The 118,279-nt window shown below is 32.6% G+C and overlaps 3 protein-coding genes across 3 annotated transcripts; 1 reads left to right on the top strand and 2 right to left on the bottom strand.

Moving 5' to 3' along the window:
• Positions 1-9,403: 9,403 nt before the first annotated feature.
• On the bottom strand, positions 9,404-68,947 carry LOC127705496 (glycine dehydrogenase (decarboxylating), mitochondrial-like). Its single transcript, XM_052209827.1, has 25 exons — positions 68,610-68,947; positions 62,881-62,959; positions 62,114-62,249; positions 59,942-60,106; positions 57,867-57,944; positions 56,008-56,155; positions 53,824-54,020; positions 52,187-52,283; positions 48,176-48,281; positions 40,855-40,994; positions 39,558-39,638; positions 33,414-33,514; positions 32,751-32,877; positions 31,909-32,051; positions 26,793-26,868; positions 26,333-26,458; positions 18,843-18,922; positions 18,086-18,155; positions 17,528-17,640; positions 16,423-16,682; positions 15,052-15,147; positions 14,420-14,527; positions 11,328-11,392; positions 10,794-10,874; positions 9,404-9,730 (listed from the first exon to the last, which is right to left on the bottom strand). Exons 1-25 carry the CDS (start codon positions 68,808-68,810, stop codon positions 9,575-9,577), a joined length of 3,030 nt encoding a protein of 1,009 aa, XP_052065787.1. The 5' UTR covers positions 68,811-68,947; the 3' UTR covers positions 9,404-9,574.
• Positions 68,948-78,074: 9,127 nt separating this feature from the next.
• LOC127705782 (WAG22 antigen-like) lies at positions 78,075-81,570 on the bottom strand. Its single transcript, XM_052210136.1, has 5 exons — positions 81,114-81,570; positions 80,722-80,831; positions 79,892-80,076; positions 79,386-79,512; positions 78,075-79,043 (listed from the first exon to the last, which is right to left on the bottom strand). The coding sequence occupies exons 1-5, from the start codon at positions 81,418-81,420 to the stop codon at positions 78,672-78,674; spliced, it is 1,101 nt and encodes a 366-aa protein (XP_052066096.1). The 5' UTR covers positions 81,421-81,570; the 3' UTR covers positions 78,075-78,671.
• An 8,209-nt stretch (positions 81,571-89,779) lies between these two features.
• Positions 89,780-116,683, top strand: LOC127705708 (histone deacetylase 3-like). The gene is made up of 14 exons (XM_052210089.1): positions 89,780-89,879; positions 93,249-93,331; positions 95,661-95,803; positions 97,057-97,138; positions 97,678-97,734; positions 98,773-98,828; positions 103,331-103,464; positions 103,977-104,057; positions 104,824-104,897; positions 108,015-108,079; positions 110,613-110,761; positions 111,802-111,881; positions 113,095-113,255; positions 113,882-116,683. The coding sequence occupies exons 1-14, from the start codon at positions 89,822-89,824 to the stop codon at positions 113,955-113,957; spliced, it is 1,299 nt and encodes a 432-aa protein (XP_052066049.1). The 5' UTR covers positions 89,780-89,821; the 3' UTR covers positions 113,958-116,683.
• Positions 116,684-118,279: the final 1,596 nt, after the last annotated feature.

Genomic DNA, 118,279 nt, shown 5'->3' with positions numbered 1-118,279 from the left:
GCCAAGGCTCCGTGTTGAATGCCGTTAACTTTGACCAATGATGGTTTACTTTTATAAATTGTGACTTGGATGGAGAGTTGTCTCATTGGCACTCATACCACATCTTCTTATATCTATTCGCCTTGTGAAATATTTTTGGTATTAAAAATTTCTCACTATTTTTATAAAGTTCCAATATATTAGGCAAAACGCAAACAATGGTTATAGTCATAATTAAAGAGTAATTATCCCAATAATGAGTCGACTGACGATTTCAGCCATATTCACTTATTTGAAGATCTTGTCTTGCTGATTATTTTTACTAAAGTGTCTACCTATCATGTATAGTTTTGATTTCGAAATAGGCAAACAATTTAAAAAGAATTGGTAAAATTCGTCATTTAAGAGCAATAACTCCTAAAATCAGTCGTCTGACAGTTTTGATGTAAATAAACAGTAGCTAGATTTCAACATTCTGAACATTTCTTCCCCTTTCAGATTTGTTCTATCCATAGCGGTTTTTTTTTCACGAAAAGAGACAAAACTTGCATTTAACCCCTACGTTCTATTTTTAGCTCTGCCTGCCATGTTGGCTGGTAGGCATAGTCATTGGACACATTTTTCAAACTAGATACCCCAATGATGAGTGTGGTCAAGTTTGGTTAAATTTGACCAAACAGTTTCAGAGGAGAAGATTTTTGTGAAAGTTAACGGACGACCATGTTGACAATGACGACGGACGACGAACTGACAAGTGGTGAGAAAAGCTCACTTGGCCCTTTGAGCCAGGTGAGATAAAAAAAAAAGTGAGAGTAGAAAAAACGAAAAAAAACGTTAGTCGAAAAAAGATATTTACGTTATGACCAAAGGCAAACAGATAACCAGACAACAAAAGTCCACAAAACACTATGTATACAACTACAGATTCAGCAGCAAAATCAAACTAATATTTGTATTGGTATGAACTCAAATACAGAATGATACAAAATGAGCCAGAATGGAAGGTAAGCAGTGCCTACCCCACTAACGAACCCGCCATGCTATTCCTGTTAAAACACTCGGACGAGTCGTATCTGGTCATTAGACATCATACAAAAGACTATTGGTAAATATATCTCGTATTATAAGACATCACATTAAATGATTAACCATAAACAGTCACTGACAAGTTTAGCCACATATGGTTTTGTTTTACTGTGACTTGACTGTTAGTGTTGCTCTCCACCTATTGCAACTTATTAAAAATTCTGGCCAAATTGCAATTTGTTTTATAAAACCAAACTGTTCAACTGGTCAGAAATTTGAACAAACTGCTGTAGAAAACCACAGTCAAGTCCTGAAAGTGCAAGGTGATAAAAGAAAGCATAATTACAATCCTATAAGACTTTATTTCCACTTCAATATTATTATGAAAAATCAGTCTAACAGTTTGTATAGAAATTTTATTGTTATTGTCATGCTAAAGGTGATAGATAGAAATTTTGAATTGCTATAAAAATGTCCAGACTAAGGTTTCATACAATTTTTCTTTCGAAAAGTCTTCTATATTCATAAGAATCAGACATCATTTGAATATTAAAACATTTTATATTCAGTAAAATATGTGTGAAATTACAATACGTTGTTAGGAAGTTTCCATGGGAGATAATCAATTTTTCTTTCGAAAAGTATTCTATATTCAAAAGAATAATGTTTTAGGTTATCTCCCATGGAAACTTATTAACAATGTATTGTAATTTCACATATATTTTACTGAATATAAGATGTTTTAAATCAAATGATGTCTGATTCTTTTGAATTTTATCACCTTGCACTTTCAGGACTTGACTGTGGTTTTCTACAGCAGTTTGTTCAAATTTCTGACCAGTTGAACAGTTTGGTTTTATAAAACAAATTGCAATTTGGTCAGAATTTTGAATAAGTTGCAATAGGTGGAGAGCAACACTAACAGTCAAGTCACAGTAAGAAGATTTTTAGTTATTTTGAGGTCATTATTTTCTTAGCATCTATGTTTATCTATGAGGTTCAATATCTCTGGTTCATAGTTTTATCCAACCAAAAGGAGTGTAAAATCTTTGTAACGATCTTCACATAGCATTCCTAAGCTTGCTTCAGACTGGCAAAGCAGTTCGATTAAGATTAAATATCTTTTTGATTGTGTTATTTTTGGTGTTGTCTGTCGTATATTGTGCTATTTATTTTGAGGTTATTTGTTATATACGATGCAATGGATTTTGGGGTTGTCCACTATGTATGGTGCTATGGATTTAAGGGTGCATGTCAAACTGTGACTTTCACCATTTTCTATCTAAGAAAATCCTGCACCAAGTCAGGAATACAACAGTTTTTTTTCGATTCCTTTGATTTGTTTGAGCTTTTGATTTTGCCATTTGATAAGGGACTGTCCGTTTTGAATTTTCCTTGGAGTTCGATATTTTTGTTATTTTATTTTTTTCGACATTCTGTCATGTATTGTACTATGGTTTTTTATTTTTCTGCTGGTAGTTTTTTTGATTTTTGGTCGTCTGTCATGTACTGTGATATGAATTTGTAATTGCCTGTCACGTACTGCATTTGGTTTGTCTGTCATGTTTTGTGTTGTGGATGTTGGGATTGTCTGTCATGTACTAGGCCATATATTAAATGTTTGCCTGTCATGTATTGAGCAATGGATTTTTGGAGTTGTGTCTCATCTACAGTGCTATGGATTTTGGAGTTGTCTGTCATTTACTGTGCTATGGATTTAAAGTTTGCCCTACATGTCTTGTGCTGAGTTTTTGGAGTCGTCTCTCATGTGCTGTGCTATAGATTAGAGGTTGCCTGTATTGTATTGAGCAATGGAATTTTGGAGTTGTCTCTCATGAACTGTGCTATTGATTCTAGTATTGCCTGTCATGTATTGTGCTATGGATCTTGGGGTTGTCTGTCATATACAATGCTATGGATTTTGGGGATGTCTGTCATGTAATGTGCTACATATTTTAGGGTTGTCCATCGTGCAAAAAGGTATAGATTTAGGGGTTACCTGTCATGTACTGTGCTATGGAGTTTGGGGTTGTCTATCGTGTACTGTGCTATGGATTTTGGGGTTGTCTGTCGTGTATTCCGCTAAGTTTTTGGATTTGTCTCTCATGTACTGTGCTACTGATTTTGGGATTGTTTGTCATGTTCTTGGCTATAGATTAAGGGGTTGCCTGTCATGTTTTGAGCAATGAATTTTGAAGTTGTCTCTAATGTGTAAAGTGCTATGGATTTTGGAGTTGTCTGTCATGTATTGTGCTATTGATTTAAGGATTGTCTGTCATGTATTGTGCTGAGTTTTTGAAGTTGTCTCTCATGTGCTGTGCTATAGATTAAGGGGTCACTTGTCAAGTATTGAGCAATAGGTTTTTGGAGTTTTCTCTCATGTGTTGTGCTATTGATTTAAGGATTGCCTGTCATTTATTGTGCTACGAATTTTGCAGTTGTCTCTCATGTATTCTGAGTTCTTGGAGTTGTCTTTCATGTACTGTGCTTCTGATTTTAGAATTGACTGTCATGTATTGTTCTAGGGATTTTGCGGTTGTCTGTGGTGTACTATGCTAAGGATTTTGGGGTTTATTTGTACATGACAGACATGCTGAGCTCAAAGTTAAGACCATGAAAGTCAATCCCAGATTGTTCCAATAATGACCATTTGTCAAGTTTGACCAAAAACAACCATTCTCATGGTATTGCATATGTAAGTCAATGTACACTACTGGCAGGATCATGGGTTTACACTTGTATTTATAGAGAAAGAGGTCTGGTAAATTTTCAATTCATATTGGGAAAGTATTGTAACTGATATAGTTCCGTATTTATCATCTTATAAATAATCTGTGGTTCACAACATTTAGGTTGAAATGCAAATATTTTTAACAATTGCCATCCCAAATCAACCACTTTGGAATCAAGATTATTGTTTCTTGGAAAAGTAATATTTTCTATGTTCTAGGGGTACAATTTTTGCAAATATCACTCAAAATATATCACAGAAAAAAATTGTAGAAAACTGATATTTTCAAGCAGTTTTCAATGTCTAGGGACATAACTTCTGCAAAAATTGCTCAACCAGAATAAAACTCTTCTTCAACTGTTAATTCTTGTGATAAAATTATATACCATATATCTTATCAATTGATTTATGTATATCAGAAAAAAGTGTAGAAAACTGATCTTTTCTAGCAATTTTCTAAGTCAAAGGGCCACAATTTCCACAAAAAGACTTAACTGGCAAGAAACTGAAACTTGATCTGTAACTTTTTAGTTTTAGGCTGAATCCTAATTTCTAAACAATTTATTCGGGGATTACAGAAAAAAGTGTTAAAAACTTACTGGGTGGACAGATGGAGTGCAAACCTCTAGTTCCAATCCAATGTTATTTCCTCTTCTTAACTGACAGATAGTGCCAAACCAATAGGACAAGACAGATAGGACCAGACAGACAAGACCACACATAAAGGACTGATAGATAGGATCAGGCAGATAAGATCAGACATATTGGACCAGACATATTGGATCAGACAGAATGGACCAGACAGATTGGATAAGACACATAGGATCAGACCAATAGGATCTGACAGATAGCTAGGATCAGATAGACAAGATCAGACATATTGGACCAGATAGATTGGATCAGACACATAGGATAAGACACATAGGATGAGCTAGATTGGATCAGAAAGATAGGATCAGACAGATTGGATCAGACAGATAGGACCAGACAGATAGGACCAGATAGGATCAGACAGATTGGACCAGATAGATTGGATCAGACACATAGGATAAGACACATAGGACCAGACAGATATGATCAGAAAGATAGGATCAGATAGATAGGATCAGACAGATTAGATCAGACAGATAGGACCAGATAGGATCAGACATATTGGACCAGACAGATTGGACCAGAAAGATAGGATCAGACAGAGTTGATCAGACAGATTGGATAAAACACATAGGATCAGACCAATAGGATCAGACAGATTGATTCAGACACATATGATCAGACAGACAAGATCACACATATTGGACCAGACAGATTGGATCAGACATATAGGATAAGACATATAGGACCAGACAGATAACATCAGACAGATTCATCATTGGGCCAGGCAGTTTGGATCAGACAGATAGGATCAGACAGATTTGATCAGAGTTATTGGACCAGACAGATAGGATAAGACACATATGACTAGACAAATAAGATCAATCATAGCAGACCAGACAGATTGGATCTGACAGATTGGATCAGACAGATAGGATCAGACATATTGGACCAGACAGATTGGATCAGACAGATTAGATCAGACATATATGATCAGACACAGATAGGACAGAAAGATAGGACCAGACATATAGGACTAGACAAATAGGACCAGATATATATATATAAAAACTAGACAGATAGGACCAGACAGAAGGGACTAGAAAAATAACAGATAGGACCCAACATAAAGGAACAGACAGACAGAGATCAGACAGGTTGGACCAGACAGATGGTTGAAATTTCCTCAGATGACAAACTATTCTTTCAAAATTACTTTCATGGGCCAATTTTAAATTCAAAACTTCATTCATTGGTGTAAAAATTTATTGATCAGTTGCACAGTAAACTGAACAACTAGTGTGGAAAAAAATGTTGAAACACGGATGGAATTTAACAAAATGCATAAAGCTGTATTACAAAGTACTCCTGTTTAAAGCTTCAATAGTTAGGTTTTAGCTGATTTCTGAACATGATGAAGAAGCAAAGTTGAAAAAAAAATAAAAAAAATATTCCTTCTATACAGTTAAGCTATTATAATCTGCCATTACAACATGTACAAAATTTTCAAACATGATGAAAAAATACAGTTTAACGGTAAAAAAACACAACTAAAACAGTATTCCTTCTACATTGTTAACTTATAATAGTCTGTTATTACAACATGTACAAAATTTAAAGGTTTCTATTACTTTTATTTGTCTAACTAGGACTTGACTCTTTATAACTTCTGACCAAATTGCATTTTCTTCTATCAAATTGAACCGTTTAACATGACTGTGGCTCAGTTTATTAAAATTTCTGACCGTTCAAAGTTAGATTTGATAAAATAAATTTGGTCAGAAGTTTTAATGTACTGCAATAAGTTGAGAGAAACACTTAGTCAAGTCAAAGTAAAACTTATAAAGATTTATCAACTGGAAGAAAAATGGCAAAATCAAATATATCACAAAATAACAAGTTTCTTTGGATCCCAAACATTGGTAAAGTTCACCAGATGAACAATATCAATAATGATTAACAAAAACAAGAAAAAAAATTGCTTTGGATGTACTCGTGGACCTCCAAGAATAACGAGAAGTTGAAAGACAAATAACAATATTTATTTTCATTGGTTAATGAGAACTATCCGTTATCTTTAAGACTATACCAGATAATTCTTTAAAACTAAAACGTATAAACTGCTTAACCCTCCTGAATGGCACACAACAAATTACACATTCAATGACTTCTATCATACACTGTTCACAAATTGCTGACGGACAAATTAGAACTGTAGCATATTCCATGCTGAGTGTACAATTTTTGTTAACATTAATTAACAAACCATAATGATCAAAATTACAGTATAGATGGTTTACCATGCATTAGAACTAACAATAATGTCTTTGGGGCAAAATTGAAATAAATCCCTACCAAACCACTTCAAATAAATAAATATCATAATCAAATTTCTCTAGTAAGTCTTAATAGGTGGTCACTTAAACAAGTCATATATGAACAATTTTCTGCAAATGTATACCTGAGATTCAGGAAGACCAATAAACTCATTCACAAATGAACTTCGAGGCAATATGAAATGTATTATTACTGAAATAGGACAGGTTGATGTTTTGAATATCAGTACAATGTTGTTTGGTATTCTGTGTAACTTTAATTTACTGGTACATATGAGTGGCCTTATCCTTTATCATCCTTTGATATAAAGCAAAGAAGAAAAAAAATAGCTAGTTGCTTGTTTCTGAATCAAATTTTTATTATGTGTATTTATATTGTATATGTAATGTATGGGAAATCTAGATTTTATTTCATATTATTATTTGTAATATACATAAGGTCAGCTGCAGTTTACAATATTTAAAAAAAAACAACCGAGTAGCACTTTTCAACTTATGTAAACTTTAATCACCTTAAGATCTGTCTTGACAATAATGTTGTGTGATATATATCATAAAACTAGACATTTTATTTTCACATATTCCCTTTACATTATTTACACAATAATATCATAGATAACAGAAAAATGATAGAAGTACAAACAGTGGTCAACAAAACATTACTCAGAAAACTAAATATTTAATAATATAAAATTTAAAAACATCACAGTCTCAAACATAAGTGATTGATCTATGCATTTTTTGACCATCTCTCTATTTTTTTTTCTTCAAAATAGCTGAAAGCTTTCGCCTTCCAGGCAAAACCTTGATCTGACATTGTAAGTGAAATAATTGTATCAATATAATGTTTTTTACATCTAGAAATGTCTATCTTTTCTTGAAAGTTGTGGGGGCAACATGATATGTCTACCATTCCGAAGCACCTGAGATCAAAACTGGTTTTTGTTATAGTTCATCTCTAGTTTTCTATGCTATGTTCTGTATACTGTTGCTTGTCTTTTGGTCATTTATGTTTTTTTGCCATGACATTGTCAGTTTGTTAACGACTTATGAGTTTGAATATCACTTTGGTAACTGCTGCCTCTCTTTAAGGAGTTAATTCTGAATTCTAATACCCAATCATGTCACGTTAAACTGTTGACAGTCATTGAATTGTATCAATAGAAAATTTAAAGATGTAGAAAAATATAAAAAAAATAATCAATATACTTTAAACAGAAGAAGAATAAACAAACATTTTACTCAATACACAAACAAAATATCAGTATTAAAATTGTAGTCAATAACCTTAACTATATCCCAACAAAAAGTTGTTAGAATTTTCCAGTTAACATAATCATATTTACCATACCATGAAAGACATATTTTCAATTGTGTTTTCACTAATTTGATTTTCAAACACAGAAATAAAACAACACATGAAGTTATATGATATTCTTAAACATTAATTTTTCAGTTCTGTGGTTAAATATCACAGCCACAAAGCAATAACAGAATATACAGTAATAATCAGAAATGAATGTCATGTTTTTTACAAAAAATATGCCATAATGAATATTTCAATATTAATTAAAATTCCAATTATAACCTATAATTATTTACAAAACATATGATTGATTGATTGATTGATTGTTGGTTGCTTAACATCGATCGGCAAATTTTTCATGCATGTTCAGGATTACAAAAAATATGAAGGAATTGTTATAATTAGTGGCACATTGTGGTCACAGTGATCGGGAAGGACGTGCGCCTTGCGCCAATTGCGCTTATTGACCAGAAATGGCGCATAAAGTGACAAATGATATATTTCACTTCGTTTTGAAACGTTGAGATATCGTCAAATGGATTTCCGATCGTATTTCATGCCGCCATGTGTGAGTACACAACTGTGTAGTGTTTACTCCAATGATAGGAGCACCTATATATTTTTGGGATGTCTCGGGTGTTTTCCTATGGTAATAGTAGCAATATGCGGTATGACTGATTACCCAAAAAACGTAATTAACCATCATTCATGATATAATTTTTTATAAACAACTTTATATTTGTGAAAATTGGCTAGTACAGGCGAGAATTCTTCCCTTATTATAATCTTTTAAGTCATGTAAGTAAGCTTGCTATTATTTCGATTGAAAAACCCAAAAGCCTTTTTATGAATAGTATAGGTTTTGTCTCCATAAAAGGGGCATAACTGTCCTTGTCAATTTTTTTGGTCTTTGGCTCGTTTTGACATCTTGTAAACATGCCTTCAGCGAATTGTTGTTGTGTCTTATCAATTAACGTTGCTCTCTACTGTTATTCTTGTCATCGTGATGAAGTAATAATAATACAAGTGCAGAGGAAATGTCAGAAATGTCCTCTAATACGGAACGTCTGGAATAAGTATGGTATCGACGAAGACCCAAATTTAATGTAAAAAAAAACATGAACATGAACAAGGGAACAGTACCAGTTTTAACATTGTAAATAAAGGTTATCGTAAATATTGCCCGGTTTGGAAGAAGTTATTGTATATTCATTGAAATTGAAATTACAAAATCACAGGAACAATATCCATGATATTAATTAGAATCATACTTGTAAGTACAGTGAAATATACACTTTTTTATTTTTTTTTATTGTAAACGAATGGCCCACTCATTTGACAACATGGCCCATTAATTCTAAAAATGGCTCATTGAATTTATTTTTGGGGGGCCCTGGGCCCATAGAGAAAAAATCCTTCCAGATCACTGGGTCAGTTGTTGAAGATTCACAAAAATAAACACATGCATCAAAATGTGAATTTACAGTATTCATTAATTTTTTTTTAATTGTTATATGCCATCAAATTGTCCTAAAAACTTGTCCAGCATATATATAAGATCATAAAACTTTGCACAATTTAAAATGATTCAATTTTAAGCCATATTTAGTGGCTGACCTTCTCTTTTTCATTTAAAACTTCAATAAATGGTGATTCATATAACGACATTGGTGGACAGGTACAAACAATGTTCTGATCTCCATATATGTCATCAATCCTCGATACTGAAGGCCAAAATTTGGTGGACGCTTTCAGGTAGGGCTAAAAAACAAATAATTACATGCTTTCAACAAATGAAATATTTACAAAACTTAAAAAGTTTGATTTTGATTGACTGTTTTATGATTTTGTAATAAATCATTACATAATTGTAATGTACTGTGGATTCATTATTATTCGTGGGATACAAATTCTCGTGGATTTCGGGGGTAAAGGTGTCCCACAAATTTAAATATTTAACGAAGTACACATTTTCTAAATACTTGTATGCAGACTTTGACATGACCACTAAATTAAATATCCACGAAGTTAAATATCCACTAAATTAAATATCCATGAAACTAAATATCCACGAAATTAAATATCCACTAAATTAAATATCCATGAAATTAAATATCCATGAAATTAAATATCCATGAAATTAAAAATCCACGAAAATTAAATATCCAAGAAATTGAATATCCACGAAAAATAAATGAATCCACAGCAGTATATAGATCCTCTTGTAACAAAAATCACGGTATTCTGGTCATTGGGTTTCTTTCATGTGTTCAAATATTCTTTAAAGATTTGAATGACACAAGGTTGATGGTTCCCATGTAAAACAAAGTCCTTTGTAAATGACACTATGTGAGGCTCTAGTTGAGCATCTCAATCATATCATTAAACATCACAATTGACTCTGCAGTTTCTAAAGAGATCTTTGATGCCAGAAATTAAGCTTAGGATAGCCCTGACATTTATGCTAATTTCACGTAAAAAATATGAAAGAATAATCCAAAGAACCTTCCAGAAATATTGATTCACTTATCACAAAATTTCTATTGAAATGTGACAGAAAGGGATTGGAGATGCATGATTACATTACAAGACCAAACGAGCTTTAGAAAAATGTTTTGATTTATAGAGTGAACTGATATATAGCTTGCCATGAATTTGAACCAAATTTTAAGATCTAAATACGAGTTAGCTTTACAGTTGCTGGCTTTCATGTTTATTATAATGAACCAGGATAACTTATAAAAAATATGTCTTTAAAATACACACAATTGGATGAAAAACTATGAAAGAAATGATAAACAACATTGAATTAAATAATACTTACTAATGGGAAGGCTGCTACTTCTCGCGAGTATGGTAGATCCCAGTTAGAAGATATTACTGTTTTTTGACAATGTGGTGACATCTATAATATATCATAGCAATTTATATAAATATAAGTATGTAGTAAGATAAGTCCAAAGCTTATCTGACAAGAAGATAATGAATACAAATTGGACGACTTAAAAAGTTTGACAAATACTGTATATCAGAATATTTTCTTGTCTAATTTTTCACAGAATGCATTTTTCCACAAAACTATTTCAGTTTCCACTTAAATGCATTGTACAAGGCCATAATACGTGAAAAATGAAAACAGAGATGATTTAACTGTCCCTTCTAATGCCCAAAATGTAAAATAAACGTAATGTGAAAATAACCTGATATACAGTGGATAACTGAACTCAGATTACTAACATAAAGCAAGTTACATCAAGCTATCAACTTAATTGAAAGTATAAGAATTCCCCTAAATGGTAACCATTTGAACCTATCTAATGAGCTGTATGAAATATGCATAAGAATGTTATTCATTTACCTTTAATGGATTAATTTTTGAGTCAGATCTTCCTTCTTCAATATCATTTATTTCTTTTCTTATTGCTGTAAAAAAGATTACATTTACTGAAACAGGTTTAAACAATACATTTTCATATTCATTTACGCATAGACATAATTATGAAGCAGTGCCACAATAAAATGCGTATTCCAAAAAAAAGTTTCTTCAAAGATTTGGTTGATCATACTACTGTTATTGGCCTTGTATATTTCGCACTGGTAAATTGTCCGCACCCCCTTCTCGTAACGAGAATTGAGGAAAAATTTGTTTTTGTAACTGTTTGAAAACGTCTATTGAAACTCTGGTAATTTCAAATCGTGTGTGATCGTTTGGGGTATTTTCATGGAAAACCTGTTTTCCGTCATCATATAGAAGTTGAATATGCTTGTAAATGATTCTAGAACACTTCACAAGTGTTAATATAAGTCAAAATCACAAAAAAAAAAAAATTTAGAAACTTGTGTATGTTTAAACCGGAAGTTACAATAGCATGTGTAAATGAAAATAAATATGGTGAGTGTACAGGAAATTGGTATTTAATAGATTTGATTTGATTTTTGGTGTTTTAACGCCACTTTTAAGCACCGCTTTTGGGCTATTTCAAGGTGGCCAGTTTTTATTGGTGGAGGAAGCCTGAGTGCCCGGAGAAAACCACGACCTTCGATAGGAAAACTGACAATCCTAGTTAATTAAGATTGGAGTAGAGTGCACCTGCACGAGCGGGGTTCGAACTCACAACCTCAGTGTTGACTGGCTAGTGATTACAGTAGTTACTACTTAGACCACTCGGCCACCGAGGCCCGGTATTTAATAGATATCACTAGAATACGATTATGTTTTGTAATTTATACATCGTTATGCATAAGCTGGTTCCCGGTTGACTTCTACACTTTTTTCGTTCTGTTAAATTCAATCAGATTCCAGTTTATTTTAGGTAATGCAGTGAAAAGAAACGAGAAAATTTGTAGTGAAGCATTTAATTTTGAAATTTAACAGTGAATATTTGATATTGATTAAAAATTACATAATAATATGGATTAGGTAAAATGATTAGTTTTGAAAATGACATGGCGGAACGTAAAACAAACCTCGCGAAATCAAATTCTTTCTCTTATTTCTTGCTTATCGCTCTATAGTCCGCACCCCTGTCTGACAGGTTCAGTTTTGGAGAATAAAAGCGCAGACTATACAAGCCTGAATTTGGTACCTTGTTTTGGTGAAAAAAAAAGAAAAGAAAAGAAAGCACAATATTTTGTTAACATATCATAACATTTACGCCACCAATTTTACTTCACTAGATGTGCATTTTATTAATTTCTCTTCAGTGATGCTCGGTCAAAATATTTAAAAATCCAAAAATAAGGTAATACAAATTTGGAAGATTTGATAAAACAAAAAGTGAAGCCAAACCTGCACAAGGAATCCGAGCTTGGCATGATGGAGATACATTCCTTACTTTAAAATAATTTCCAAAATGTTATAACAGCAAATTTCAATGAAACAATATCCGTATTTTCAAACTATTGGGCTGATAATAGGAATAAAAAGAAAAGGACTGAATATTCACTCTTCTGTCATCAAAACTATTCCTTTAAAGCTTTAAATGCGAATGAAAAACGATTTGTACAATGAGAGCTTCACAAAACTGGTAGTTTACCAACCAATGAGAGCATTGCAGAATTGGTATATGTTACCAACCAATGAGAGCATCACAGAATTGGTATAGTTTACCAACCAAAATGAGAGCATCACAGAATTGGTAGTTTACCAACCAATGAGAGCATCACAGTTTGGAAAAGTTTACCAACCAATGAGAGCATCACAATTCAAAAAAGTTTACCAACCAACGAGAGCATCACAGACTTGGTAGTTTATCAATTAACAACCAATAAGAGCATCACATTATTTGGTATAGTTTACCTACCAATGAGAGCTTCACAGAATTAGTATAGTTTACCTACCAATGAGAGCACCAAAGAATTGGTATAGTTTAACTACCAATGAGAGCATCACATAATTGGTATAGTTTACCTACCAATGAGAGCATCACAGAATAGGTATAGTTTACCTACCAATGAGAGCATCACATAATTGGTATAGTCTAACTACCAATGAGAGCATTCACATAATTGGTATAGTTTACCTACCAATAAGAGCATCACATAATTGGTATAGTTTACCTACCAATGAAAGCATCACAGAATTGGTATAGTTTACCTACCAATGAGAGCATCACAGAATTGGTATAGTCTAACTACCAATGAGAGCATCACATAATTGGAATAGTCTAACTACCAATGAGAGCATCACATAATTGGTATAGTTTACCTACCAATGAGAGCATCACAGAATTGGTATAGTTTACCAACCAATGAGAGCATCACAGAATAGGTATAGTTTACCTACCAATGAGAGCATCACATGATAGGTATAGTTTACCTACCAAAGAGAGCATCACAGAATTGGTATAGTTTACCTACCAATGAGAGCATCACAGAATTGGTATAGTTTACCTACAAATGAGAGCATCACAGAATAGGTATAGTTTACCTACCAATGAGAGCATCACATGATAGGTATAGTTTACCTACCAAAGAGAGCATTACAGAATTGGTATAGTTTACCTACCAATGAGAGCATCATAGAATTGGTATAGTTTACCTACAAATGAGAGCATCACAGAATTGGTATAGTCTAACTACCAACGAGAGCATCACAGAATTGGTATAGTTTACCTACCAATGAGAGCATCACATGATAGGTATAGTTTACCTACCAATGAGAGCATCACAGAATTGGTATAGTTTACCTACCAACGAGAGCATCACATGATAGGTATAGTTTACCCACCAATGAGAGCATCACATAACTGGTATAGTTTACCCACCAATGAGAGCATCACAGAATTGATATAGTTTACCTACCAATGAGAGCATCACAGAATTGATATAGTTTACCTACCAACGAGAGCATCACATGATAGGTATAGTTACCTACCAATGAGAGCGTCACATAATTGGTTTAGTTTACCTACCAATGAGACCACCAATGAATTGGTATAGTTTACCTACCAATGAGAGCATCACAGAATCTGTCTAATTCATCTTTGTCTTCTGATTCTGTTGGTTCAATCATCAAGGTTCCTACCACAGGCCATGATGTTGTTGGAGAATGGAATCCTTAAAGATCAAATCAAAACTAAGAATACAATCACAATTCTTTACTTTTGTTATTTAATGAAATATGTACTGATTTTGTGTCATGGATGGATACCCCATCTCCTTTGTTTTTCTATTAGATAGGCAAAGAAAGGAGGTCTAAGCTTACATAAAACTGGTTTAAACCCAGCACATTGTATGCCTGTACCAAGTCAGACTCTCTGGGCCATGTGTTGTTTGTTGTTTTTGTCTATCCATTTGTTGGTGTGGATGGTGTTTTCTGTTGTAATTACCAATTTGTTCGGTAATTCCAATTATCCTGGTTATCCTTATAAGTATTAGGTACTACAATCATTAGTGTCTATACCATAGCTGTTATGATGTCATGAAATGCAATTCAAGGCAAATTAACAGTAAGTGAGCCAAATCACACATTTTTGTTTTATTTTGAATACAACTTTGACATTTATTAACCATCAAACCTCTGTATTAATTCTATCACCTTGCTGTCATTTAGTAAGAAGTTACTTAAAAGTTGTTCATACCATAATCTTGGAGTCTCTTTGCAATATCCATCACTTCTACATTTGCACTTTTCTTAAAGTCTCTGCAGTCAAGTATAAATTCATGAGCAACCATACCTATAAAATATAAAAAAAAATAAAAAAATATTTAGCGACATAGGAAAAGGATCCTCAACTGCGACTTTTAATAAGGGGATTTTGTTATTTTTTTTGGGAGGTGGGGACTTCTTTCATGCCTAAAATCAAAACGTTTTTTTCTCTTTCTTTTTACACTGAATATTAATTCATCAATTGATATTAAAATTCTTATAGCTGTTATTATGTTTCATTGATAATATTTATGTGTTTTTAAGAAATAATAAATACTTCAAAAAATCAGTCAAAAATCCAATGCACTGTCCAGTATTCGAGTGGCAAAAAAAACAGTTCACTTATATCACAGTTGCTTTTGTTTCTCTTTATCTTTAATAAAAATTTATAACATAAAAGGCCAAACAATTGAGAATGGAAACGGGGAATGTGTCAAAGAGACAACAACCCAACCAAAGAGCAGAAAACAGCCCAAGGCCACCATACCTATTAAACACCTTATGATTTCCATTTTTTTCAATGTCTAAAAAAAGGAAGATGATACCGATGGGAAATAAGTCAAAGTCACAAGTAACACCCTGACCAAAAAAACAACATTTCTATATGGTAGCCGATGTTCTCTACTGATATACTGCAATTTTCCTATATCATTTACATTTCCAAGGGACATAACTTCTGTGAAAATAATCTATCAGCATTGATTTTTAAATTCGCCAAAATAATGCTATTGTAAAACTTTGACATAGATACTATAAAACTAAAAAGATATCAAATGTAAGAGCTGGAACACGAACAATATTGAATATTAAAGTTTTTCCATATAATTTATGTTTCAAAAGGGGCACAACTTCAAGAATACATTATATACTGGAATACCTCAGATTTCTTAACTCTCTGAAAACATTGTAGTAAACTTTTGGTATACCTTTTATTAAACTCTGATTAGAAATATAGACATCAGACACTTATATTATAGATTTTCCTTATAATTTACATTTCAAAGGGACATAACTCCCCAAAATATATAATCAGAGCTGCTTTTTAAACTCATTGGTGATAATGCTATTGTAAACCTTTGAAATAAGTTTTAGTAAAGTTTAATAAAAATGTTGACATAAGAGCATTTGCAATGTCAATTTCCTATATCATTCACATGTAAAGCAATTTAATATGTGTAATAATTTGAAACATTAAATAAGACAGATCTTGTAAATATTATCGGAAATATCAAAAGAATGGACAGAAACAACTCACTATTTAACACATGCATGTCTTCAATTCTTTTTTAAATGAAAAACTGACCTTCGTCATTTTTGTACAGAGTTTTATAATAGCCATCAAGTCTTCTACTCATATAATTAGCATTAAGAATAGCAGCTTCTGATGCCTGGCGTAAACCCTCTGCTCCCATCATTCTGATATAGGCCCAAGAGATCGGTAAAATGGCACTAGAACCAAAGGGTGCTGCAGAAACTACACCAAATGACTTGGCTTCTGGACCTGTGGTGCCATATGGAGGAATGACTGGATGTGTTGGTAAGTATGGTGCCAGATGTCTTCGTCTGAAATATCATTAGTTAATATTAACACTGCATACACATTTTAAAGTAAATTATCTATAAACCTTTTTTTATCAACACTTGAGGTTTTGAGTTTCAGACCCTGCTCATGGCAGGTGCAATTGACTCTGATCTTAATTGACTAAAATTGCCAGTTTTCCAGCGGAAGGTAGGCGGTTCTCTCCAGGTACTCTGGCTTCCTCCAACTATAAAAACTGGCCACTACAATATAGCCAAATATGCTGAAAGTGGTGTTCAACAGCAACAATTAATCTATCAATTATTTATAAACTTAACTCAGAAATCCATGTGTAGGAACAGAAAAATACATCTATCACGAAATTTTTTTCAGTCATATAGGTATTTGGTTTAGAATGTTTATTCACAGTAATGGGAACATTTTCATCAGAAAAAACGCTTAGTAATAACGTCAATTATAAAATCCTTTCCTTTTAGATACTATCAACATACATTATGTCAAACTACAAATACTATCACCAATGCAACATACCACTAACAGACTAAATATGGATGTCCTCTTTTGTTATTATAAAATAGCTCCTGATAACACGATCATAATCAAATGTGTGCTTCTCAAATCTTATCCCTTGTATTACTATGCATAGAATAATATATTCTAATCTACATGTGACCTATAGTTGTTTACATCTTCGTCCTTTGGTCTCTGGAGGACAACTGTCTCATTGGTAATCATATTACATCTCTACATTGTTGTGTATAGCTATCCCCCAGACATTAGTGTAATAATATATGTTGACAATTAACTTTTGAATCATTAACATAAAAAAAACAAATCTACAGAGAACTTTTATAATGATTCTACTTACACACCAATAGGTCCCATTCCAGGCCCACCTCCACCATGTGGTATACAGAATGTTTTATGTAAATTAAGATGAGATACATCAGATCCATAATCAGCAGGTCTACATATACCAACCTTCAAAATGCAACAAGCAACTTTAAACTACATACATGCAAGCTGTACTAAAGTAAAATCACCTGATTTTATTTCATTAATGTAAAAATGTACATGAACTAAAATTCCATTAACTGAGTGCCAAAACTTAATTACTTACCTTGTTTACAGGAGAAAAAGTACTTGGGAAAACTTATTCACAGACAACTTCTTATACAACAACAATTTATTATAATACAATAGATGAGATATATTTTTATTACCAATTAAGGGGCATATAGAGAATACATGTATAAGGAAAATATGGAGTATTTTCAATATTACTTTCCCCATAATCACAACAACCTATAAAATTACAACTGCCTAACTTTTGCAGTCAGAAACAATTCATCAGATGTCTAATTCTCTTACTGGAAGTCTTAATAAGTCCTAATAACTATCTTTACCAAATCTTTAAAAAAATTACCTGAGCATTCATATTGGCACCATCCAAGTATACCTGGCCCCCATATTCATGTATCAGATCACAGATTTCTCTACAATAAAAAGAAAGATCATATAAATAATTGAAAAAAATAATGGATTTAGCTAAGAGCAGATTTTAAGGCAAGGACGGGGAGGGGGCACACTTTTTTTTTTTAAACCACAACCACCCATTATATAGAATTCTAATTTTACTTATTATTCATATAAAATGAGTGCCTCCCGTCCACCAATATTTGGGATATTAATGTTTACTTTTCAATAAATTTCAACCTCTTGATAGAAAATTGAAAAAAAAATCCCTGGCAAAACTGCTTTTTGAACAATTATACCTTGTTGAGTAGGAAATGTGTATGTTGGTTATATATAAAAATAAGGATATGTGGTATGATTGCCAATGAGACAACTATCCACCAAAGTTCAAATGGAGTGTATGTAATCAATTATAGGCAACCGTACGGCAACCGTACGGCCGTCAACAATGAGAAATGTGTTTTTATTTAAAATGTTCAACAACTATAATGTTCCATTCGGGTCTTTATAATCTACATCTTACACTTATATCTTTATATTCTCTTTTGTATTTAAGTGTTTGAAACATATATATCTTTTCTGAAATTAGGCATTTATGTCAACAGACACATAATCTAGTATAACTTCATTTTGAAATGTGTTACATTAATATCTATTCCTACAACATAATTCATTTTCTTTCACAATTGATATGTAGAAAATGGTACCTGATATCTTTATCAAACACACCATTTGTAGAGGGATATGTAATCATCATACAAGCCAAAGTGTCTTTGTGTTTCTCTACCTGTAAGCAAATTCATAGAATCCAAGAATATGTCTATCTAAACTGTTTCTCAATATTTGAATTTTTTTAAATATAACAAATAAAAGTACAAAAGTACAAATTGTTAAAAAAAAAAGCAGCAATAGAATTTACAGTATATTGACATAGTTAAACTGGGGATATATGTAGGCATCTTTGATATAAAAGAGGGACGAAAGATACCAGAGGGACAGTCAAACTCACAGATCGAAAACAAACTGACAACGCCATGGCCAAAAATAAAAAGACAAACAGACAAATAATAGTATAGATGACACAACATAGAAAATAAAATGCTTCGCTGGGCGCAGCTTGATACAACCGCAGAGGTCGAACCCTGAACATTTGGGGCAAGTATGGACACAACATTCAAGCTTGATACAGCTCTGAATTTGGATTGTGATTAAATATTTGACACAGCATAGGTTTCTGACACAGAAAGAATGTGGTCTAAGAACTTGAATTTTTTTAATTTACTTATTATGGTCCAATGTCCAAAATCAAAATACATGGTTAGATTTAGCATATCAAAGAACCCCATATATTCAATTTTTGTTGAAATCAAACAAACTTTAATTTTGGACCCCAACTTGGACCAACTTGAAAACTGGGCCCATAATAAAAAATTTAAACACATGTTTAGATTCAGCATATCAAAGAACCCCAAGAATTCAATTTTTGTTAAAATCAAACTAAGTTTAATTTTGGACCCTTTGGACCTTAATGTAGACCAATTTAAAAAACGGGACCCAAAATTAAAAATCTAAATACACGGTTAGATTTGGAATATCAAAGAACCCCAATAAATCAATTTTAGATGAAATCAAACAAAGTTTAATTTTGGACCCTTTTGACCTCAATATGAACCAATTTGATAGGGGGGCCCACAAATAAAAAATCTAAATACATGGTTAGATTCAGCATATTAAAGAACCCCATATATTCAATTTTTGTTGAAATCAAAAAAAGTTTAATTTTGGACCCCAACTTGGACCAACTTGAAAACTGGGCCCATAATCAAAAATCTAAACACATGTTTAGATTCAGCATATCAAAGAACCCCAAGAATTCAATTTTTGTTAAAATCAAACTAAGTTTAATTTTGGACCCTTTGGACCTTAATGTAGACCAATTTAAAAAACAGGACCCAAAATTAAAAATCTAAATACACGGTTAGATTTGGCATATCAAAGAACCCCATTAATTCAATTTTTGATGAAATCAAACAAAGTTTAATTTTGGACCCTTTTGACCTCAATATGAACCAATTTGATAGGGGGGCCCACAAATAAAAAATCTAAATACATGGTTAGATTCAGCATATTAAAGAACCCCATATATTCAATTTTTGTTGAAATCAAACAAAGTTTAATTTTGGACCCCAATTTGGACCAACTTGAAAACTGGACCAAAAATCTAAAATCTAAATACATGTTTAGATTCAGCATATCAAAGAACCCCATATATTCAATTTTTGTTAAAATCAAACAAAGTTTAATTTTTGACCCTTTGGACCTTAATGTAGACCAATTTGAAAACTGGACCCAAAATTAAAAATCTAAATACACAGTTAGATCCGGCATAACAAATAAATAAATGTGGTCAAAGATTTTACAAATCTAATGCGCCATACTGTGCAACTAAAGATTACTTCTTGAAATATTTCAATATTTGAAATTTGAAAAAAAAATATTTGAAGAATAATTCTTTTTAATTTTTGAAATCTGAAATGAGAAAAAATTGACCCCCACAAATTCTTTTTACCCCCCCCCCCCCCTTTTTTCCCCCAAAAAATTCTTTCCCTCAAGATATGGTCATAATCTCAATTAAAATTTCCAATGGAGTTTGCAACCATAATTACCCATTTAAATTTACCATAGTGCTAACTTAATCTATTTTATAATAGAATTTAAAATATAGTGTCAAATCTTTCATATTTGTAAAAAAAAAGATGCAACATTTGCAGATATTTTTACTGGTCTTCCTTTATAAATATGCATTTCTTTAAACATAATTTAAAAGCAGTGTAAGGGAAGTAACCAAAACGTTGTATTTGGATTACCTCCCTTACACTGTTTTAAATTATCTTAATTGTTCATTAACCATTACTTTATACATAATTTAAAAGCAGTGTAAGGGAGATAATTTCAATGATGTATTTGATTTATCTCCCTTACACTGCTTTAAATTATGTTTTGTACTAAAGTATTTGTCCATTAACCAGGACAACCTTGTTTTTCCCCCTTTTTTGCCCCTAATTCCTGAATGGTTTGAGCCATAACCCCCCAAAGCAAATCCTAACCATCCCTTTGTGGTATGGAAACTTGTAGTATAATTTCAGAGAGATCCATACACCGTTCCACAGTTATTGTCTGGAAACTAGAAAATGCTTATTTTTGGCCCCTTTTTGGCCCCTAATTCCTTAACTGTTGGTACCATAACCCCCAAAATCCATCCCCACCTTCCTTTTGTGGTATTGAACCTTATGGTAAAATTTCAAAGAGATCCATTCACTTAAACTAAAGTTAGAGTACGAAAACCAATGTGTCTTCGGACAACGACGCCGGACGACGACGCCAACGTCATACCAATATACGACCGCAAAAATTTTTTGCGGTCGTATAACTAGAGACTAAGCAACACGAACCCCACCAAAAACTGGGGGTGATCTCAGGTGCTCCGGAAGGGTAAGCAGATATAATGCTTACCTCAGTTCTTTGGTTAAATTATTAACATCAAAAGGAATAAAACCACTAAATTCACAGCCCCATTGCTTTCCATGTTTAATTCTGCAATTTCAAGCATTGATAGCTACTTTGTCTTGAGTTTAAATAAAGAAGCAGTCATTTCATGTCAAAACTATACCTTATCCTGACTTGTGCTGAAAAATTTAACATACCTTTAATTGCATATCAGAGCTTTTGATCTGAACAACAGGACAAATGTGCCCTCCTATCTCATTTGATACTAAAGTTACCCAAAAATTTTACTTGTTGACAAAGTTACAGCTATGCCTAGGAACTATTTTGTTTAAAATATGTACTACTATCTTGTATGTTCTTTCTGACTGGGCCCAAATTAGTGGTTCTTTACAAAAACAAAACTGATTTCTTTTTTTTTTTGGGAGGGGGTGAGGGGGTAGGAAACCCAACATCATAACAATTATAATTCCAAACTAATAAATATGTTTCAGAAATACACTAGAAAAAAAAGACTTATTCTATGAATTAAAAGAATCTGTGAGTTGGCCAGTGGGTATAATGTCAGCAAGTATATGTCTAATTCAAGGGATGATAACTAATCTTGATATTGCTGATGATCAACCAATTATAATTTTTTTGAAATAATATCCATATACATTTTTTAAATCCTAACTAGAGGCTCTTTTTTTTACCGCTCACCTGCATCTTCAACAATGGCGACTTTTTAGTAAAAAAATAATCATCATTAAAGGGGAATAACTCTATTAAGTATTAACTGACGATTTCAGTCATGTTGACATATTTGTAGATTTTATCCTGCTGATAATTTTCCTTTTTAAAGTTTCTATTTATCTATTATAGTTTCAAGATAATAGGCAAAAATGGTAAAAATCGTCATTAAAGGGTAATAAATTCAATAAGGAGTCGACTAACTATTCATGTTGTGTTTGACTTATTTGTAGATCTTGTCTTGCTGATCATTTTTGCTTTTTAAAGTTTCCATCTATCTATTATAGTTTTTAAGATATTAGTCAATAATGCAAAAATGGTAAAAATCATCATTAAAGGGCAATAACTCTAATAAGGAGATGTCTGACAATTTCGGTCATGTTGAATTATTTGTAGATCTTATCTTGCTGATCATTTTTGATTTTTAAGGATCTAACTATCTATTATCTTTTTCGAGATAAAAGGCCAAAAAAAAAAAAGAAAAAAAAGTAAAATAATTCCCATAAGAAGTCGTCTGACAGTTCGATTTAATTGAGGTAGAGCTCAATATTCTGAACATTTTTGCCCCCCCTTCAGATTTTCTCTAAAATCAGCAGTTTTCAAAATAATAGGCAAAACTAGACTTTACCCCTATGTTCTATTTTTAGCCATGTAAGCCATCTTGGTTGGCAGGCGGGTTCATGAAACACTTTCTTTGAACTAGATACCCCAAAACAACAGACGATGAATGCCAAGTGATGAGAAAAGCTCACTTAGCCCTGATGGTCAGGTGAGCTAAAAATGAAATCAAAATGATCATCTCAAGAAAGGAATTAACTATCCATTAGTATTGAATTTACCAAACATGATTCCAACATGTGATCTATATTTTCTAAATCTAATTTTGGATGTATAAAAATTCTTTGGATCCTCATTACAAATTTTGAAGTGCAACTTCCTTCAGGCAGTTGTTACAGAATTTACAAATGGAGACTAATTCTTGAGCTTTGTTTACACTTGGGATAATTTCCTAACATATGAACATACACTTGCTATTGTTATACATGTATTGTGTTGTTGGGATTGCTGTCTTTTTTAAACCCCAATATCTCGGTTTAATTTTACTCAATATCATTTTGCTTGCATCAATTTAATATTGTATGCAAAATGAATAAAAGTGGTTTAAATATTTTGATTATTTTTTAAATTCAAAAGTGTTTTAATGAAAATCATAATTGATTGGCTGATTGATTGTTGTTTGCTTGAAACTACTTGCAAAAATTTCATGCATATTCAGGATGAAATTCATTGAATTATATCTGAACAGACCTATAACCCTTTTCAAAAAGGTCACTTTCTAGCAGTTCTCACAAAGATCAGCAACTATTCAAAAAAATAAGAAAGCAAAATAGCCAAAATCAGTTAAACAACTGACAAAAAATATCCCTAAATGTGTTGATCTTCAATACTTGAACTTAATTGCACAAATAGCATATCTAACCTGTAACTTCATGCCACAAATAACTAATTCTTCTGATTTTGTTTTAAAAAAATCTCATGAATTCAGAAAATGGACATACAGATAAATAATAATAAAAATAAAATTTAAACACAAATAAATGAGCATAAAACAAAATTAAACACCAATGAATGAACATACAACAAAATTAAACACAAATGAATTAACATAAAACAAAATTAAACATAAATATATAAACATAAAATTAAATTAAACATGAATGAATTACCATAAAACAAAACTAGAAAACTGAGGATGTCAGGTTGAACCTTGTGTGCACATTTTTGTGTGAGGCACATAAACAAACAATTAATTTTGATACTCAAACTTTTGAAGCTTCAGCGAACAGCAGACAACAAAAGTGTCTAGTTTATTTAAATTCGCATATTTCAGATTGAAAATATAGATTTTCCAAAAGTCATAACTCAAGAACGGTAAGGGTGTCGCCACCAAGTTTTGTACTTAATCTGTATTATGTAGTAATAAGCATTGTGTATAGGTTTCATAACATTTGGTTGAGGCAAACTAAAGTTAGAAAATGGAAACAAAAAATTTGTACTTGATCTTAGTTTTGTGGTAATGAATATTGTGTATAGGTTTCATAATGTTTGGTTGGGGCAAACTTCAGTTACAGAATGGAAACTAAAAATTTTGCAATATTTCAATTTATAAAGGGGCGTAACTTAATAATGGTTAAAGTGACACTACACAAATTCAACTTGATCTGTGTTTTATCAGTGGAAGTCAAAATTAAACATTGCATTGTATAAAGCATTGATTGTAGTTGATTCAACTATAATCATGGACAAAGGAAGATAACTCCAATTTTAATAAAATGCTCTGCTGGGCGCAGCTTGATACGACCACAGAGGTCGAAGCCTGAACAGTTGGGGCAAGTATGGACACATCATTCAAGCTTGATACAGCACTGAATTCGGATTGTGATTAAATATTTGACACAGAATGAATGTGGTCTAAGAACTTAAAATTTTTCAATTAACCTATTTAAACCATATCATTATTATTTGCTTTTATATATAAATCAGAAATAACCAATTTAAAATGGAAAACTTTAAAGTAAAAAAAAGGAAAAAAGGGAAAAAAAATCCCTCCTCCAAATTTTTTGAACCCCTTTATGATTCATCTCCCCCAAACTCAATCCCAGCCTTCCCTTTGTGGTATGGTACCTTGCAGTACAATTTCAGAATGATCCATACACTTGAACACAAGTTATTGTCTGGAAACTAGAAAAATGCTTGTTTTTTGCCCCTTTTTTGGCCCCTAATTCCTAAATGTTTAGGGCTATTACCCCCAAAACTTAAACCCAGCTTTCCCTTTGTAATATGGAACCTTGTAGTACAATTTCATAAAGATCCATACACTTACACACAAGTTATTGTCATGAAACTAGAAAAATGCTTGTTTTTTGCCCCTTTTTTTGCCCCTAATTCCTAAAATTTTGAGGCAATTTTTCCCCAAAATCAATCCCAGCCTTCCCTTTCTGGTATGGTACCTTGGAGTACAATTTCAGAGAGATCCATACACTTGAACACAAGTTATTGTCTGGAAACTAGAAAAATGCTTATTTTTGGCCCATTATTCCTAAACATTTTGGGCAATTATCCCCAAACTCAATTCCAGCTTTCCCTTGTGGTACAACATCAGAGAGATCCATACACTAACACACAAGTTATGTCTGGAAGTTACAAAAATGCTTATTTTTGGCCCCTAATTCCTTAACTGTTGGTACCATAACCCCAAAAATCAATCCCAACCTTCTTTTTGTGGTATTGAACCTTATGGTAAAATTTCATAGAGATCCATTCACTTAAACTAAAGTTAGAGTGTGAAAACCAATGTGTCTTCGGACGACGACGACGCCAACATCATAACAATATACGACCGCAATATTGCGGTCGTATAAAAATCACTTGATATTTAGAAGAAAATAAAAATTTTGCAAATTTTCCATTTATAAAGGGGCATAACTCTAGAACGGTTAAAGTGACGCCACCAAAATTCAAACTTGATCAGTGTTTTGTTGTAATAAGCATTGTGTATAAGTTTCATAACATTTGGTTGAGGCAAACTTAAGTTAGAGAACGGAAACTAAATATTTTGCAATTTTTCCATTTATAAAGGGGCATAACTCTGGAACAGTTAAAGTGATGCCACCAAAATTCAAACTTGATCTGTGTTTTGTGGTAATAAGCATTGTGTATAAGTTTCATAACATTTGGTTGAGGCAAACTCAAGTTAGAGAACAGAAACCAATTTTGGGACGTATGGACGGACGTACGTACGTACAGACGGACAAGGGTAAAACTTAATGCTCCCACCGCTACGGCGGAGGCATAAAAAAGTTATCCATATCAAAAACAACAGATTTTTCTTGAATTATGCTAACTGTCACAAACAAAAATGGATGATACTACTGACTATTTGTTTGATAATCAGACCTACCATGACTCTAAGATGCTTCATATCAATAGCACCATTTCTGTCCACGTTAATAGGCTGTATCTTCATACCTGCCATCTGGGCACTGGCCGGATTTGTACCATGAGCAGATGTAGGAATCAAACATACCTTAAAATGACAAAATCGTCAGCAATGGCAGAATTTGTACCAAGAAAATATGTGGGAAACACACCTATGATTAAAAAAAAATACATAAAACATAATCATCTTTTATCAAAAACCTGTCATAATATAATATGAAGTTATCTTATTCACTTCACTGTTATGTAACCTCAAGTAATGTTTAATGGTCTGTCTAATTCAATTGTTCAAAATAGTAAAAAAGTTGCATTCAACTATTATCATATACCAAATATTATATGCAGAGGCATTAATCATTCCTTTTGAAGTATTTTTGCAATCACCATTATGAGTTACTTATAGTGGTTATTTAAAAACTTACGGTCCTCTGTTTTTGATCTATTGCATTTTGGTAAGCCATGATAGCTCTCAATCCAGCATATTCACCTTGGGCACCGCTGTAAAAGTATTTATATAATTAATAATAAAATATACAACACCAAGAATAAGTATTATTCTTCTCTTGAAATCCTAAACATCCTAAAAGTTAAACATCTTTTTTCAAAAAGATACAGACTTTTACAGATCTTGTAAGTCCTAAAATCTCCCTTTATTCTGTTGGTGATACTAAAATAAATTTGTATGGTTTTGAAGATTATAGAATAGAAAAGTCTGTATTTCTTTGCAAAACACTAATAAAAGTTTGTATGATGTTCAGGATTTCTAATAAAGACCAATATTCTTTTATTGCAATTCTACAGGTAACTGATACAGATGAAGAATATTTGATATTACAAATATTTACTGATTGCTATATTCATTATTAAATACCCTCTTTCTACCTATTTTTGTTGTAATTCACTTTTTAGACATATGTTTGATCAAGTTTTGTGTACTGTATCATTTTTCTTAAGATTTTTTAAAATGGAAAAAAATAGACCTACAAAAAGTGAATTTATAACATTTCCTTGAGAAAAAAGTTTCCAGTTAGAATAAATAATAAAATGCTCCGCTGGGTGCAGCTTGATACGACCCCAGAGGTCAAACCCTGAACAGTTGGGGCAAGTATGGACACAACATTCAAGCTTGATACAGCACTGAATTTGGATTGTGATTAAATATTTGACACAGCATAGGTTTCTGACACAGAATGAATGTGGTCTAAGAACTTAAAAATTTTTAATTTACCTATTCAAATCATATCATTATTATTTGCTTTTATAAATAAATCAGAAATAACCCAAATTTTTAGAACCCCCTTATGATTCATCACCCCCAAACTCAATCCCAGCCTTCCCTTTGTGGTATGGTACCTTGCAGTACAATTTCAGAGAGATCCATACACTTGAACACAAGTTATTGTCTGGAAACTAGAAAAATGCTTGTTTTTAGGCCCCTTTTTGGCCCCAAATTCCTAAACGTTTAAGGCAATTACCCCCAAACTCAAACCCAGCTTTCCCTTTGTGATATGGAACCTTGTAGTACAATTTCATAAAGATCCATACACTTACACACAACTTATTGTCCTGAAACTAGAAAAATGCTTTTTTTTTGCCCCTTTTTGGCCCTAAATTCCTAAAATTTTGAGGCAATTACCCCCAAAATCAATCCCAGCCTTCCCTTTGTGGTATGGTACCTTGCAGTACAATTTCAGAGAGATCCATACACTTGAACACAAGTTATTGTCTGGAAACTAGAAAAATGCTTATTTTTTGGCCCCTTTTTCCTAAACGTTTTGGGCAATAACCCCCAAACTCAATTCCAGCTTTCCCTTTGTGATATGGAACCTTGTAGTACAATTTCAGAAAGATCCATACACTTCAACACAAGTTATTATCATGAAACTAGAAAAATGCTTGTTTTTTGCCCTTTTTTTGGCCCCTAATTCCTAAAATTTTGAGGCAATTACCCCCAAAATCAATCCCAACATTCCCTCTGTGATATGGAACCTTGTGGTACAACGTCAGAGAGATCCATACACTAACACACAAGTTATGTCTGGAAGTTACAAAAATGCTTATTTTTGGCCCCTAATTCCTTAACTGTTGGTACCATAACCCCCAAAATCAATCCCAACCTTTCTTTTGTGGTATTGAACCTTATGGTAAAATTTCATAGAGATCCATTCACTTAAACTAATCAAATGAACGAAAACCAATGTGTCTTAGGACGACGACGACAACGACGACGCCGCCAACATCATACCAATATACGACCGCAAAATGTTTTTGCGGTCGTACAAAAACAATTGATGTTGTTATATCAAAATTATAAATTTTTTAGGCAGTACCAAATAACTGTGAAATCCATGGTGTTTGTGTGCATTGAAAATGCTCCTTTTTTTAACTTAAGGCGATCAAGCTCACAGTATTAAATGTTCTTTAAATCAGGAAAAATATGAAAATCAAAGAGCTGAAAGCTTTGAGGAAAAATGACGCCACTGTCTCTAATATTGTGATATTTTTTGTGCAAGTCTTGATTTTCACATACCGTAATAAGTTATTGCAACATGTCTCGTAAGCATATAATTGATATTCGTATATGTGTCTGTTTTTTCAGTACAAATGAATAGGTCAAGATTACCTGAATGATCTACAGTATCCAACTACTACTGGCTGTTTTTTTTGTATAAATAAATAGGTCAAGACTACCGGAATGATCTACAATATCCAATGACTACTGGCTGTTCTTTTGTACTAATAAAAAGGTCAAGACTATTTGAATGATCTACAATATCCATTGACTACTGGCTGTTCTTTTGTACATATAAATAAAGACTACCTGAATGATCTAAAGTATTCTAAGTAATGTGATTTTTTTTCTTGCAATTGCATTTTTCTAAATCAAGAATATTGACTACTAGTATCCTTTTCAAACCAAATGATTATGAAGAGCCTGTTGGTAGCAAGCTCTTATACCGCACATACTCATTAAATAAGTTACTAGTGACCTAGTTATTTCTGTTACTTGAAGCAAATTATATTTCTGTATATTTAGACAATAGTATAATATTGTTTTACTAGTTTTATTTCACCTTGAAGATTAGACAAATAGGGATACTCCTTCGATTTTTTAATTCATGTCAGTCAGGTCGCTTTATATGAAACTTGAAACCACTTCTCTGCCATATTGTTATTTTATAACAACTCTGCCCTTGACCATGTTGACCCATGTAATTGATATTCATTCTTTAACCATACATCATAGTCAGTTAGTTTTTGATTTTGCACTCCCACACCACCTTTCATGTCTTTCAGGTCAAATGTCTGTCTCCATTTAAGTTAATGACATTGAACAATCATGGTATTAAACACAATTTCAATAGTGATAATGCTGTTCCAGTGGGTCACCATATATTCAACTTGGGTAGCATTCCAGTTATTGAAATTTGTGTCAGATTAGAACAATGATCTAGATCTTTAGGAATGGATCTTATAATTTAATATGGAGCCATAGTATGGGACCCCTACACGGTAACAAAAAAAACAAGCTTGAAAGGATACAATGTCAAGCGGCAAAATCTATCACCAGAGATTACAAGTCAAAAGAGGATGGACGGGATACGTCTCTAAAATGCTTGCTGAACTGGAACTACAGCAAGATCTCCAGACAAGACGAACAAAGCGTTGAAGCCAGAAGTTAATATTTATGTAAAAAGTAGTTGAGGGGCTGATTCCCGCTATTGAACCATACTGTCATTCTATAATATCATTGCGTAAGTATTTCTGTATTGGCCTTGTTATTGGTCCATGTCTTGGGTGTATTGGTCTGAGGCGAAGCGGAAGGCCAATACTGCTGGCCGAGGACCAATAATAAGGCCAATACAGAAATACACGTAATAGTATCTTTATTAATTAACTACAGTGTTACAATATTTATTTTATTTCATTTCACAAGAGATAAACATTTTAACCTTGAAGTGGAACTATCCAAATCTCAGTTTCTTTTTATAAGATGCAATATATAACGATTCGGTGCCGTTTGAAGTATCTTCAGCCTTTTCTCATCTGATGAATTTTTCTTCCCTTTCCAGTCACTATAAAGTGTTACAACTTTAATTTAGACACAACACATAAATAGTAATTAGAAAGGTACTGCCATTGCATGTGTAATGCAAACATATTTTTTTAAAAAATAATGTAAGAGTTGAAATTGATACAACTATCCATAAGCCAATTGACCAAAGAACGAAGATTTGCACAATTACAGAATGCATATGCCTGGTTCGGGTTTAAAAATAAACGACCGTTTAAATACAAAACATGAGAAGCGACAGTAAACAGTAAAAATCGATTTGTACCATCGACATGATGAAATTATGAGGTCGTCAAGAAATGAACTTTGTGATAATTTACTCGTTCCCCAAACCCGAAATAATCCCATCGTCTACTTTCAAAATGCTTTTTAAATGAATGGGACCGTCTTTAACCTAAAATATATGCCATACTGAACGTTTCAGCTTGTTTATGGTGAGTAAACCTGCGTCTTACAAACAACTGTTTACTTTCAGTTTGAGTTTATCGTGACTTACGATCTAAAAACTAGAGACGTTCCGAAATCCTGTTTTGTAAACAAAGATTCATACGCACCGCGTGGGTATTACCGTATTACTAATTTCCGATTTTTAAAATCTTCGTAAATCTGGATAAAGACCAGTTTCTATCCAATGGATATCAAAATAATTCCGATTTTCACTTTTTTTAATGATTGTAAAGTTGAAATGGCATGAAAGGCTGACATTATTTAGGAGAACTATTTTGTCTAGCGATTGCTGATCATTGGAGGGTAAAAAGTCCAACACCATAACAAAACGGATCTATTTATCATGTATACATACCGATTGTTTACGATTGTAAGACATGTGCATAAAAGTGAAAGCTCGAATAAATATGAAAAATATAACAAAGGGATAGCTCCAAATACCATTTAATAACAAAAAACATATGGACAGGTCAAGATATCTTTTTGGTAAATTAAAATAAAGTATGTAAACTGGTTCCCGTCCGACTACAACACTTTGTTCGAGTGTAGCGTAATACAAGCAGATTCCAGTTAGTATGTAAAATAGTAAATATGAAACCGAGTGCGGTAGGTGGAGGCAATAATCGACTTCCGTAAGTTCTGGTCAATGGTATCGGAAACATGCCGCTGAAAGCGTCATTTTCCAAAAAGTGTTTAGTGGAGGAAAAAACAAGTCTTGTTCAAGTCCTTAAGCTTGTTTTAACACAAAGATTCATTTAACTAAAATGTTCTGATTTCATAGAGATCAAATTTGGTAAATATCTCAAAGCAACAAATTCAATATCGAAAGAAATGTTTTTATTTGTTTGTTTTTTACCTGATAAGTGCCAGTTACTGTCACCTACCAGATACCATAACTTTTCACCTACCAGATACCATAACTTTTCACCTACCAGATACTACAACTTTATATCTTCCTCACAACGCCTTCGCTACATAAAGATAAAATACTAGCGTTACAATTAGATAGTACTGACCTGTTTGGTTGGAATGATATTTTGTCATATCCTGTAATCTCACACAGATCCTGTTCTAATTCTGTAAACATTTCAGCATATCCCTCTGTTTGTTCTAGTGGCACAAATGGATGTATATTGGCAAACTCTGGCCAGGAACATGGCTAAACATGCAATATTTATTGATTAAAACACAACTTTCTTTAAGAAACTACCACTCATTATTTAAATACTAAATTGTCTGAAGAAACAGAAGTGTGCAAGATCAAATAACATTCTGCTCATCAGATACTTAGAGAAAGAAAACTCCTTTAGCTTTGTGATAATTTGATTTAGACTCAGTGGAAGTCTTACAGTATTTTTCAAATTGTCGGCCTCAAAACCAGTTTCACAAGGAGATTCAATCTCCTGTTGTAAATATCAAAATCTCCTAATTTCTCTGTTTCCATGGTTATTAGACTAGTTTTACAAAGAGATTCAATCTCCCCTTGTGAATATCAAAATGTCCTAATTTCTCTCTTTCCATGGTTAATTGAGTATTGTCAGTTGTTTTTCCTATTAAATTGACTGACTAATCATATTTTGCCTGATAAGGTTATTCTCAGAGGTTGTTTTCAGTTATGTCATTTTTCAATGTTTATTTGCCATTTAGGGACTAATGCCATGATAAGTCTATGATAATCTTCAATGCTACTTCAACTGCATACCAAATATCATTGACAAACCATTATTGGTTCCTCTTAAACTACCATAATCACACACTTTCACAAATTATTAATGCTGTCACCACAAGAAACAGTACGCCTAAATATCAACTCACAACTTTGACGAGGAAAGACAAAAAATAAACCAACAAAATTTACCATCATTTCTGTCGTACTGTTTAACTTCATTGTACAGGAGCCGAGAGGAATCATGGAATGTACTAAGGATAAATCTTTATTTTCTAACTGTTTCATGTATCTTACAATATTGGTTTCTGACTGGAATCTAAAATATACATCAAAAATTTTCTTTATATTGAGAATGCACATGTTTACCTCACTGTAATATGATTAAAATGAATTTCTGACATGGCTTGAAAACTACACATAGAACCTTTTGTCTGAATTTTGATGTTTTTTTTTTATCTCGAGATTCAACTTATCAGACTAGATTTGGCAAAGTTAAGAATACAACTCATTTTATGCATTACTTTCAAACAAATTCTAGTCTATCAAGGTTCTTGTGACTACTCTAATAGTGCCCTGAGCTTGTTTTTTACCTTGTAACTCAAATGAAAATGTCAGGAAAATCATGACTTGCTGGATAACTTTCTTCGTCCAATTTTGTTCAGTTAATTTACCCTTCAAAATCATATGTTGGTCTTATTTAAAAACACATGTATTGTATCTTACACTTGAAAAAAATGCATATGATTATTGTATGAAGAAATGAAGATTTATAAAAAAAATATTTTAAAGATATGAATAGTACATGAGCATAACACAATATTCCTTGCTAATTTCAAATAAACAATAGTTTACCTATTAAAAACAGGATGTGTAAGAAAATCACTAGTTCTCCTAAAAGGTGTGCTTTCAATAGCAGCATTAGGATGTGGTCCAATTTCTTCACAGATTTGTTCCTAAAAATAATGAAACAGTTATTTGAGATTATCCAGAAAAGAAGGCAAGTTGTGACAGTATGAAATGAATAGCCTTACTTAAGCAACACAGGAATGAATAAGGGTTGTAATTCAATTATACGATTGTGAACTTAATTGAAAACATAGTTCTCAAAATTTGTTAACTTAAATTTTTTTAAATTAGGCTTAAATTAAAATATTGTTTGTTTGCAGTTTACCGACCGACCTTCGAAAATCCGCCCGACTGTGAACATTTTATTGCTTTTAATTTGAAGAAATTATTTTTAATACTTCTATTGACCCGATCCGGAATTTCGGGTCGTTTCCAGTATTGATTTCGAATCTAGGTCAATTACATGTTTGAAGACCGGTTTTTCTTCACTTCCTGTCAAGTGTTCATCGGACCCTTTAATGGAAAAGCACATGGAGATTGTCTACAGGTATCCACGAAGTCATAGAGGAGTACCTTATTCTGTCGTCTTCTGTCAATTTTAAGACAAATAATACACAGAAAAGTTTCATAGTAAACTGTTTATACTGATTCAGGAAGAATTGCACACGGAATGATGTCTTCGATGATACCATTGACGATGATGCAGCGGATATTCATAAAAAACGACACGATAACCGTTTCTGTCTCAAACAAATCGGATACAGAATCTTTTGAGACTGACTTTATGGAACAAATTTCAGTGGTTCAACAATTCGACAGCAGCCTGAAGTATGCCATATTTTCTTTAAATCGTCGTGAAGACGACAAAGATGAAACCACTCCTCCGTGACTTCATGGATACCTGTAAACACGCCTGTACGGTGGAAGGACGCATTTGAAATGTTTGAAGCCACACAAACTACACAAAGATGTAGAGAAAATGAATGGTTGGCTTGAGAAATAAATATATTCTCTCTGTATCAAATCTATCTTCGATTGCAATGAGTATGCTCCTTTAGGATAAGGGGGGCTGTCCCACTCATTGCAATTATTCTCTCTCTTACAATATTAATTATACCCAAACTGTGAATTGAATTGAAATATGTCCTTAGCTAGGAGCTATGCTGCCAATATTTTTATGCAGTCAAAACATTTCAGTACAGACCATTTACTTTTAATGAGGTGCTATTGATTTCACCCCAAAGTTTGTCTGTAAATTTTTGGTTGTTTTAATTAAAGCCTGGCATCAACATATCTTTCCAAATATAACCTTTATAACAGTCAGATGTCTAATATATTTTTTTTAAGTTGTCTTTTTTTTCAATTGAGGAAGATTCAATTGTTGATTTTTTTTAACACGCTCCTAAATTGTCTTTTGAATCTTTAATATCTACATTTTTCTGATGCAAATACTCTACTCATGAAAACATTCTAGTAAAGATGCATATATGTCAGTGAATATGTTTCTTTACAACAATTCTAGTCATTCCTTGTTTATAAGTGTTCCAGTATTTCATAATACCATAAATTTATGTCATAAATTGTATAATGACACCATGTTAAGTTTCAGTTTTGGTTAAAAAGGTGTTTACCTGAAAATGCCTGTTCATTTCATGTTGGTTTTCAGTGTTTGTTGTTTTGAAATGTTTTTTTCTTGACAAGAAACTTGGTTTGTGTTAAACTGCTAGTTTAAACTTTATTCTGGCTGATAAAATAAAATATTTTTCCTACCTACCGACCCTGCAGTCTGAAGGTACAGTCGGAAAACTGCAAACAAACATATTTTTAAGGTTGGCCTTATATTGTATAGAAAGTGTTAATTTTAAAATCTTAATTATCCATAGACTTAACTAAAAAGTTATTTCATAATAAAATAAATTGTCTGTACTTGTTCTGCTGTCAACTGTCAACACAGGTATACATGATAAGTAAGCATTTACCTGATATCCCAGGGGGCATTAGGGCCATATGGAATATCATACAATACTAAGTGGCAGTTTTATTAATGGAAAAGAATTGCAATCAGTATTTTGTAACTTGTAACAAAAAATGCAATATTTGAAAAAAAGGGCATTAATAAATTTGTCCGATCTTTGCAAGTTTTCATTAGCCTAAATCCAAAAATACATTTTGGTCAAAGACGTCTTATAATAGGTCATGACTGGTAAAAATTATCGTTTGCAGCCCCTTGATACAAACTATAAACTTAATTTTTAAATCGAAGAATTCTTAAATTTGTTTTTGATGATCCGAGGACACAGTTATTGTCCTTTGATTTTGGTTTCCCTAGTGTGGACAGTGTATAACTTGCAAATTTTTTTCATACACTTTCCAAATTTCTTTCTTTATATTTTGTGCATGAAATATTAAGAAGGGGGACGAAATTACATGTTAAACAAATTGGTGTGATGAATTTTAATGTAAAGTAGTGATTTGGTCCAGTTAAAAAAGGTCAAAAATTAGTATGTCTGAAGCAGTCAAACTGCATCATAGACCACCTTGACATAAAATTGTCAATATTTTGAGTTAGAGCTGGTAGACTTTTCTATAATTTTGAAATTATTTGTCCCAAAAGTAGTACACGACACGGTAAAAATCTTTTTGAGATAAGATCAGATGCAATTTTTTTAATTTGAATTTATTGTCTTAAAGAAATGCACTACGAAATAACTGTGTTCCTGGGCCTGATGTTGTATATTTAACTCCATTCTTATGTTGTTGTACTCTCTTTCATACATCTATACTACTAAAATAACGAGGTCCAATTTGTTAGCCAGCATGAGGTAATAAAATGCTCCGCAGGGCGCAGCTTGATACGACCGCAGAGGTCGAACCCTGAACAGTTGGGGCAAGTATGGACACAACATTCAAGCTTGATACAGCTCTGAATTTGGATTGTGATTAAATATTTGACACAGCATAGGTTTCTGACACAGAATGAATGTGGTCTAAGAACTTAAAAATTTTAAATTGGACATTCACCTATTATGGTCCAATATCCAAAATCTAAATACATGGTTAGATTCAGCATATCAAAGAACCCCAAGAATTCAATTTTTGATGAAATCAAACAAAGTTTAATTTTGGACCCTTTTGATCTCAATGTGGACAAAAATGATAACAGGGCCCAAAAATCAAAAATCTAAATACATGGTTAGATTCAGCATATCAAAGAACCCCATATATTCAATTTTTGTTGAAATCAAACAAAGTTTAATTTTGGACCCCGATTTGGACCAACTTGAAAACTGGGCCCATAATCAAAAATCTAAATACATGTTTAGATTCAGCATATCAAAGAACCCTAAAAATTCAATTTTTGTTAAAATCAAACTAAGTTTAATTTTGGACCCTTTGGACCTTTATGTAGACCAATTTGAAAACGGAACCAAAAATTAAGAATCTAAATACACGGTTAGATTCGGCATATCAAAGAACCCCAATAATTCAATTTTTGATGAAATCAAACAAAGTTAAATTTTGGACCCTTTGGACTTCAATGTGGACCAATTTAAAAACGGGGCCCAAAATCCAAAAACTTAATACACGGTTAGATTCAGCATATTACAGAACCCCATATATTCAATTTTTGTTGAAATCAAACAAAGTTTAATTTTGGACCCCGATTTGGACCAACTTGAAAACTGGGCCCATAATCAAAAATCTAAATACATGGTTAGATTCAGCATATCAAAGAACCCCATATATTCAATTTTTGTTGAAATCAAACAAAGTTTAATTTTGGACCCCGATTTGGACCAACTTGAAAACTGGGCCCATAATCAAAAATCTAAATACATGGTTAGATTCAGCATATCAAAGAACCCCATATATTCAATTTTTGATGAAATCAAACAAAGTTTAATTTTGGACCCTTTTGATCTCAATGTGGACAAAGTTGATAACGGGGCCCAACAATCAAAAATCTAAATACACGGTTAGATTCAGCATATCAAAGAACCCCATATATTCAATTTTTGTTGAAATCAAACAAAGTTTAATTTTGGACCCCGATTTGGACCAACTTGAAAACTGGGCCCATAATCAAAAATCTAAATACATGGTTAGATTCAGCATATCAAAGAACCCCATATATTCAATTTTTGTTGAAATCAAACAAAGTTTAATTTTGGACCCCGATTTGGACCATTTCGAAAACTGGGCCCATAATCAAAAATCTAAATACATGGTTAGATTCAGCATATCAAAGAACCCCATATATTCAATTTTTGTTGAAATCAAACTAAGTTTAATTTTGGACCCTTTGGACCTTTATGTAGACCAATTTGAAAACAGAACCAAAAATTAAGAATCTAAATACACGGTTAGATTCGGCATATCAAAGAACCCCAATAATTCAATTTTTGATGAAATCAAACAAAGTAAAATTTTGGACCCTTTGGACCTCAATGTGGACCAATTTAAAAACGGGGCCCAAAATCCAAAAACTTAATACACGGTTAGATTCAGCATATTAAAGAACCCCAAGAATTCAAGAATAAAACCCCATTGAAATTGATCAAGAAATAAGCAATTTATACGAAGTATCTTCTTTTGCACAATACTGTGCAATTGATTATTTCTTGCTATTGCACAATACTGTACAATTGACAATTTCTTGCTATTGCGCAATATTGTGCTATTGGATATTTCTTGCTATTGCGCAATACTGTGCAATTGAAGATTTCTTGCTATTGCGCAATACTGTGCAATTGAAGATTTCTTGCTATTGTGCAATACTGTGCAATTGAAAATTTCTTGCTATTGCACAATACTTATTATATAATAATTTACACATCCTGTTTGGTGTGTATCTCCTACCATATCATTATTATTTGCTTTTAAATATAAATCAGAAATAACCAACTTAAAATGGAAAATTTTAAAAGAAAAAAAAAAGGAAAAAAAGAAAAAAAAAAATCCCCCCCCCAAAATTTTTTGAACCCCCTTATGATTCATCACCCCCAAACTCAATCTCAGCCTTCCCTTTGTGGTATGGTACCTTGCAGTACAATTTCAGAGAGATCCATACACTTGAACACAAGTTATTGTCTGGAAACTAGAAAAATGCTTATTTTTGGCCCCTTTTTGGCCCCCAATTCCTAAACGTTTCGGGCAATTACCCCCAAACTCAATTCCAGCTTTCCCTTTGTGATATGGAACCTTGTAGTACAATTTCAGAAATATCCAAACACTTACACACAAGTTATTGTCATGAAACTAGAAAAATGCTTGTTTTTTGCCCCTTTTTTGGCCCCTAATTCCTAACATTTTGAGGCAATTACCCCCAAAATCAATTACAGCCTTCCCTTTGTGATATGGAACCTTGTGGTACAATGTCAGAGAGATCCATACACTTACACACAAGTTATTGTCTGGAAGTTACAAAAATGCTTATTGTTGGCCCCTTTTTGGCCCCTAATTCCTTAACTGTTGGTACCATAACCCCCAAAATCAATCCCAACCTTCCTTTCGTGGTATTGAACCTTATGGTAAAATTTCATGGAGATCCATTCACTTAAACTAAAGTTAGAGTGCGAAAACCAATGTGTCTTCGGACGACGCCAGACGACGCCGGACGACGACGACGACGACGACGACGCCGCCAACGTCATACCAATATACGACCAAAAAATTTTCAATTTTTGCGGTCGTATAAAAACAATGAATCAAAGAATTCAACTTTATATATAACTAATATAAGACAATGGTGTTGATTAAAAATTACACCATTCCAGGCCCTTTTGTTTTCCACATAATAAATATTACCAACAATTAACAAGTTCCTGGTTAAATCCGATATCGATTCCAATAGTATTTGCCACATGTAGTTTCCGGTTGTAGTAAGAAAACCAGGACGGGTTCAAAAAGAAATATTTTGAAAGCAGAGCAAAATGTGGACCTTATAATTGCATGATTTTGTCAGATGACTATACCAATACAAAAATCAAGGATTCAAGACGATAATGAAAACATCTAACTAAACACCAAACAAAATTGATTGTCCGATGGAAAGATGGATAGAGGCGAGTGATTACTAGACCTGCTTTCACAATTGGAGATGAATGTAAAAAAACAAATCTAAGTTTTGTAAAAATCAATCCAACCTACCAATGTTGCTGGTGATCCTATAACTTGCAATAAATCTCTCATATCTTCTCTTTCTACTGTTTCATCCAATGCAATACCAATCTGAAATGAAGAGTTAACATAATTACAAGGACAAAAGATCATTTTAAACTAGTATTTACTAAAGTGTTTATCTCTCAAAACTTGGGAATGCTTGCAAATCTTAGTGTGAGGTACATAAACAAAAAATAAATTCTGATACAAACATAGCAAAACATTTAATAGGGTTTAAAGTTTCATAACTTTTTTTGACACCAGGAAAAAATTCAGGATATGGTTTTGTTGAAATATAGGTAAAAGATCAAGTTTCTCAAACCTATAGATTTTTTTTTAATAAATAATACGTTTTTACTGCAAACTTATCACTGGGAATTAATTTTGAATAGCATATAATACTTAAACATCAAATATTATTGCAATCCTAGCAGAGAGAGATGTTTCTCTACATTTGTGAACTAAATTGTTTCACAGAAATCAATTTTTGGCGCCAAGAATCAATCTGAAGTAGAATGTTATACCTGGGAACAGTATATCTAACGGGAAATGAATCTGATACGCTTTTCAGTATAAAATTGATAAAATCTCGGACTCCCAGAGACTTCCCAAGATTTACGGATTTTGGTAGCGTCTGACTGAAAAACTATCATAACTGCTCAACAAATAAACCACATAACTCTAATTGTAAATAAATACAAGTTTTATCATTTAGTAGATATATTTTGTCATATAAAATTACCAAAATAAGTTTGATTTATTTGATGTGAAGTGTTTTATAATAGTTTGGGAATTTGTAAATCATCGCGGCAATGGCCGCCATTTGTTTATTACCTGGTTTGCATTCTGCACAATTCTGTGATGAAATGCTTGCGATTTTAACAAATTTGAAGTGACAGAATACAAGTTTGATACACTAGCATCACTATAAAACTAGTTTGAATGACATTTTATTGATAATATCAGAAATTATTAGGATAATAGCGAGTCCGTTTTTAACACATGTCCGTTTCTGTATCGTATCTTTATTAACTATGGCACGACGATAAAATCGACTACAATCAGGTAGTGTCAAGTCCCGTCAATATATATGTTCCTGGTTATACTAACAAATCCGTTTTCATTGAAACCCAAATAAACATTTCTCAAAATTTGTGACTTTTAAACAAAAAGCTAAGTTTTTCCAAAATTGATGGGCCACTTTTCACCAAAAAATAATATGCCCATTTACTGTGCAAAATTTCATTGGCCTCCTACCCATACTTTTGTAGTTATTAATACATACATGACCATCAGAATAGTATCTGAAGTTAATTTTCTTTTTCATTGCTTTGTTTACAATTTCTGCCTGTCCATTCTTGGGCCAAAAAAACAAAGTATCATAAAAATGTTTCATATCCATTCTGTGTCCTGCCTTTTTTAAACCTGAAAACAAAGATATAAATATGTTATAATTATTTGTGAAATACTTGCTGACATTGAAATATAATTACTAAGACATCACTACCCTCTTCCTAAAAAGAAAAGAAAGAGAAGACATGTTTAGATCATATAACTATAAAACTGATATGACATTAAGGGTTCCGCTTGCACATTCACATCATGCAGGCTGGACCCTTATATTTTGTACAGTTGTTGTGCATTATATGTAGATATGCATATTATTTAATATATGAAAATGGGAAGATTAATTTTGGAAAAAAACTTGTGAAATAATTTTGGTAAATGCAAAATCTTCAAAATTATGAGTACAGCTGTAACACATTGTGAACAGTATTTGTATGTGCATATTATATTTTTGTGAAAATTGCAGAGAAAAAAAATGTGGAAAAAACTCTAATTTTTTTTTTTAGAAACATCTTTAAGTGCAAAAATTTAAACTTGATATATGAGTATAATATGCTATTCCAAATTGATTCCTGTTGTTAATAAAATGCTCCGCTGGGGCGCAGCTTGATACGACCGCAGAGGTCGAACCCTGAACAGTTGGGGCAAGTATGGACACAACATTCAAGCTTGATACAGCACTGAATTTGGATTGTAATTAAATATTTGACACAGCATAGGTTTCTCACACAGAATGAAAGTAGTCTAAGAACTTAAAATTTTTTAATTTACCTATTCAAACCATATCATTATTATTTGCTTTTATATATAAATCAGAAATAACCAATTTAAAATGGAAAATTTTAAAGAATAAAAAGGAAAAAAAAATCCCCCCCCCAAATTTTTTGAAACCCCCTTATGATTCATCACCCCCAAACTCAATCCCAGCCTTCCCTTTGTGGTATGGTACCTTGCAGTACAATTTCAGAGAAATCCATACACTTGAACACAAATTATTGTCTGGAAACTAGAAAAATGCTTGGGTTTTTTGCACCTTTTTGGCCCTAAATTCCTAAAAGTTTAGGGCAATTACCCCCAAACTCAAACCCAGCTTTCCCTTTGTGATATGGAACCTTGCAGTACAATGTCATAAAGATCCATACACTTACACACAAGTTATTGTCATGAAACTAGAAAAATGCTTGTTTTTTTGCCCCTTTATGGCCCCTAATTCCTAACATTTTGAGACAATTACCCCCAAAAACCATCCCAGCCTTCCCTTTGTGGTATGGTACCTTGCAGTACAATTTCAGAGAGATCAATACACTTGAACACAAGTTATTGTCTGGAAACTAGAAAAATGCTTATTTTTGGCCCCTTATTCCTAAACGTTTTGGGCAAGTACCCCCAAACTCAATTCCAGCTTTCCCTTTGTGATATGGAACCTTGTAGTACAATTTCATAAATATCCATACACTTACACACAAGTTATTGTCATGAAACTAGAATAAAATGCTTCGCTGGGGCGCAGCTTGATACGACCGCAGAGGTCGAACCCTGAACAGTTGGGGCAAGTATGGACACAACATTCAAGCTTGATACAGCTCTGAATTTGGATTGTTATTAAATATTTGACACAGCATAGGTTTCTGACACAGAAAGAATGTGGTCTAAGAACTTGAATTTTTTTAATTTACCTATTATGGTCCAATGTTTAAAATCAAAATACATGGTTAGATTCAGCATATCAAAGAACCCCATATATTCAATTTTTGTTAAAATCAAACAAAGTTTAATTTTGGACCCCAACTTGGACAAACTTGAAAACTGGGCCCATAATCAAAAATCTAAACACATGTTTAGATTCAGCATATCAAAGAACCCCAAGAATTCAATTTTTGCTAAAATCAAACTAAGTTTAATTTTGGACCCTTTGGACCTTAATGTAGACCAATTTAAAAAACGGGACTTAAAATTAAAAATCTAAATACACGGTTAGATTTGGAATATCAAAGAACCCCAATAATTCAATTTTTGATGAAATCAAACAAAGTTTAATTTTGGACCCTTTTGACCTCAATATGAACCAATTTGATAGCGGGGCCCACAAATAAAAATTCTAAATTCATGGTTAGATTCAGCATATCAAAGAACCCCATATATTCAATTTTTGTTGAAATCAAAAAAGTTTAATTTTGGACCCCAACTTGGACCAACTTGAAAACTGGGCCCATAATCAAAAATCTAAACACATGTTTAGATTCAGCATATCAAAGAACCCCAAGAATTCAATTTTTGTTAAAATCAAACTAAGTTTAATTTTGGACCCTTTGGACCTCAATGAAGACCAATTTAAAAAACGGGACCCAAATTAAAAATCTAAAAACACGGTTAGATTTGGCATATCAAAGAACCCCAATAATTCAATTTTTGATGAAATCAAACAAAGTTTAATTTTGGACCCTTTTGACCTCAATATAAACCAATTTGATAGCGGGGCCTACAAATAAAAAATCTAAATACATGGTTAGATTCAGCATATCAAAGAACCTCATATATTCAATTTTTGTTGAAATCAAACAAAGTTTAATTTTGGACCCCAATTTGGACCAACTTGAAAACTGGGCCCATAATCAAAAATCTAAATACATGTTTAGATTCAGCATATCAAAGAACCCCATATATATTCAATTTTTGTTGAAATCAAACAAAGTTTAAATACTGGACCCTATCTTGGACCAACTTGAAAACTGGGCCCATAATCAAAAATCTAAACACATGTTTAGATTCAGCAAATCAAAGAACCCCAAGAATTCAATTTTTGTTAAAATCAAACTAAGTTTAATTTTGGACCCTTTGGACCTCAATGTAGACCAATTTAAAAAACAGGACCCAAAATTAAAAACCTAAATACACGGTTAGATTTGGAATATCAAAGAACCCCAATAATTCAATTTTAGATGAAATCAAACAAAGTTTAATTTTGGACCCTTTTGACCTCAATATGAACCAATTAGATAACGGGGTCCACAAATAAAAAATCTAAATACATGGTTAGATTCAGCATATCAAAGAACCCCATATATTCAATTTTTGTTGAAATCAAACAAAGTTTAATTTTGGACCCCAATTTGGACCAACTTGAAAACTGGGCCAAAAATCAAAAATCTAAATAAATGTTTAGATTCAGCATATCAAAGAACCTCATATATTCAATTTTTGCTAAAATCAAACAAAGTTTAATTTTGGACCCTTTGGACATTAATGTAGACCAATTTGAAAACTGGACCCCAAATTAAAAATCTAAATACACTGTTAGATTCGACATAACAAATAAATAAATGTGATCAAAGATTTTACAAATCTAATGCGCCATACTGTGCAATTAAAGATTACTTCTTGAAATTTTTCAATATTTGAAATTTGAAAAAAAAATAATATTTGAAGAATAATTCTTTTTAATTTCTGAAATCTGAAATGAGAAAAAATTGGCCCCCCACAATTTCTTTTTATCCCCCCCCCCCTTTTTCCCCCAAAAAAATTCTTTACCTCAAGATATGGTCATAATCTCAATTCAAATTTCCAATGGAGTTGGCAACCATAATTACCCATTTAAATTTACCATAGTGCTAACTTAATCTATTTTATAATAGAATTAATAAAAATATAGTGTCAAATCTTTCATATGGATTTTTTGTAAAAACAAAAAGATGAAAACATTTGCAGATATTTTTACTGGTCTTCCTTTATAAATATGCATTTCTTTAAACATAATTTAAAAGCAGTGTAAGGGAAGTAACCAAAACGTTGTATTTGGATTACCTCCCTTACACTGTTTTAGATTATCTTTATTGTTCATTAACCATTACTTTATACATAATTTAAAAGCAGTGTAAGGGAGATAATTTCAATGATGTATTTGATTTATCTCCCTTACACTGCTTTAAATTATGTTTTGTACTAAAGTATTTGTCCATTAACCAGGACAACCTTGTTTTTCCCCCTTTTTTGCCCCTAATTCCTAAACGGTTTGAGCCATAACCCCCCAAAGCAAATCCTAACCATCCCTTTGTGGTATGGAAACTTGTAGTATAATTTCAGAGAGATCCATACACCGTTCCACAGTTATTGTCTGGAAACTAGAAAATGCTCATTTTTGGCCCCTTTTTGGCCCCTAATACCTTAACTGTTGGTACCATAACCCCCAAAATCAATCCCAACCTTCCTTTTGTGGTATTTAACCTTATGGTCAAATTTCAAAAAGATCCATTCACTTAAACTAAAGTTAGAGTGCGAAAACCAATATGTATTCGGACGACGACGCCGGACGACGACGACGCCGGACGACGACGACGACGACGACGACGACGACGACGCCAACGTCATACCAATATACGACCACAAAATTTTTTTGCGGTCGTATAAAAATGCTTGTTTTTTGCCCCCTAATTCCTAAAATTTGGAGGAAATTACCCCCAAAATCAATCCCAGCATTCAAACCCTCAATCAGCATCATTTAACAGTAATATCTAAAAATGGAAATTACATAATAAAGGTATTAAAATAGAAAATGACATCATAGTCATGGCTAAAAATAAACAAAATCCTTAATCAGCAACATTTTACAGTAATATCTAAAAATAAAATTCCTTTGTAACCATAAAAGCCCATTTAAATACATCATGACAGATATTAAAATAGAAAATGACATCATAGTCATGGCTAAACATAGCAAAAACCTTAATCAGCATCATTTAACAGTAATATCTAAAAATAAAAATTTCTTTGCAACCATAAAAGTAAAATAGAAAATGACATCATAATCATAGCTAAAAATAAACAAAATTTTTTTTTATTACCAAATTTTAAATGGAGTTTATTAAACTAAAACAATAAATTTGCAACCATAAAACCCCATTTAAACACATCATAAAAGTATTAAATAATTCAACTACATCATAAGGCTATAAAAATAGAAAATGACTTCATAGTCAAGGCTAAAGGTAAACAAAAAACCTTCATCAGCAAAATTTTATATTGGCAAATTTCCAATGAAGTTTATTATACTAAAATTGTTGGCAAATTTCCAATGCATTTATTAACAATAAAGTTATTGGCAAATTTCCAATTTACATAATTTAAAAGCAGTGTAAGTGAGATATTTAAATGAGTTTGAATTACCAACCTTACACTGCTTTTAAATAATGTTTTGTACTTATTTGTCTATTAACCTGGAAACCCTTGTTTTTTCACCTTTTTTTCCCTTATTATTTAAAGGTTTGAGCCATAACCCTACCCCAAAGCCAATTCTTAAATTCCAATGTAACCTAAATTTACAATATACATAACTTCAATTTAAGTTTTTGATAAAATCAAACCACATCATTATTATTTGCTTTTATATCTAAATCAGAAATAATTAACCAACTTTAAGTGGAAAATTTTCACACATCACGCCCCCCCCCAAACTCAATCCCAGCCTTCAGTTTGTGGTATGGTACCTTGCAGTACAATTTCACAGAGATCCAATTACTTAAACACAATTAATTGTTGGAAACTAAAAAAAAATGCTTATTTTAAACCCCTTTTTTAGCCCCTTATTCCTAAACATTTGAGCAATTATCCCCCAAACTCAATTCCAACTTTCTCTTTGTGATCAGAATTAACCAACTTAAAATGGAAAATTTTAAAGAAAAAAAAAAGGAAAAAAAATCCCCCCCCCCCCCAAAATTTTTTGACCCACTTCCCTTTGTGGTATGGTACCTTTAAGTACAGTTTCAGAGAAATCCATACACTTGAACACAAGTTAATGTCTGGAAACTAAAAAAATGCTTATTTTTGCCCCCTTTTTTGGCCACTTATTAATAAATGTTTTGGGCAAACATTTTACAATAATATTTAAAACTGAAATTAATTTGTAACCTTAAAATTAAATAGAAAATGACGTCATAGCTAAAAATAAACAAACTATTTGTAAATTTCCAATGGAGTTTATTATATTAAAACAATAAATTTGCAACCATAAAAGCGCATTAAAATACATCATAAAAGTATTAAAAAAAATTTAACTACATCATAAGGCTATTAAAATAGAAAATGACATCATAGTCAGACTAAAGGTAAACAAAAAACCTTCATCAGCAAAATTTTATATTGGCAAATTTCCAATGAAGTTTATTATACTAAAATAATTGGCAAATTTCCAATTTACATAATTCAAACATAGTGCAGGTGAGATATTTAAATGAGTTTGAATTACCAACCTTACACTGCTTTTAAATAATGTTCTTTACTCAATTATTTGTCTATTAAAATGGAAACCCTAGTTTTTTAACCTTTTTTCCCCTTATTCCTTAAAAAAAAAAAAAATAATTACCCCTTTTTTGACCCCCCCCCCCCCCCTATGATTCATCACCCCCCCTGCCCCCCCAAACCAAGCTCAATAACAGCCTTGCCTTTGTGGTATGGTACCTTGTAATACAATTTTAGAGAGATCCATACACTTGAACACAAGTTATTGTCTAGAAACTAAAAAATGCTTATTTTTCACCCCTTTTTAGGCCCCTTATTACTAAACGTTTTGGGCAATTACCACAAAACTCAATTCCAGCTTTCCCTTTGCGAAATGGAACCTTGTAGTAAAATTTCAGAAAGATCCATACACTTACACACAAGTTATTGTCATGAAACTAGAAAAATGCTTGTTTTTTGCCCCCTTTTGGCCCCTTATTCCTAAAATTTCGAGGAAATTAACCCCAAAATCAATCCCATCATCGACCCTTTGTGATATGGAATCTTGTAGTACAATGTCAAAGAGATCCATACAATAACACACAAGTTATGTCTGGAAGTTACAAAAATGCTTATTTTCGGCCCCTTTTTGGCCCCTAATTATTTAACTGTTGGTACCATAACCCCCAAAATCAATCCCCACCTTCCTATTGTGGTATTGAACCTTATGGTAAAATTTCATAGAGATCCATTCACTTAAACTAAAGTTAGAGTGCGAAAACCATTGTGTATTCGGATGACGACGCCGGACGACGACGACGACGACGACGACGACGACGACGACGCCAACGTCATACCAATATACGACCACAAAATTTTTTTGCGGTCGTATAAAAATTATCCATCAGCCAATATTCGGGACCACGATGGCTGCCATAAAACATAAACATTGTAAGTGCTTGTATAGCTTAGTCTGCATCAGAATTATTTGTTTGTTTCTGAGCCTCAAAAGGCCACTTGCAATTGTTGAGTTTGAATATAAAAATCACCTTCAGCCAGGATAACTGTAGCATTATGAACTCTGTTACCAATGTGACGTAGGCCATCAGGACCATGATAAACAGCAAACATAGCAGACATATTAGCTAGCAGTGCCTGAAATATAAATAAATGTTAATAAAACATAAACAACAATTTTTCTATTTTAAAAATTCTGATCATTAGGAATAAGATTCACTCCATCCCAAAAGAACTTAAGATAACAATAATTTTTTTGATTTCAAGATTGTTTTTCAGATATAAGTCCAGTAATTCATTTAAAAACCAGATGTGTCGGAACAACACAAATGGCCCTGCTCGCAAAAAAAAGCTTGAAGCTATTTTTTGGAGTGGAAATTTGAAAATGAAAGTCTGTATAACTGTTATTTTCAAGAAATTTTCAAAGTCCCTAATTTCAACAAAATTCAGTGGAGTGGAACCAAACCTAAACTTGATCTGTAACTCATCATAGTAGACTCACATACTAAAAATCAGCTCAATATGTGAAGGCATTTAGAAAAAAAGTCTGTATAACTGTTCGTTGCGGAATGACGGAATGACGGAATGACTGAATGACAGAATGACAGATAAGGGTAAAACTATATGGCCCTACCACTTTGTGGTGGGGCCATAAAAATGGTCAAATCATATTGATGGCTATTTTCATGATAAGATTAACAGATTTCTTGATTTTAAAACTGGACTGACTAAAATACTATTCCTAACTGTTAACTTTTATTTTCTCGTTTGAATTGCTTTACATTTGTCATTTCGGGGCCTTCTATAGCTATGTATGGGTTTTGCTCATTATTGAAGGCCGTATGTTGACCTATAGTTGTTAAATTCTATGTCATTTGGTCTCTTGTGGAGAGTTGTCTCATTGGCAATCATACCACATCTTCTTATTTTTATATTTATTTCCCAAAAATATACTAGGTGGGATTTTTAAAAATTTTTCTTGTAAAACTTTGGGGTTTTCTTAACAACCTCTTTTGGTTATCTTTATCAATTCATTCTATTACACTTGTTTAACTTATTTTTAGATCTTCCAAATTATAATTCATGTCAATTGCAAATAGGTAAACACTTGCTAAGATCATGTTAGGGAGTGTAAAGAATTTTGACAACCATCAGTCCTAAAAATTGAGGAATTTTTGTCTGTACACTTGTACAACTATTTTTTTTAAATGTGGGGGCTTACTTGAATTTAAATTCAAAATTTCGAAAACAAAAAAAATTAAAATTAAAAAAATAAACTGTTATCACAGAGATATGTCTCGCCTTTTTGTAATTTTGATAATGCAAATGTTGAAATCAAAATAGCAATACTTAAACATGTAAGTTATGCAAATATTCAAAGTCGATGAACCATGACTGAAGGTACATGGCTAAACAATCTCCATGGAATGAGATGTGCCAATGCTAATACAACTGCATACCAAATACCATTGACTTTTTATAAGTCGTTCCCTTTAAACAAACCTAAACACAAACATTAACTTGTAAACTATGTAAAAGTTTAAAAGTCAATGAACCATGATCAGGGGTGGGGCTATATAATCTCCATGGAAACGATACTTGCCAATGCCAATAAATTTGCATACCAAATATCATTGACTTAACATTAGCAGTTCATCTTAAACGGATCTAATCACAAACTAATACATGTAAACTAAGCAAAAGTTTCAAAGTAAATAGACCATGACTGAGGGGGCGGGGCCAAATATTCTCCATGGAAATGAGATGTGCTAATGCTTATACAACTGAACACCAATTAACATTGGCCTACCACTAATGGTTCCCCTTGAACTGACCTAATCACAAACTAATACATGGTAACTTAGCAAAATTTTCAAAGTCTATAGACCATGACTAAGGGGGCAGAACCAAATAATCTCCATGGAAATGAGATATGCCAATGCTTATACAACTGCATACCAAATATTATTGACCTACCACTAGTGGTATCCCCATAAATTGACCTAATCACAAACTAATACATGTAAACTATGAAAAGTTTCAAAGTCAATAGACCTTGACTGAGGGGGCGGGGCCAAATAATCTCCAGGGTAATGAGATGTGCCAATGCTAATACAACTGCATACCAAATATCATTGACCTACCACTAGTGGTTCACCATGAACTAGACCTAATCACAAACTAATACATTGTTGACGCTGTCACCGTCACCGTCGCCGGAAACAGCATACCTATGTCTCGCTTTTTGACTCCGTCAAGGCGAGACAAAAACTGTAAACATTCTTTAAATTCTGTTAATTCTTTCCTTTTTAATTTTTGACAAGCCTTGCAGTGTTACATTTTACATTGATGGAAAATAAACATATCTTTAGCTTCAAAATTAGCCTAATGAAACATATCTTTAGCTTCAAAATTAGCCTAGTAAAACATATCTTTAACTTCAAAATTGGCCTAGTAAAACATATCTTTAGCTTTAAAATTAGCCTATTTGGGATGAAATGAAAAGATGATATTCCATGAAGTACAATAATCTTAGCTTTATGATTAGAACCTTACACAAACCCATTTCTGATGATAAGAATATCCTTACTATAGTTTATAAACAGTCACCTAATAATCAAGCGCATATTTCAGGTATTCTGCAAAGCATACTATACAATGCTAAAGCCAGTTGCTGTGTTTTTTTTCTCTCAGAAAATACAGCTTATACAAAGGGAGAATGTGTTCAGTAGGCTTTTGTGCAAACAGAGCAAGTCTCTTCAAAGTGGCTAAAAAAGGGTGTGGAAGTTTAAATTAAAACTTAATTTAAGTCATACATAAACAAATACTTTTGTGCATTAATTCAACAAAATTACAATATAAAATTCATCAAATTCAATTAACATTGCATGGTTTTACAGGTTGCCAGGATTTCCTCAGTTACATACTTTCAATTTTGACAAGAATGGTAAACATTTAGGGATACGACTACTTACATGTACATATAAAAAACCTGAAATACACAAATGCTTCAGTAAAAGGCTGGATTCTTATTATTGATTTACTTAAATTTGTACTTGTTTACATGTCTATTTTTAGTATGTATGTAATGCAAAGATACCTTCACTGAGACGATATGGCAGTATACAGAAATTTTTAGTTAAACTTATCTAATGATCATTGGTTGTGTCAAAGTAAAGTTAGAGTGCAGAAAGGGTAAAGTCAGCAATTTTTTTCCATTTGTAAAGAGACATAACTGGAGAACATTGAAGCCGAGTATCTAAATAGGAATGTCTTTGGAGAAAAATGTTTCATAACCAGTTAGTTTACCTAAAAGTGACAATCTAATGAATAGAATGATAAATAATTCTAGATCATTTACATCAAACACCATCATGATAAATATCAATTGTAAATTCATAGGAACCTTAAAATAATTTATGGATTAATCTATCTGGTTTTTGTGCTTCATTTATATATTTTATATAGAACGTAAAATACACAATTTCTAAAAGCAAACAAAATGAAAAAACATCTATGAAATGATTTGTGCTCAATATTAGTAGTTGAAGCTGAATATGAGAAATACAAGATTATTTATATTAATAAAATGTTAATATTTGTTAAGCTGTACATATTATACTACAAGTTTGCATGTAAAATTCATTCATTTGTAAAAATAATACATGTACATGTGACTTTAAATAATGCAGTCCAAACATTACTTTTATCAAGAGCATGAATGCAGTGAGCAATTTGACCTAAATTTCAATGAATTCAAATTCAACATAATTTTGCCCAAAACAGTGTATAATATTATGTTTGTGATGAATAAATGCTATTGACAAAGAAGAAATTAGATCTTAATAATAATTTCGTCATCACATCTTTCAGTCATTTTTTAATGATAGTAAGAAAAAATTATTGGTGAGGAAATCCATAGAAGGAAACACATTAAAATCTTACAAAGCCTAAGGTCAAAAGCAAACCATCTTTCCAAGAATCTGAAGTTTTTTTTCCTCAGTTTTTTTTTAAGCTTTGTACAATGTGAGGATAAAGAATACCTGTGCTGTACATATATTACTGGTAGCCTTGTCTCTACGTATATGTTGTTCTCTGGTCTGTAATGCTAGTCTGTAGGCATCATTCCCTCGAGCATCTCTAAAATAAATATTTCAAAGATTTTTTCAAAATTCTACATAATTTATGCTTTAGTAAAGACTGTTCCAAAATTTATCGGGTGGAAGGCACTCAAATTAATTAAATATGGGTGTTGTATTTTCTTCTCAATGTGTAAGAACTAAAAGTAAAACGAAATTTTTATTTCATGGGTAGTCGGGGTCTTAAAAAAGTGCCTTCTATGCCCCAATGCATTTAATTCTGGAACAGCCCTAAATGCAATATCTTTGATAGCAAATCAGAAATATATTTAGGAGTGGCTGTAAAAATATTCAATGTTATGAACTTTTTCTATTTAATATCAAACAACAATGTCGTAAAACTTTTCACCATTTTGTTACTTTCAGAGTAATATTTTTAAACAGAACAACTACAATCTTTTGTACATATGGAAAACTCACTATATAGGAGTCTAAATCTAATACTGTGGATTCATTATTATTCGTTGGATACCAATTTTCGTGGATTTCGTGGTTACCCGGGAACCACGAATTCCAATGTCCAACGAATTACAAATTTTGTTTAGGAATTTATGCAGACTTTGGCAAAACCACGAAATCAAATATCCACGAAAATGCAAGTTTTCCTCAATCAATGAAAATTGGTACCCACGAAAATAAATGAATCCACAGTAATCAAAACCAAAGGCATATCTTAATGTGAAATATTTCAGGTCATCATTATTATATTTCTACCATAGCCAAAATTATTTTTTTATTCAACTTTAAGTTAAATGTATATAATAAACAACAATGTTCATGTTGTCGTGCTTAACATACCCTCACTGTTAATTCAAAGTAGCAGACAACAGGAAGTAGGTGTTTGACAGTTCACAAAGGCGCAGCAAGCAGTTACAAACTCACTACTGCTGCCGACAAAATATGAAGTCATTCTGTTCAGTAGTTTCTGAGATTGATGGAAATGTTGCTTTCTTAACGTCAACTATTCCATGAATATTCAGGATGATTTTTGTGATAATGACAAAATTTTTAAGTTTATCCAATATATTTAAAAAATCTAAGTATCGGCAAACATGAAGAAGTATCTGACAGATCCGAAAAGTGCTTAGATATCATAACTTATCACTGCAAAGCTGTTGACCAAATATGAAGTAACTCTTATTTGTAATTTCGTAGAAAAAGGAGAGGAAAAATTGTGTTGGAAGAACGGACGGATGAACAAGGTGATTGCAATATAGGCCCCACTTCAGAGTAGAGGTTCACTTATCAATTTGAAACAGATTTGGGTTTTAAAATGGTCTTTAATCTTAAAAAGTATTTTTTATATAAAAGATAACCTTTTTTGCAATTTTAATCTTTAAAACTTGTAATCGATGATTGACAGTCACTGCAGTCATTCAGGAATTTACGTTTTGAATGATTAAATTCCAATTCCTCTCCTGTCAAAATCATATCATACCTCCATAAAGGAATCAAAACAATCAATCTTCAAAAATGATTGATGATAGCAAATTTCAATTATGACTGATGGATTTTGAAAAGTAATTTTTCATGTACACTACCTTGTTACCCCGATCATCCTTCCAGGCATTAACCTCATAAATTGGTGTTTACATGAAAAGAAGCCAGCATGAGGTCCACCATAGCCCATTGGTATACCAAATCTCTGACTGGACCCTACTGCCATATCTGCCTGGAACTCTCCAGGAGGACGGAGGACTGTTAAGGCCATTAAATCTGTTGCACATACAACTAATGTCTGTAAAATAAAATGTACTAATTACATGTACCACAGACAAGTTTTGTTAGACCAATTAGAATGAAACTTTTAACTGGATAGATAAACTTTGAACCTTGATTTTACTTTCTTACTCCATAAATCGTCTGATATAACTAACTCATACAAATAATTATTTGATAATACTTCAAATAAAGTCGAACATGGAAAAATATTCCCAATGGAATCGGTGTATGTTAACGTATTGATTTATAGATTCTTTGGTCCTCAATACGATAGTTGCTTCATTAGCATTACTACTGTATCTAACTCATCTTATTTTGAAATTTACTTTTGTGGGACAAATGTAGTCATTTTGTTTATAGTAATTTTTCAGACATAACTAAATTAGGATTTATAGAGTAACAGAAAGAAACTGACATAGAGAGGTCTCTTAACAAAATAGCTCCTATGGAACTTTTTTTAGTTGTAGTCATGACAAATAAAGTAGGTAATGCCTTAACACCTTATTAACAGTGTCTGGTGGTGAGTCTCTATTGAAAGATTATATAACTGAAGGGGGCAGGACTAAATAATCTCCATGAAAATGAGATGTTTTAATGCTTATACAACTGCACTCAAATATCATTGACCTACCATTAGTAATTCCCTTTATAGTGATCTAATCACAAACTTTAACAATTGTTCATGCCGTCAACACATTTAACAGCAGGGGTATTTAATACTTCCACAACTTTGTTACAGGCGAGACAAAGTACTCAATGACCTTACCGCAATTCAGGATAGGGATCAATCAAAAATTTAATCAAAGTGCTTGCAAGCACTGAAGGGTAAAGATTGCTTTGATTTATCAGTGGGAGGAAAAACTCAATATTGCATTGCATAAAGCATTGGTTGTAGTTGATTCAACTACAATTCTGGACAAAGGAAGAGAACTCCAATTTTTAATAAACAGCTGCGCCATGAGCGCATGATACGCCCGTCACATTTTTTACGAATAAAGTTCAATAACTTCTCAATGTCAATTATCAGAATTTTGTGAAAAACTAAAGGGAGGTTATCTTAATTGATATAAACCAGTCGCCAAAGTTTAATGAAAACTGCTCAAAGCACTTTAAAGGTATTGTCCGAAAACTAGAAAATCACCCCTTTTTTATAAATAAAATCCCATAACTCGGAAGTGTAAAATCTAAAATTTATAAAAATTGAAAGGGAGCTCACATCAATAGATATAAACAATTCTACAAAGTTTCATGAGAACTGCTAAAAGCATTTTTGAGTTATTGTCCGAAAACGGGAAAATCCCCCTTTTTTTAAATGAATAAAACTCCATAACTAGGAAACATAAAATCTAAAATTTATAAAAATCAAAAGGGAGCTCATGACAATAGATATAAACAATTGATCAAAGTTTCTTGCAAATTGGTGAAAGCATTTTTGAGTTATTGTCCGAAAACTGGAAAATCCCCCCTTTTTTAATGAATAAAACCCCACAACTCAGAAGCGTAAAATCTAAATTTTATAAAAAAAAAACGAAAGGGAGCTCACATCAATAGATATGAACAATTCACCAAAGTTTTATGCAAATTGGTTGAAGCGTTTTTGAGTTAATGTCTGACATGTTGACAATGGACGGACAGACAGACGGACAACTGTATACCATAATACGTCCCGTAAACGGGCGTATAAAAATGACTTTAACAATGAAATCGTTGATATTTTTAGAACAGATATTTGATTCCTGCACCTTGCAAAAGTTTATTAATTTTCTTGACAAGTATAACATCATTTTGTAACTTGAATATCTGAGCATATATTTCATTGATAAATTTCTGGAAATGTTCATGGATAGGATGTTTAGAATGTTATGATCAATGCACTATATTTTTTGTATCTCAAAAGTAGTGATAAACCTTGGAGGATTTATAAATCCAGTCAGTACCATAGGGTTTTGATGGCATTTCATGCAATCTTTACACAAAAATAAAATGTCATGCTTTATATGTACCCCATTAGCATGAGCTGCAGCAATAAGTTCACCATAGTCTACAACATTGCCTTCTGTGTCTGGATACTGAATCATCAGACCTGACACATCACGGTTATTCAAATCCATCTGTTGCCAATCTACTCTCTCCACCTCTATACCAAGAGCACTGTAATGAGAAAACAATCCATCAAACGATCATCACTACCAAAACTAAACTACTGTAAATTCAGAAATTAATGCCTGCATTTATTATTACGATTTTGACATGACAGACCAATATGTGTGAATAATTTGTATGTTTACAGGAAAAGCCGCATACAAATATATGTGTCAGATTTCGGAATGTGAATTCTTATTATTGCGACTCACCCAGTCGCATTATTTGCAATCATAAAAACTTCCCAATAATTTCTGAATTCACAGTATCAGAAAATTAAATAAAGGATTTTGTTAGCTTTCTTTTACTAAGTCAAAAAGAAAGCAACCTAACAACAAAATTAACAAAAAAATAATAATAAAAATAAAAAGCCAGTCTACATTCACCAATCAAATAACAGTGTTAAGTTTGTAGTTTTTAAATTTATCCAAGCATACAAGAGCTAGGGCATGACATTTAAAATTTACTTAAATCTGACAATTAAAGTCTTATAAATCTGGAATGACAAACCAGAAAATAATAAAAATTGAAAGGGAGCTTCCTTTTTATATCAATCCCAACAATAAGGTAAAGTATTGAGGAAATCAGTCCAGGCATAATGGAGTGAGTGCACGATATGTGCAAATTGACTTTTCTCAATCTCACAATTAAGTCACAGAACTCTTGAATAACAAAGCCAAAAAATGTCAAAATTTAAAAGTTAGCTTTCTTCCTTCAATCCTGATGTTGTGTTAAAATTACATGAGAATTGGTTAAAGCAAAGGAGTAGGCCCAGTAAGACCCCTTTTTGGCCCCAAAATATAGCAGTTTCACAAAATTGTTAAAATGTAAATTTTTAGCTATTTATTAGAAAGAAGAATACTTCTGTTACATAAATATGGGCTGTTTTTGACAATACAATGCACATGTATCGGGTACTAGCATCATTAAGTCATGCTAAATTACAGAAATCTTCAAAATTTTAGCATTTTGGTTAATTTTTAGACGGTTTCCGTCTGAAATGGAAGTGCCCGCATTTGTGTTCATTCTTAATATTTAAATGTAAGTTGTATTTGATGATAATACATAACATATATAAAGGTTGAGAATGAACACGGATGCGGCCACTTTCATTTTTGACAAAAACCATCTGAAAAGTGACAAATTATGGCATATTTGATAGATTTTTCATATTTAAGCTTGAATTTGAGCGTCTTTAATGACTAAATCAGTTCAAATCTTTCACATAATCTAATTGAATCGACTGAAAAAGGCACTAAAGTGTTTAAAAAGTGTTCAAAATTTTTCCTCAGATGAACCTGAATTTTGAGGCCAAAATCGGCCCTTATCGGACCTACTCCTTTGAATTATCTTTAACTAAGGAGAAAAAATGTTGAAATTCTAAATCAGGTTTTATATATATCAGATAAATTTTGTTTTTAAATTATAGGGCTTGATTGTTTTTTTATCAAGGCCTACAATTTACTTGACTAAATCATTTGGTGCAAGCTTGGGCTCAAGACCTGGCTTGAAATACTTAAACCCTGCTATCATACTTTGGGCTTAAATTTTTTTGCTAATTCATATTTTGATGCATTTGAAGGGACATTTTGAAAATCCAATCCACTTCACATCCAATCTGGAATGTTAGATACAGATACATAGATTAACAAAAAAATGGCCTCCCTCACTTTAGCAAGAGTTGCTTACAAATTTGCTTTGTTTATATACATGTGCATACCTTGCTCTTGTTTCAATTACTCCAATAGTCTGTGGATGACATTTGTGGTCAATGTAAAACTTCCTTCTTTTGTTGTATCTAAAAACAAAAAATCAAACCAATTCAGAACTAGATACGCCCGCAGAGGTCCAACCCTGAACAGTTGGGGCAAAAATGGACACAATATTCAAGCTTGATTCAGGTCTGAATTTGGATTGTAATTAAATATTTGACATATTATAGGTTTCTGAATAAATGTAGTCAAAGAACTTGAAATTGGTTATATGAATTGAATTAATATTCAATTAAAGATTTCTTGCTGTTGTGCAATACTTAGTAAATCTGTTGTCAGACTATTAACAAATAAAGTTCAATTAATTCTCAATGTCATATTAGAAATTGATGAAAATAAAAAGGGAGCTTACATCAATAGATATAAACAATTCACCAAAGTTTCATGAGAAATGGTGACACCATTTTTGAGTTATTGTACGAAAACTGGAAAATCACCCCTTTTTTTAATGAATAAAACCCCATAACTCAGAAATGTAATATGTAAAATTTATAAAATTCTAAATGGAGCTTACATCAATACATACAAACAATTCACCAAAGTTTCATAAGAATTGCTGAAAACATTTTTGAGTTTTTGTCCTTAAACTGGAAAACCCCCCTTTTTTATGAATAAAACCCTGTAACTCTTAAACGTAAAATCTTATATTTATAAAAATGAAAAAGGGAGCTCATGTCAATAGATATAAACAATTCACCACAATTTCTTGCAAGCTGGTGAAAGCATTCTTGACTTATTGTCTGAAAACTGGAAAATCCCCCTTTGTTTAATGAATAAAACCCCAAAACTCGGAAACGGTAAATCTAAATTTTATAAAAAACAAAAGGTAGCTCACGTCAATAGATATAAACAATTCACCAAAGTTTTATGCAAATTGGTTAAAGCATTTTTGAGTTTATGTCCGACATGTTGACAACGGACAGACGGACGGAAGGACAACGGTTTACCATAATACGTCCCGTAAACGGGCGTATAAAAAAATCAATACAAATAATAAGCTCAATTATGTAAATGGCTCTTAAAATCAATCATGCAGTTGTATAAGCATTTGCACATCTCATATCCATGGTGATTATTTGCCAGGCCCCCTCAGTCATTGTTTATTGACTTTGAAACTTTTGCATAGTTTACATGTTAAAGTTTGTGATTAAGTCAGTTTAAGATAACTTCAAATGGTAACTCAATGATCTAGTTGGTATGCAGGTATATTTTTAGCATTTGCAAGTCTCATTTCAATGGAGAGTATATGGCCACACCCATTTTTTAAGTTTACCGGTACATGCTAATGTTTGTGTTTAGTTCAACTTAAGGGGAACCACTTGTGATACATGTAAGTCAATGGTTTTTTTGTAAGCAGTTATATTAGCATTGGCAGTTCTCTTTTCCAGGGAGATAATTTGACCCTACATGGTTCATTGACCTGGAATGTTTTGCATAGTTTACATGTCAAAGTACTGCTATTTTAATTTCAACATTTCTTTTATAATATCAAAATTACATACCAGGGAAACAAATCTTTGTGTCAATAGTTTATTTTCTTTTATATCAAATATCTGATCATTAATCATAAATCCTTCTAATTCACTTTTTATATTTATAATTGTTGTGTATTCCCTAAATTGGTACATAACTGGTGCATTTTATAAGTTGCCATTATAACCTTAAAATCAGTCGGACATGAAACGAAATACAAGGTGTAAAATCCAGTCACTGATTTATCAGGAATGCATGTAGATACTGACAAAATAGACAGACAGCCACCTATCTCTATCCTCAGTATACACTATTTTTTAGTAATCATTAGGTACTGTTGATTCATTTATTTTCGTGGATAGAGGAAAAATTCTATTTTCATGGATATTTGATTTTGTTGTTTTACTAAGTCAGCATACAAAGCCTATAGAAAATTGGTTTTGACCATTTAAATTTGTGGTTGACCTACACCCACCAAATCAACGAAAATTTGTATCCCACAAATGATAATGAATCCACAGTATGTAACATTATTTGACAATAATCATACCTATAACATAACTGCATGGCCTCTGCCCCTGCTGTAGCCTCATCCAGGAGTGAAGCATTAGCTATAGGTAGAGCTGTCAGATCACATATCATTGTTTGGTAATTACATAGACTTTCTAGTCTGCCTTGGGCTAATTCTGCCTGATATGGTGTATACTGAGTAGTCCTTCAAAATTTATTAGCCCTATATTATTTTACAACCATATAAAACAGTAAGAAAATGCAAGTAGTTTATTAAAGTTTTCACCAAAAAGAGTTATATGTCTTCTGCAAGAAGGGTTGTATGTTTAACCCTGAAATACCTTCATGTGCCCATCCCAAGTCAGGAGCCTATAATTCAGTGGTTGTTGTGGGTTGCTGTCTCATCATATTTGTTTTTTATTTATTGTTTTGTCATAGATCAGGCCTTCTGATTTCTCTTTGAATTGTTTCACATTTTGTTATGTCAGGTTCTTTTTTTTGCCGACTATCAGTATGGGTTTTGCTCATCTTTGAAAGCTGTACAGTAACAGCTAGTTTCTAACATCCACGCTATTTGAACACTGGTGAATAGCTTTCTCTTCACAATCATTCCACATCTCCTTATTGTTATATTGATATAATCTTCAAAAGGATGTCATGCAACAATTTTTGCGGAATTTTCTGAACTGTTGTTTCAGTAATCCTTTCGTTAAATCATTGTATATTACTGCAAAAGCTAATGCAATAAAAAAAAGAAGATGTGGCATGATTGCCAATGAGACAACTCTCCCCAAGAGACCAAATGACACAGAAAATAACAACTATAGGTCACTGTATATCATTTATGGTCCCAACGTTTCCATTCTCTTTTTCTTTAAAAACTTTTGATGATACTTGATAGTGCATAAATGTATACTTATCAATGTACATATTTCGTGAAAGACGGAAAGATGGACGGTCAAGGGTAACACTTAATGCCCCTGCCATAATAAAAAAGGCATGAATTGAGATGTATATAAGAAGTATATACATTTTGGGTTTAGCTCATTGTTGAAGCATGTACAGTGAAACTATTGTTGCTTACATCTACATCATTTGGGCTCTGGTGGATAGTTGTCTAATTGGTAATCGTACCATATCTCCTTATTTTTATACAGGTATATGGCTAAGAGCAGGCTATTTTGTTATTTAACTTAATCATGAATGAATTCTTTCCTATAATTTTGTTTTTGGTATTTTTATTTACTGCGATCAATTTTGCAATTCCAGTACACATGTATTTCCAAAATAAACAAAAAATTTACTTTGATTATATGATAACCGATAATTCTATGTGAAATAATTTCATCATCCTACCATCTCCTTATTCTTTTATAATAATAAAAAATGTGGATAGTCTCCACATGTGGACACAGATGATGCCCCCGCTTGCATATCATATAGTTATAAAGGGACATAACTGAAGAACAGTAAAAGTGAGGCTACCCAAATTTGAACTTGATCTGAGTTTTGTGTGTAAGTCTCATAACATTTGGTTGAGGCTAACTTAAGTAGAGAACAGAAACTAAAAATTCAGCAATTTTTCTATTTATAAAGGGGCATAACTCAATAATGGTTAAAGTGACACTACCCAAATTCAACTTGATCTGTGTTTTATCAGTGGAAGTCAAAATTAAACATTGCATTGTATATAGCATTGATTGTAGTTGATTCAACTATAATCATGGACAAAGGAAGATAACTCCAATTTTAAAAATAACTTGATATTTAGAAGAAAATAAAAATTTTGCAATTTTTTCCATTTATAAAGGGGCATAACTCTAGAACGGTTCAAGTGACGCCACCAAAATTCAAATTTGATCTGTGTTTTGTGGTAATAAGCATTGTGTATAAGTTTCATAACATTTGGTTGAGGCAAACTTAAGTTAGAGAATGGAAACTAAAAAATTTGCAATTTTTCCATTTATAAAGGGGCATAACTCTAGAACAGTTAAAGTGACGCCACCAAAATTGAAACTTGATCTGTGTTTTGTGGTAACAAGCATTGTGTATAAGTTTCATAACATTTGGTTGAAGCAAACTCAAGTTAGAGAACGGAAACCAATTTTGGGACGTACGGACGTACGTACGTACGTACAGACGGACAAGGGTAAAACTTAATGCCCCCACCGCTACGTCGGGGGCATAAAAATAATCCTTTTGATTCACTTACCATCCTGGATTTTCAAATATATTTCTGAGTATTGTAGTAGGTGTATAAGTATTGTAGTAGCCAATTCCAATATAACTTCGCCATACTTGGTTTTTTGAAGCCATGGAGTATAATTTCTCTATCAAATCTGTTTCACCTGTTGATAAAATATACATTGTATTTAAAATGGGAATCACTAAATTATGACATATATATGGTAAAATAATTATCAGATGAACGAGATATACCTGTCGTTTATAAGCATATTAAGTTTGTGGCAAATATAAAATTGAATACGGTAGAAGATATCTAAATCAGAAACCAAGAAAACTAGCAGGAGGATATCTCAGGTAACATCAATTATGAAATGACAAACCTGAAAGGAACCTTATTCTTACCAATATTTAAAAGAGTATAAAGTTTGAATCAAATTGGTCAAAGTATGTGCTCGTATACTCACGTTACTGTGAGACATGTGAATAGTTCGCCTCCAATCTGTTTGCTTAAGTCCAAAATGAGAAATTGGAAAACTTTTAATATCGAAAGGTAAGTTACTTCAATTCCAACAATATTGAAAAGTTTAAATCATATCTAAGTTATTCTTTGACATGTGAACAATTTACTTAATTTGATCAAAGCAACCTTCAGATTTTGTAGGATGTGTGGACAGCAAACAGAAAGTACAGTAGTATACCATAATATGTCCATTCCTAGATGGACATATACAAATTGAGTATAAGGATTCCTATATAAATATTAGTAAAAACTGTGCAAAATACACAACTTACCTAAAGGTTCCTCCATCCTTAATTCTCTATCCATGAGAATAGTTGCTGGAACTGTTTTGATTATCATCTCTTTCATGTCCTGTAACAGATTTCAAGTATGTGTAAAATTTAATTGATGTAACAGGGTCTTCCAACAACAAACTGTTGACAGAGATATGTCTTGCATGTCTGCAGAAAATTTGAAAAAAGACAATCTGATGGACAGCAGCATTGCAACAATTTAAAGTCGCTTGACCATGTCCTAGGAACAGGGCCTTGAAATAGTCATTAAACTGATTTGAACTGATCATGATCACAATGAAATTTTATAGAAAATATTATTGATCTATCAAAAGTACAGTAGACTCCACCTAATCTGATATTGGCTTTACAAATATATCGGCTATTGTTATATTATTTCAAAACACCAACATGTTTAATGAAAATTTCATCGGGTAAACAAATATCTGTTATAAGAATATATAGGCAAATGGGATAGGAATATTCATGAAAATTCTGTCAAAACCATGCACAATTGGATATTTACAATGTTTTTCTGACAGGAAATGAAGCCAGCAGTTACGAAATTATAATCTTGCAGACAAGAAATTTTTGTTTCTGCTTAATAAAAGAGACAATTTCCTAACAAGAGGATGTCAGATTGACAGCAAACCGGATTTTCCTGCATGAAAATGATGTTTGAAAATCTGGACCCCCAAACAGGATCAAGTAAAAAATATAAATGAATTTTTGAAGGATTCAGAAATCTAGGGCCAATTAGTATTCTCTCCTCCGGCAGTAAATCCATGCTGAGGTTTCCATTTGGCAGAGCAGTATTTACAACTTTAATACACAACCATGTCAAGACGGAAATGGTACTTTAAATAAAATGTCAGAGTGCTTCTAAATGGAGACTAAGAGTTCCATGCTATGCATTTAAATACCATTACAACAACTTTTTGGGGATTCTGAAGGTGGTCTGTTCCAAGGAATTAACTATATCAACCCACTCTGCAGAACTTACCTATTAAATTTAATGTTTATTTGTTCTTTTTCTGAATACCGGTATGCAGAAAATTATATCTGCAACAGGATGTTAAGAATGTAGTGTTGATAGCTAGCAAATCTTTTATAGTATTCAATATGTATTCACATCTTATTTAGACTTAGCAATTATGAGCTGACATATATTGTATAGACACCTGTCTATTGTTTAAGGCCACATTTTAACCTCTAGATGTCTTGTGGCTTTTTTGTGTGTCTTTTGGTTGCTGTCCATAAATACATGAATCACCTACCAAAAGTCTGATAGCTATATGACTTCCAGGATTTTTCTGAACTTTTTAAACAATTTTACCCCCACTTTTGTTCTGGAATTTGGAACTAGACATTCTTATGATAATCCTGACCTGGATTACTTTCAAAAATCTTAGAAGCTTATGCTACAGAACAGACAATAATTTACAAGATCACATTACCCCTTTATGGCTTTCCCTGTCATATATATATGCATTAGATACAATGAGGCCGCCAAGGGTATAATTTATCCTTCCAAAACATCTGAACAGTAAACTGATTTAATTTTAACTTTCAAATAATCTTCTGTACGATTTGACCATGGTACCTTAGCCTTATATCTAATTTTTACAATTAGCTACTTTTAGAATAGGTAATTCATGAAACTTGAATAAAACATTGGTGAATCAAGACCGAAGATAAATTTTATGTATTTTTTTGATAGATTGAAAATCACTGAACCAAATTATAGTTCCTTTTAACGAAACTAAATCAAGCGAGTATCTAGAATTTGAGGATAGTTATGCACAAATCTTTCTATTTCAGTGAGCAGGCTTTGATCTTGTTAATGAATGATAACACAAATATTCTAAAAGCATACATACTTTGAATTTTAAATGTATATAATATAGAAATATAAACAAGTCTAAATTGAAATATAATATATAGTGTTTTTGTCTAGAACTTCAAAATTTTGTTATTGCACTTATATTATTATTCATAATTTATATGAAATGTATGTTTGTTGACCTGTGCAGGTATGTCAAGCAAACAATATGCTATCAAATTTTAAATATAATATACCGGTACATGTAACCAAATAACATATCAGATTCCACACATTTTCATGTCTACATGAACACATTAATTGAACATTTTTAGGGTAAGCATCATCAAAAATATATGTCTCTGGCATCATTCAAGTCAAGATATTAAACTAAGCACCACTTTAGTACAGAATATTTCCCTATAATGCAGTCTGTGTAAAAAATTTTCAAAAATAAAATTATTTTACCAACCTACCAATACTCACTCTTTTTTTTTCTGCCAGTTGGGAGGGAAAAAGCATATATTTCTTTTTAGCATAATAAATTTTTTTCTGCAATATCAATTGAAATGATAAAAAATAATTCTTAATTAAGCGTAACAAATTTTATTAAGTAGATTTTAATTATAAAAATTTACACAATCTGGCATGAACATATAGATGCAGTTGAATAAATAGTTGTTATTTTATTCCAATCTGTTTAATAGTCCTATTCTTGATCTAAATAATAAACCTTTAAAGCCTAAACATTTCAAAAGATTATACACCATCAATTTTTTTACATTTTTTTGTTCTTTTTCTATAAAAAAGTATTTTATTGAAACAATACCAAATTATTTAACTGTCAAATAGGCTAAGCAAAATTATATAAGGTTCCAGAACCTAACTTGATGCAATTAAAATGAGATTGTCTTATTTATCTGGGGATGCCAATATATTCATTTCTGTTTGAGTTTAGTTTGATTTCTCTTTTCAAGATAATCAAATTCATTAAAATAATCTGATAAATCAATATTTTGCAAATATTATTGACTTGTCAAAAGTGGTTGCCTTTAAACAGATCTCAAAAACAAACTTTGACATGTAAACTATGCAAAAGTGTAAAAGTCCATGAACTAAGATGAGGGGTAGTATGCCATATGCATTGTAATCTCCAAGGAAATGAGATGTGCCAAAGCTAATACAACAGCATACTCCCATTTACTTTCGTAGTTGTCACTTCTGTGAATATTTTGTCTGCTATTTTATTCATAGGAACTGTACTTATCATCACTGCATGTCAAATTTAAAAGAAAAATCCTTTATTACGAAAATATCCAGTGATATATATAATACAGTTGATAAAGCTAACGATAATCATATTTTTGCGTACAAAACTCATGTCTGACTTGAAATTATTTTTTTTGGGAAATATTTGGAATCTCTTAATAAGTGGTTTACTAATAGATCACCTTTGCCTTTCATAAATATGTGATAAACTGGCCCTCCATACATATTTACTGCGCACAGGCGGATTTACCGGACAAACACATTTCCGATAAAAGCGCGGATGACCCACTTGTTTTGTTGATTTTAAGTATTATTTCAGATAATTTTGGGGAAATGAGATAAACTACTCAAAATTGATTTGTCGGTGAATCTATTTATATTAAATTTTATACAATTTGTATATAATTAAGCAGAAATACATACGATCAAAGCCCTATGTGGGCGGATTTACCGGACTGCATCGTACATTACTGTAAAATACATCCATCTAATAATGACTGAAAGTTTTTGGAGTAAAACACTCATGAAAGTAGACTTGAATTTAATAAATCTACAGTGAAAGTTTGTCAATCAACAAGCCGTTTTCATTTAAATGTTGAGTTTGGAAATGCAGTAAGTTTTATATTAAAATTCTATGAACTTAGTTTCCAAGATTTCAACCTGCCGAAGAGGAGCTTGTGACAAATGTCAAACTTCAAAAATAGGACAGATGTCCATTTAAAATCTTTTTTTAAAGTTTCATTTCAAATATTTTCTTATGAATAGGGCAATAATAGGATGAGGATCTTGTATGGATAAATGAATGTCTTTTTTTCCAGATAGATGCACATTAAAATATCCATGTAGACAAAAGGAGAAAAAGAAAAAAAAACAATTGACATGTGCCCTGGACCCTTCCCTCCACTGGTGCAGCAAGGGTTTTTCAGTGATCCCCAGCTCTTTTTTAAGCCTTCATTTCATACTAATTTACAGGAGACAGGGCCAAATAATCTCCATGCAAATGAGATACATGTATGCCTTTGCTAATACAACAGACTTGAACTGCATACCAAATATCATCGACTTATCATAAGTGGTTCCCCTTAAACTGACATCATCACAAACTTGAACATGCAAACTATGCAACAAGTTTCAAGTCAATAGACTGAGGGAACAGGACCAAATATTCTCGATGGAAATGAAATTTGCTAATTCTTATACAACATGTGCAACTGGCTGAACTGCATACTAAATATTATTGACGTATCATATATGGTTCCCTTTAAACCGACCCCAGAAACAGCATACTGTATTCTCATTTTATGACTTAGTCAAGACTAGACAAAAACTGGGTACAAGTTTGTTGAGTATGAATTGTTGTGTATCCTTTTTTTACAACTCGATCCTTACATAATTTCATTGGACAATCAAAAATTATATAACTGATATTTGAAATATGGGTCATTAGGTTTAATAATTTTTCAAATTTGAAAAGCATAGCTGATTTTGACGATCAGATCTGTATCCTTCACTAAGATTGATTGATTGTTGGTTTCTTAATGTCCAGTGGCAAATATTTCATGAATCAGGGTCCGTTCGCGCCCAATCACGTTCGCCCCCATACACGTTCGCCCCCTTTTCAATATTGCACTCTACACGTTCGCACCCAAAGTCCGTTCGCACCCTACACGTTCGCGCCCTATTTTTATAAGTGAGATTCTGACGACCAGTATTTTATTTTTGTGTTGAATAATTTTTAATCATGTTTTGGTTAGTGTATTGTTATAAATATTTTTTTTCATTGTTTCTAGTAAATAAAGTGCAAATCTGACAACGTTATTTTGATGTTGAATAAATGGTAAGCATGGTAAGTGTATCGCTATAAATATATTTTTTTTCATTGTTTCTAAATATAGTGAGATTCTGACAACGTTTTTTTATGTGTTGATAAAATTTTAATCATGTTTTGGTCAGTGAATTGCTATAAATATATCTTTTTTATTGTTTCAAAAGGAATTGGGATTCTGACGACGTTTTTTTTTTTATGTGTTGAATAATTCGTAATCATGTTTTGGATAGTGTATTGCTATAAATATTTTTTTTCATTGTTTATGAATAAAGTGAGATTCTGACACACATGAGATCAAAGGAGCCAAGCTGTTAAAACAATTATTTTTCATGTTTTTTATTTAAAATCTTCAAAGTTTCAAAGTTTTACTCGTACCAAGCTAAATACATGCAGTATTTACATCAAAACAAGTTAAAACAACCATGACAACAATCATGGTTTTTAAACACTCAACAATAACACCGAATTAGGCTGTGTATAAATACCAATTAGCAGTAATCATACATAATTAACATTTAATAATTAATCATCAAATCAATTTAAAACAATATTTCATTTAAAAATTCATGAATAAAAATATTTTGATATAAACATCTACAAACCATCTAAAAATTTATCAGGTTTTTTTTAATAAGAAAAGGGTGCGAACTTGTAGGATGCGAACGGACCTAGGGGGCGAACGTGTGGGGTGCGAACGTGTAGGGTGCGAACGTGTATTGGGCGCGAACGGACCCGATACCATATTTCATGCATTTTCAGGAGGACTCCGACTCACTCCGAGGAGTGTCCTTCGCAAAGTCTGTGGCTTACCTTAAATCCTAGAAAATCTAGCATTTCTCTTTTTTCGTCTTCCCCTGGACCTATATGTCTTTCACTAAAAGAGTCATGCCGAGGATACAATTTATCAAGAGTTGAAAGCGACCGACAGATTCGAGCAGGACTAAAAACTTTCCCTCTGCCTCTGTCATTTACAATCGTGGACAGTCGAACAAAGTGATGTGTTCTGTACATTTTGTATCCTCTGTAAACCTATCTCGGCTGTAAACGTAAAAGCGGTATAAGCCAGTTTTAGTTGGTGGCCTTGAAAAGTTTCTTAACTGAATGTAAACAATGTTCGAGTGACTGGATCCCTGAAAAACAAAAAGAAATCCGTTGGATAAAACCCGAGGTTTCCAAATAATATGATTATGATTAAAAGAAAGATCAAAGGACAACGGACGGGAAATGCAAATAAAATTATTTTTACAAGACAGCTTCATGTCGCAAATTAGTGAGTACCCAGAAAAATGATCTTTCCGCTTTTTTCTATTGTTAATGCGGTACTCAATATTTACTAGGACTTGTAGATATATAGTCTCGGATATTTATAAGCGACCAAAGCATGATGTTTTACTTACTCACTCAGGCAAAGTTTACCTTAGAGGGATCTGGCTTTTTTTTAGGTCCTTTTTGTTATCTGGTTATATAGCTCTATTAAACCACTGTTTCGGTTCTAAGAATTCTAGTCATTTCGGCACCTGGTTAAATCGGCACCTGGTCATATCGGCACCGTTATAGTCAATTTGGCACCCAAATAAACATTATGTTTTGCAAGTAAACTTATTAAAGACTCCGTTTTTTCCCATATTTTTTGGGGTAAAGATTGCATGAAATGCAATCAAAACCCTATGGTACTGACTTAATATCAAAATCTTCCAAGGTTTATCACTAACTCTGATAGTTCAAACAAAATAGTGCAGTGAAGTAATCTTTAGATCCTATCCAGTTAATGTCATGCAATTTATTAATAATATGTTATACTTAGATATTCAGGTAGAAATATGATGTGTATTTGAATTACCATATTTGTCAAGCAAACTTTTCTTTATTGAAAATTACACAAGTAATTCATGGTGTATTATTCTGTTATTAAAAAAGACTCAACCATGAACAAAGGAAGATAACTCCAACTCAAATTTATAATTTGCCTATCTAATTACAATTCAATGTTTTATTTTAAATTCACAAAATTGCAAAAAGAAATCAATCTTTACCCTTCAGTGCTCACAAGCACTTTGATTTTTTTTTTAAATATTTTCACTCAAGGTGTCAACGTATATTTGTTGCGCATAACAGAAGTTCCAATGGAAACTGTTATAAATTAAACAAGCCATAATATCTGTTCTTATTGCCAGGAACTCATATTAAAAAGGAACCTCTATTTTATGACAACTACACATTGCTAGTAAACACGGGCTACAAAATTAAATAACAGCTTGGATAATGGCTTCACTGTTTAATATTTGATTTTAATTTTTAAAAGATCATACACTACCTGAAAATTGTTGAAACAACGAATTATTTTTTTTAATTGATATAAGGGCTGATTTTTACCCGTATGTCAAAAAAAAAACCGAAAGCCTATTCTCCCCATACCTCAAATAAAAAGGAAAGAAAACGGTAAAAATAATATTAGGTGCCAGTTGAATAACCAAATGCAGGAATAGGTGCCGTATTGACCAGGTCCCGATTTGACTTGTACTCTGTTCTTATACATCCTTGGCTTTCAAATATTCGGCTTTGACTTTGAGAGTTTCTGATGAAGGTAAATCCATAAAAAGCGCTTCGGACGCATGAAATTTATAACGTGTTGTTTTCAATTTTTTTTACTAAGAAATATTGAAGATTTTCTGTATTTGGAACACAAGTGACTTTGATAATGTAAGTTGAGGGGATGACATTTGATTTTTTCGCAAACTGATGTAGGGGAGGGGTGAAGCAGAATCTTTGAGGATGTATTATTCATTTTCACTTTTTGCTAGGACGACTTATTCATTTTGAGCGGAAAAGCCGTTCTGTACTTTGCAAGAAAAATCATCCTACCCCTTTAACTGTCGCCTCAGCAAAAATTTTGGCGAATAGAATCATGAAACAAAAATTTGGAGAAGTGAAATACTAAGATGCTGTAACTATTTGCGATACATTTGTGATATATCTGTGATTGAGACGTGACTTTTAATAATCTATTGGTCCCAGAATACGTGCGATAACTGTTTAATAAGGAACGTGACAATTCCGCTCTTAGAAGAAAATAGTTTATGCAATACATGCATAGTTGGTAGCTAAATAAGTAACCCAAAGTACCCGACCAAAGAGCAGAAGACAATCCAAGGCGACTAATGGGTCTTTAACACAGCGAGAAAATCCCACACCCGGAGGCGGACTTCAGCTGGCTAATAAACAATAATAATATACTATATTTCTGCGAAATGGACGCCACACTAAACTCCGAAACATATAAAAATGAACTAAAATAGAAAAAAAAACCACAAAGACTAACAAAGGCTTAAGGTTCCTGACTTGGGACAGACGCATAAATGCGGAGGAGTTAAACATGTTTTGTGAGATATCAACCCTCCCTTTTACCTCTAGCCAATGTGTCTAACAGAATAAATGAAGGAGGTATCACCGGCTTTGCTTTGTTGAGTTTGACATAGCAATTAAACAGAAAAACGGTAGGAAAGCATATTGAAACAGCTTAAATTATACGGTGTGGAAACTTTCCTGGAAACTGGCCTATTCTCTGAGATTGGGGGATAAAAACACTGGAGAATCGACCATTGCTGAACGAATCATCATTAAGGATAACAATACTAATACATTTTTTTTTTAATTCAACGAGAACCAGGATATGTAAAGTTTCGCCTTAAATGAATTCTATTTGAACGGTCATATCACATCAATTCATATGTGGAAAGAAACAAATAATTTTCCAGGTGTTTAATTTGCCGCGGCTTTAGTGGATGTGAGTTCTATTAGTCCTAGCTACACTGATGACTTACTTTGAAGGACTGAATGTTCGCCAAAATAAAATTGGCAAACAATAAATGTCATACAAATTTATCAAAATGTATCATATTTTCCCCACTGAAATTGTAACTTATTTTCCTCATATCAAATTATTTGACCAAAACTAAACTAACTTTTTGATTTTGTTTTAAAACGTAATCTTTCCTTTATTCAATTTGAAAATTTCGTCCAATGGCAAATTCAATAAATGACACACCTCTAAATGGATTAGTTCACATGCACTTGTTCTATCCATGGGAAGGTCGACTATCCATATAATATTGATAGTCGACCTTCCCATGGATAGAAACAAGTGACTGAGGATTAGTTACTAGACATTATAGATCATTATAATTGCGTTCAAATTGGTCCATTATTTATCGGGTTTTCAAGGCGCATAGCTCCCGCCAAATGTAACTAGGGTCTGTTTGTTGCTTTTTACTACTTTTATTATTCATGACTTTTTTTTTGTAAAACGGCAATAAAAAAGAAAATATGAACCGGACCATGCGGAAAACTTAAACGATAGAAAGAAAACGTGACGGACGTTGCTAGTGATTACTGTTGAAGTTAAAGTCCTTTGGCAAATTTGGCGAAGACCTTTTGTTTGTATAACTAAGCTCAGTTTAAAACGTACGTCCTTGCCATGTGACAAAAACATGTCAATAATCATATCATAGATACCAGGATTCAAATTTTGTACGCCAGACGCGCTTTTCGTCTACAAAAGACTCGTCAGTGACGCTCGAATCAAAGAAGTTAAAAAGTTTAGATAAAAATACGAAGTTGAAGAACAATGAGGACCCAAATTTCCGAAAGGTTTTGCCAAAGGTGATCTATTCCTGGGGTAGAAAATCCTTCGTAATTCAAAGTTAATTATGAAAATGCCTGACTGATTAAGTAATATGGTTTCTTATATGGCATACTTTTAACGTTTTCGTGTTCAGAAAACATACAAATGAAATATCCGTAAAATTTAGCAGTTTATATTGGGTACACTAGCTGTCAATGTATGAGTTCCAAGACAATTAAGTCATTTTTTTTAATTTTATGTCAATTATCTGAATTACTTATTGGTATACTATATCTGGTACTATTATACTAACGATTATATATTAACATAATATGAATGAACGAATAAATAATTTATTAAAGTGCAACCTGAATTGACATAATATAATATACAGACGTTATGCTCATTATAATATGTGCAAGGACGTATAACTAATATACGTCCTTGATATGTGTTAGTATAATAGTCTAAGATTATATACATGTAGTGGGTATAAACTAGTTTTTAGACTTATTCCTCTCCCCTTTTTTTGTTAGTTGCTGAATTCACGAAATGCGCAGAAAAGAGCGCACAACAAAGGATCAATGTTTGAGCACAAATATGTGGAATGCACAACGTCATCGTATTTTGTTTCTGTTAAAAACTTAGAAAAACTCTTCCTGTTTTGTAGTTTTGATCAGCTATAGATGAAAAGAAAAAGAAAAATCTACAGAATATATCACTATTTGAGCGGCTTTTGTGTGGTACATCATGTTGATTGGGAAAAAGTTTTTAAACGAGTGTGGACACAGTTCTATGATTGACTTAGTAGAATATGTACCTATGAAAATATGTATATATTTATTTTGAATGCTGATCTAAACTAGCTGACGGGAATACAACATGTTGATGGCACTTGTTTGTTCATCTGTGCAGTTTTTCCAGTTGAAAAAAAAATGTCTTTTCAAAGGCAATGTGTGTGCTCGGTTTTCCGTTCGAAATCCCCCGAAAAAAAGCACTATATAAACGACGCAATTTTGCTACGTTTTAATTTAAATGTTAACATTATTCACCTGTTCATTCTAAATGTCGGTAAGGACCAGACATTTTTAAATCAATACACGTCTCCCTCTAATGAAAACGATAATTTTTTAAATATCATATGGGTTGTTCAAAGAGCAGTTGTAAGTTATCTATTATTTAGTCGTTACGACTTCGGCAAAATCGAGGACACGGCATACAAATTAATATTTTGACGGAAAACAAATTTTAATATTTACATTGACTTCTTTGGTTGTAGAAGTACTTTGTTGCCAAATCTGGTGTATAAATGTAAAGGAAAAGAATAAGTGACTTCTCTGGTGGTAAAAATACTTTTTCTCGTTTGAATTGTTTTACATTTGTCCTTTCTGGGCCTTTTATAGCTGATTATGCGGTATGGGTTTTACTCATTGTTGAAGGTCGTATGGTGACCTATAGTTGGTAATTTTCTGTGTCATTTGGTCTCTTGTGGAGAGTTGTCTCATTGGCAATCACACCACATTTTCTTATTTTTATATTCGTTGCCAAATCTGGTGTATAACTGTAAAGGAAGAGAACATGCAAGAAAATCGGCGATCAGCACGAAAACACATAATATACATAAAAATAACCTCTTCCGAAAAAAAGAAGTAAATCCTGGAACTTATCCCTGTCACTATTCAGCTCAGTGTTTTCGAAATAGTAAGAGACAAACATTCAGAAAACATCAATCATGATATTAGCCCAGAATATGACGAAATCTTACTGCTTACCTTTACTGCTAATGTAAGTATTGTGCTGCTGTTCAAAGTAAATTATATGCTACCTTATATGGTTTGATTTTCGAAGTGTATTTATTTTCAAATTTACTTAATACATGTCAGATGTGTCAAAGGGAGTTAATCCGAGATTAAACAAAAATACATAATTATTTGATAATGCTGAGACTTAACGTATCCTGTACAAATATTTATACGCATTTAAATACATATCATAATATTTATGGAAGTGTTTATGTACGTTTACTGTACAGCAATTTAAAAGAGTAAAAACAAACTGAATACAACTTCGCTGTAATCATCTTACTGTAAACCGGCGAGATATATATTTACCTAAATTGTGCTAATGTGAATAAGCTTTATTTGATAATATCCCAGTCAACAGACTAACAGTGGGCCAACGTTGGCAAATTGTCGGTCCGTTGGTCGACCGTTGGTGTTGGCTGCACAGCATTGGCCCAACGTTGGCAAATTGTCGGTCCGTTGGTCGACCGTTGGTGTTGGCTGCACAACATTGGCCCAACGTTGGCAAATTGTCGGTGCGTTGGTCGTACGTTGGTGTTGGCTGCACAACATTGGCCCAACGTTGGCCTGCTGTTGTAAATCCATATTATTATCTCATGTTGGTTATAAATAATCGGGCCAACGTTGGCATTATGTTAGTAGCCACATAGGGCCTATATGAAATTTTGTAAATAAAAATTGATTATGAAATATTTTACGTTTTATTTCTCTTGGGAGGCGGATAATTGCGATTGCTGCATGCTTTATGAAAAGTTAATGTTATACCGAAAGTGTTCATGAACTGAAATTACATTTACAACTCTATGTTGGGCCAATGCTGGGCCAACGTTGATCCTATTATACTCTATATATAAGTCAGGTAAAATTTATACTGGAATATCATTACTGTAATAAAAAAAAAAATATCGTAAACATAGATTGCCTGGTTAAAAGTTTAAATTTATTGCAATCATTATTTATTATAACTTTATTCATTAAACTTTGTGAAACATAATTATTTAGCAATTATATACAGAGTGATATTTGATACAGCCAGTCTGTTAATCAAGCACATTCTGATAAGGTTGACCATATGTTAGACAAATTTCAAAGATAGTTGCTATGGTAATTAAGTTTATAGGAAATCTGAATGTAATAGGATGGTCACTTTTGTGGTTATTTCCTGTTGTGTTTTTGTAAGAAAGCAGTGAAACGAAGAACAACAAAAAGAGAAAATCATATCATCTGAGGTTCAAAGAAAAAGAAAGTGACATGTAAGTTATAACTTTAAAAATTCTGTTATATATACGATTGTGAATGACAACAATATGTTTTTGTTAATCTCAGGGATAATGTTCAAAATTAAAACATATAATTTCTATCATTTTATAATGTTGATCTTGAAGTTTATACGTTTCTGGCGAAATATTTTCTAGATTTTGTTTAAACCATTTCAATCCTAAATAATCATGAAATATTTGCCACTGAACATTAGTATCATCAAACAATTTCTGAAATCTATAATGATTGCATTTATCACCATTACTGAAGTTAATGGAAAAAATCTGTCTTAAGATGTACCTTGTTCCGTAATGTTTCAGAAATGTGGTATAATGATTTCTACTTCATAGAAATATAAATGAAATTGTTAGTTTTATTATTTCTAAATCGCATGCAAACATATACGATATATTTGTGAAACCTGATCATATACACACTTGCATGTGTAACAGTGTTTTAGATATCAAATAGGGTAGTTATTTATTAAAATCATTGCAAGAATGTTGTAATTTATATATAATTATACGGACTCGACTGAATTTAGTTTTTTGTCCTCGGCAAAACTTTTGCAAAAGAAACCCGATATATGAATAGTTTGTAGGAGTAAATATCAGTCACAAAAAGCTGACGCTTGAAATATAAAAAAAATAGGGGGGATTTAAAAAAAGACTATACCACACATAAGGATATTTATAAAAGAAAAAGACTACAAAGATTATTGTCTGAATTACTTGAAGTAGCTTTTCTTTTTAATATACAATTTTACATTTTAATATAAATTTATAGGTCTTTTTTCTAACTATTGTAATGTGCCAGGACACCGGAAACAATGCATTTTTTGTCTCTTTGTTTATTTTTTAGGAGGATTTAATATATTCTAAATATACATACATTGAGTACTCATTTATTCATTACTTTATTACAGAGGTACATGTACTGGAATAACTTTTATGAAGATATGCTAAACTGGATATTAAAAGGATTTAACATAAGACGGAGCCAGAAATAGTGACAAAACAAAGTGTAGCAGAAAACAAAAGGAACTCTCTTGTGAATAAAAACCATGTTGGAATACAGAACTAGAAAAATTGCTCTATAAAATGAATTATCAAGGCCATCATACAGAGCTTGGATATTGCAACATAAACTGTAATGATATTATACAAATGAGATAAATGAATTATCATGAATAGACTTTATAATTTTCATTCTATAGATCTGATTTAGCAACGTATAGATACAAAAAAGACTTTTTTTTAAATTTGCTGGTTGTCTAGCTAATAATAAATTATATTTAATCATACCTTTGTATTTACATTATTTAAGAAAAATAGGTAACATGGATAAGTTGATTGAGTTCATACAAATATGGGTATACAATTCAGAAGTACAATTCCTGGAGAGAGATTGATTGGTTGTTGGTTACTGAAACGTCCATTGGCAAATATTTTATGCATGTTCAGGAAGATTGAGAGAAAGTGGCAAAATACAAAATGTTCGGGTAGTATGTAAGACACAACATGGTAAAGTGGATCTGTAAAACGCAATAATTGCCACATTTAAAAAAAGTAGTAGTGGAACTGATGTAAGAACCAGGAATTATTGCAGTTGTTGTCTGGAAGGAATTTTAGTATCCTTCATATGGATAGATAAGTTTACAGATTGAACCAACGGAGTGCCAACGTTTGTTAACAGTTTGTATTACTACGTTGGCCCAACGTTTGTTCAACATCGGCAAGTATTATTCCATCATTGGACCAACGTTGGGCCAATGTATTGTATAAAACCTTACAACGTTGTGCCAACGTTTAGCCATCACGTTGGGCCAACATAGGGCCACTTTGCACTTATACATTGGGCCAACGTTTAAAAACAACGTCGGGCCAATGCATGTAGATACGTTGGGCCAATGTTGTGCCAACGTACCAATGTTGTCTGGGATGGACCAGATGTAACAGTAACAATAAAAACATTTTTTTCTCTCCGTGACTCTTACTTCATTTTTGTATTTTTTCTCAGAGACTGTTTATTTATTTTTGTATTTATGTTGTATTTTTGTAACCCACCCACACCACAACTGGTAATGACAGTGCATGATTTGCCTTGCTTTTTCTCATTTAGTCAACAACCATTCATTTTTGGGGAGAGGGCATAGCTTTTTTATACAATAAATTATCCAATTGTAAATTTCTATAATAAAATAATTTTGTTTAAGAAGGGAAGTAAAAAAAAATAGTTTGTTGATTTTTTTTTTTGTCCCGAGGGAAAAACACATGCCCCCTACCCCCACCACCCTCAGAGATCTGTATTTTGATTAGATTGAGATTGAGTAGTAGACTAGGTTTTCTAACTTATACATATGTAAACGATATGCTACAACATTAGACTGAACTTTATTCCCTTTTTAATGTATGCCTTAACAAAGGTACTTTTAAAATAATTTGTACGATTGACCTGGATGGAAAGGACTTTACCTTGGTGGTTGTGATAAGACAAATGACACTATAGATCCAAACATTCCGTTAAATAGTAGATTAGTGGCACGTGATCTACGTACAAGTATATACTCAACATAGAAAACAGATTACAATGTACAAGTGACAGTTTTATTTTTGATGACCAATGCATGATTTTATGAATATATCAAATGAAATGTTTATCATGTTTGTTCCGAATCCGATAACCTTTACAAAGTCACAGACCGGGCTGTCCTTCAAAAAGGTATTATTAGAAGTATGCTCAAAAGCAAACCAAAATACGAACAAAATTTAACTGAATCATGTAGGGTACGACATATAAAATATGACTGTGTTTTATGTTGTTTATTAAACAAGTACAAAATATCTCCGTCTAAACCAGGAAGTCAGTACAAGTTCTTGACAGACTTCGTGTCCGTGGCCTTAGGAACTATAGCGTTAACATGATTAGTAACGTTGTTTCATAACTTTCCATCACTTCCTCGATCCTTTTTAAAACAGTCAATATTTCCAAGTCATCTTTTTTTACTATTACGCCAGCGTAGTTAGTAATCCAAAAGACAACTGGAAATGATACAAAAAACTGGCAGCTTAGGATTGTATACGCACATATACACGATGATTGATATAATGAGAAAGATAAATGCAGAGATGAAATAAATAATTATGGCTTATTTTATAGAACGTCTGATAAGTCAATGTCAGTGGAAGTCTAGTTGAAACCACCAGGACCACCAGGACCTCCAGGACCACCAGGACCACCAGGACCACCAGGTTGTGGTCCACCAAAACCACCTTGAGGGCCGGGACCACCATTAAAGCCGTTAGGTCCAGGACCTTGTCCAAATGGATTAAGCGCATTAAATCCACCACCTTGTTGTCCTTGAAGTCCTCCAAACTGGTTAGGGTTTGTGGGAATAGTGTTCGAAAATTGTGTTGGTCTTCCTGTTTGAATAAAACGGTTATCCCAATTCGTACTATCTGCATGAGACAAAACACAACAAGCTATTGGAGCACCTGCATTTCCTGTTTGTAGACTCATTGAAGTTCCTCCTCTTCCTAAATCATCTCTACCTTCATGTAACTGTAACAGAAGCATCACAATATTAAAGTATATAATATAAGTTTTCTGACACTGTAATTCATTGTATGTAAATAAATGTAACTTAGTTTTTAAATGTATAATTACCCTAGCGTGTCTTTTTTCATATTTGAAATATTTTTAAAAAAAGGACAATAATAAAAATATAAGGCAGTTTGAATACAAAATATCATCTAATATATTTGTGATTCGCTTAAGTTCGGTCTTATAAATTCCCCCAAAGGATAGTTTATACTTTAGTAACATTAACTGATACCAGAGAGAGTCCTCTATGCTAATCTATTAAACAAGAACTATAGTCATTAACTTTATTGAAGCACTCACCACTACTGCACGTCCTATAATACCATTGTCTCCATCGATTGTCATGGCAGGTAGAACTAATTCAGCATCTATTACGCCAGCATTGGATTGTCGTAGATTACCCATATCACCCTCGTGAAATGTATTCCTGGAAAAAGAGATGGGTACTTTTTATATGTAATACAAAATTAAAATTTACAAAGGGTGGTCGTAATATGCTTATAGAAGTATGATTACTGCCAATTTATAGACCCATATCAATAGGCGTCCGTTTGATTGTGTGTGTCGTATGAATCTACAGCCACGCAAAGTAGGAATGGGTATTTAAAATCTATTTACATTATGTAGTAAAATTATATTCTTTTAATATCATAGTCCAATATTGACTCGCGCGGATCCAAGATTTGATGGAGGGGCGGGTGCGCCCTCGTCTGAATCCGTGCCTTATTGAATAAATTACATCAACGATTTTTTTTATTATTTCCACAGGATAGTATTGAAGTAATTTTAAAATGAATATTACGTACGATCTGACATTGTTTGGTGATCCGTGGAAAGAGAAGCCATTGACATCAAAATGAGGTCCAGCAGCATAGCATCCTCTGCCTACGTCACCATACTCGTGTACATGCATACCATGTTCAGTGTCACTCATTAAACTTGGTGGTAAGCCAATCACTTGTACTCTGGCTTGTGTTGGACCACCGAATGTCTGCAAAAAAATAAAAGACTTTAATACATGCATATACTGGAAACATTTTAAAGGTTATATCTGCAAATTTTAACCCTATCTCAAGGGGAAAAAAAACTGATCAAATAAATTTACGTTGGTACCACTACATCAATGTTACAGACTCGATGACTGCGTTCAAAAATTATATTAATTGATTGATTGTTGCTTAACGTCCAGTGACAAATACTTCATGCATGTTTAGGTAAAAATATATATATATATATAATTAACGTATTTCCAAAATTAAAGGAAATTAAATAACAACTAATTTACAAACTAACAGCTTACGTTAAGATCCCAGACGACTGCTTTGATACGGTATATGAAATTTCTAGTGATAAAAAGTCATACACGAAATGCATTAGAATATTCCCATAACTAATCAAATTTTATTCAAACTGGTTTTAAAGCACCAATTAAAGGTTTACGCTCAAATTGTGGTAAATACACAAAAAAATAACTGTATTTTAAAAGAGACGTGGATTAGGTCAAGTAAACATGAAATTAGGAGAGATATATCCAAAAAGTTGACCAAGATATCAAAAAAGGCACAAATAACAAATGTAATGAGATAATTTTTAAACAAACTAATCGAGCCAGAATATATTTTGTAAAATGACTTACAGATTGTCTCATATCTACACGACCTCTCACGTTTGATCCCGTTTCATTCAAATAGCACGTTGCATATGTCCAAACGCTATTTGACTGCGGTGGAGGTGGAAGTCCTTGTTCTTAAAAAAGATTTGAAAAATCAAGAAATGTTATAACTAAAGCACTAAATGACAAATTGAATCCAAACGTTTGGTTAATATTATATTACAGTGAACATAAACTTAAAATAAAAATACATTAAAAAAACTATATATTTTCACTACTGTCAATTCTGGAAATATTATCAATTATTGTTAAAATTAAGTTTTTCCAATTGAAAAGCAGACACAGTTTGCATTTTTCTCTGCATTGTGATTGCTTAAAAGACAAAATACTAAATATTCCATAAAAAAATAGCATACGTGTTTGTCCAGCTTGACCTATTCCAGCGTTCCCTTGAGGACCAAAGCCACCTTGGCCTGGAATGCCTGCTCCACCCTGAGGACCAAAGCCACCTTGTCCTGGAATGCCTCCTCCGCCCTGAAGACCTCCAGGACCGAATCCCTGTGGACCTCCTTGTGGTCCAGCACCAAAATTTGGTCCACCACCTTGAGGACCACCTGGACCGAAGTTAGGTCCTCCTTGCTGACCAAAATTCTGACCCTGTCCAGGAAACTGTCCATGTACAACTGCACATCCAATAATACATAATAATAAAAGCATTCGCATTGTGTCTACTTGTAAAACTAATTTTAAAAGTTAATTGAAAGTGGGTATCCTTGTCGTTCTCCACCGAAAGTTTCTATCAAGTTTACTGTTCAATCTTATTTTTTGCGAGTTGAATGATTCCGTATCTATATTAAATATACTTGCAATACGTAGATGAGTCGACGTATTTATGTTTATTTACTACCCGAAAGCCGCACAACAGGAAGCTTGCATACGTAAAATTGATAGATCATACATGAGGTACATGAATATTTTCCCTCGGGTGGTTGTTGTAGTGCTCATTTTTGTAAACAACCAATCATTTTAGAGAATATACCGTGTGTCATAGATCCTGAATGGATTATACATATGCGATGATTCAATTATTTTAACCTGGGAAGTAATTCTCTGCAATGGTCATCCAAACTATTTTTGTTAAGCTGTAATTTAATCCCTTGACTAATTGGAAATATACTACGGAAATTATATAATAAAAATTCTACGTCATATTTAGAATTCTTGAAGTGGTACCAGGCATACTTTCTACCGTCATAATAAAGTTTGGATACTTATCTAGCAAGAGGTCTTGAAGTACGAATGATGTCACTGAATTGAAAGAGTGAAAAAATGTTGGTGTGTCGGAAACTTTTAATTTGTTTACTTTAAAAAAATAAAGTATCCTACCATTGAGCGCACATAGCGGGATAGGACAATTCCTCTTTTCTCCTAAGTTTTAAACGACATGATGACGATTATTCAAGAAACTGAAACTAAGCATAATGAATATCATGTCATGCACAATTATATTAAAAGTCATGATAGACTAGAAGTCAGGTTATGGAACTCTCTGTTACATGATGTTATAAAGATACATATGATTGTTTGAATGTGCAACAATAGTCAAAATAGGTATATTATAGGCTTGCAATAGTCATTATAGGTATATTGTAGACTTACCATAGTCAATATAGGTATATTGTAGGCATAGTCATTATGTTATATGGATATTCTAGGTTTGTTATTTTAATTTTCCCGATCTTTACAACAATAACTGACTTTTTTAAAGTATGACATAAACTTTTCTGCTCCAATCGACGTGAATTTCTTACCTAATTTGAATGTCTCGACCGGTTGTCCTTCAAATTGGACTGGTAGTCAGGCCTCATACAGACAATTTGATGAGGTTAGCTTAATACTATGTATAAAATTATCAAAGATTTTAAAGTTTGGTTAATGATACTTTTGAATGTTTAAATACAGATCATTGAAACAATTTCTGATTATATAAATATAGACGCTGAAAAGAAAAAAAGAAACAAGTAGCATCTGAGGTCAGTTTCGCATCAGGGAGTTGTAACCATAGTTTATGTAATTAACAATTTTGTACAGCTGCGAATTTATAAAATGTATGTAAAAAAGTTTTCACAAAAATACCGAACTCCAAGGTTAATTCAAAAAGGGGAAAGTCCATAAAACCTGACAAAAATCAAACGTTTGACTTCATCAACTATCGGAACGAATGGAAAACTGCTGTCACATTTCAGATTTGGTACAGGCATTTTCCGAATAAAACGGTGGGTTAAACCTGGTTTTATAGCTAGCTAAACCTACCACTTCTATGTCAATTGTTTATACATGTAGTTCCGTTATATTGAACAAATCACAGACATAACTGGTTAACATGACATTAATTAGGATCCAGCAGCCAAATTTGTGTAAACACACATCACAGACATACAACACAACTGACTTAAAAAATCAAACAAACATACAAATAAAACTGACAGAGACGCCAACAAAAATGATAGTATAGTTGATAGTAAATCTGATAAAGACGCCAACAAAAAAAGTTTTGCAGTCGATATATTAAAACGTTAATGCCGTACTAGTATACAGTTTCCTGATAGAGTACAAATTAAGTAAATATAAACAAGGGTGAACAAAAATGATAAAATAGCATGACCGATGCCGAAACCTTGACTGGAAATTTTAGTGCACTAGAAGTGGTATCGACACAGTGCTTGTAAATCTGTGTAAAACGTACTATGTTTTCATGTGTTCTTTTGTGTTTTATCTTGTATATCAAGATAACAATTAATAAAAAAAAAATCATGAATCTAAGACTAAAATATCAATCAATACACATCCAACTTCCAATGGATTTTTTGTGTAAGGCATCATTGAAGCTATATTTTTTCTTTCGGGTACAAACTAATTTGCCTTGGTTACAGATGTCCATGAATGCAAAAGTTAACAAAATAGTGAACATTCAAAATTTTCAATTGCATATACAAATTGTCTTTACCGGCAATATGTAAAAACGTTAAAAAACAGTTTTATGCAAATGATGTACTAGTAAACTCTTTTTCAGAAATTTTACCCTAAAGTGAAACAAATACATACAGGTGAAATTTGCCCTACTTCTAATATCTGAGAATTTGTAAAATGAATATATTATAAAACATTAATGTTGTAACATTAACTACAAGATATAACAGGTATACAGTGCAACCTTTATTTTTTGAATATAGTCATTTAACGGCTAACTTGTATAATTTTAAATGATCACCAAGAAGATATGTTCTTATAGATCAAAGGAGTAGGTCCGGTAAGGGCCGATTTTGGCCCCAAATTTCAGGTTCATCTGATGAAAGATTTTGGACACTTTTTAAACACTTAAGTGTCTACTTTAGTAGAATCAATTTATTTATGTGAAAGATTTGAACTGATTTAGTCATTAAAGACGCTCATATTCAAGCTTAAATGTTATAAATCTATCAAATATGCCATAATATGTCACTTTTCAGATGGTTTTTGTCAAAAATGAAAGTGGCCGCATCCGTGTTCATCCTCAACCTTTATATATGTTATGTATTATCATCAAATACAACTTATATTTAAATATTAAGAATGAACACAAATGCGGCCACGTCCATTTAAGACGGAAACCGTCTAAAAATTAACTCAAATGCTAAAATTATGAAGATTTCAGTAATTTAGCATGACTTAATGATGCTAGTACCCGATAAATATGCATTGTATTATCAAAAACAGCCCATATGTATGTAACAGAAGTATTCTACTTTCCAATGAATAGCTAAAAGTTTACATTTTAACAATTTTGTAAAACTGCTATATTTTGGGGCCAAAAAGGGGTCTTACTGAACCTACTCCTTTGAAATTTCGAAAAGAGATAGCTTAATGGTCTAAAGGAAGCTAATTTATTTGCAGCGCTGTCAGTCTGCATTACCATTTTGAGAAGTATAAAAAGAAAATCCTGAATACAGAGTAAAAGTGTCTGAATAAATCTCCCACGAATGAATCGAAAACCTCAAGAGTCATGTTCGCCTCTCTGCAAATGACACCATTGTGTGTTCAACAATATCATCGCACAGACAAACGTGAAATCATCCACATAACAAGAGAATTTTTTAATGTATACTACATAAACAAATATAAGAATTGATAGAAAAAGTCACTTGCGTGCGTGAATATGGAAAAGGGGGGGACAAAATTATATTATCTGGGACCTCTGGCAAAAAAAAATAACATCAAAATTGACCAGAAATGCGCTGTCGGATGTATATTTTTCAATACAGCTACCAAAGTAGACTTAGTGCCATGATTGAACACTTAAGCTGGCCAATTCTACAACAAAGAAATCGTGCATCAGTCACACAATGTTCCACAAAATTTAAGTTCAACTAGTTTCCATCTAAAACACGCATTATCTAGTACCTTCAGGAGAATATAAATTTGTACAACCATTCTCTCCCACAAACTACTATTCATTTTCCTTTTTCCTACAGCAATATTGGTGTTATATTCTTCACCAAACTAGGTAGTCAACAGCCCACCTATAGACTTGGATATATCAACAGAATATAGGACCGAGAATGTTCATAGCTGTATAGCAATGATATTTAGTTGTGTTTCGCCGTTTCCGTTCTTAATTGAATCTATTGATAACAAAATCAACGCCTGAACCGAGAAAAACAATATTCAAAGATCGTATTACGGTGTTCAAATGATAAACTTTAAGAATACTAGTAAGATTATTCAAAAGATCGAGAAGTTTACATGGATCGTATCTAATTTAACGAGCTCTATAATAACATCACCTGAAGAATTAGGATGTGATATCCCGTTTGTAATAAGTTTTCTACAGGTACAGCCAAACTTCCAAGCCAAATCTTTTCGTATTTATGAAAGATTTAAGTAAAGGTTTTAAGTAATTTATGGTAATGAATTTCCTGACTTAATAATTTACCAGTGATTCATATAGATAACGTTCGTTGAAATCTACAGAAACGGACATAGCGAAAGAGTTGAGATAGTATAAATACCCTAAGATGGGACCAGAGGAACATCGCCGTTCAAAAAAGGGAATTTAAAGATATCGTCCCTTTTGCCGTAGATTTTTGTATATAATTTCCAGTGTGAAAATGAAATATCCGAATATAGGAGAGGACATGCAGTTATTGTTTTATCTAAAGTAAATTCGTTTGGGTAAATTTCGACAGTGTAATTGTAGAATTCTTGATTACTTAACAAAAAATATCATCAAGATAACGTTAAGTATTGTTGAATTTATCAATTAAATGGAATTTAGACGGGTCTTTACTGAGTATGGCCATAAACAATACAGGAACAAGTCTTTTACTAAAGGAGGAGGGCATTGGTACCCATAGGAATACCTGCAACATGTCGATAAACTTTATCCACGAAAAGTACATAGATAATGTCCAGGGGAAATATGCTTTGTGAGTACTTGAAGTTTGTTTCTTATTTTAGAAATGGGCATATTATATACCCTTTTATTAATTTTAAAAATATTTTCACATGTGATAATCAAATATTCACATTATTCAAATATCAAGAGCTTATTTATTAGATTTTCCCCGTTTAGACCAATTTGAAAAAGTGTCTTTAATGACGTGCCAACACTGTTTCCAATCTATTTCCGATATTTTGGTCCTTTTTCAGAAAGTTTTGAATTCATCGGTCTTGGACGATGTTGAGGTCCCTCGTAATAGCAAGGCAAATGATCGTATCTAAAATAAATTCCATTTATGAAAAGTCACAGAAAAAAATCACGGAAAAAGTAACAGAAAAAATGGCCACTGTAAATAAAGTTACAATAATAAATAAAACCAAATAGTGAATTTGTTCAGAAATATTATATGTCTGATTTGTAAATTAACTTTTAAAATCTGTACTATTTTTAGTCTTTAAGAGTTTTCATTAGGGCTTTATATTGAACTAATGTAAAAATGTAAAAAAAGAGACATATTTGTTTTTAGATCAAATATTTATATATTAGATCAACAGTTTTCTTTTCTTCAAATGTTTTATTTTTACAATATAGTATTTTGTCCAGAAAGTAGACAATTGACAATATCATAAGTAAAATGAAGCATGCTTTGACAATTATTCTACTAAACCTGACCCGATCTCTTGTATTGCTGTAGAAACTTGACTTCTAAATGGACCAAAGTTTTGTTTGGTTAACAATAATCAGGGTAAAGCTTTTTAGATTACAATATTCACAACTATTGAAATTAAACAAAACGTTGACCACGAGTGTCCACCGGTATATATATATAAAAAAAAAAAGAATATGTGGTATGATTGCAAATGAGACAACTATCCACCAAAGTTCAAAAGAAGTGGATGAAGGCAATAGTACGGCCTTCAAAGGTGAGTAAAACCCATACCATATAGTTGGCTATAAAAGGACCGACATGAAAATGTAAAACAATTCAAACATGAAAAATAGCGGCCTAATTTAAAACAAAACGAATTTACGAAAAACAAATACGGACAGACTTGAATCAACGACAACCACTGAACTATAGGCTCCTGACTTGGGACCGGCACATACGGATTGTGGCGGGGGTAAACATGTTTGTGAGCGTTTAATCCTCCCCCTAACCTTGGACAGTGGTGTAACAGCACAACATAAAAACAAACTGTAAAAAGCAGTTCCAATTGGCTTAACTCATGGGATCGGTACGAGGCACAAAAACAACGAACATGAAAACAATAGACACAAAGCACCGAAATCAGAGTACTCACAGTTACTGAAAATTCGTTCAAAGCCAGTTACAACTCAGAAATAAATCATGTTCTCCCAGACTTAAGTATCAATTAGTACACATCCAACGGATCTATAGTGTAAAGCCGTGACATCATATACAGTACAAGAAACCCATGATCTTGTGCAATGCCAAAATGTAAGTAAATAGTATCGACAAGATGTAGGATACTGGTGTCGGTCTAACTGTAGCAATATGTATTTAATTATGTTTAAATTAAAAAAAAATGTTAGTACCAAAAAAAAATAATATTCAAGGATGTTAATACTGTGTTAAATTGGTAACCATTAAGATAAAGTTTATTCAAAGGGTTCATTAGTTAACATTGATCGCATCTGAATTTACGGGCTGTATAAACAACATCACCATAAACATTAGGATGGGATATCCCGTTTGGAATAAGAACTGATATGATCTACAGGTAAAACCAAACTTCCTAACCAAATATTTGTATCTATGAAAGAATTTGGTAAATTGTTTAATTAATTTGTGGTAACGAAATCCCTGAATTAATAATTCATCAGTTCAGAGGCGGATTTAGGGCTTAAGGAACAACATTTATGATTAATGCATATACTTTTTATATGTTCTACTCAAAATGCAGGGGCGGATCCAGCCATTTTTAAGGGGTTTCAACCCATGATAAAGGGGATTCAAACCATATGTCCCCATTCAAAAGCATTGATTGTCAAAAAAGGGGGTTCCGACCCCCGGAACCCCCCCCCCCCCCCCCGTGGATCCGCCACTGAAATGTTGCTAAGTTTTGGGGCCCCGGACCCCCCTTTTTTTCAAAATCGTGGATCCGCATCCGCAGTTATAAATAAATTAGGTTCATTGGCATTTGAAGACATAAGACATAAAACTTTATTAAAGTCGGTACATGTAATAGAATTACAAACATAATCTCTGAAAAGCTTTTATAACCGACAAAACAAAAGCACATCAAGCAAAACATACATATCAAGTCATGCCCACATACAATGAAACATAGGAAGCAAGAGCTCGTATGATGCATACATTCAGTACAAAAGTTCTATCAAGCAGCTTAAACACACGCACCGGCTGAAGAAAGCACTTATGGAATAAAAACACAAAAGCAAAAGTAAAATGATTTACAACATAAAAAAGCTCAGAGAGATTAGTTAAGTTTCTAAAATAATCACAAAACAGCAGAAGCAATATAAGTAAACAAAAAACAAAATTTGCCATGCTGAAAACAAAGCAATAAACTAACTGAAACAATGAACATAATTAACTGGTTTTGCAGGCGAAATATTAGCATGAGCTGCCAGGCTAAGAATTTATCAAGTTCTTGAATTGATTTTAAAAATGATTGATTACGCAACTCATCTGGCAGCGCATTCAAAAATTTACCACCTGCATACTTTAAAGATTGTAGGACATATGCTGCATTTGTTCCTACAAGTGTTAAGTCTGCTGTATTTTGGTATCTAAAAGAGTAAGAGTTGAAATCCAAAACTTATAAATAACCAAGAGACATATAATATTGTATAATAATTCTTATATGATTTGCATATTAGAGAATACGTTGATATGATTGGTTGAGAGGACTTCAGGTAGTTGTTCTTGACGTTGTTTATTTTTCAATAGACGACGTTGACCGAACTTCTTTTCGTAACCAATGTAAACAAGATGGCGGCGATAATGACACAATCCGGATCGACGTTAACAAAATTTATTTTCAATTCGCGTTAATAGGTCTTTATAGTTAAATCAAACAATAAACACAAAACATTCGTTTGAATGATAATAAGAGTTTTTGTAGTTTATTTTGTATCAGATTGCAAATTTCATGGAGTACATATTTTTGCGTTAACCAACAAATATATTCATACGCCAGGCCTATTCAATGACGCAAATATACAATTTACGTGTGATAGAGGTTACGAGTGTGGAAAAATATATTCCTTATCTCCAATTTTAAAGAATTATAAGGATTAAACGCCTTTTAAAGGAATTTATTGGTGTATAAACTGTACCAAGTCACTCACAAACATATCATAAAAGTCCTTCGGACTTTTATTTATTTGTTTGTGAGTGAATTGGTCGAGTTTATACACCAATAAATTCCTTTAAAAAGGCGTTTAATCCTATATTATGTCTCTGAAATATCTGTCTTTTAAAAAAGAATTATATCTAATGTTTTAATCTACTTCATTGGTAAAATTAGCATCATGTCAAATATTTATGTGTACGTGGTTATCTATATTGCGGCATAACTCTTTGGTCATTAGTCAAATTGAATGCTGAACTCTTTGGTAAAGAAGATAGATAAATGATATGTAGAAAAAGAAGAATTCAAAATGTCAAACCCAAATATTGCATATTTTTACGACCCAGATGTCGGCAATTTTCACTATGGTACGATTGGTGCAAAATTGTAGTAACAGTTTTTCTGCAAAAATGCATTTTTTAATGCAAAATTATGGTTATTTCCCCATGTTTCATACAGTAGTACAGTGGCAAACATTATGTTTGCCACTGTACTAATTTCTTGCCAGTTGTCTTGGCTTAGAACTAAAAGGAAATTATTACGACAGGGACGTTTCTTAGTTTTGCATTGAGGATGGCATGGAAATAGGCTAGGGTCTTGGAATCGTGGCATGTTCCAATTGATTTACATCTATCCTAGGACCATTAACCCAAATACCTGTTTGTCTTAGTGTTTCCTCCAGTTTTTAAAAAGGGCAGGGTACAGAGGACACTCTTGATCAATTGGCTACCCTTTAAGGGCACTCTATGCATGGATACCTACACTTTTAGGGCACCCTTTACATAGATACCGAAGCACTGTTATGGATAGAGATTAACATTTAATCGAAATATACCATTGTTTTATATTTACTGTTAAGAAATAAAGATATGTATATATAATCGGTAAAAAGCTCTCAAAAGCTCTCTTAGGTTTGTATTGTTATATGTGAACCGAATCAAAATAAAGCTTTCCTATTGGTCTTCGTAGGTTACTAATTTAATAACTTTTTGTAATAAAATTATCACTTCTAGACTCGGATAATAGAATCTTAATAATGCAACTGCCTCATTTTAATCAATAACTTTAGTTACAAACTTTAATACTGGATCCCTGATTGTCTAAGGATGTGTTGTGAAAGTGTCAATACTTGTATGAACAAGAGCATATGCAATTGCATTTGAGCTGCACAAAAGAAGCATTGTCAAATACCTATTTAGGTCATTTATCTTTTCAGTTAATTCTGTGGTTTTTGTCGAGCCTGCGACTTTTGTCGCAGAAAGCTCGACATAGGGATAGCGATCCGGCGGCGGCGGCGGCGGCGTTAGCTAACTTCTTAAAAGCTTTATATTTTAGAAGATGGAAGACCTGGATGCTTCATATTTTGTATATGGATGCCTCATGTTACGAAGTTTCCGTCAGTCACATGTCCAATGTCCTTGACCTCATTTTCATGGTTCAGTGACTACTTGAAAAAAAAGTTCAGATTTTTTGTAATGTTAAATTCTCTCTTATTATAAGTAATAGGATAACTATATTTGGTATGTGCGTACCTTGCAAGGTCCTCATGCCCGTCAGACAGTTTTCACTTGACCTCGACCTCATTTCATGGATCAGTGAACAAGGTTAAGTTTTCGTGGTCAAGTCCATATCTCAGATACTATAAGCAATAGGTCTAGTTTATTCGGTGTATGGAAGGACTGTAAGGTGTACATGTCCAACTGGCAGGTGTCATCTGACCTTGACCTCATTTTCATGGTTCAGTGGTTATAGTTAAGTTTTTGTGTTTTGGTCTGTTTTTCTTATACTGTATGCAATAGGTCTACTATATTTGGTGTATGGAATGATTGTAAGGTGTACATGTCTAGCTGGCAGGTGTCATCTGACCTTGACCTCATTTTCATGGTTCAGTGGTCAAAGTTAAGTTTTTGAGTTTTGGTCTTTCTTTCTAATACTGCATGCAATAGGTCAGCTATATTTGGTGTATGGAATGATTGTAAGGTGTACATGTCTAGCTGGCAGGAGTCATCTTACCTTGACCTCATTTTCATGGTTCAGTGGTCAAAGTTAAGTTTTTGAGTTTTGGTCTTTTTTTCTAATACTATATGCAATAGTTCAACTATATTTGGTGTATGGAAATATTTTATGATCTATATGTCAGTTACGCAGGTTTTATTTGACCTTGACCTCATTTTCAAGGTTCATTGCTCAGTGTTAAGTTTTTGTGTTTTCGTCTGTTTTTCTTAAACTATAAGCAATAGGTCAACTGTATTTGTTGTATGGAAGAATTGTTAGCTGTACATGCCTGCCTAGCATGGTTCATCTGACCTTGACCTCATTTTCATGGTTCATTGGTCAATGTTTAGTTTACTTGGTTAATGTTAAGTTTATGTGACAGTTGTAATAAAGCTTTATATTTAGGACTATCAACATAATATCAATGATTAGTAAAGAAGGCGAGACATTTCAGCGTGTGCACTCTTGTTTTTCTTTTTGATTGAAACAGTGTTTGCCAAAGTAAAAAGAAAAAAATTATGAAATTATTACAAGATTTATTGCAGAACCAAGCTTAAATTATGGCAAGGCCTTATAAAATATGATATAAAAGGGGAATCGGTAACCAAATTTTACATAATAGGGCATGGGGTCAAGAAAACACTGCAGTGCCACACCCTTCAAAACCTCCTGTAGAAAACACTAGTCCTGGGTCTGCTTGCCCTGATTCTTATTTCATTTTGTTGTCTTGTTGCATGGTATAATGTGTGGCAGGTTTTACCTATGGGAGAGGATGAAATCAGTATATAAATAAATATTGAAAAACTTTTTTTGCAAAATTGGAACTACAGTAAAATGACAAAGGCCATTATTAATTAAAAATGTAATAATTTATAATTAGTTTATCATGTACAGGGATCACCATGACCTATTGTAGCATGACCGGTGCTCCACGCTTGAATTTCCCTCCACCATCTTTGATTTTCACGTTTAATTTGTTGTCCGCAAGCTTCAAAAATAGATTGTACTTAAATACAGGATACCTCTAACGCAATAAAAAAAGTTTATAATAAGTTTACAACCCCAAGCTAATCAACAGTCACAACAGTTGTCATAATTTGTTGTTACAGGTAATCTGCTCTTTCGATAGGTCATTATTGATCATCTTAATTAATTCATACACATAGCATCGGTCAGTCAGCATTTGTCTTCAACATATGACCTCACTATTTGCAAAGTTTATCATAGTTTCACGATGAAAACCAAATTGACAGAAAGACGAAAACGGTAAGGAACTTCTAAAAAACAAAGTCTTACATGAATTTGGTTAAAAATGTTAAATTTAGACATATTTTGTCTTTGCCAGCCCTCATGACCACTTTTGATAATGAAGTAACATAACGGCCACCTTCGATTGTATTCACTCTGACTGTGTATTTTCCTCTGGAGAAGGAGCACATCCAAATACAAGAAAGATAACTCAATTATAAATTTTCCTAGTATTGAAATACATGTATCTACTCAAGATATGTCTTCATACTTCAGACCTTACGACTTATAGGCTAAGGAGGTCTTTTGAGTTATTTGATGCAAAGTTAAGAGGGAATAGTTCTTATGCTTCCTAAGTAAAGTTACAATATCAAAAAAGAAGAGTCAATTAGTGACTGTGTTACTTATTTTTTTTTATTAGAAATAGATTAATTTTCTGTTCTTCAGAAAAAAAGATTCATTGAAAAAATTTTTATATATGAATATCATTGCAGGTCCAGGACATCCAATGAAGCCACATCGTATAGCCCTGACACACTGTTTGGTATTACATTATGGACTGCATGAAAAGATGAAGGTTTGTCAAAAAATAAATAATATAAATCATATGCACCTGGTTTATTATGTTGGAAAGTGGACAATTATTCAAAATCACATGCAGTTGTCTGTTTTGGTAAATCACAATTAAAATTTAGATATTGAATTCATTATCATTGCAGGGAAGCAGGACAAATCGCCCCTCTGGCAAATCGCCCCACTTTTTCACCAACTCGCCCCACTTTTAAAAAAATCGCCCCAAACTGGTTTACCAACTCGCCCCACTTTTTAAAAAATCGCCCCACTTGTGAAAAGGGTTAAATCCCGTTAATATTACTCCTGCCAACTCGCCCCACTTAATGAAAAACGGTTATATCTAGATGAATATATAATTTTTATGTCTGCCAACTCGCCCCACTTTATGAAAAACGGTAATATCTAGATGAATATATAATTTTCATGTCTGCCAACTCGCCCCACTTTATGAAAAACGGTAATATCTAGATGAATATATAATTTTCATGTCTGCCAACTCGCCCCACTTAATGAAAACTAATCTACACAGAATACCAGCACAAGCAAGCCCGCACTAACCAAGCCATCCTATTCAACATGTGGGAGCAGTATATCAAGTTGCAGGCAGCATATCTACAACCAGACTCTTACGCCAGTGTGGTCGTGTCAACGGTCGAGTCGTGGAAGCAGACAGCTACTGAACTTTCTAATGACAATGTATTCATGTATTCATGTTCTTGTTTCTAGTGCTGACATTTCATCTAGTATGTTATCATGCCAGTGCTTGTCATAATTTATTTAATGTATGTTTGTTTAAAATGTTATTGTAATGCATTCTTACGTAGATGTGCAAACCTATCATCTGAGAATAAAATTATGTTATTGTAAACACACATGATTCTTGACTTATCTAATAAAACATTGAATATATACCAGGAAAAAAACGTCAAATAAATGCTGATGCTACTTTCTTTCTGTTTTATTTCAACCAAAAGAAAAGAACAAAAAAAAAGATGCATTTCTAACGTTTTCATAAGTGGGGCGAATTGGAAGGCCTACACTCATTTGCTGGCATGACTCAATATTAGGATTTTCCTATTTTTCATAAGTGGGGCGAGTTGGCATAACTCAATTCATCAGGATTTTTCTATTTTTCACAAGTGGGGCGAGTTAACATTCACGTCACCGAAATACTGATACTCACTTCTTACTGCTTTATTTAAACAAAAAGAGAAGAATTACAAAATATGCTTATCTAAGGTTTTCATAGGTGTTGATTTTATTTATAAGTGGCAGGAACATATACAACGGGATAGCATCTTTTTCCATAAGTGTGGCGAGTTGGCATTACTAAATTCATCCTGGTTTATCTATTTGTCATGAGTGGGGCGAGTTGGCAGACATTGTTTCAGCGGGATTTTAACCCTTTGCATAAGTGGGGCAAGTTATCCAACCTAATTTCAATGGGATTTTACCCTTTTCATAAGTGGGGCGAGTTGGTAAACAAGAGTGGGGCGATTTTTTAGGAAGTGGGGCGAGTTGGTGAAAAAGTGGGGCGATTAGGTGTGGGGCGATTTGCCAGTGGGGCGATTTGTCATGGATTCTCATTGCAGTATCATTTTCATTACTTTGAATTAATTTTAAATATGATATACATATACTTTTAGAACATGAAAACATATCTCAAGTATCTTACATGAAAAACCACCTCAATGGTCTCGTGGTTGCATGCTTGTCTTGAGTGCGGTTGGTCTTTGGTTTGATCCCCTTTATGGTCAAACCAAGACTTGAAATTGGTATTTGCTGTATATCCACTATCAAGCACTCATCATTCAAATGTAAGAGCAAAGACTGGTTAGTGGTTAGGTTGGATTCCTGCAGACTGTTACATTGGGAACTAGCCAGTTTAAAATCTGGCTCAGCATTTCAGTTTTGTACAAAGCAGGGTTCATATATCATCAACATTTCTTGTCCAGAATAGACATTATTTTCCACTGCAAATAAAACAGCTAACTGAATTTCATCCATCCATCTTATGTGTTCTGAAGTCAATAAATAATGAATGATAACAGAGTAAACTTCAATACATACTTTTTTTCCACAGCATACAATATAGGGCTTCAGCTCAGCCTCATGACATACATGTGTAGATTTCATTCTTTTTTCCACAGCAGTACATACCATATAGGGCTGCAGCTCATGATGTGTAGATTTCAATCTTTTTACACAGCTTTACAGACCAGATAGGGCTTCAGCTCATGACATGTGTAAATTTAATTCTTTTTTCTACAGCTTTACAGGCCATATAGGGCTTCAGCTCATGACATGTGTAAATTTAATTCTTTTTTCTACAGCTTTACAGGCCATATAGGGCTTCAGCTCATGACATGTGTAGATTTCATTCTGATGAATACATAGATTTTCTACAGAGAGTTACACCACAAAATGTACAACAGTTTACAAAGCAACTTAGTATGTTTAATGTTGGAGATGACTGGTAAGCTTTTTTATACATATATATGAAAGGAAAACTGAAATAGTAATCACTGAGACATCAAAGAACAACACAAGTTCACCAAAATAATTTTGTTTCCCTAGATTTGTCTCTCTATCCTCTTGTTTCAGTATATGTTGTATTAATCAGTTACTCATAAAAAAAATATATATATTACCTTCTTGACTTGATTGTGATGAAAGGAATAAACATTAACTTATATTTTGAATAAACCATATTGCCAACTGAAGGTAAAAAATAGTGTTAAAAGAGTATTCAGGTGCTTTGTTCCATGTTTTTTTTTTGTCATGTACTTGTTTACCCGGTTTTTTCTCATATCATTACTTTTTGTAATTCATTTTCGTACTGAACTTGTGAGACCCTTATGGGTAGTCAAGGTTGTTAAACACCCCTGTTGCCGTAGTTATTTATATAATAGTTATTGAAGAACTGGTCATTATCATGATATATGGACTGCCCACAGGACAGTGGTATTGACTAAGACAGCGGTAATGACTGAGCTGTAGGCGAGGTCATTATCGCTGTCGCAGTCAATACCACTGTCCTACGGGCAGTCCATGTATCACGATAATGATTAGTTCTTCAATAACTTTTATGTTTATTTCATTGAGGAACCATGTTTTTAAAAATTCTCATAAATTCAAATTGTTCAAAGCAAACTTGAGTTTTTGTACGATTTCTATAGGAAAGAGTGAAGAATAGTCATAGTGATAACTATAAGTCACTGCCATTCATTTAAGTGCAATTTTTCAGTATATGAATACAAAATAAAGTTTTCTATAATTTTATAATTCTTGTTGCTGAGTAGTTTGTCTCTATCAGCATCGGAAAGTACGGCAAAACAATCATTTGAGTTGTCTGTAGCGGACATACCCTCTACTTCAGCCATGTTCCAAACGTCTGAATCGCGATTGCAGTTTATTAAAGGGACATAACTCTAACCAGAGAAACCACGCCCCACTGGTTATTATCATGTAAAATTCCGTTAAAGACCGGTTTTCTGGTCTGTTTTTTTCTGTTAAAGACCAATGGAATTTTTTACTAAAGAATAAAGAATGTCATGTTGCCCCTTGTTATCCAATAAGAGAAGCTAATTCTTAACCGATATGAAATAAAATTCTTTTAGTCTATTTTATGATTGCATGATTAATTTTTGTCTTATGTATATCACATTTTTTCAGTCCTGTATTTGATGGTATGATAAATTAGTGTTCTATATATGACATTTTTTTCAGTCCTGTATTTGATGGGATGTTTGATTTCTGTTCTATGTATACTGGAGCATCATTAGAAGGAGCAATCAAATTGAATAATAATGTAAGTTCTATGATAAGGTAAAGGAACAGTATGACTTTGAGATGAAGAACTGCAATAAAAGCGCTGATCCTTTGCTTTTTTGTGTTTTATTTGTGTGTGTTTTTTAATGTGCATGTACTGATTTTGTGTCATGGATGAATACCCCATATCCTTTGTTTTTCTATAATATATGCCTTTGTTTTATAATAAAAGAAATGATAATGTCTTTCTGAATCCTGACTCTATCAAAATCAGGAGATATGATTGCCAATGAGACAACTTTAGACCAAAGGAAGAGGATGTTAACAATTCTGTTTGGTAACTTGTATAGCAGGTACATGTTTGATTTTATACCACTGAAACCAGATTTCACATTTTTACCAGCTTTGTTTAACATAATTGATTTGTACATTTTCTTATGATAAGAAGTGATATTGGCTGGGGTATACATCAATGCGAAAGCAAACCAACGACACAAAAAAAATCAAACAAATGCCAACTTTATAATAACATGTTTTTAAAACATAATAATTCAAGCAGCCTGATTATTTATTTTCTAGCATTGTGATATAGCTGTGAATTGGTCAGGAGGTCTTCATCATGCTAAGAAATATGAGGTAAGAGATAATGTTTATATTGTAACAATATTGATTACTAAATATGTAGGCATCATACATACATATTTACCATTATGAATTATGAATTCTCTCACATGTGAATTCAGTCATACATTGCTACTTCCTGGATTTCATTGGAAATATTATTTCAACAAAGATGATTTTAATTGTTGGTTTGATCAATGGGGGTTTGTGACGTGTAAATTGATCACATTCTACCGCCAAATTCCTGAACTATAAATATAGATTTCACCACTGCAACAAGTGTGTTGCGATATTTCTCTGCTCAAGACAGTTAAATTTTAATATTTAAAGCGTGAGGCTTGCCCAGCTTTTTAAAAAATTAAATTTTTACTGTTGAGAGGGGAGAAATATCGTAATAAACAAGTTATAATGGTGGAATATGTTTCTCTTATAATTTTTATCCTTCCTTTTCAAAGATTTGCAGAAAGTTGTGTTTTTTTATATGTGACATCATCAGACATGGTCACCTTTTTTCATGATGTCACAATAGGAAATTCAGAAAACCAAGAAAATTTGACGTCATAATTAAATTTCGATCAATCATTTGCCGAGAACAGTTATTTCACTAGTGAGGAGAACAATGTTTTCACAATCTGTTGGGAAATATGAAAATAGTGAAAAAATTAGAGAAAACCTTTCTTCAATCAATTACAAATGAATGAAAGGAGATGTGGGGTCTTTGTCAATGAGACAGCTACCTTACAACACAATAAATCAAAGAGATTTCTGAAGTTGCGAATTAAATTAGTAGAAGGAACCAAAGATCAGCATTATTTGCCAAAGTCCTTAACCTATAATGAAACACTAAGTAGGAATACTGAATAATTCTTTATCAAAGAATGCCTGCATTTATTAAGTAAAACTTCAACTTAAAATGTAGTTCTAAGTATATGATCTGGTCATTTACAAATCATGCCTTCTTACACTAGTACTCTGATAAATATAAAAAAGGAGAGACTATGAAATATGTGAAGTCTGTACTGTTGCACTTTATTTTAATTTTTCTATTGTTAGGCCTCAGGATTTTGTTATGTGAATGATATTGTGATTGGAATATTAGAATTACTGAAGTAAGTATCATTATGAAATTGATTTTTTATTAGCTCACCTGGCCCGAAGGGCCAAGTGAGCTTTTCTCATCACTTGGCGTCCGTCGTTCTTCGTCGTTGTCCTCGTTAGCTTTTTATACGACCGCAAAAAAATTTTGTGGTCGTATATTGGTATGACGTTGGCGTCGTCGTCGTCGTCGTCGTCGTCGTCGTCGTCGTCGTCCGGCGTCGTCGTCCGAATACATATTGGTTTTCGCACTCTAACTTTAGTTTAAGTGAATGGATCTTTTTGAAATTTGACCATAAGGTTAAATACCACAAAAGGAAGGTTGGGATTGATTTTGGGGGTTATGGTACCAACAGTTAAGGAATTAGGGGCCAAAAAGGGGCCAAAAATGAGCATTTTCTAGTTTCCAGACAATAACTGTGGAACGGTGTATGGATCTCTCTGAAATTATACTACAAGTTTCCATACCACAAAGGGATGGTTAGGATTTGCTTTGGGGGGTTATGGCTCAAACCGTTTAGGAATTAGGGGCAAAAAAGGGGGAAAAACAAGGTTGTCCTGGTTAATGGACAAATACTTTAGTACAAAACATAATTTAAAGCAGTGTAAGGGAGATAAATCAAATACATCACTGAAATTATCTCCCTTACACTGCTTTTAAATTATGTATAAAGTAATGGTTAATGAACAATAAAGATAATCTAAAACAGTGTAAGGGAGGTAATCCAAATACAACGTTTTGGTTCCTTCCCTTACACTGCTTTTAAATTATGTTTAAAGAAATGCATATTTATTAAGGAAGACCAGTAAAAATATCTGCAAATGTTTTCATCTTTTTTTTTTACAAAAAAATCCATATGAAAGATTTGACACTATATTTTTATTAATTCTATTATAAAATAGATTAAGTTAGCACTATGGTAAATTTAAATGGGTAATTATGGTTGCCAACTCCATTGGAAATTTGAATTGAGATTATGACCATATCTTGAGGGAAAGAATTTTTTTGGGGGAAAAAGGGGGGGGGGGGGGGGATAAAAAGAAATTGTGGGGGGCCAATTTTTTCTCATTTCAGATTTCAGAAATTAAAAAGAATTATTCTTCAAATATTTTTTTTTTTTCAAATTTCAAATATTGAAAAATTTCAAGAAGTAATCTTTAATTGCACAGTATGGCGCATTAGATTTGTAAAATCTTTGATCACATTTATTTCTTTGTTATGCCGAATCTAACAGTGTATTTAGATTTTTAATTTTGGGTCCAGTTTTCAAATTGGTCTACATTAATATCCAAAGGGTCCAAAATTAAACTTTGTTTGATTTTAGCAAAAATTGAATATATGAGGTTCTTTGATATGCTGAATCTAAACATGTATTTAGATTTTTGATTTTTGGCCCAGTTTTCAAGTTGGTCCAAATTGGGGTCCAAAATTAAACTTTGTTTGATTTCATCTAAAATTGAATTATTGGGGTTCTTTGATATTCCAAATCTAACCGTGTATTTAGGTTTTTAATTTTGGGTCCTGTTTTTAAATTGGTCTACATTGAGGTCCAAAGGGTCCAAAATTAAACTTAGTTTGATTTTAACAAAAATTGAATTCTTGGGGTTCTTTGATTTGCTGAATCTAAACATGTGTTTAGATTTTTGATTATGGGCCCAGTTTTCAAGTTGGTCCAAGATAGGGTCCAGTATTTAAACTTTGTTTGATTTCAACAAAAATTGAATATATGGGGTTCTTTGATATGCTGAATCTAAACATGTATTTAGATTTTTGATTATGGGCCCAGTTTTCAAGTTGGTCCAAATTGGGGTCCAAAATTAAACTTTGTTTGATTTCAACAAAAATTGAATATATGAGGTTCTTTGATATGCTGAATCTAACCATGTATTTAGATTTTTTATTTGTAGGCCCCGCTATCAAATTGGTTCATATTGAGGTCAAAAGGGTCCAAAATTAAACTTTGTTTGATTTCATCGAAAATTGAATTATTGGGGTTCTTTGATATGCCAAATCTAACCGTGTTTATAGATTTTTAATTTGGGTCCCGTTTTTTAAATTGGTCTTCATTGAGGTCCAAAGGGTCCAAAATTAAACTTAGTTTGATTTTAACAAAAATTGAAATCTTGGTGTTCTTTGATATGCTGAATCTAAACATGTGTTTAGATTTTTGATTATGGGCCCAGTTTTCAAGTTGGTCCAAGTTGGGGTCCAAAATTAAACTTTTTTTGATTTCAACAAAAATTGAATATATGGGGTTCTTTGATATGCTGAATCTAACCATGAATTTAGAATTTTTATTTGTGGGCCCCGCTATCAAATTGGTTCATATTGAGGTCAAAAGGGTCCAAAATTAAACTTTGTTTGATTTCATCAAAAATTGAATTATTGGGGTTCTTTGATATTCCAAATCTAACCGTGTATTTAGATTTTTAATTTTAAGTCCTGTTTTTTAAATTGATCTACATTAAGGTCCAAAGGGTCCAAAATTAAACTTAGTTTGATTTTAACAAAAATTGAATTCTTGGGGTTCTTTGATATGCTGAATCTAAACATGTGTTTAGATTTTTGATTATGGGCCCAGTTTTCAAGTTTGTCCAAGTTGGGGTCCAAAATTAAACTTTGTTTGATTTTAACAAAAATTGAATATATGGGGTTCTTTGATATGCTGAATCTAACCATGTATTTTGATTTTGGACATTGGACCATAATAGGTAAATTAAAAAAATTCAAGTTCTTAGACCACATTCTTTCTGTGTCAGAAACCTATGCTGTGTCAAATATTTAATAACAATCCAAATTCAGAGCTGTATCAAGCTTGAATGTTGTGTCCATACTTGCCCCAACTGTTCAGGGTTCGACCTCTGCGGTCGTATCAAGCTGCACCCCAGCGAAGCATTTTATTACAAAAATCTTCTCCTCTGAAACCACTGGGCCAAATTTAACCAAACTTGGCCACAATCATCATTAGGGTGTCTATCTTAAAAAATGTGTCTGATGACCCTGCCAACCAACTAAGATGGCCGCTATGGCTAAAAATAGAACATAGGGGTAAAATGTAGATTTTGGCTTATATCTCTGAAACCAAAGTATTTAGAGTAAATCTGACGAGGGTAAAACTGATTATCAGATCAAGATCTATCTGCCCTGAAATTTTCAGACAAATCTGACAACCTGTTGTTGGGTTGCTGCCCCTGAATTGGTAATTTTAAGGAAATTTTGCAGTTTTTGGTTATTATCTTGAATATTATTATAGATAGAGATAAACTGTAAACAGCAATAATTTTCAGCAAAGTAAGATCTACAAATAAGTTGCCATGACCAAAATTGTCATTTGACCCCTTTAGGAGTTATTGCCCTTAATAGTCAATTTTTAACAATTTTTTTGTAAATTTTTGTAATCTTTTACAAAAATCTTCTTCTCTGAAACTACTGAGACAAATTTAACCATACTTGGCCATAATCATTATTAGGGTATCTAGTTTAAAAAATATGTCCGATGACCCCGCCTTCCAACCATCATGGCCGACTTGGTTAAAAATAGAACATAGGGGTAAAATGCAGTTTTTGGTATATCTCTGAAACTAAAGCATTTAGAGCAAATCTGACAGGTGGCAAAAATGTTCATCAGATTTAGATTTATCTGCCCTGAAATTTTCAGACGAATCCGACAACCTGTTGTTGGGTTGCTGCCCCTGAGTTAGTAATTTTACAAAAATTTTGCAGTTTTTTGTTATTATCTTAGATATCATTATAATATCTAATATCTAATACTATTAATTATGATTTTAACCTTATTTTACATGATTTCCAAAGCATCAGTAAATGTAGGTGAGCGACACAGGCTCTCAAGAGCCTCTAGTTGTAATTGGTACAGATGATATTAAGCACATTGGGCATATATCATTTAATATTTCATTTCTGTATAGTAAACCTCTATTATATAGTCTTTGAAGGTCCTCTTGACAAGTGATTTACATAAATTAATAAAAAAGGGAACATAAAATGATAAAAAATAAAAAATTGTTTGTCCAGCTGGCAGAGCTTGATCAAGAATTTTATAACAAAATGGAAAATCAGATATTTTCTTATTGAAGCACTACCTTTTTTAAACTAGCTTATCATCTGACCCTACATGACTTGATTGCATTTAAAGTTTGCATGAGAGTTGGCTTCCAATCAGCAATTGTATGAGACACATATTCTGTAGAGTTGTACAATATTTAAACCTGTTCTGTTATCACTTTGTCATGAAGACTAATATCAGTATATTTAATTTTTTGTTTTGTGAATCTAAAAGACTATGTGTGTTTCACCAAATTGAAAGTAACAATTAGTCTCAGGTTTAATGTCCATTGTTTCGATGTGGTTCACCCATCACAACGTTTTATTGTATGCTTTTGAAAATATTGTCGGTATTATGATAATACATTAAATTCTGGAATGGTGAATTGGTAGGAACTGAAAATCAATCAATTAAGTACGTTAACTTTCATAAGCTGTGTTCCTTATTTCCAGATATCATCCGAGAGTGTTATATATTGACATTGATATACATCATGGCGATGGTGTACAAGAAGCTTTCTACCTTACAGATCGAGTTATGACTGTTTCCTTCCATAAATATGGCAATTATTTCTTCCCAGGGACAGGTTTGTTAAAGATACATAATTCTACAATAATGGTTATTTTAGCCATCTTCTGTGCTTGTTTCTTGTAAGTAAACTTAGCCATTTAAAGTGAGACAACTCTAATAGTAATAGTAAATTTGTTTATAAAGGAATGTTAATGAAATTTTCATTTTTTACTTGTAGCAAGAAAACAAGTCTGTTACACCATTTTTTCTTTCTTTTTTTAAAGCATATTATAAGACCTATCTTCTCATATTATATTTCAAATTTCTATCTCATAATTTTCTTTTTATTCACAAAAAAATGTTTTTTCATGATATGCAAAATTGAGCAATTTTGCACAACTTATAGCTTGAAAAATAGCACAGTGACCCATATTTTTCATTATATTTTTAAAAAAAGCATGGTAAAATCTATATTTTGGCATAGTTTAGGTAGATTCTACCTGTAGACATTTGAAATAATGGAATATCACTTGTTTATATTTTAAACTACTTGTTTACAAAAACTAATTGCATCTTTTTGTAAAACAGGTGATATGTATGAATTTGGTTCAGAAAGTGGCAGATATTACTCAATTAATGTTCCATTGAAGGAAGGCATCGATGATCAGAGTAGGTTTTAATATATTGTATACTATTTAACATTCTGTTAGGGCTATTCCATTTAACTAGACATGGTCCCCAGGCAGGGCACTTTTAAAATGGGGTAACCACCTATAGAGGTATATTAGGAATTTCACTTACATTTTCACATTACTTGACACCCCTCCCCCACCCCTCTCCATAGTTTAAATTTAAAATGCCTTTCCTGGGTCCCATGTATGTTTGTATGGAACACCCCTCAGTAGAATTACACTTTCTGAGACTTCATATAAGATTAAATGATAAAGATGAACACCCTTTTGACTTCTATGATTAACACTTTTGCCAGCAATTCTATTTGTACCCGGATTTTCATCACCTTAACCATATTGGTCTTAAATATTTGGAAATTGGAACAAGGATTTGTTGTATCTGACATATATTATATGGCTATGACCTCATTTTCGTGCTCCATTGGTTTTAATAGTATATTGATAAGGTCTGCATTTCAGAAATTATACATGATGGGTTAACAGCATGTGTGTAAATTCGTTGCAGGAACATGTATGATGTTTTAGAGTTATAGAATGTATTTGATGTTGCATAATAAAGATTTAGAAATCACAGAAAAACACTTTCATAGTTAAGTTAATGTTTCATACAAACAATGTTTGTATGACATGCTAAATTGTAATATTTTATTATCTAAATAATGCGTGAGATGTTAAATTTTAACATTTTTTTATATAAACAATGTTTCGCTTGATAAACAAAGTCATAACCTATTGTTTTACAGCTTACATATCAATGTTCCAGCAAGTAATCAAATCAGTCATGGATTTCTATCAACCTTCATGTATAGTGCTACAGGTAGGAACCAGTTTGTTTAACAAGTTGTAAACATAAACATTGATTAAAGTTTTGTGCATGAATGGAGATGTTACGTCATTAACCACAAGCACAACCACTCAAGTTTACTGACAAATATTTACACTATCTTGGCACAAAGAACTTTATGCTAATAATAAAAGACACAGATCCTTAGTCATATTCCTGATTTGTCTGACTTGGAAATATGAATTTTAGTTTAATCATGATATGATTGTATTCACTGGATAACTTGATAATCTTTGATGGGCTCAGACACATTAAAATGGAATCATGTAGATTAAGATATCACATTTACTTCAGGGTTACCAAAAAATAATTAAGCAAGTCAGAAATTTTTTTATCCTGTTTTTAATTTCTTTAGACTTTTAAAACTAATGGCATTCAAGCCAATGAAGGTAACCTTTGGGAATCAAGGGCAATACATTTGACATGAAAATTGATCACTATGTACTTTTGATATGGATTTTGTGAAATGATAGTAGCTCATACATCGATAGGAGTTCTGTTAACTAACAGTTCATTGTTTGAAGTATGGAATATTAGTGGACTTATGTTTGCGCTGTAATTTTTGTCTCGCCTGTGACGAAAGTCGCGGTAAGCGAGACAGGGATTGCTTTTCTGGGATGGTTGCGGCGGTGGCGTCAGCAATTGTTAAGTTTTCTACTTAAGTTAGTTTGATAGGAACTACTTGTGATAGGTCATTGATATTTAATATAAAGTTGCATTATCATCAGTACATATCAGTTTGACTACTATTTAGCAACTTTGAAATAACTAGCAATTTTCAATTTTAAGTTTTCTGCTTAAGTTAGTTTGATAGGAACTACTTATGGTAGGTCATTGATATTTAATATGAAGTTGCATTACTATCAGTACATATCAGTTTGACAACTATTTTGAGGCCCAGCCCCCTAAGTCATGGTCCAGTGACTTTGAATCAATAAGCAATTTTCAATGTTAAGTTTTCTGCTTGAGTTAGTTTGATAGGATCTACTTGTGATAGATCAATGATATTTTGTATGAAGTTGCATTACTATCAGTACATATCTGTTTGATGACTATTTTGAGGCCTTGCCCCCAAGGTCATGGTCCAGTTATTTTGAATTAATTAGCAATTTTCAATGTTAATTTTTCTGCTAAAGTCAGTTTGATAAGAACTGCTTGTGACAGATCAATGATATTTTGTGTAAAGTTGCATTAATATCAGTACATCTCAGTTTGTCGACCATTTCTAGGCCCTACCCACAAGATCATGGTCCAGCGAATTTGAATTAATAAAGTTGCTGTCCATCAGATTGGGTTTTACTGAATTTTATGCAGACAGGCGAGACATATTTCTGTGTCAACAGTTTCTTATTTAAGCGTTAACACTAATAAGAAATCTTACTTTAGTTTTAAAGCACCCGTTTTTTAATAACTGATGTTGACTTGACAGTAAAAAAGCTCTGAACAAAAACAGACTACATGATATCCATGTACACTTTTATAGGACCGCAAAACATTTGCGTTCGTGTATAGCTATCTTGTCGTTGTTGTCCTCGTGCGAAGACATTTGGTTTCCGGACAATAACTTTAGTATAAGTGAATGGATCTCTTTGAAATATAACCACAAGGTTCAAATTACAAAGTCCCAACTGTTTAGGAATAAGGGGTCAAAAAGGGGCATAAAAAGGCATTTTTCTAGTTTCTGGACAATAACTTGTGTATAAGTGAATGGATCTCTTTGAAATATAACCACAAGGTTCAAATTACAAAGTCCCAACTGTTTAGGAATAAGGGGTCAAAAAGGGGCATAAAAAGGCATTTTTCTAGTTTCTGGACAATAACTTGTGTATAAGTGTATGGATCTCTATGAAATTGTACCACAAGGTTCCATACCACATAGGGAAGGTTGGGATTGACTTTGGGGGTTATGGCCATAACCTTTCAGGAATAAGAGGCAAAAAGGGGGAGGAGGAACACAGTTTTTCTGGTTTCCGAACAAATGCTTAAGTATTAGTCAATGGATCTCTATGAAATTGTACCACAAGGTTCTATACCACACACAGAAGGTTGGGGGTTGTGGCTTTAATCGTTAAGAAACTAGAGGCCAAATAGGGGCCAAAAACAAGACTTTTCTAATACTGGTTAAGCTGGTTCTAACATAAATTATTTCTGATCTATATAAAGAAACAACAAATACTGATATGGTAGGAGATACAACCTAAACAGGGTGCGTAAATTATTATATTTAGTTTGTAAACAGATTTACTAAGTATTGCGCAACAGATAAGTATTTATTGCACAACAGCAAGAAATCTTCAATTGAAAATAAATACAAATCTTTTAACCAATTTCAATGAGAATTAATTTAAAATCTTGAATTGTTTGAGGTTTTTACCATGTATTACTAAATTGGATATTTGGACATTTTTAAATAGGTCTACATTGAGGTCCAAAGGGTCCAAAATTAGACTTTGTTTGATTTCATCAAAAACTGAATTCTTGTGGTTCTATGATATGCTGAATCTAACTGTGCATTCAGATTTTTAATTTTGGGCCCTGTTTTCAAATGAGTCCATATAAAGGTCCAAAGGGTCCAAAATTAAACTTTGTTTGAGTTCATGGTTTTTTTTTTAATATGCTGAATCTAAGGCCAAAAAAAAATATATGTCTGTTTACGGTTACCCGACCTACCCTACTTTTGAGCGCTGACCCTAAGTCATTTTATTTCCATCGTAAAGTGAAAAATAAACTGAACTTGTGTCAAAAGTGAAGTTAGTGTTGCCAATAATATAAATCAATTGCCTGGTAATCATCTTTTCAAAAATAGAGTCAAATGAATTTTATAAAAAAAAAATTGTCAGGTTTTGTTTCTACAAGTCAGTTGCACAACTTTTTAGCACTTTTGGTGGCAGATACCGGTAGTATCTAAAAATACTTTACGCAGTGATTAAAACACAGTATTTTGCAATATCAGTAAGAGAAAATAATAAAAGTTTGTATTGATTTTTGTTAAGTATCTATAAAATTTGTTAAAGTTATGATCAGAATATATGATGTTATGTATACTATACTAATATAACAAATGAAACCGCTATATATTTATAATTGTAGTGTGGAGCAGACTCATTAGGCAGTGATAGATTGGGTTGTTTTAATTTAAGTATCAAAGGTCATGGGTAAGTTTAAGTTTTATGCAATAAACTAGTCAAATTAGTCTAAATGCATTTATAATGCAAATAAGGGGGAAATCATATTATATGCCAGCACTATCATATCAATCCATAGTTTTGAATTATACGTCGAAAATGATAATAAGTATATGAAAAGAATATTTTAGACTGTTTATTTTGAATGAGACAGTAAAAATATTCTTTAAGATTCAGTTCCCTATTTGTTGCCTCATATTTTGCATGAAGATCACAATATTCATAAAAATTTCTTGCTAAATTCTACCTGCAATAAAATGTAGGTAGCAGCTCAAACAAATAGAAATATTTTTCTTCTGCCTTTCTTTTTTTAGTTTAATCCATAAGAAGTTTTACACTGTTTTTTTGTACTTTTCTTTATATCCATCTTCTGATCTCACTGTTATACATCATTATTATCAAACAATTGTGATATTGAATGTTTTTCGTGACACCTAGAATTGACTACTATTTGCAACAATTGCTATGTGTGTCTAAAAAAAGTTCTGTCTGATAGATGTTTTGGATTTCTATTTTGCACTAAGCAATATGAGCAGAGAACAATGTCACTGTGTAAATTCTTTTTCAAATTTAAATGATTTCGTGAATACTTGAAACCAACATGGTATGTCAATACATGGAGGAGATTCTATATGATTTCCATCAAAAAATAAGCCACTTTAACATCAGTGCATGTTCCCTGGACCCTGGTGCTTGTTTTTTGGTTGGTTATCTTTTATAAGAAATTTATACTGACCTGAATGTCACATTGTGAATAGTTAAAGACACCTTTTGTAGGTGTTGTAAAAGATTGGTCACTTTGTTACTGCTACAGAAGGTTTTATAGCTATTAAAAGTATTTTTCAGTCTTGTAGTTAAGTCTCCCAAACGAAGTTTGGGAAGACTTATTGTTTTTGCTCAGTTCTCATTATTATTATTATTCTTCTTCTTCTTCTTCTTCCGCCGCTTTTAAATTTGAACTTGTCCGCACCCGTTCTCCAAAACCGCTTGTCAGATTAACTTAGGGTTTCACAATATGTTAGACTAACATGTCTAGTGGTGCAATCAGGGTTTTGTTTGTGCGATGGGGTTTATAAAGGGGTACTTTGAGGGGCAAAAAGAAAAGAGGGTTTTACTATAGAACCCTATGGGATTCAATTTTTAAAAATTTTCAAATGATTATAAATTGAAAACCGTACAATCTTTTTAATTGAAAATGTTCTAAATGATAAAGCCCATTAAATGAAATACAGGGTTAGTCCCCAGGGGTCACCCCCACCCCCTGCCATTTAAGAAAGTTCTAATATCTTGAAAGTGGTCAAGATCCCCACCCCTAAACCATATATATTCTGGTTTGTCATGCTAAGATGGTTTAAATGATATACAGGGTTAGTCCCCAGGGGTCATCCCGACCCCCTGCCATTTGAGAAAGTTCTTATATCTTGTAAATGGTCGAGATCCCCACCCCTAAACCATATATATTCTGGTTTGTCATGATAAAGCACATCAAATGTTATACAGGGTTAGTCCCCAGGGGTCACCCCCACCCCCTGCCATTTAAGAAAGTTCTAATACCTTGTAAGTGGTCAAGATCCCCACCCTAAACCATATATATTCTGGTTTGTCATGCTAAGATGGTTTGAATGATATACAGGGTTAGTCCCCAGGGGTCATCCCGACCCCCTGCCATTTGAGAAAGTTCTAATATCTTGTAAATGGTCGAGATCCCCACCCCTAAACCATATATATTCTGGTTTGTCATGATAAAGCACATCAAATGAAATACAGAGTTAGTCCCCAGGGGTCACCCCCACCCCCTGCCATTTAAGAAAGTTCTAATATCTTCTAAGTGGTCAAGATCCCCACCCCTAAACCATATATATTCTGGTTTGTCATGCGAAGATGGTTTGAATGATATACAGGGTTAGTCCCCAGGGGTCATCCCGACCCCCTGCCAGAAAGTTCTAATATCTTGTAAATGGTTGAGATCCCCACCCCTAAACCATATATATTCCTATTTTTCATGTCTCGAACATTTGAATGACGTATACGGTCAGTCCCCAGGGGTTCCCCCCACCCCCAATGTTCTAATATCTTGTAAATGGTTGAGATCCCCACCCCTAAACCATATATATTCCTGTTCGTCATGTAATGAACATTTGAATGACGTATAGGGCCAGTCCCCAGGGGTTCCTCCCCACCCCCAATATTCTAGTATCTTGTAAATGGTCGAGATCCCCACCCCTAAACCATATATATTCTGGTTTGTCATGCCAAGATGATTAGAATGATATACAAGGTTAGTCCCCAGGCATCACTAATGCATATAACTTTACTGGACCAAACCAATTTTCACTGGACGTTGCCCAATGTCAGGCGACCCTGGGAATTACGAATTATGGGAGCTTCGTTTGGGAGAATTCGTAACAGCATCCTGTTACAATCATTTCTTGTTTTTTTTAATATTACTTTTTTGGTTTGAAATTCATTAAAGCAAGATTATTGACTGTAAACGTTATTTCAGTGAATGTGTAAAGATAGTGAAGAATTATGGATTACCAACACTGGTACTAGGAGGAGGAGGATACACAAAAAGGAATGTAGCACGATGCTGGACGTACGAGACAGCCGTTTTATTGGATGAAGATATTAGCAATGATATACCTTATAATGGTAAGGCATTTAAATGCATGATACCCAGTTTGATCCAGTCGACCAGCAAGAATGGCTGCCATTACTCAAAATATGTAGTGTGTGGTAATTTCAAAGAAAACCACAGATGTCTTTATGTCTTTTTTTTTTTTTTCATTAAGTTTTTGCCTTGCCTTGATGGTATGCTGTTTTTGGGGGTGGCAGCGGTGGCAGGCGTTAACAATTGTTAAAATTTGTGATTAAGTCAGATTAAGGGGAACCACTTATGATGATATTTGGTCGCAGTTGTAACTGGCTGCATCCAATCAAAAAGAGCCTTTAAGATGATCACATGTAAATGAAGAAAATGTAAATAAACAATTGCCATGTGTAGATTGTGCAACAAGTCTTTACCACAAAAGCATAGGACGATCTTTAGTGACAATCTTAAAGTTCATTATCAACTAATTGAAGTTTCTGGATATGTTTCACGCACAAGTGTTGGAATGCCAATGTGTATTTTCGGTTCCTACTTCACGAAATTTGTAAACACTAGACACAACCGTTTTTACACCTCTCTACTGAAGAGTTTTCAAGTGCTACCATTGGTCAAGAATGATGTAGTCTGAATGGGCATGATTTTTGTCTACCTGTAGATGGCGCAGAATTGTAATCACAAATGTTGGCTTGATCTGCCAAGGGTGGAGAGGAGGGGACTGAATCGTAATCCTTGGCTAGCGAAGATGGTTTGGGAGGAGTTCATTTTGAAAGGCAAACCATTTATGATAGTCAAGGTTTTTGGTATGAAGTTGTATAAGCATTGGCATTGGCATATATTATTTCCACAGAAATCATTTGGCCCTATACCTTCAGTCATGGTTTATTTACTTTGAATATTTTGCATATTTTGCATTTCAAAGTATTGCTTTTTTAATTTCAACATTTGCATTTTTCTATCAATTAAATACAGGAGAGACATATCTCTGTGTCAACAGTTTATTTTCTTATTGATATTAATGCCACATCTCTACTTATTCATATAGACAAAATCATTATACAATTATGGATTTTCATTCTTTCAGAATATTTAGAATATTTTTCTCCAGACTTCACTTTACATCCAGATGTATCAACAAAGCAAGAAAACTTAAACACCAAACAGGTATGTTATCTATAGTGTAGGCAACAAACAGGTATGTTATCTGTATTGTAGGCAACAAACAGGTATGTTATCTGTATTGTAGGCAACAAACAGGTATGTTATCTATAGTGTAGGCAACAAACAGGTAATTTATCTATATTGTAGGCAACAAACAGGTATGTTATCTGTATTGTAGGCAACAAACAGGTATGTTATCTATATTGTAGGCAACAAACAGGTATGTTATCTATATTGTAGGCAATATATCCATGGTGTTATCTGTCTTCCTTCAACTTCAGTTTTTGATTGTCTATTGTTATCGTCTAACTTTTTATTCCAAATAAATATGTCAACTGAACCAACACCTTCTGGCAGTACAAGCTGGTAGAATAATCAGGATGGTATGCTGCAGTTGTCTTTAAACCTCATAAATCCAAACTATAAAAAGACAACAACATCCTGGTTACGACAAGGAAATTATTTTATTGTGGTTAACCTGTTTCGCCACTTAGGAGTGGCGTCTTCTGGACAATATAAAGATAGGAAACATACTCTGAAATAATAAAATGAGATCCATGTGGGGTAAAAGAAAGGTTAACAGGAAGTCATATATTTTGGTATGACAACTTTAAAAGGAAAGTGATAGTAAAATGTAATGATAAATTGTCATTTTCATTTTCAAACTGGACAACACCTCATTAGGCATTCTGTACAATTTCAACTGGTTTCACTCTGAAGGAGGTACTGCTACTAATTGAGTCAGGAATATTGTTGGATGTATGGTTGTCGCACATGTTGGGAATTGTGGGAATAGTGGTAAATCAGTTAAAATTGAGGTTTTGGTACAATATCCATATGTTTCAAGTCCATTTTGATAAGTATGCTGTATGGTTCTTATGGTTTATTCTGTTTCTAGTTCTCTTCTCTGTACATAAAACATACAAATAGATTGCAATTACAGTCCATGTATTCTGTAAAAGGTAAAAAATCTTGTTCCTGATAATTAATATGTGATATCTCTATACTAAATCCGTTTTGATTGAAGATGCAAATACATGTGTATGTGTATTTACATGTTTTTATATTTTATCTATTCTGTGTTTTAATGTAAAAATTAGGTCAATAATACAGGCCAAAGTGAGTCTCTAGTTTTAATTTTTTAGATAATGTTTACCAAATGACAATTAAGGATATAACTTGATTACAGCTTAATGTATTCAACAATTCTTTTCAGTATTTAGATAACATAAGGGGAACTGTACATGAGATTCTGAAGAACCTAGTTAGCTCCCCTAGTGTACAAATGCAAGATGTGCCATCAGATCTGTTAAGTCTGGAGAACACAGAGGAACTTGATCCAGATATCAGAAATCATCAAGATGAAAACGATAAAAGGTTAGTTAAATCATAGGAATCAACAGTAAATTTTTATCTTGTTATTATATTTAACCAGGGCCTCATTGACGGAGCAGTTTGTCTACAGTGATTACTAAAACTGTAAACACTGAGGTTTGGAGTACGAACCATTCTCTTGGCTCGTTCATTTATATTTGCATCACTATGTTCAATGCCACATGCATTGTGTTCATCTTTTGCATAATCACAACTTTACACTTTGAAAAAAAGAGAATTCAATCCATCTTAATTGACTAGGATTGCCAGTTTTCCTGCCACTTCTCCAAATTTAGTGGTTCTCTCCAGGCACTCAGACTTGTGCCGCCATCCAAAGGTCAATAGTGCTAAAAATCACTTTTAACACCAACGATCAATCAATCAATCAATCATATTTGATCAAAAAGTGTTTCAACAAAAAGATGGGTTATATTTATGAATAAAAGAGACTGTGTTTATAAAGCAATAACAACCTCTTCAATTATCAAAATTGGGTTTCCATGCTTTAACATTTAATTTAGTATATTGAAATGTCATCTTGGTCATTTTCATTGGTGATTTTTATACCAAAGCTACTTAATAGATCACTTGTTTGAAATGTATAAATTTATTTCTTTATGAAATTTCAGAGTTGAAGCTAACAATGAATTTTATGATGGAGAAAAAGACAATGATAAAGATACAGATGGTTTTGTAGATGTATGACTGAAGAACTGTATAAATAATTGATATCATGACAGCTGGTTCTGTCATTTGTGTAACATTAAATTTGCATGTAGATGTTGACCAGCTACTTTGACAATTCAGTTATTAATGGTCCTTACATATATTTCAAATGAAAAAGGCAGTTTCTCAGTGTTTTAAAAGTTTTTGAAAAAGTAGTTATACAGATTAAACTGAGAGTCATCTGTTCATGGTGGTAACCTGTAATCAGGTCTTGCATTATCTGGTGGACCACCTAAGTCCAAAATACCGAAATGTATATAGAGTCCAGCAGGATAAAGAAGGCATGGACAAATATTGTGAGCATATAAGCAAAGTTTGGAGTAGTTATTACTCACCGTTGACAAAATACATAGTTTTAGATATTTTTACAACTTTTGTTGTATTAAAAAATTTGATGGCCTTTTAAAAGTACTCTGTGGTAGCCTTTTCCATAACTCATTCATAATATCTTTAGATTGTTTTGACATTGACATAAATATTTGTTATGATTTAAATGTCATATATTATATGTTTCAATGCTGCTTTCTACTGCATGTTTTCAACATGAATGTTTAAACATATATGTCGAATCTTGCCATGAAAATATTCCTATGTTATAGAAATGGTTAAAACATGGCATTTCAACCAATTAGAATAGAGTACAAGTTTTCATCCTCAACAATGTCACATTTAGGCATGCCTTGAAAGGAGGAATCATACCTATCAATACGTCAAATACAAAGACTATGTGAATATTAAAAGGAAGAGAAGCACCCATCATTAAGGTCAAAAAGTCTACAGCAGTTAACTTTCTTTATAATTTTAGGACAGGACTAGCTATCATAAGTATACCTACACCAAGATGTCATTAAAAAATAATTGTATATTCTGTATTTATCATATTTATCCTTAACATACTAAATCTATCATTTTGCATTAACCATGATATCTTGGTGTATATTAAATACATCTTATTGGAGTAATGCCCTCATGGGTTCTCTAATAAATAGCGATTATGATATGAGGGTCTGGATGGGGTTTACAGAACAGTGAATAATGGGCCAAAATAGTAAATGATAGAGAAAAATAGGCCCAAGAAAAGTAAAGGATAGAGAAAAATAGGCCCAAGAAAAGTAAAGAATATAGAATAATGTCGCGATAAAATATAAAGAATAGAAAAAAATGGGCAAAAAATAAATAGAGAAATATAACCTAAAATATTTAAGAATACAGAAACAGAGGACCCCCCCATCCAGACTCTTATAATATCATCCCCTTCTTTTTTGGTAGAAAAAGAAGGAATATTGAGAGGTTGATTATGTTTAGTATGTGCAATGTAAACATTGAAATCATGTACTATTATGTTAAAAACATGCATATTTTAACTTGAATGTTTAAACAAACAGTGGAAAGTGGCCATTTAAACTTCTTTTTCTCATATATATATTTTTAGGAAATATTTTATTCGAATGAACAAATTTGAAGTTAGTTTCAATAAGTATTGCTTTTATAGAATCAACTAAAATGAATATTGTGTTCTTAAAGGTTGTTATTCTGTTTGTCTTGGCAGAAAAAACTCATTCGTAATTACAAGGTTTGTTTTTATTATTTTCTTTTTTTGATAATTTGAAGTTTCTGAAGATTTGAATGAAATGATCTATGGACATAGAATGTGCTCTGCGTAATATAGAATGGAGTGTTTATTTTGTTGGTTAACTGATTAATTATAGTATTGTAAAATTAATGTTTTGATTGATTGTTGTGTTGTAGAATAAGAGTATTTGTTTCTTGTAATTTATACTTTTGAAAAGGGTTTTGATATTTTTTGGCTATATCTAATTTTGCAGAATACCTTATATTATGGAAAATCAGACACATTTATGGAAAATAAATCACCTGCAGAATATCTGATATTATGGAAAATCGGACACATTTAAGGAAAATAAATCACACTTATTGTTTAAGGAATGGTTATGAAATAAAGCACCATTCAAATATATTCTGATTAACATAATATGTTAACTCACACATATATTGTTAATACTTATCCTGGATTGTAACATTAGATCTGATACAAATCTGATTGCCATGTTCATTTTCATTCATCGTTGAAAGATGGTTTTATTGAGGTCATCCATAATTATCTAATCAATTTCTTTTTTTTTTTTACAAATGCACTGAATTATTCTTTTTTGAAAGTCGTTTTCCTTTAATGTTTATCATCATTTAATTCAGTAATATTTTCTCAAAAGAAACTGTCATTATTAACAGCCTAGTCTAACAACTAACAAAAATAAGTCAAATTCTAAATAGAACTCTCATTTACATTTATTTGAAGGCTATTTATCCTTATTAAACTGTTTACCATATACATGTAACTCCCTTTGAAACATTCTTACCATTGTGAAAATGTTAACAATTTTGGACAGCCTTAGTTAAAATTACTTTTATACCTGTGAAATGTCATTTTGGCCAAGCATTTTTCTTTGGAAAAATAATACATTTATACATCAAAAAGAAATTCATCTCATATAGATTTTATATTGTAATAATGTTCTATATCTTTAATATTTATCAGATTTTTATCATTTGTTCATAAAATCATGTTTCAGCAATTTAGCATCATGTCACTTTTTCATCATTCATCTAAGAAAATATGGTAGCTATGTTGTAAATAAAGTGTGAGATTATTTGTTAGTTTTTAAATTAAACACATGACCATTATATACTGAGGGTTTTTCTATAAAAAACATACATGAGACCGAGGAAAGACACATAGAAATCTCAAATATGGATGGATGTCAAATACTTTTTAAATAGTAAAAATGTAAGTGATATTAAAACTTGTCTCTATAGATGGTAACCCTATTTTCAAAGTGCATCTTCTGGGTACCATTTATGTTTTAATTGAACAACTCTGAACAAAAGTGTTTGCATTTATTTATAAAAAAAATTGACTACAGAATGAAAATGACTCTTTATAAATTTGGTGCACTCTTCTAGATTAACCTTCGTCAGGAACGCTCACACCTCAAATTTTTTAAGCCAAGTATGTATTTATACTTGAATACACGAGGAGCATTATGACCAAAAGGGACCTAAAAAGACTAGCCAAAATCATCCAAGGTCAACTTTGCCTAAGGGAGTTTGATCCTTAGTTTCTTTATAATTATATATAGAATCTTAACAAAAGTATGTTATAAATCATATAATTACCAAAACACTAACTACTGAGCTGTTGATACCCTTGGGGACAAATATTCTACCAGCAGTGGTATCTAACCAGTGCTAGACAATAAAAATAACACTTCATATATTTGGTATGTAATCGAAGCAAGAGGAGATCAGATGGGATTGGTCAGGGTCATATTTTAGTTACACAAATCAAGTTGATATCCATTATTTGATTCTCGTCTTTATGAGAGATTAGAAAATCAGAAAACCCAATGGCTTCCAACATATGACGAGGCCTTGAGATATTAGAAAATAGTAATGTTGTTAACTGTCCATAGGACCAATATAGAATACCAAAAATGCTAACCAGTTAACTGGACCTTTTTTCAATTTTAATAGATTTGATATAAATGTGTAATGAAATCATTAATAAATTTTGTTGAATTTTAAAATGATCGTCGTGGTAATTAATTTGACAGATCAATTGTCCAGTATATTGATTGCTATTGTTAACCTTGAAAACATTCCAATTTTACAAAATTAATTAGCATAATGAGAAGTTGTCGATCAGCTCAGGGCAAGATCTAAAGTAAACATAATTAGCTTACATGTATTTTGAACAGTTGTAAGCTGATTAAATTTTAAATTCTATATTTTGGTTTAATATTGCGTAGACATAAATGTAAATAAACCACCTCCATCGTCAAGGGTTTTGTTATACTTTAAAAGAAATGCCAACTAAAAAATGGTGAAATGCGAATCATGTGAATGGAAGGGCGCAGGACATTTAGAGAAAAATTTTAAACTACTAGGGGACATTTTAGCGCAGACATTAGAGCCCATTTTAGCGCAGGATTAATCCATTCACCTGTATTTTCAATAGCCCATTTCAGCGAAAACTTACCTGGTTGAATAATTTTCACCTTACTAAAACCACGAATAGTTCCATGTAATTCATAGCAAACAAATAATGGCCCAGAGTCATTCCATGCCTATTATAATGAGCAATTTTATAGTTGTCATCAGCTATTTACATTTTTCTTGGCACTATCATCAAATTGCAAACAACAACATATATAAAAATACGAAGTATTAAAGACAAATGAACACCACAATCTAGACAAGATAAAGAGAAAGAACAGTTCCTA

Source organism: Mytilus californianus, unplaced genomic scaffold, assembly GCF_021869535.1.
Source record: "Mytilus californianus isolate M0D057914Y unplaced genomic scaffold, xbMytCali1.0.p SCAF_1, whole genome shotgun sequence".
Lineage (NCBI taxonomy): Eukaryota > Metazoa > Mollusca > Bivalvia > Mytilida > Mytilidae > Mytilus > Mytilus californianus.
The sequence above is the reverse complement of the archived record's forward strand: the minus strand, read 5'-3'. Positions and strand labels throughout refer to the sequence as shown.

Coding starts and splice junctions, on each gene's coding strand:
- LOC127705496 (XM_052209827.1), bottom strand. CDS start 68,810: ATGTACAGAACACATCACTTTGTTCGACTGTCCACGATTGTAAATGAC. Junction 62,250..62,880: donor AAGGATGGAGGAACCTTTAG/GTAAGTTGTGTA, acceptor TTTTATCAACAG/GTGAAACAGATTTGATAGAG. Junction 17,641..18,085: donor GTGCCAATATGAATGCTCAG/GTAATTTTTTTA, acceptor TGCATTTTGAAG/GTTGGTATATGTAGACCTGC.
- LOC127705782 (XM_052210136.1), bottom strand. CDS start 81,420: ATGCGAATGCTTTTATTATTATGTATTATTGGATGTGCAGTTGTACAT. Junction 80,832..81,113: donor AGGTCAAGCTGGACAAACAC/GTATGCTATTTT, acceptor ATCTTTTTTAAG/AACAAGGACTTCCACCTCCA. Junction 79,044..79,385: donor TTATAGGACGTGCAGTAGTG/GTGAGTGCTTCA, acceptor CTTCTGTTACAG/TTACATGAAGGTAGAGATGA.
- LOC127705708 (XM_052210089.1), top strand. CDS start 89,822: ATGTCAAACCCAAATATTGCATATTTTTACGACCCAGATGTCGGCAAT. Junction 95,804..97,056: donor TTTAATGTTGGAGATGACTG/GTAAGCTTTTTT, acceptor CATTTTTTTCAG/TCCTGTATTTGATGGGATGT. Junction 104,898..108,014: donor CTTCATGTATAGTGCTACAG/GTAGGAACCAGT, acceptor TTATAATTGTAG/TGTGGAGCAGACTCATTAGG.